The 140685-nt window shown below is 36.9% G+C and overlaps 16 protein-coding genes, 1 long non-coding RNA gene and 1 pseudogene across 22 annotated transcripts; 6 read left to right on the top strand and 12 right to left on the bottom strand.

Moving 5' to 3' along the window:
• Positions 1-231: 231 nt before the first annotated feature.
• LOC126604666 (probable isoaspartyl peptidase/L-asparaginase 2) lies at positions 232-2599 on the bottom strand. The gene is made up of 4 exons (XM_050271952.1): positions 2334-2599; positions 1490-1723; positions 1027-1113; positions 232-929 (listed from the first exon to the last, which is right to left on the bottom strand). Exons 1-4 carry the CDS (start codon positions 2493-2495, stop codon positions 435-437), a joined length of 978 nt encoding a protein of 325 aa, XP_050127909.1. The 5' UTR covers positions 2496-2599; the 3' UTR covers positions 232-434.
• Positions 2600-25422: 22823 nt separating this feature from the next.
• LOC126605472 (cyclin-D3-1-like) lies at positions 25423-27651 on the bottom strand. The gene is made up of 4 exons (XM_050272880.1): positions 26908-27651; positions 26609-26810; positions 26346-26476; positions 25423-26234 (listed from the first exon to the last, which is right to left on the bottom strand). Exons 1-4 carry the CDS (start codon positions 27439-27441, stop codon positions 25971-25973), a joined length of 1131 nt encoding a protein of 376 aa, XP_050128837.1. The 5' UTR covers positions 27442-27651; the 3' UTR covers positions 25423-25970.
• Positions 27652-35999: 8348 nt separating this feature from the next.
• On the bottom strand, positions 36000-39006 carry LOC126605475 (protein DCL homolog, chloroplastic-like). Its single transcript, XM_050272885.1, has 3 exons — positions 38548-39006; positions 38342-38456; positions 36000-36424 (listed from the first exon to the last, which is right to left on the bottom strand). Exons 1-3 carry the CDS (start codon positions 38895-38897, stop codon positions 36254-36256), a joined length of 636 nt encoding a protein of 211 aa, XP_050128842.1. The 5' UTR covers positions 38898-39006; the 3' UTR covers positions 36000-36253.
• Positions 39007-39805: 799 nt separating this feature from the next.
• LOC126605469 (F-box protein At1g47056-like) lies at positions 39806-41740 on the top strand. Its single transcript, XM_050272877.1, has one exon. It carries the CDS (start codon positions 40004-40006, stop codon positions 41603-41605), a length of 1602 nt encoding a protein of 533 aa, XP_050128834.1. The 5' UTR covers positions 39806-40003; the 3' UTR covers positions 41606-41740.
• Positions 41741-41914: 174 nt separating this feature from the next.
• On the bottom strand, positions 41915-45331 carry LOC126605474 (mannose-P-dolichol utilization defect 1 protein homolog 2-like). 2 transcript variants are annotated; one of them, XR_007616961.1, is made up of 9 exons: positions 45060-45331; positions 44468-44621; positions 43881-43953; positions 43691-43757; positions 43469-43528; positions 43191-43251; positions 43060-43101; positions 42518-42706; positions 41915-42204 (listed from the first exon to the last, which is right to left on the bottom strand). XR_007616961.1 is itself a non-coding variant. In XM_050272884.1 (8 exons), exons 1-8 carry the CDS (start codon positions 45204-45206, stop codon positions 42597-42599), a joined length of 714 nt encoding a protein of 237 aa, XP_050128841.1. In that variant the 5' UTR covers positions 45207-45331; the 3' UTR covers positions 42315-42596. The 2 variants fall into 2 exon arrangements, 1 of the variants encoding a protein (XP_050128841.1); XM_050272884.1 differs by lacking the exon at positions 41915-42204 and having other exon boundaries at positions 42315-42706.
• Positions 45332-47750: 2419 nt separating this feature from the next.
• On the top strand, positions 47751-50118 carry LOC126605473 (uncharacterized). Of its 2 annotated transcripts, none has more exons than XM_050272882.1 (7): positions 47751-48103; positions 48201-48254; positions 48346-48477; positions 48582-48685; positions 48791-48832; positions 48912-48968; positions 49194-50118. In XM_050272882.1, the coding sequence occupies exons 1-7, from the start codon at positions 48058-48060 to the stop codon at positions 49764-49766; spliced, it is 1008 nt and encodes a 335-aa protein (XP_050128839.1). In that variant the 5' UTR covers positions 47751-48057; the 3' UTR covers positions 49767-50118. The 2 variants fall into 2 exon arrangements, with proteins under 2 accessions (XP_050128839.1, XP_050128838.1); XM_050272881.1 differs by having other exon boundaries at positions 47753-48103; positions 48577-48685.
• A 1376-nt stretch (positions 50119-51494) lies between these two features.
• LOC126605470 (long chain base biosynthesis protein 1-like) lies at positions 51495-56758 on the bottom strand. Of its 2 annotated transcripts, XM_050272878.1 has the most exons (13): positions 56553-56758; positions 55921-56116; positions 55711-55805; positions 54984-55075; positions 54530-54623; positions 54365-54437; positions 54141-54273; positions 53530-53710; positions 53029-53169; positions 52846-52941; positions 52496-52637; positions 52161-52291; positions 51495-52074 (listed from the first exon to the last, which is right to left on the bottom strand). In XM_050272878.1, the coding sequence occupies exons 2-13, from the start codon at positions 56024-56026 to the stop codon at positions 51898-51900; spliced, it is 1461 nt and encodes a 486-aa protein (XP_050128835.1). In that variant the 5' UTR covers positions 56027-56116; positions 56553-56758; the 3' UTR covers positions 51495-51897. The 2 variants fall into 2 exon arrangements, with proteins under 2 accessions (XP_050128835.1, XP_050128836.1); XM_050272879.1 differs by lacking the exons at positions 55921-56116; positions 56553-56758 and having other exon boundaries at positions 54984-55126.
• A 4659-nt stretch (positions 56759-61417) lies between these two features.
• On the top strand, positions 61418-69767 carry LOC126605468 (kinesin-like protein KIN-4A). 2 transcript variants are annotated; one of them, XM_050272875.1, is made up of 26 exons: positions 61418-61778; positions 62519-62665; positions 62780-62929; positions 63043-63308; positions 63631-63818; positions 63905-64029; positions 64375-64411; positions 64556-64647; positions 64777-64887; positions 65144-65257; positions 65424-65517; positions 65701-65816; positions 65914-66012; positions 66093-66203; positions 66304-66420; positions 66513-66593; positions 66911-66982; positions 67127-67220; positions 67455-67486; positions 67575-67672; positions 67762-67860; positions 68018-68239; positions 68381-68543; positions 68644-68814; positions 68899-69205; positions 69321-69767. In XM_050272875.1, exons 1-25 carry the CDS (start codon positions 61659-61661, stop codon positions 69100-69102), a joined length of 3123 nt encoding a protein of 1040 aa, XP_050128832.1. In that variant the 5' UTR covers positions 61418-61658; the 3' UTR covers positions 69103-69205; positions 69321-69767. The 2 variants fall into 2 exon arrangements, with proteins under 2 accessions (XP_050128832.1, XP_050128833.1); XM_050272876.1 differs by having other exon boundaries at positions 65704-65816.
• Positions 69768-70087: 320 nt separating this feature from the next.
• Positions 70088-71743, bottom strand: LOC126605476 (uncharacterized). Its single transcript, XM_050272886.1, has 2 exons — positions 71459-71743; positions 70088-70762 (listed from the first exon to the last, which is right to left on the bottom strand). Exons 1-2 carry the CDS (start codon positions 71591-71593, stop codon positions 70388-70390), a joined length of 510 nt encoding a protein of 169 aa, XP_050128843.1. The 5' UTR covers positions 71594-71743; the 3' UTR covers positions 70088-70387.
• Positions 71744-72578: 835 nt separating this feature from the next.
• LOC126601363 (probable inactive receptor kinase At5g67200) lies at positions 72579-75427 on the bottom strand. The gene is made up of 2 exons (XM_050268065.1): positions 73907-75427; positions 72579-73284 (listed from the first exon to the last, which is right to left on the bottom strand). Exons 1-2 carry the CDS (start codon positions 75303-75305, stop codon positions 72665-72667), a joined length of 2019 nt encoding a protein of 672 aa, XP_050124022.1. The 5' UTR covers positions 75306-75427; the 3' UTR covers positions 72579-72664.
• Positions 75428-81436: 6009 nt separating this feature from the next.
• LOC126604945 (uncharacterized protein At4g06744-like) lies at positions 81437-83175 on the bottom strand. The gene has a single exon (XM_050272276.1). It carries the CDS (start codon positions 83005-83007, stop codon positions 81619-81621), a length of 1389 nt encoding a protein of 462 aa, XP_050128233.1. The 5' UTR covers positions 83008-83175; the 3' UTR covers positions 81437-81618.
• A 2384-nt stretch (positions 83176-85559) lies between these two features.
• Positions 85560-90608, bottom strand: LOC126604946 (probable WRKY transcription factor 7). 2 transcript variants are annotated; one of them, XM_050272278.1, is made up of 4 exons: positions 90432-90608; positions 86736-87440; positions 86492-86617; positions 85560-86125 (listed from the first exon to the last, which is right to left on the bottom strand). In XM_050272278.1, exons 1-4 carry the CDS (start codon positions 90458-90460, stop codon positions 85963-85965), a joined length of 1023 nt encoding a protein of 340 aa, XP_050128235.1. In that variant the 5' UTR covers positions 90461-90608; the 3' UTR covers positions 85560-85962. The 2 variants fall into 2 exon arrangements, with proteins under 2 accessions (XP_050128235.1, XP_050128234.1); XM_050272277.1 differs by lacking the exon at positions 90432-90608 and having other exon boundaries at positions 86736-87707.
• A 3968-nt stretch (positions 90609-94576) lies between these two features.
• Positions 94577-97626, bottom strand: LOC126603557 (low-temperature-induced cysteine proteinase-like). Its single transcript, XM_050270439.1, has 5 exons — positions 97032-97626; positions 96039-96274; positions 95797-95937; positions 95092-95544; positions 94577-94977 (listed from the first exon to the last, which is right to left on the bottom strand). The coding sequence occupies exons 1-5, from the start codon at positions 97510-97512 to the stop codon at positions 94885-94887; spliced, it is 1404 nt and encodes a 467-aa protein (XP_050126396.1). The 5' UTR covers positions 97513-97626; the 3' UTR covers positions 94577-94884.
• Positions 97627-103007: 5381 nt separating this feature from the next.
• LOC126604977 (SUMO-conjugating enzyme SCE1-like) lies at positions 103008-104875 on the top strand. Its single transcript, XM_050272328.1, has 5 exons — positions 103008-103402; positions 103518-103601; positions 104132-104284; positions 104368-104481; positions 104572-104875. The coding sequence occupies exons 1-5, from the start codon at positions 103334-103336 to the stop codon at positions 104632-104634; spliced, it is 483 nt and encodes a 160-aa protein (XP_050128285.1). The 5' UTR covers positions 103008-103333; the 3' UTR covers positions 104635-104875.
• A 672-nt stretch (positions 104876-105547) lies between these two features.
• Positions 105548-108423, bottom strand: LOC126604976 (uncharacterized). Its single transcript, XM_050272327.1, has 2 exons — positions 107242-108423; positions 105548-106465 (listed from the first exon to the last, which is right to left on the bottom strand). Exons 1-2 carry the CDS (start codon positions 108176-108178, stop codon positions 105981-105983), a joined length of 1422 nt encoding a protein of 473 aa, XP_050128284.1. The 5' UTR covers positions 108179-108423; the 3' UTR covers positions 105548-105980.
• Positions 108424-110045: 1622 nt separating this feature from the next.
• On the bottom strand, positions 110046-111203 carry LOC126602189 (uncharacterized). The gene is made up of 2 exons (XR_007616008.1): positions 110645-111203; positions 110046-110533 (listed from the first exon to the last, which is right to left on the bottom strand). It is a non-coding gene; the product is annotated as an uncharacterized LOC126602189 (long non-coding RNA).
• A 9063-nt stretch (positions 111204-120266) lies between these two features.
• LOC126601474 (uncharacterized) lies at positions 120267-122132 on the top strand (annotated as a pseudogene).
• A 6534-nt stretch (positions 122133-128666) lies between these two features.
• Positions 128667-129840, top strand: LOC126601477 (ethylene-responsive transcription factor ERF011-like). Its single transcript, XM_050268185.1, has one exon. It carries the CDS (start codon positions 129053-129055, stop codon positions 129533-129535), a length of 483 nt encoding a protein of 160 aa, XP_050124142.1. The 5' UTR covers positions 128667-129052; the 3' UTR covers positions 129536-129840.
• The last annotated feature ends 10845 nt before the right edge of the window (positions 129841-140685 follow it).

A 140685-nucleotide genomic window follows, 5' to 3' on the forward strand; every position in this document is an offset into this window, starting at 1 on the left:
TCAATTGATTCGACTCGTTGAAATTTGATTCAACGGCTACAATTATTATTACTTTTAATGGGACCCCCTGTTTGTAATCGTTGAATCAAATTTTAACGGACCGGATCAATTGATCCTTAGATCCGGAGAGGATCTAGATTCCCATCCTTTATTCCTAAATTGTAATTATGTGTTCGTAAACTAGAATAATCTAGAATACATGCTTTGGTCTTTTGAAAAAAGAAACAGAGATTATGAAAATGCTCTGGCTTTTTATTCAATGATGGTCGAAAAATACATGCCAATTCAACTAAAAATTACACCTAATGAAAGGCATGCATTTCTGATATTAGCCTACACAAACATCAAAAGCAAAGCCTAGATACAGATCATTTAGTATCTAAGGCCCCAAACAAAGCAAACCCAGAAAGATTTTTCACTTTCAAAGTCCCTCTCTACTCCCAAATCCCAACCTCCATGAACCCATCCTCAGTGGCACACCCCCTAAACATCCCCATACAATTAAACCCATAAGCTACTTCACCTTTGCTAGACACAGCTATGAGTCCGGCCTTGCCATCATCAAGCCTCTCATTGATCACAAAATCCACTGCATCTTGAAGGCCTAGGCCCTTGTACTCCATCACTGCTGCCACCTCACGCGCGAGTGTCCCGCGTATGATTGCCTCGCCCTCACCCGTGCACGAGACCCCACAAAGGTCACACGCGTAGGTACCGGCACCAATGAGGGGCGAGTCACCAATTCGGCCGGTCATTTTGTTCATTAGCCCACCGGTGGATGTAGCTGCAGCGCAACGTCCTTGATTATCCACCACCACACAGCCAACGGTCTCGGGTGCGTAAACGCTAATGGGGAGCCCGTTCATGTGCAACGGACTCTCCACACCTGCGCTGCAGCTCTCCGATCCTAACGGAATTCTGTAATCAAACTGCACGTGACCAAAATTAATTAATATATGACACAAAACGTACTAAGTACCTAATCCATTAATTAATTACCCGCTGATGAAATCAAAATATACTTACCAAGATTGTGTTGGCCTCCTTTGCCAATTTGAGCATCCCCACATTTTCCTCTGTGATGAAATACTCATTGTCCACGAGCTCAACGCCCTAAAATATCGCACAAAACCCCATTAAGATTCCACACAATAATAATATATACAAACGAGATATTTGTCCAGAAAAATAAATACAAAATAGTAACAAAAAACACATATGAAATAGTACTATTATTATTATTATTAAATTACCAAATTTCAACATCTGTTAAAATAACATTTAATTAGACGTGTGGCACGATAAACAGTAAGGTGGAATCTTTGGACTAGATTCAAGCACCTCCTGAAAAAGACAGGAGTTTATACTTTTATTTTTTATGTTTTAGTAAGGATTTATTTACAGAATCCAAAGTGGATTTTGATTCTTCATTTGGGTATTGAATATTATTATGGACAATGAAAGGGGTGAAAGTGAAAGCATAACAAACCTGTTGTCGGGCGAAGTCTTCGGCGCCGGAGAAGGCGAGGTAGGAGTGAGGTGATTTGTCCATGACGAGGCGGGCGAGTGAAACGGGATTCTTAACCGTGGTTAATCCCGAAACGGCGCCGCATCGTCTTTTGGGTCCATCCATGATGCTGGCTTCCATCTCAACCGTCCCTTTGGCAGTGAGAGCTGATCCACGGCCAGAGTTGAAGAAAGGATCGGTTTCCAATTCCCTAACCTATTTTTAGACAACATAACAAATCACAAACATTAATAATAAAACCAATATTTTGTAAACATAAAAATAAAAAATAAAAAATGTTTTGAGGAGTTTAAACTAGTAAGAAGATTCCAGCATGCATGATGCAGCGCCAGCTTAGGTTAAAAAACAAAGGAGAGGTCCAAAATACGCCATGCAAATAAAAACATGGACTAAAAACTCGGAAATCAGAACAGGAAAGTTTTCAATGTGTTTGCAAAATCATTAAGGTTTGTTTGGTCATGGAAAAACACAGGAACCAAACATAGATATGGGATTAAATCACCAGTGAAAGATTAAAGTACCATTTTAATATGAAAAATGATAAATCAAAGGGATTAAAATCGATAATAACAACAATACGAAATAAAATGCAGATGCAAATTAGGTCAATTACGTTCAAGTTTGATCTCATATTCATAGAATAGGATAGTTCAGAATATCGTCTTGTGATCTGACGAAAGAAAAATGTTAGTTAGATCATCTTTTTAGACTATGTTTTGTAGATCACATCCATTGAACTCGTAACGAAAACATGAATAACATTTTGTAGGGGTTGGAAATGCAGAGGGGGAGGAAGGAGACGTACGACAAGCTCGACCACATCAATGGCGGCTAGATCGGAGCGGAGAGCAGAGATGCCGAGATTGAGGCAGCGGGTGAGGAGTTGTTTGGCCTGCTCTTGACGCTCCATGGGGAGGTTCGGGTCGACACCCGCGCCGCCGTGAACTGCAATTGCCCAACCACCCATATTTCTGCCTCTCTCTCTCTCTCTCTGTGCCTCTCTGGACTTGCTTTGGTGTGACCCTAGATCTCTTTCTCTTTTGCTTTCTTTGTGTTGTGGCTATGAAATGCCAGGGTTGGGGGGATTTTATAGGCGTGGCGGATTCCAAATGCCCCTTGAGTCGGATCTTAAAATTTTAATTTAATTGGGTCGTGCTGATTCCAAGGTTCGGCCCATATAAAAAAAAACTAATAAAAATTATTTTAAAATTTTAAGTTTAAACGATAAGGATAAAATAAGGAACAAAATAAATAGTAACAAGATTAATTTTTTAATGTAAAAATATGATTTTTCGTTAAAATGAACAGTATCGAAAGTTTTTCGTTAAAATTTCATATATAAAACTGGGTCGGAGATATTAAATTTATATTCACTATTTTCGTTTAATTTTATTTATATTTCTTGATTAAAAATTAGGATTCCTCTGCATGGCATTTGTTTTTGTGCCCCACTTGTTACGGGAGGTTATTCTGGTCCCAGCCGTGTCCAACAGGGAGTATATTCCCTACCCTCCCATTTCTCGTGATCTCTTGTTTGTGTGGTCACGGTTAAGGCACGTCAACATTTTATATTACTATTTATTTTTGTCTTATTATCTCTATAAAAAAATAATATAAAATGTTGATATGGCTTAACCATGACCACACAAAACAGGATGACACATGAAGTGGGAGGGAGAATTTGCCTTGGGAACGAGGGGACGCACGAAACTCCAAAATGGCATCGTTTCGTATTTAAGTTTTAGGAATGTGTTATCTACTCACTTCATTTTAATCTCACACATCTTTTGATAATTTATATCTATTGATTTTCTTCAATTCATCTGATCCGATGGTCGAAAATTAAAAAAATGTGTGAGAAGTAAAATAGGATGTGTGGATATCACACCCCAAGTTTTAATAACCCCTGATTTTTAGGGTCTTGCTTATTTTTTTGGGTTGTCTTTTCCCTTAATCACTTAGTTTAACCCACTTAATTTCTTAGCTGCCCCCAACCTATCTTTTTGTTTTTATGTAAATGCCCTAAATTGATTCGTTCTTGCCACTACTGTCATGAATTTTGCGCATGCAACGGTAGGCTGGTGAAATCGAGCAAGGAAGGTGATTTTTGGAATTTTGGGAACCAATTTAAGTTTACCATTGACTGCACGTATTTCAAATCTACTTGATTGGGAAGCAAGTTAAATGAAATGAGTTATGAGGGTTTTTCCCAAGAAAAAGAAAGCATGTCTATCTTTGAGGGGAAATACTTGAATGTATAGTTATCATGATTCATGACGTTTATGTTAATAATAAAATGATTTGGCTAATTACAATTTTCACCTTTAAAGTTTGGAGTAATTTTTTAAAATGAGACGTGAGATTTCAATTTTCTCATATTGTCTCTTAAGGTTTTAAAATGATATCAATTTACAATTTAGGAATATATGAACGTCTAAATATTCATTAAGTATGATTTTTTAAAGATAATATGATGCAAATGTGACTTACATGTGAGTATCATAGCGATACATATTTCATGCTTAAAATGTCTTCAATTTAATGAAGACTCAAAATAATTCATTAGATAAATAATGTGAACTAATACAATTTTAAAACCTTATGACAATGCGAGAAATGTAAAACCTCCTGATGGATTTTAAAATCACTCCAAAAATGGAGATGTGAAAAGTAGTTAACCCTAGAATGATATATAAGTTTCTTTATACGTAGTGTTGTATTAAGAGCACTGTACGTAATAATGACGATATATATATATATATATATATATATATATATATATATATATATTTCAAGTAATACTAAGGAAATTAAAATTTTAAACTAAATTGCAAATCAAACGATGTGGCATCAATAGAAATTAAGCATGTTAATGAACACTTAAATAATAATCTAATCATCAATGTCCACATCATTTGGTTTACAAAATTTAGTTTAGAAATATGGTCACTCTAACATTACTTATATTTCATGGTTTGTGAATTCCAATCTCATCAAACTTTCACCAATCCACTCGCGCAATCTATTTTGAAACAATTTATGATTATGAGAGGTGTTATTCACACATTTTTTTTTTATCTTCCAAACATTCTTTCTTAATTTTGTTCATTTTTTCTTGAGTTCATTCGTCGGACACCAAAAAATTTTAAGTGTATAAAAAATTTATAGCACCACTGATAATTATACCAACATGATCCTCTCCAGATCCTTTTGTGGATATCTAGAGAATCCGTTCATCGTATATCATACGATTAGTTTTTGTTAATAATATTTTTGTTTAATTTTAAATAAAAACATTTAAAATAATTTTTTACCGTATAATGTACGATAAATAAATAAAATTGATAGATTCCTGAAATTCTCACAAAGAGAATCTCACGAGAATCCGGATTAATAATTATAACCTCGCAGGGCAGTCTAGTCACGAACAACTCGGTCAAGTAAATACTAGTTTAGGGTAAAATATATTTTCGCTTTGGAACTCGTGCAAATGGACACAAATAACTCTTCCCAATTTCGTAACCACATTGAACGTGAGCTAATAGTTAAGTAGAAAATTCCTCGTTATCATAACTATTTTGTTTCTTTTCTCCTTGATTTTTCTTCGTTTGTGGTCGTGACTCGTGAGTGCATCTCCAATAAAATATTAGTTAAATTTTTGTATTATATAATCTAAATAATTTAAATGTTAATTTAGCTAGCCTTGTTTCTAATAATGCTAGATATTTCAGGTTAAGTTAAAATATTTGATATTGTTTTTTCTAAATTTAACGTCTTCTCTCCTTTAGCTCAATTTTGTTAGTTAATATTTACAAAGTTAAAATGTCTAGCCATTTAGCTAGCTTAAAGATTCTTATCAGAATCTGCCAAATGCGTTGTATTTCATTCCATTTCAGTGGGACGACCAATAACCAATAGCGAAAACTAAAAAAATATCTATGGTCTCTCCGGCCAAGTTGGTCCATTATTTTATATATATTTATATACTTTTGAATTTTGATTTTTAAATTAATTTATAATTGGAAAACAGAATCTGTAATTTTTATATTGATGGCAGAACAGAGTTTTCAATTTCTTTCATTAAATTATTGTTTCAAATATTTTAGAGAGTTTTAACGAAAAACCCACGGTACTGTTCACTTTAACGAAAAATCATATTTTTACACTAAAAAGTCAAACTTGGTACTATTCACTTTACTCTTTATTTTGTCCTTATCATTAAAACTCAATGTTTTCAAGCATTTTTCATTAGTTTTCCTAATATTTTACAGTTCCATGTATAAATTTATAGTTTGGAAACAGAATCTGTAATTTTTACTGCCTTGCCTTCGTGCTTTAACATGAATTGATTATGAAAGTGATGTTAAACTTGCATGCTACAGCTAATACCCTATTAATCTCCATTCTGAAACATAATTAACAATTAAATGAGAAACTGTTGAAAGGATTAATCATCTCTGATGAAAGCTATAGAAATGAAACTGTGTTCAATTCACTTTCTTTAAACATTCTAATTTCATGCGACTTATAAATTTCTGGCTGATTTCATGTGACTTTCTTTCTACACGTTTCCATAGAGGCCGAGTAGGTGTGGCCGGCCTGGCGGCGGAGACCTAATTATGAATTCAAAGGTGAGATGGGTCCCAACGGTGCAGGATTATTTCTGAATTTCGTTAAAGTATATATCCCCACATGAGCGTTATCACTTTAATTAGCACAGGATAATGACATGATAAGACTGTTTGGTTAAATGGTCTTGCTTAGGCTGATGACAATGTATTAAGGATGAAGCTCTCAGACACACGTAACGCTCATTCAAACCTACGAATATGTTTTTTCTTAAATGATGCATATATACAACATTGATTTCCCTGCGTACGTATATTAGGGCATACTATGCATCTATAAAAATATTATTTGGTACAATTTTCGCATAGAGCAATTGTCTCACAGTAAAACGAAATTTACAGACCTCACTGAAGAGCCGGACGTACTCGATAAATTCTCCTCTCTGCATATACAAACACACCTAGAGTGCTCTGAAATTTTTATTTCTTACTATAGGACTAAACAAATACTGATTGATGGAAAATGCATTAACTCCCAAAGTTGGGGACGAGACTTCACGGAAGCAACACATTTTAGTGGTCATATACATTGTACCCACTAACAGTTTGTCTTATGTACATTTTGGTGGGGACATGAACAAATTCACTTGTTCTGCCCAAAGACTTTTACAATGTTAATTATATATAATACCTAACATTACGCACGTAAGCCAATGTGTAAGTGGAGAGGCTTATCTTTGATTTATAATTAAACTCAGCACTTAAAGCTAATTATACAATGTCACATGACCATATTCAAAATTCATACATCCAAATTATCAAAACTTCAAAATCAAATACTTTTAAAAATACCCAAAAATAAACCAAAAACTAAAAATCTCAACCGTCCTCATAAAAGAAAAAAAAAACTCATAAATCTAGGGAACAACACAAAAAAGAAGAAGAGGAGAGAGAGAGAGAAGTATGAAGAAGAAGTAGGAGCGAGAAGGACCAAGAAGAAGGAGGAGGAGAGAAAGAAAGAGGGGTTGGAAGAAGGAGAGAAGTGTCGAAGACAGAAGAGGAGAGAGAAGGAGAGATCCATCTTTAAAAAAATAGGGGAGTAAAATTGTAAATGCAAAGACAATAAAAAATAATAATGACATTACCTATCACATAAATAAATTGCCCTTTTTATATGAAATAAACCAAAATCTTTGTCTCTCTTTATGCTCTTATAATTTGGCTCTATGTGTAGTTTTTCCTTAATTACTTCAAATAATTATTTTCTAAAATTATATTTATCTTGCCAAGTCATTACTAACAATTCCTTTAACAAATTTTTAACGGATGTATGACATTGCAATTAATTACAATTTTGTTTATGACAATGCAAAATTTTTAAAATGATATATAAAGTTGCAATTGCATGCAAATTTAATTAATAATGCAAACTGTAATTTAGTTTTTCTTCTTTTCAAATGTGTGGGTGTAGTCTGGCCAGATCATATGCTGTGCTGTGTAGGTTGAGAAAATAACATTTTCCTTCATCAAGTGTCATCTGACCCGGTTGAATACTGTAATACCACATCTATGATTTATTTTCTTGGCCTCGCTTTCCATTAGGTGGGGGAAAAGCCTGGAAAATTAGAGCCTCATTTTAACAGTAAGGTTCCTTTTGTACCTTGTTAGCTAGAAATTGCTACATGCCTATGGAACACGTAAACATCCACTAACCTTGTGGCTTATATATTTGCTGCGTCCCACCACCCAAAATGCATTTGCTTTAAAGTGCTTCACCAAGGTAGGGGCATACAACTTTATTTTAGGTATTTTTCTTCACTTGTAATTAAGATTGATATTTTTTTTATACTTATAAGTAAGATGTCATAAATTTAACTTTTATGAATTATCGAGTTTGAAATCAAATTATTTGTGACGCACTGTGAGGTTTAGCCCAACTCCATTCTACAATATCGTTGTACAAAAAAAAAAAAAAAAAAAAAAAAAAAACTAGTGCTGATCAGATTTCCTCTTAAATTTCAGCCTACTTATCACTAAATTATAGAGCAGTCGAAATCTACATGTTATGTATTTTCCACAACGAACGTTTCACGTCAGCGATTGCTATCTACTACTTATCACCATAAGGTCATTGCGATTTTTTTGAGAATGACGGTCATATTTGGATGTGGGTTTGGACCTTGTGCTAGCTAGCTAGGCACAAAACACACCACGCAACACAAAGAAAAAGTTAAACTCATCGTACTTGTCACTATTCATGTATAAAGGATGAGGGTTAATGTTACTAACTTTTGGAAAAAGATTTTGGTATTGACATCATGTAATAGTACATAGTCGTATGAGATGTACGTACACTGGGTTAATTAATTAGTATAAAATTATAAATATAAACACACATAAATTAAATATGGGTTGTATGCATGCTTGTTTTGAACACAATTGATGTTAACATTTACGGAATGATCAATATAAGTTTAAAATCTATATCAAACACTTACATGAGACTAATTCTCGCGTTCTCTACTAATTCATGAAAAAAGTAATTTGTGTGTATAGCACTTTTACTATCAACGTCAAGAAGCTAAGCTGATAACTAGAGCAAGTTGTAAACTTGGTAATGGAGGACTATGCAGATCACATGTTCAAAGACCTTTGAGGTTGTCGTGCATTCGAGCCAAGCATGCAAAGCTGCATGCTGAGGCGGCAATAAATGCGTTGTAAATTGGTAAACGTCACGTCGTTCATGGCCACTAGAGCCATGGAATCCTGGAAGATGATTCCTTTACTCCGGACAAGTATCCTATCTGGATCTTCTTTGTGGGAGATCTGGAAGATCAATTAATCGTGTTCGTTCATTATATATTATGTGGTCAGTTTTTATCATGTATTATTTATATTTAATTTTAAAATTTAAATTTAAAATAATTTCTAGCCTCATGATATATGATAAACGAACACGATTGATTGATTATCCGAATTCCTAAAAAATGATCCAGAGACAATCCTATTCCATTTCCTCCAATCGCTTTCTGGACCCAATTGCTGAGTTGGCCATGGCTACCACTGTCTATCTGATGGCTCCACAGTGCTAGTATGTTGTGTTGTTTTTTTCGCGCCCAAAAGATAGACAAGAATTGTCTGCCCTCCCACTTCTGGTGCCCTCCTATTTGTTTGGTCACGATTAAATCACGTCAACATTTTATATTACTATTTATTTTTGTCTTATTATCTCTATAAAAAAAATAATATAAAATATTAAAATGATTTAATCGTAACCACACAAAACATAAGGTCACGGGAGAGTAGACAATCCTTGTCCCAAAAAGATACGCATCACATGTTCTGTCCCATTGCCATGCAGAGTATCTCCCAACTTTCCGCTACTCTTGTGAAAAAGACAAAAGGGACCCCCTCAAACCCTAGTCACACTTATTTAAAATAATATTAATTAATTTAACTATTTTAGTGAGTTTTGTCTCCTAATTTTGGCCTCTAATCCTGGCTCTTTCGGCTATTGGCCACTGATATTTCTTTCTTTTTTCCTTTTTGTTTGGGGATGGGTCAATTAAAGTTTTCTTTCTTATAAATCAGTGTTACAGAGAAGATTAGTTTAACCAACCCGTAATTAGGGAAATGAAAAGATCATGTGGAATGCAAGATATATTCTTGATTTGCTAATGGATCCATAGATCTTTGTCACTCATATTTAACCTATGTCGGTACGTACTCAACGAAATTAACGCCACCTTATTTACTTGGAAAAATTCAGAGGTCTTTGTAATAATTAAAAAATTTCAGCTCTAACCGTGATATTAATTTTAAGAATTTATACCATTTTCAAGATTTATAATTGGTACATTAATAGAATCCACATAATAAAATATTTAAAGAATTAATTGACAATACTTTTTTCGTATGTAAAATTTGATAGCAAAATACTCATATATCAATCCACGTATGATTGGCATATTAGTTGGAGTTTTTTTTTTTTTATCCTTAAATTTGATTGTGTGATATTTCACTTAAGATTTGACATATTCTTTGAAGATGGTCTAAGTATGTCAAAATATGAGTTTTGTTGTTGGCCTTCCAAAAATAAAGATTATTCCCTCGCTTTTGTGGTAAGAGATAGCTCGGTATACAACAACGAAGCATGCCTAATTAATTTGACTTATCACGGTCTGAAAAATAGCAAGGAAGAAGAAGAATTGGGACAGGTGCTTTGCATTATATCCTATCAATAATTACATACAAAACAATGACTTGTACAATTAATATTGCTCAAATTTTGAGTGTTGAAAATTAATCCTTTACAATTCTAGTGGGTCAGTGGGGTTGGGAGGAGCCAAAACTTGGGACAACAATCGTGATAACTACAAAAATCCAAATCAAATTTGGCTCTTTAAAATCTTTGAGAATAGTTGGAGAGCTGATAAATTTTAGATTTTGAAAGAGATTGAACACTGAACGAGCATGGATCTTCCAGAAAAACAAAAAATATATGCATACTCTTGTGTTTGTGCTGTATCACCTGATAAGTCGACACGAATTCTTGACTCTTCGACTCTTCATTGAGGCATATTCCAACAGCCAGAGAGGTCGGCAAGTGGGAGAACAACTAACATTCCTCACCATCCATTCCATGCATTATACGTTGATGCTTGATTCAGATCACCCAACTGATATGAAGTCCGAACAAATTGGATTGGGTTTGTTTGGAGGGTGTATAATAAAGCTTGATTTGACTTTTTTTTATATCGATATATCAATAAATGAAAAGTTTGGGGCCATGAGCAGTGGCACTAGATGCCCTTACCTAAGGGCGATTCTGTTCAAAGTATTGGACCTAAATGATTAACGTGAGTAAAATATCGATCAATGCATGCTTGGACATAGGAGTGGGCTATGGTAGGGCTCGTCACACAACAATCCCTATTGCAGGGTGCTTCGAGTGCAACACGTATGGTTTAAGGTGAATGGTTTGGCTACGACGCAAGTGGTTAGAGGTGAACGCTCTTGGTGAACAAAATTTTGATACCCAGGTTGGCCTAAGGAAATCCTAGGAGCAGCAAGAGTCGGTGAAGCAAGGGACCATGTCAATCTTGAGGGAAGTTAGTGCTGTAGTGGACGGCTTACCTTGGCTTGAATCTTGCTGATGCGGAGATTGTTTGCGTAGCTTCACTCAACGAGAATCTATATACTAAAAGTAGGCAATCCACTACTAACTGCACCGAGATTTTTAAGTTTAAAAAACCTACCAAAAGGTCCATTGAGCTTCACCCAACCCAAAATATTGGACCTACATAGTTCAGACGGACAATATGAATGCATGCTTGGACTCAGTTTTCTTCAAGTGATGATCAATGGAGTTTTCCCCTTAGTTTTCTTCTTTGAGACTAATCTTGCATTTTGATCTTCTCACTTTATCAAGCGTGTCATTTTTTTAGACTAATGTGTCATTTTTTATACAAAAATAAGTCATTTAATGCTTTTAAATTATATTTTATGCTTTTTGTCTTTAATCCCTAGCTAAAATCATTCAAAGCTTTTTTTTTTTTTTTTTGTGTACAAAATGACACTTGATAGTTGATAAAGTGCAAATGGTTGAGAGATTTTTCAATACCAAAAGGATGGGCACTTACGTCATATGTCATTATACAAATGGAAGAACTCTTGAAAAAAAAAAAAAACTTTCATCTACTTGTATAATAATATATGGTGTAACATTATGGATTTCTAAAATATTTAAAAATCTCTCGAAAAGGTCCAAGCACTTCTTCTTTCATGTGAAGCCCAAGTTTTCTTGTCTAAATCGTCTTCAAGTTTCAATGTGCTTACTTCTATTTGGGCTTTAGATATTCAACACACCGACCTTATGGCTAATCACAACACCTTTCATCGACCAAATTTGTTACCAAAAGCTTTATCAGCGAATGTGTGGGCCTTAATTCAATTCTGTAGGGCTCAACGGTTCGGTTTGACATAAAGAAGATAGAGGTATTCATCAATTCCCACACTGAACTTGTGACCATTGGCCAATTTCCCCCCTCAACTTTAATTTTGGCCAATTTCCCCCCTCAACTCTCATAATTAGTCAATTTCCCCCCTCAACTTTAATTTGGCCAATTCCCCCCCCCTCAACTCTCATAATTAGTCAATTTGCACTCTACTGTTAATTTTTTTTTAATTTTCCATCTATTCTTTTTTTTTTTTCTTTCAATCTTTCTAATAACTTCCAACAAAGTACTAAAATTAACATAAACTCACCTGCATAATATAGGGTAAAATGTACAAAAACATAATACAATTAGTATGTGATATGGGTTGATTATAAGAAAAAGTTATGAATCGGGTTTAAAGCATGTAGAAGAAGAAATAATAATCCTAAACTCATGGATCAGACCTATTTCAATAAAATGGGTTATTCTTAATAAGGAGTCGAAAATTATGAATTGACTAGCCATTTTTGCACTAAAGCTCGATTCTCCGCAATTTACTTTAACTTAGCTTTCACTTTTATAAAGAAAATTGTATTCACATACAAAAATGTACACATCAATCCTTTTCGTTATCAATTTTGTATAGTAAAAAATCAAATAAAATTACTCCACACTGATTTATTATGACTAATAATACTATCTATGATAAACTGTAAAATTCTAAATTTTAATCTATTTGTAATAGGATAAAGACATAGGAAAATGATTAACATACATCTTATTTAGTTTCTTACACACACTTGTTTAATTATGATCAAATTAAAAAATTAACAGTAGGGTGCAAATTGACTAATTATGAGAGTTGAGGGGAGAAATTGGCCAAATTAAAGTTGAGGGGGGAAATTGACTAATTATGAGAGTTGAGGGGGGAAATTGGCCAAAATTGAAGTTGAGGGGGGAAATTGGCCAATAGTCACAAGTTCAAGTGGGAAATTGATGAATACCTCAAGAAGATATAACCAATTCAATTAGCATTCGTCACTTAGTATTATGTTTTACTTGTATTGTTAACGTATTATGAGGTTTAGTTCACTTATCTATCATTTTAGTTTAGATAATATCGTTTGTTAAAAAAAAATTCAATTAGCATTCACCAGTTCGATTTATTTGATTTTGACTAATATCATTATTGTAAACGAATAAAACCAAACTATTGTTAATCGGTTTGGTTCGATAGGTTTAAGCCTAGTCCAACACATCACCAAAAAATGTCCAACATTTCAGGAGTTTTAATTTTCTAAAATCCACACATCTCACACATGTCAATTCATTCAAAAGATTAAGTTTCATCGACCAAATTTGTTACCAAAAGCTTTATCAGTGAATGTGTGGGCCTTAATTCAATTCTCTAGGAAAAAAACGGCTCGGTTTGACATAAAGAAGATATAACCAATTCAATTACCATTCGCCACTTAGTATTATGTTTTACTTGTATTGTTAACGTATTATGAGGCTTAGTTCACTCATCTATTCTTTTAGTTTAGATAATATCGTTTGTTTAAAAAAAATTCAATTATCATTCACCAGTTCGATTTATTTGATTTGACTAATATCATTATTGTAACCGAATAAAACCAAACTATTGTTAATTGGTTTGGTTCGATAGGTTTAAGCCTATTCCAACACATCACCAAAAAATGTCCAACATTTCAAGAGTTTTAATTTTCTAAAATCCACATCTCACACATTTCAATTCGTTCAAAAGATTAAGTTTTTTGGAACATAAAAATTCCATCAAGTCAACTATAGTTTCAATTAATAGAATTTTATGTGAGCAAACGATTTATTAGTTACAATCCCGCATATGCATAAAATACAAGCAAATCTCCTAATTGGTAATAGCCATTACCAATCGTATAGTTAAACAACGTTATGTGTTGGACGCCAAAGAGGTGAATATATGACAAAATATACGAAATATCTCATTGGTTTTCAACAGAACTACATCCCTTTTGTGGTTATTCACGTTGCTTACCGTAGTTATAAAAATTTAACAGTATCTTTGGGCCGTAGGAGCTTTTTTAAAGAGAAGCTTACAAACTCATTTTTACGAAGACATTTCTAAAAAAAAATAAGCACTTATAGACAAGTATTTTTCACATAGACAAACCAAATGGACAGCTTTTTCAGATCTGCGTATTAGTAAATTTATGCTGGTTTATGGATCATAGATCAGAATTAGGCCCTCTCCAACCGAAGGCTGGTCAAAGAGCTCGTTTTAGCCCTCTGGCCCTCCAAGATATTAATATTTTAATGAACAGTACATGGCCATATTTGCCTCCGTCTCCAACCGAGGGCCAAATGGCCAAAGGGCTTGTTTTAGCCCTGTCACAAGAAACCGTCTCTAACCGAGGGCTAAAGGGTCATAGGGTCAAACATAATTTATTATTTAAAAACTACAACTTAAATGTTGTTTAAGTTTCATGTTGTTAAATGTTTTTTTATGTTGTATAATTTTTATGTTGGTTAATGTTATTTAATGTTGTTTCATATTGTTTAATGTTGTTTCATGTTACTTAATTTAATTTAATGTTGTATAAGGGCTTAGGAAGTTATAAGAAAAAAATAGAATTAAAAAAAATATGAAACAAATTTTGTGAAATAGAAGTTATAGGAAAAAAAATAGAATTTAAAATAAAATGAAACAAATTTTGTGAAATAGAAGTTATAGGAAAAAATGGAATTTAAAAAAATATATGAAACAAATTTTGTAAAATAAAAGTTATAGGAAAAAAAATAGATTTAAAAAAAATATATATGAACAATAGAAGTTATAGGAAAAAAATTGTAAATAAAAAAAATCATAAAATTGTTAAAAAAATTCAAAGCATTCCTATAGGTTAGAACTGACAGGATTTCCATTTTTTCTGGCCAGCCCTCCAGCCTTTTCTGATTCTGTGGGGCCCTCTCAGATTCCACAGCTCTCTGGCCTAACCCTCGGTTGGAGATGATTTTCAGGCTATTTTCGGCCCTCTGGTTCTTTGGACCATTCAGTTGGAGATGACCTTAACAAGTACGAGACAAAGAAAAGGATGAAGAAAAGTTACAAGGCAAACAGACACCAGATAGGCACAAGGCTATGGAGCACATAGCCTATTCTATTGTCCCTAATTCTTCAAGTCCAATAAATTAAAAGTTACATATTACTAATACAGGGTCAGACAACTTAGGGCGCCAAATTAAGGGGTATAGTCAAACTATGATTTTAAAGGATTTTAAAAGTGGTCGAATTGATAGAATTTAAGACTCCTACAAAATTCATATGGATTTTAAAGAACTTGAATGAATTTAGTTTGTAGATTTTGGTGGATTGTGGTGGATTTTCATATAATTTTTTTATTGAAAAAAAAAGGAAAAATCCTTCCCCTCACCCTACTGTACTCGATAGCCACTTTATCACCTCCATTTTCGAGTCCCCTTTCATATAACCACGGCTCCATCTCTTTCTTAATTGATAGATCAACATAACTTTGGTAAGCTTTTGAGCACTATACCACCAACAACCATCACCACTGACTATGTTAGGCTGTTGAGCATTAAGCATCAACATCCATCAACTTTTGAGAGGGCGGGCCTAACCTTTGAAGAGATAAGAGTTAGGCTGTTGATTGTGGAGAATGAGTGAGCCTAAGCGCCTCTGCAACATCCTAGCCGCCATGGTTGAGTTCTTGCTTGGATTGCTTGAGCTTGTCGGTTTGAGTTCGGTTTTTGCAAACGGTATTATGTAGATGATGCCGCAAACACAGAGTGTCTTCCAAGTTTTAAATGCCTTTGGATGGTAATTATATTAAAATTGGCCAAAAGGAAAGGGCATAAAAGTCCTTTGATGGTGTAAGCTCACTCAGTCTTTGCAATCAACAGCCATCACCACCGACCGAACTCGTCCAAAAACCTAGCTTAATGTGTGTGCAATACTGCGAAATGCTTACAAAAAGAGAGTCCACCAAAGTATATGGTGGTTACCTGTGTATGGTTGGGATTGGTAAAGACTTGAGGACTGCCCAGATGGAAAAGAATTTGAAATCCTAAAGGGTGACGTTGGATTCTTTTTAGTCTTAGTTATATATATTTTTTGCTCTCAAATCCCACAAAATCCACAACTTATTGAAATCCTCCAAAATCTTAATTTTTTTAATACACTTAGATTTGGATGGATTTTAAAATCCTGTAAAATCTTTTAATTGACTATACCTAGATTTGAATGGATTTTAAAATCTTTTAATTGACTACACTAGAATTTTAATGTCTTTTAAAATCCTCTCAAATTTGAGTTTGACTATACCATAATCACACTCACCAGATTTAGGCCTGGCAAACGGGTCATGTCTGTCATGTTTGTGTCATTTTCGTGTAACACATGTTATCTTAACGGGTCGTGTCGTGTCGTGTCACACCCGTTATGACCCTTTATGACCCGTTAAAAAAATAAATTTTTTTCTTAAATTTGCACATACCACACATTGCCACATAAATATTACTTCAAAACATTAAAACACATTTTTCGTTTAAGTATTACATCTACACTTGAAAATAAGAGCCTAATAAACAAACATCCATACACTACTAGTCTATTACAAAATATTAAATGTGCAAGGATATGCAAAATGAAATAGTTTTTGTTTTCAAGGTTGTGAAGCTTTTCTCAAAAGTTAAAACCTTGCCAATAGAACCCAAAGCTTGCATGTTATTCCTTTTACAAAATCCTCAATTTTCATTGATCATCATGACATAAGATTTTGTGGTATCCACTAGTGTAAATATTTTAAATTGAAGATCGAATTCATTCATTGTATTCATATAGGGTCAAGGAGTGTAGCTGTAAAAAAATCATCAAAATCGAAGTTAAAAATAACTGTTAAATCGTGATTTTTCGTTGATAACCGTTGAAAAGTTTTGTCCCGTTACTTGATCTATAAATGTTTGTTTTTTGCGATTTTTGACGTATGTGATCTTGAAGCATATACAAACAAGTTTGACAATTGGATCGTTGAAATTAGTTTCGAAGAATGTGTTTCCCATCAAAATGATAGATTCACTAACACTTAGATTTTATTTATACTTTCATTAAGCATAAGCACATAAGATTTTGTGGTATCCATTAGTGTAAATATTTTAAATTGAAGATCGAATTCATTAATTATATTCATACAGGGTCAAGGAGTGTAGCTGTAAAAAATCATCAAAATCGGAGTTAAAATAACCGTTAAATCGTGATTTTTCGTTGATAATCGTCGAAAAGTTTTGTCCCGTTACTTAATCTCTGAATGTTTGTTTTTTGCGATTTTTGGTGTATGCGATCTTGAAACATATACAAACAAGTTTGATGGTTGGATCGTTGAAATTAGGTTCGTAGAATGCATATCCCATCAAAATGATATATTCACTAACACTTAGAGTTCATTTATACTTTCATTAAGTATAACATAAGATTTTGTGGTATCCACTACTGTAAATATTTTAAATTGAAGATCGAATTCATTCATTGTATTCATATATAGTCAAAGAGTGTAGCTGTAAAAAATCATCAAAATCGGAGTTAAAATAACCGTTAAATCGTGATTTTTCGTTGATAACCGTTGAAAAGTTTTGTCCCGTTACTTGATCTCTGAATGTTTGTTTTTTGCAATTTTTTGTGTATGCGATCTCAAAGTATATACAAACATATTTGACGATTGAATCGTTGAAACTAGTTTCGTATAATGCGTATCTCATCAAAACAATAAATTCACAAACACTTAAGAGTTTATTCATACTTCCATTAAATATAACATAAGATTTTGTGGTATCTACTAGTGTAAATATTTTAAATTGAAGATCGAGTTCATTCATTGTATTCGTATAGGATCAAGGAGTGTAGCTGTAAAAAATCATCAAAATCGGAGTTAACATAACCGTTAAATAGTGATTTTTCGTTGATAACCGTCGAAAAGTTTTGTCCCGTTACTTGATCTCTGAGTGTTTGTTTTTTCGCAATTTTTGGTGTATGCAATCTTGAAGTATGTACAAACAAGTTTGACGGTTGGATCATTGAAATTAGTTTCGTAGAATGCGTATCCCATCAAAACGATAGATTCACTAACACTTGAGAGTTTATTCATACTTTCATTAAGTATAACATAAGATTCCACTAGTGTAAATATTTTAAATTGAAGATCGAATTCATTCATTGTATTCATATAGGATCAAAGAGTATAACTGTAAAAAAATCATTAAAATCGAAGTTAAAATAACTGTTAAATAGTGATTTTTCGTTGATAACTATCGAAAAGTTTTGTCCCGTTACTTTATCTCTGAATGTTTGTTTTTTGCAATTTTTGGCGTATGCAATCTTGAAGCATACACAAACAAGTTTGATGGTTTGATCGTTAAAATTAGTTTCGTAGAATGTGTATCTCATCAAAACGATAGATTCACTAACACTTAGAGTTTATTTATACTCCACTAGTATAAATATTTTAAATTGAAGATCGAATTCATTCATTGTATTCATATAGGGTCAATGAGTGTAGCAGTAAAAAAATCATCAAAATCGGAGTTAAAATAACCTTTAAATAGTGATTTTTCGTTGATAACCATCGAAAAGTTTTGTCCCATTACTTGATCTCTGAATGTTTGTTTTTTGCAATTTTTGGCGTATGCAATCTCGAAGTGTGTACAAACATGTTTGACGGTTGGATCGTTGAAACTAATTTTGTAGAATGCGTATCTCATCAAAACAATAGATTCACTAACACCTAAGAGTTTATTCATACTTTCATTAAGTATAACATAATAGTGTAAATATTTTAAATTGAATATCGAGTTCATTCATTGTATTCATATAGGGTCAAGGAGTGTAGTTGTAAAAAAATCATCAAAATCAAAGTTAAAATAACCATTAAATCGTGATTTTTCATTAATAACCGTCGAAAAGTTTTGTCCCGTTACTTGATCTTTGAATGTTTGTTTTTTTTTGCGATTTTTTGCTAATGCGATCTCGAAGTATATACAAACAAGTTTGACGGTGGGATCGTTGAAATTAGTTTTGTAGAATTCATATCCTATCAAGATCAATGGTGTATATATATATATATATATATATATATATTTATTAAGTAGATTTAAATTTCTTTATTTTGTACACATAACACTTAAGAAATTGAATGATATGTATATTTAAGCCGATCCAATGGTTAGCAATTTTTAATATTTAATTTAATATATATATATAATTATTATAGTTTTTGTTAAATTAATATATATAATTATTATAGTATTTTTTTAGGGTTATAAAATTATAAAATTAATATTTTGCTTATCGTGTATCGTGTTACCCATGTGTATACCCGAACCAACCCGTTATCTTAACAGGTGCTTATTGGGTTACTCGATAACGACCCAATTCATTATCGTGTCGGCCCGAACACCTGTTAATTTCGTGTCGAGTTATTGGGTCGTGTCAAGAATTGTCAGGCCTAACCTTATGGAAAATCTTTATGGTTATTGCTTGCCATATAAAATTCAGTATTTTTCTTTCTTTTTCCTTTGAACACTCGTAGAAGGCTAATTCGAGAGATTACTCTAAATTGAGCAACGTAATGAGTTATGATTAGGTTAAGTTGAATGTTCCACGGCCACCTGAATGAAAATCAGTTGACATAATTTTATGATGGTACTAGCTCGAATCTTGTATCTCACCACTGCCCCATAACACTCGGTGGAGCAAACAAAGTGCATAAATAATTTTTCAAAAACTAAATTTATGAAGAGGAGGATTTGCACTTGGATGTAAGAGAACATACTGTTTGGGTTAATATTTGAACATCGGACCAAGATAAAGGAAAGCCCAAAGATGCCAACTAAAAGGGGATTTTCCCAAAGCCCTGCACGGAGCCCAGAGGCAAATTGAAGCCTTCTCAGCCAAAATGCAAGCCATGTGCTTACTATTAAAGTGATAAGTGATGGAGACTAACCTACTACCAGCCAAAAAATACTTTCTAGTGGCATTCCAAGTAAAAAACTGATGACTCGCTACCTTCCAAGTGCTTTCGGGTAAGAACAAAGTTATAGCAGTCAGGCTAATTTGCCTATGAAAGGAGGAAGAGACCCCAAAGACAATGACACTCAACCAATCAAACAAACAAACATACAAACTCTACTCTCAAGCCAAATTTGCATCCAAAAGCTGAAATCAACCCAGATTCAGTCATTTTTAGCGACAAGCTATCTCTTGTCCAGTTTAAAGCTCTACAATCTCCCTTAGTGGCGTAGTATCGATTTCCTTGTGTAAATTTGTTTACCATCCATCCATTTTTAGCATATAAACCCTTGTTAATTCAAAGAGAAGTGATTGCAAGAGGTTCAACCTTGACAGATAAGGTGAAATCTTGCTCGAAACTCTTTGTTTGTTTTCTAAATTTGTATATCTATTACTTAATGCACTCTCCAGTATGTATTCAAGTCATATTCACCTGTTTTCCTACTTTAAGAGTCTCATTCGTATCTCGATCCGGCTAGTTTAATGGATATGTTATCATTAAAAGCAATCTAGGACCAAACAAATGACTTAAGGGGATCTGGACTCCCTTCATTCAAACATACAAGACTATGAACTAAAACTCCTTGTTTACAAGGCAAGAAAAAGAACTTAATGTGGACTTAACCCATCCACGACAATCCTTTGATAACAATAAGTCCGAGTAACTTGGGGCGCAAGTAATCGACTTAAAACACTCTTGTTCTACATCTGCTATACTGAGATAGCAGTGGCATGCCTAGCACTCATTTAGTTTTGATTGCGAGCCTCAAGGCCTACACCTAAGGCTCCACAAATGCACCTTTCAGAACTAACTTTGTCATCTTCTTGTAGCACATCAACAAGCAAGAGCCCTACTACACATCCAAAGTGTCAATCCCTTGGGGAGCTGTGCTGAGGTCCTGGGATCATTCCACAGAGAAATCTTCGCCACGAACACATACACGCTACCATATTCTATCAACTAACCTAACACCCATATACCACAAATTACTTATTTCAATACTAAAGCTTTGTTGGGGAATTTGGACCCCATAAAAGGAAACAGAAAATTAACTAAACCAAGAGCAATATTGGACCACAACACACTACCATAATCATGCCATGAGGACCACCTCGTACGGTCGATGGCATTGGGCGCATGGCTTGGGCAAAAAATAATGGAGCTTGTCTTATTTTTCATGTCTTCCATTAAAACAACAAATTAAGAACCACCATAACCAAAGGCAGAGCAGAGAGAGCAGGATTGCAGAGCTGTCTTCACTCCCTCCGCCTCTGGTCTCTGCACAAAATAGTACGTTTGGCATTTCATCAGATAGTGACATGTTAGGGATCCCAGCCCAGCAAAGCCCATCGGATACCGATCCTGCGATTTTTTTCCTATCCAAATGGCTCTGTGCTGCTTCTGCTACAACTGCAAGACAGCAACAAAACCTGGGATAAAGATCGATGGTGTAAATTTAAACCGTTTCGTTGGATATATCTGGGAGGGATAAAACATAGAAGAAGGATATCATTAAGCCACTCACGAGTCGAATGTGCATTCTTCTTCTAAATTCATCTTACAAAATATTCACGGATTTCAATGTCCTGTGTCTCGTCTATCGTATCTGAACAATTTATGGCACAATGGGTCAACTGCATGCACTTTCGAATCTAGCTCATGGTGATTTTTAAAATAAAAATATAAACAAAGGATTAGGGTTCTAGTGGCCGTATGATGACTGAAACAGTTCGTTTTCAAGAAAATTAATCCTGCAAAAATAAAAAAAAATTATGAAATTTTAAGTTGAGGAGTGTTTAGGATAGTTGATCATCTATTTGCGCATGGTTCATACTTTCATCAATGACTTAAGAGTTGCGCACGTACGAATGTTACTAACAAAATACATGACTCATAATATTGTTGATGCGCGAAACTTTGACTATCGAATAGTGGGTGAAATTAACCTCAAGAAACGTGCTTCGTTTAGTAGGTAGAGAATCACAGATGCCGGATAGTAAGTATCGAAGGGCATATTAAAGTGTCTCATTTACCAATGGTTCACTTTTGCAAAGACATAGTTGATGGACCTAATTAAACCTCTACTTTGCGCCGCGTTTGTGTTTAGTGTTTGAATAATGTGTTCACTGTTTCCATAATTCTAAGCATAATTGAGGGTCTCCAATCTCCATAGTTATAATTCAGTATCCACTGAGAAAATAATAAATCCTCACATTGAATGCGTTCAATATATCTGCGATTAAGTTTTCAAATTTGACTCGAATAATTACATGATCATTGCGACTTGGGAGTGATTGTAATTGCTAGCCTTCTGGTTGATCTCAATAACTGTTCTAATATATATAGCATGTGACGCTTGTTTCTGAGAAAAAAAAAAAAAATCTAGCTCAAAATGATTCAAACCTAATTAACCTGCATGCATGGCAAAATTAATTAGCTCGAACAATGATAGAACAATGAAAAACGTCTTAATAAATATTTATCCTCTCCAACTGTTAATCTTTAAATTTTACAACTGTATTTGATATGATTGTTGGATGATATTTCATGATATAATTGTACATGATTTTTCATTTCATGTGTGTGTTAGAATATAATACTTCGGTTGTTTACGTAATTTTCAAGTTCTCGGAGTTAGCCTTATAAAACCCTAGCTATGGAGGACGAGAGTGATGGACTCCAACGATATATTGATAATCATAATTAACTTAATCTGAAGAAAAAAAAATATAGTGTTATACATTAGCATATTTATTGAATACGTATGCAATGATGTACTATGCATAAATTGAACTGAATTTCAATAAAGTATAATGATGAGTATAAATATTTAGTAATCACAATCACGTATGTAACGAAGTAAACACATGCAAAAGGAGGAGTTCGTATAATGTTAATGAGGATATTGGTTTATCTCATGAAGTGAAAAGAAAAGAAAAGATAAGGGTGAGGTTTGAAGAGTTCAAAGATGGCATACAGCAGCATCGGCCATAAAAGAAGAGAAGATGTTATACCTCTGGAACCAATTGCTTGATCTCATTTTCTCTCTGGACTTTTATCAACAATCCATATCTTATCACTGTCTTTCTTGCTTTATCTTTTTAGGTTGAAATACGGTACAGTCTATGCCCTAAAAGCAAACCAAAGTGTAAGGAACAACAAAGACATGTCATACAAATTTTAAAGATATTGTTCCCCGATTGCAGCATTCTCCCCCTACCCAGCTTTCACCTTTTCTTGCTTTTTCTATCCATCTTCTTTTCGTTATGTAAAATTAATTTCTTTTAAATCTTCTTCTAATTAAGTGCTAATCCATTCCTTTATGTTGATAATGCGGCTTAATTCTCCACTTTCTTTTTTGGTTCCTCTTTCCCATAATTCCTACCTTTCATCCACTGCACTTACACATCTCTCAAGGTCTAACTAACATGCTCTTATGCAACATTCATTTAAAACTAGATGCAAAATTAAATATATATCCCTCGCAAATTTATATCTTTTGCATAGGGAAAAATAAAAATCCAAACTCTAAACATATTTTAATCCTAACACTACTACGTTACTTCATTTTTTTAGCATTTCGACCGAGCCTAGCAGATTATACACTTGTAACTAAGCAGTGTGTTAAAGTGATAGGTTGTACGATAAAACATTGTTGATGTCAAATCAAACACGTCTTAAACCCTCAAGTTAGTAAGACAGCTGATGATCGAGATTGTCATGTGATGGTATAATTATCGCATCCAAGTTCTAAAATGCAGCAATATAGACTTGATATAGTATACGAGATCGCCAATAATATATGAGCGAAATCTTGAGCCTTCATATTTTTAAGCACTAGGCATGCAATTTTTTTCAAAAGGGGAAGTAAGTAGAAAGCACATGAGGTGCTTCTTGCGGGTGTCTTTTGTGAATTATAAACGATTAATTAGTGAGATCGATTGGTTAATTCAATACGTGACTACAAGTGGCAGAAATCTAATGTATAAAATTCATTAATTCCCCCTAAGTTTCGAGGCAAACACAGGATTTGGATATAATTTATGAAAATATTACGTGGATATTTAAATGCAACGGTCATATATAAAATCTGAAATTAACCAAACGATTTGGGGACAGTACATGTATGCGTGTGTGTATATATATACATGGAGAGATTTTTCAGTGCTCCGAAAACATGGCCTTGTATACTAGTGTTATAATACAAGTAGTTAGATACTTAAAAAAAAAATTACAACCACTTATATATCATACTTACCATGCCGTGTTTCGACACACTAAAAATTTCTCATATATATGGCCATATTGTAGATGTACAGAGGTCTTACTCTACTTTGGAGCTCTAGTTGACTAAGCCTTGTTTGGTGGGGGATGCCACGTACCACATGACCCTTTTGCTCTTTGGAAATATTGAAGGGTCCTTAGGGTTTAGGGTAATTGTATGACATTGCCTTGATTATCAGAAAGCGATTTTAACAGCATTTCACATGAATAACTAAAACTATTTCTAAACAATAAAAACACACCGTCAAAAACATACATTAAGCGCTTTGAACTACATTTTGAGAAAGCATTTGGTTTGCTAGTAAAAACTTTGTTGTGCTTCTATTAACATCGCTTATGATACAAACGCTTAAAAAAGCAAAAACGTTTCACACAGTCATTTACAAACAGACCCTTAATCACTATTAGATTTTAAAGTGAATTTTAATAATTGAAGCTAAAATAGAGCATAAATACTAAATAGGTACCCTAATTTAGTATGAGAGGAAATGAAAGAGCTTATAGGCTTGTCCTGCATTGAAACACGAGGTGTCAAATTTGGGTGGTTTCCAACTGTTGGTCTTTGTTCTAGTCCCCTAAGTCATACAAGATTTAGCTCATCCATCGAGGTCAAACCTTATTTAGAACACCAACAATACTTGTGGCCGACAACATCTTCTTCTAACCACATGCATTCAACCCCTTCCCTCCTTTCCTAATCCTCCTTGCTCAATTCTCATCTCTCCCCGTTTAAATATATATATATATAAGATTAGAATTCGGAAATACATCATTTTTATACACAATTTAACACGTTTTCTAGACTCTTATTTTGTATTTTTTTTTCAAAAATTTAAATCGTTTACATTTCAATTCATCATTATGCATTCATAGATTATCTTTGAAAAATTTAAATAAATTCAAAATCATTAAAACATTTATTTTTTTAGAAAGAAAATGAACAAATACAATTTTATAATAAAGTAGTAAATTTAATTCAACAATCATATGACTTCAGACTTGAATGATTATTAACAAATACGATATTTAGAAGAAGACAACAAAAATAAACCATTAGATCCTTGAAATAAATTACAAAGGGAACCCCAGATACATCTCAAATGTGTGTCAAAGGATCCTAACATATATATGTATATGCATAATTTTTAAGGGATTTTTAACAACAGAATATTTAAATAAATTAAGAATAATGAACAATGTGGAAGGTAGCTAGTAGCTAGCTACATAGATATTATTGCTTTGTTTTTTGTTTTTTTCTTGAAAAAGGCCATGCAAGAGGGTAAGAGGAGATATATATAATTATACTGCCCTGCAGCTGCTGCAAGTACTCTCTTCATTGTTATGTTCTTAAAACTTTCCTCCGGATAAAATGCCAACCATCTCCGTTTCCTAATTCTCCGAGACATCCACCATCACACATGGATCGGATCATCCGGATTGGATTGTATTGGACTGGACTGGATTGGGAGAATCAGGATGAAAATTCAAAGATGGTAGGCAATTTAACAAATCCACATAAGTATTATTAGACATGGAAAATACTTTTTTTTGGTAGATGGAACCAATTGAGGAACTAGCGAGGGATGATGCTGAGGATATCTGCATTAGGGTTCTGGTTGAGCTTCCTCTTCTTCGACAGAGGCTCCGGCGAGGATGAGACTGATGATCCAACGGCCCACGAATCATTCGAGCTATCAGAGCTAAATGACACATCCATCACTCCATTGGGACTGCTTGGAACTGAACCAAACTTACGCTTGTTGGATTGGTTGCCATTGCCTTTGCCTCCGGAAGATGTTAATTCCGATATGAGCTTACAGCAATCATCCACTTTGTCCTGTTTAAAGTTCAATCAAAATCTAAGGACTTGTATAAAAGTTTCAAAATTTCTCCTTCGAACGGGAAAGATTAGTACTTTTCGGATATTTAAGGGTAACAATTAGCAAACCTTATTGATGCCCAGAATTCCCAAGAGCTGAGTTTGGTATTCGATTAGTAGACACGGTTCTATGTTATTGACAACGTGCAGCATTGTGGCAGTGGCAACTACAGATGGAAGGAAAGACATGAACCTAGAATCTGCATTAACAAAAACATTCCAAATTCCAACACTGTAAGACAAAGCGTAAAGATCGCAGCTTTACTTTGTTTTCGATCATGTTATTACGAAAATCAAATCGAATCAATGGCAGAAGAACAAGATTTGGATACCTGAAATTAGATTCAGAAGGATGAGCTCACATCTCTTGAGGAATTCCCAACAGAGATGGTTTTTCAGACCGAGTCTTCGGGTGATGTAATCGATGAACGAAATCGGAGTGACAGGATTCATCTTCCATTGGAGAGTTGAGAGCACCAAAATCTCCATTCGTTTGATTGTTCTATCTTCAAACACATACTTACTATCCTCCACCTTAAAAACACACAAAAAAAAAACCCCAACAAATTTCAACAACCACACACATAGGACAAGATTCAAGAAACCAAACACATTGTACCAAACAACATACTTGGAAATCCTGCAAAAGGGGGACTTGGGTCTCCTCAACTTTGGCAGCAAGAGAGATACATGCCACCGCAGCGAGCTGAGTCATCCACGGCTTCTCAACCTGAAGCTGGAGGCTGGATAAGAACCTGTCGAAGTAATCCGCCGCGAGCACCGCCGTGAGGGCGGAGAAAGAGTAGTGGGAAGTGACTCTCAGCATCCAATCCACCGCCTCTCTGCGAGCTCCGGCCAGAGAGGGGCTGATTTGGAGGGGTTTCTGGAGCTCGTTTTGCTCTGATTCTTTGGATAACAGAGAGATTAGCTCCTCATTGTCCCAAAACAGGTCTTGCTCGACAAAGATTGGAGCTTTTATTGGTTTAAACGACGAAACATTGCTGTAAAAACTATCTTCTACTAATTCCTCTTCTGGGAAATAATCCACTGCGCTCACTTGCTCATCCACCAAATGCTCTTCGGAGCAGTACAGAGCGTCCAAAAGGAAAACTGGGTTTTGTTCTTCACTTGATTCTACTGCTTGATGATGATGTTTTCGATCCATCTTATTCTGAGAAGAGGAGGTTTGGTTCTGGGTTCATTCCTTCATTGAAAAGCCAGAGGCTGAGAGAGTGCAAAGAAGAAAGATAGTACGTCTCTATCTTAATCTCTATCTCCTTCTCTCTCTCTCTCTCTCTCTCTCTCTCTCTCAGAAGTAAGAACTGTCTCTGATTGATAAGCAGTGGGGGAAGAGGAGGGGAGGGACTGACACAAGCCCCAAATATGCGTTTTAATTTGTGGGTTTTAGTTTTTCCCCACTGTCACTTTGAAATAAAACTCTTTATTTTTCTTTTTATTTTGAGTTAAACTTTTTATTCTTCTTTATACAAATGATATTTCTTTTTCTGATTTAATATTATTCTACTCGTAAAGGCAATGAATTTGATCCGAGTCACATAATAAACGATCAATTCATACTAATTAGGTATCAACTTTGTCCTGATAAAAAAAATCAAATTTGTTATTTTATGAGTTATATATTAGACATTTCACTTATAAAAAAATACAATAAAATTTTAGTGCTAATGAATTCCTAAAAGTTTCTAAATATCTCTAAAATATTTGTATTGTGTCGTTCTCTACATGTTATAATATGAATGTCTAACAAGGTTTGCTTTGATATCTCCTACTCCTCAAATCTTACCAAAAAATATATAAGCATGTTATAACTTGTGTAAAAATAAAACATAAATGTTTTGAATATATAATTAATATTCTCAGCTTATACAAATAAGACTGAAAAATAAAAATAAAACTCGAAACTACAAATATAAATAAAAAAAAAAATTTCAAAAAATAGTTATGTTAATTACTTAACCGTTATCTTCCCGTTTTCAATTTGTGAAAAGAAAAGATTGACACGTGACATTTTGTATCTTGTATTAGTTCTACATGAAGTCATCGAGTACTGTGAACCGTCAGATCTGAGGACCATACGATGAACATGCGTATTGATAGCCAAGGTGAATAAAGAATGTCTTGAGCTGGTAGAGTGTATGAGTGGCCAGGCTTTAAAGGATATCTTGTACATTTTTGTTAAGTTGTGGTTTAATTAAAAGTAATGTTATCTAATTTGATCACTTCAGATTACCTTACTAATTAATAGCGATGAAATTCATTTGTATTAGAGAGGTGATCAATAGTGTAGTTCAAATAGAAACACTCGTTAATTATATATTAAGTTTGTTATTATGTATTACGTTTCATCTACCCTTGTTTTTAAAACAAGACATATCATGTTGAGAAAACTCGCATTAAAGATATGATCAACAATGTGGTTCAAATAGCAACACTCATGTTTCAACATTAACTCTATTGATGAGAAAACTCACTTTCAACGTTGAAGAAAGAAGAATGTAGAATCATCGTTTAGACCTTAAACTTTAGGTTTCTAGTCTTGCATTTGTTAATTGCTTCTATTTTAGATTTGAAGTATCAAATTTTAGGTGCATCCCAATCAAAATTTCTAAACACACCATTATATGCGAGAGTTATTATTAGCATTCCCAAATAACATTCAACGCTCTCATTTCTTCAACATCTTCAAAGAGTGCAGTACAACTTTTTTGGAGTCCCGATAATAGCTTCCTTCAGTATCCTTCTTGATAACTGACAATGCCAATAATAGACGGCTTAATAATTATTAAAGAAAATTGAGTAAAAATGAGATTTGAATTTCCTACATAAAGAATTTTCATTTGTACAGTTTATGTTTATTTGTCAGTTGGTATAAATGATAAACGGTGGCCTATTTTTTAGTCTTTCGGGATCGGAGTCGGTGGGTTTGGCGCGAGAGCGAACACCTTCGCGCGAAAAAATAATAAAGGAATCCTCTGGGTTTGGCGCGAGCGCGAACACCTTCACGCTAAAAAATAATAAAGGAATCCTCTGAAATCTTGATGCAGCGAAGATAACTGATACAAACAACACGAAGGGCAAATGAAATAAATTTCATACTTTTGGCTTCCCAACCCAAACTATTTAAATATTTACAACGATAAGAAATCGAGCTGTCAGTTTTGTGTTGCATTTCGAAAGGACACAAGATTGCATCAAGATTTTAAGGTTTTTATCACAAATATCCTTCAAATTCACTTACTCAATCAAGATGATCTTTAAAATTAAAAATCGTTTAAAGTTCCTGAATATGAATCCTTGAAATCAATATCGTTATTTCGTTAAAATTTTGTTAACATTTTTATTAATTGCTGATGTGATATACATGTGGTACCCACAAGTCTAATTAAATCAATGCTCTCATGAAGCTTTTTTTTCCTTAATTGTTAATATTTTCAATTTTATCGATCATCTTGACGGAATGAGATAATTTCATAAATTACTTGTGATAAAAATCAAAGATTTTGTTATTGTTGTGATTTTTCAAATCTCTTTTAATATATATTTTTAAATTAAATTAGGTGGTGGAGAGGACAATTTTGTGCATGATTCTATGACCGTTGTGTGCATGAATTGCTGACAGACTACCTGTTTTTGGATGAGCGCTCCTCTCTATTTTATTTACCTAATGTCTTATTGCTCATTTTATGCTCCAACGTACTCCTTTTTTTTTTTTTTTTTCCTTTCGTTCGGTGCAAGCTAAGGTGTGAAGAGTTTTGTTCTCCTGGATCCCATGAACGATGAGAAAGCAAAGCTACAAAAGTTAAATCAACATTTATTCTCCTCCGTTGTTTGATTAAGATTGAACAAGATGATAGTTGATCATAATTTCCAAGAAAACAAGACTAATATATGAATCTGATTATTTTTTAAATTAAGTAAAAGAAAAAAGATTAAAAAAGGGGGGTTGGCGCTCTCGGATTCTTTTTATTTCAGCTCATCTGTATTAATTTTATATGCATATAAATTATTTGGATATTAACTTATTAGGCATTGAAGAGACATGGGGGAGTGACTCGATGGCATGTGAAAGAAAGGCAAAACAATACAAGAGCCTTGCATTTTTCTGTCAATGTGTCATATATATTAAAACAAATAGGAGATGCTGGTCTCTATGTAGAAGATACTGAAACTTGATGCATGTTGGGTGCCAAGGCGGTTTTTCTTTGGTGCTACATTAGGTGGGAATAGGTGGAGTGTTTGTGCTTGGAGTAGTAGTGTTAGTGTTCGGAGTGGTACTGTATTAGGTTCAAAAGTTTGTGATAGGAACGATATTGTGTGTGCTTAGAGTGGTAGTGTTGTATTTGAAGTATAATGTACTAGTTTAATTAGGGATCAAAGTTACTAATTTGAGAGAGCAATGTAGACCTAACATATGTCGTGCTTCATTGTGTTCGTGTCATGACTCATGTGAAATTGCGCTCAACCCAAATTGATATGTTAGCTTATCATGCCTAAATATACGAACCTAAACTCATTCACAAGTTTTACGTGTCATGTCGTGTTTCACCTGTTTACTTTCTCTCTTTGTTTTGTCAATCAAATACCAAAATACAAAACCTTATTGATTAACACCAAGTATAGCAAATGTCCAACCATTTTCCAATAAAACATACCTAAAATGAAGCAAGTTAAAATGATTTTTCAAAAAAAAAAAAAAAAAACATATTGATTAAGGTTTCGTGAATGAACATCAACCTAAACGGTTGTATCGACTTGTTATGGATCCAATCTAATAAGGCTTGACTCAATCACATATTTTTGTGGGTATATCGTTTATCATATCATATATTATTTATCCATGTGTAGAACAATGTACTAGTCAAACTCAGTGAAAGTGCGCACATTGAAGAAAAACTAGGTGCGAATATGGTGATATATACTTGTCTACATGTCAATAGTGAGTTACACTGTATATTCTAAATTTGGTAGCATATACTTGTGTACAGGTCAATAATTAGCTTTTTATCATTGACTATGTAAGGTTTAATTCGTATAAAAAATTCCATATATAATAAAATATTTTGCGTTGATTGGTTTTGGTTAAAGGAAAAGTAAAACTTTATGCAGGTAATTTTGAGCTTTAGCCCAGAGCACACAAGTAAAGGCATCCGTGAGCGAACTCTTTTTCTTTTATTTTCTTTCTCGTTTTCCACTCTTAATTTTTTATGATCGTATATATTCTTTGTAAGGTAATCTTCCCAGGTTTTCAATCTTATCTGCGACGTTCTTGTGTAAGCTTTTCGCTATAACACAACTCATGGAGGAGGGATGATGGATCTAACCGAACATAAAACCTCAAGTGTCAAGAATTAATGCTTTAATCACATAGACTACGTTCTTTCAAATTGAATATTCTAAACAAAAAGCAAAAAAAAGGTCTGCATGCGTGACGAACCCATTACTGAAACTTAATTTACACATAAGTGTGTTGTGAAACTCAACGCATAATTGAATTCAATTAAGGTTAAGATTATAAAATGTAGATTATCATTTTTCAATGTTTCTTTTTAAGATTAAACCTTCTTATTTTCAGTGGTTTAAAAGCTGTAGTTTAATACATGAATATTTCTTGCAAGCAGTAGTTTTTCTGGAGGGCAAACTACAATCTCATTATATTATCGATTACTATTATATGCACCAATATATACACACACACACACACACAGAGATTTTTCTTGGAATTACACATTCTCAGTAGAATTTACTATCCCACCAGCACCAGCACCAGCAGGAGGACAACTCAATTCCTCTTTTGTACGAAAAGTTGGTCTCTCACTCTCTTCTCTCTGCACTCCACTCAACCATTATGTTCACACCAGCAAACAAGTACAGAAGAGAGAGAAGACGTAGAGAGAGAGAGAGAGAGAGACTGAGAGAGTATGTGCTCATCAGTCTATGCCTTCAAGTTTATCAGAGTTTTTACCGCTATGCCATGCAAACAAAAGGAGAAGAATGGAAGAAAAGGGGACACGTGGAGGGCTTCTAGATCTTTTTCTTTGATTTGGGTCTTGAGATGGGATCAGGATCCTCTCATGAGATTAGGGTAAGAATTCTCCTGAGTAAACTTATCAAACCATTAAAATTTTATCCAACAATCAAGCTAGCTTTATTTTCCCTTTCATCTTTTCTTCTTAGTCATATTGCTCCTATTTGTAGCTACATTCTTCGAGAAATGAAGCTAGAGAGGGAAAGAAGGTACTGGGTGGCAAAAAGTGTTGGTGCTATTGCAGATTGCAGTGTGGGACTCCGCATCAAATGATTTTGATGGATTTGTTGGTAGATTTTGTGGTGGTTGTGGTGGTTTAGAGCAACGAGCAACTTTTGCACTACAGTTACATGGATACTGTGGTGTTCTGTGTTAATTATTCATGGATATGTAAAAAAAAATTAACACACGACATTATACATGAAGTGACATAGAATGTCACTGTAAATTTGTAATGTACTTGTCCCATAAAAGTTATTGTTATGTTGTTGAGTTTTTTTCCTAATACACCAAAGATGAAATTATACATCATCCACATAGTGTGTTTCATAAGTTAATATTAAATTTATGTTGTGAAAAACTCTTAGAAATACCGTCGTTGTTAAACTCGTTACCAATCCCGATCTTAAAGCAAACTTTACAGCAAACACAACACTGAATTTTAACCTAACTCATTATCCCATTCTCCCTTGCCACCTTGGACTAACTCAAGAGATATCCAACATTGCTGTTGTGCATATTATGTACTCATCATTTTCAAGGGCCGAAATGTCCAAATAAATCGGGTTTGAAAGATCAACTCACCTATGCAAGTGATGAACGCTGAAGAATTTCAATGCAAAATTCGACGTGTACTAAGATTGGTAACGGACTTAACCAGGAGATAAGTGTTCATAAAACTACATGGACATGGACGATTCGTGCAAATTAGGGTAATACGAAAAATGCCCTCCCCCCAAAATCAACCAGAACTGAACAAAGGTTGGCACTGTTTTACCATTAGAAAGCCTTCAAAGCAATCTCCTTTTTTTTTTACCTTTTACTTTTTATACGATCATAGGCAATTTCTTTTTCCCCTCAGATTTGTAAAACAATAGCATATCTCCTCTTTCATCCTTGTAGTCAAAGTCAGATATGCCCACTCTCTGAAAACTCAGAAAGTGGTTCGTATTGCTTGCATACATTTCAATCACAGCAACGGAAAGCAAAGCCCTTTATTGGAACTCATCAAACCATCCTCCTAGCTGATTAGACCCTTGCATCGATCACAACCCTTGAATGCCATGCTTCATCATCCACAACTACTTGCCTGTATCAGAATGCTACTGTAACGGTGTCTCAAAAAAAATAACGCACTGCCACACTTTAAAGTTCAAACACATAAGAACGAATGTTCTACATGCACCAATACTTTAAGAAGGTTAGATTTGCACGACTAGACTTGGAGGGTCTTAGTCTAGCCATTCAAACACCGACAATGTGTTATTAACTTGATATGTTCATCACCACAGTGACGTCCCAAAGATAGATGAGGTAAGTCTCTCCGAATCTCCGATTGAATATCGGAAAGATCTTTTAATCCCCATGTCTAGCAAGCAAGAGAAAACTCATCATGGTATATGGGCTGTGAGGGGGTCAGGGCCCGCATGGATCTTCCCGTCCAGCTGTGGGGCACTCTCCAACTGTTGGGGACCCACGAAGAACAGTTGAAAAAGAACCTAATGATCATGTTCGTCCCATAATCATGGCACCACCCTACAGAAGTTGGTCATATTGATTGTAACAACTAGTCTCTAGAGGGGCTGTGAACCGTGTTAACCATGCATGCATGATAATGGAGGACAGTTGACCTATATGATTAACCTTTTCTCTTATTAACCTTTTTCTTAATCCCCAAAACACCATAGTTAATACTTGCCCATTATATATACTTAATAACACTAGCTTTCCCATTATTTGGTTACCTAGTGGTTTCTATAGTTAGTCTTCCTAGCCACCCTTCAACCCACTATTGACTAGCCTATGCTTCAAGTCGATCATGCGAGTGTGAGCTGATAGTGACTGTTCATGCATTTTGAATTCCACAAGCATCAACGACTAAGCAACTAATTCTAGCACTGGTTTATTGTCTAAAAGCAAGGCACATCGTCAATCGATAGAAGTGATATATGAGTTTGTCTATCGTCAATCATTTTAGTTATTCTATAAAAAATATTTGTTAAATAAGGACCAAAGTAACAAAAATACTCTTAATTTAATAAACAATATGCCAAAATGATTTGACAAAAATTGAGGGTGTTTTTGTAATTTTATTCTTATTTAACAAATTTTTTTCCACAAAAGACCAAAATGATTGACGGTGAACAAACTTAGACACTAGTTATATCGACTTTAAATCATAAAGATCAAAATGAGAAGTTATATCAATCTTAGAGACCATTTTGAATAAAAAGCCAAAGAAGGCAATTAGGGAGTGTTGTTTAGAAACCTAAAGATTTATTGGCGGGCATTGACTCCTTGGTTTTTGAATAGTAGAGGAAATAAAGGGCGGGTAAAATTTGAGTGCGTTATATATATATCACATCAAAAGAGGGGGAAACTGGAAACAGCTGGTTTTACCATCTCTGTGTTGTTCAAAAATTAATGCAAAGTAAAAGCTTATGGCCTCATGGGCGGGGAAACATAAAAGTTGAGAATATTCTTAACGCTTTACACCACAAACCAGTAAACATTACCAGCAGAAATATGATGTCTCTCTTCAACATTAACCACATTCCTCCTGGCATTTCACAGTTTTGACTTGTAAAAACCCAAGTATAAGACTAGACGCAAAAATTCTTGGGTGCTCTTTGGTGTTTTAACCGTTAAATTTTGATTTTGATTGTTTTTAAACTAATATCTGAACGGTTAAAATACTCGGAATACCTGGTACTCTAGCATACTCAACAAAGTTCCATATACAAGGTGCCCATCTGTTAGAGTTTGACTCTTTTGACTTACAGTACCAGTATCTCAACTACTCAAATTCTACTAGTCAGTAAAAGGTACTGGACCACGTGGGTAAATAACTTCAAATTATCAGACTTCTAAGCTGTCAGAAAATTGAAAAATTTCAGTTCTTCACTTATGATACTACCTAAATTGATCTAGACCAAGTCCTATTGGATGGTCCGACCATCTAATGCCGGCCCATTAATCACGAGAAAACTAGGCTAGGGATGCTCGACTACATCACCCGCAGGAAACCTCTCGTGGACCTTCTGTATTTTGTCTCACCTACCTGACCCACCATATAAGAAGGCTGCCCAAGTCAGCCCAACTTACCCAAGTTTTTCTCTTGTTAATCGCAAGCCATAGATAGACACAAACTCCTATCTCCAACATTTGTCACAATGCAAGGCTATTATCTCCACCGAGGGTCAGCCAAAAGCTACAAGATCCATGATCATCGAACGTCTTTAGGACTCACATATTTTCCTCCATATAAATTCTATAATTAAGCTATTACGATCGACAAAGTTTCAAACTGACGAGAGAGCGCCAGGTTATCTAATGGGCTTTGACTTGTAGGTGATTCAACAATCCTATTAAAACAGGTCCTAGGATAGGAAAGACAAAAGAAACAACAAAAGTCATATCAAGTTAACAAAAACATGTTCAAAGCCAAGGAAAGGAGATGCAAGTCAACAAAGTGAAGTTCACTTCAATCATTTTCTTTGTTGTCATTCTTAAAGATACATATGAGTTTCAGTCAAGGATTATCTACCACATTGACACTTTGTAGATCTAGGTTATATGTAGGTCACTGAAGGTCTGAAAACAAAAGACATTCCCCTTCCAAGGTATAATTCGAATATCATTTCATGCGCATCTGTAATTATCAAAGCAAAATTAAACCCCAATACAAGCGTTAAGGAGGAGTAATGCACATTTAGCCACTACCACGTTTAAAATGTTCCCGAATGAATCTATCTGCATGGGATGGGTACTTATCTCGGATATATGCTCGAAGACACTTCTGGTAGGAGAAGTCTATCCATACACCATCAGTTCTTATGACAAATAGGCACCTTGAGTGTTTAAATTGGGGATGCCGATCAACCTTCAGCGTTACAAAGAAAGTGGTTAATGTGCATTTTCATTTCAAGTTCTATTCAAATAAAGTTCAGACTGAAATAGAGATATTTGTGGAAAGAGACAGAGAGAGATAATTTCACGTCATAAAAATACACAGAAATAATAATAGAAAGAGCATTATCTACTGTTATATATCACACTCGTTACTTGTTTCTGTACCAATATCCTAAGGAAAAAGTGGACAAAGAAACAGTTGAAAACTATCAGACCAACATATTAATAGATTAGTTTCAGCTTCTGTTATCATTTTATTGTAATGAAAAGGAATGAAATAAATAATCTGTAGAAAATCACCTAGGTGTAAAATAAGCCCCAATATTCAAGGATAAGTTATATAGAATATAGATGCAGATCTAGAGTCCCAACTATCATTTAATTGTATTGAAAAGAAGTGAAATAACAATCTGTAGGAAAACAAAACCTAAAGAAAATAAGCCCCAATAACAGTCAAGGATAAGTTATGAAGATGGCAAGATGCAGATATAAAGTCCCGAATTGTTGCTCAATTGCTTAGGACATGCAGCTGAAAAATGTTAAAGTGGTAACAAAAACGCGTGTAGCCCATTAAGCTAGAGCACCTGTGAATATTATCCCATCGAACTTCATCTCACACAGGCTGGACAAAATTAAACTTCAGCCAAGATAAATGCTTTTCTATTCACATAATCATTAAGAGATGCCATAAACTTCTTAGTTGTGTCTATTTGTGCAGCTATATTCAATCGTTCTTTTACTATTCAAATGTAATAGAGTTAATATCTTGCATTCATCCAAGAGTTCAGCACTAACATATTAAAATAGAGGTGTCCTTGTGTTTGATAAGATATTAGTGTTTTAGTTGGAGTTAAGGGTACCCTGACAATGTTGAGTTCACTGGACAATTTCTATAAGGGTGCTTTTATATGCACTGACATTTCTACTCTTTATCACGAACTCCCTAAGGCACTTAACTCTCTCATTTTACCCATCAATATTTCAATTTCTTTGTTCTTTTAGACTTAAAAAGATTAAAATTAGATATCTGTAAGGCCATAAGGGCAAGAGTCAAGGTCCTCAGGAGGGGGGGGGGGGAGGCGGAAGTGGATGGGGAAGTGAGGAGGAAGTGGATGGGGAAGGGAGAAGGAAGTGGATGGGGAAGGGAGAAGGGATGAGGGAGAAGGGGAAGAGGTAACAGGGAGAGAAGGGGAGAAAGCATAGTAAGACAAAGAATTGAATCAATAAGGGTAATATGAGTAGTATCATCATGTTTTTAAGCCGTGATGAGTAAGGGGATTGGTGCAAATAAGATGAACATCAACTTGCTAGCTGTTCTAACCTATCCCCCACATGAGTCACTGACCTTTTTCTCCCTAATTAAAGCTCTAAAGTCCACATTCCTCCCACATTTAAGCCTCCTTATACTTCAGAACAACCATGATTTTTAAATTACCCGCTACATCCGCTTCAAACACGTTCAAGTATAGTCCACACCACTCAATATGTTCACCACAAATTTGGTTCACAAACCCTAAACCCCTCCTTCTACGATTTCAACCTTTGAAAATCCATTTTTCCACTAACCCAAACCGCCTCATGAAAGCATGAACATTCTTGTTTCTCTATACGACAAACTATCATACTTCAAAGCATGCACACCAATGGTGATTTGTGACACAAAACAGTGTCTTCCAAACCATCCTTCACACTACAACAAACAAATTGGTACAGACTACAAAAATTCGGTGACACCAATTTCCTGTTAAATTTTTCGGTCGACACAAAATTTGATTGGTGAATCCTTCACACTACGGCAAACATATTGGCAATGGCCAATAAGTTATTTACACTCAATATTTTAGTAACAAAAAATCTCCAACTGTGAATGGTGGGGTGAAAAAATTACCATGATAGAGTCAATTCCGCAGCCAATTTTATCCTTCGATTGTGGATGATGAGCAAGAAGCCTTTCCACCACAACCTTTTCATCTTCCTCCGTCAGCTGCTCACCATCCATATACCTGCAAACCAGCAAAACCAGTCACATAACGTTCACAAAGCGAAACGACGGAGCTCCATGTCGTTGCCAAGCTAAGCTAACAGTAACCATACCTATCAGAGTGCAGAATCTCCTTGGCGAGCAAAACGACGGGCTCGATGTCGTTTAAAATCTCCCGTTCCTTATCTTTCCACTTGCAGTAGTCAGGGTCGTCCCAGCGCGGGTACTTCGGCGGCTCCTTCACGCTCAGCACTCCTCTCAGCGCGGACCCGTCCGCGGACGACAATAGGCTCTCCCGCGGCTCCTCCGCCCTAGTCGACTCGCTCGCCCCGCTGCAGCACGCCCTGCCACTCCGGACCGCCAGGCGAAGGCCCAGGCGCTGATGGTGGACTCGCGCGCAGAGGAACGAAATTGTGCGCAGCAGCACCGGACTCAGAGTCGCCATTCGCGTCGTCGTCGTCATCTCATTGTTTGAGTGGCGGCAGTGTGTCGTGGATCATGGTAGTGACTGTACTAGACTAGTCTCAGTCGGTGATGATGATGACTCGGTGAGTCGTGACTGATGCGGTGGACTCAGTTTGGAAATCTGATATTTGTTTTCGGTTTTTTGGAAAATAAAAGAAAATTACAGGCCCATTATAAGGCCCAGTTGATGGAGATCAGTAGTGTGGGCAATGGATGAATTATCTGATGGGTTCATGTCCATCACGTGTATTGCTTTTTTTTTAATGTTTTCTGTGTCTGTGCGTCCAACGAACTAAAAATACGTGACCCATGCTGCTTGATTCGGGTATTATTCAAATTTGAATTTTGAAGAAAACCGTCAAGAAGCTCTTTATAAATCTCACACCGGTGCTTAAGGAATTTTTTATGAAATTATAAAGTGTTGAATTTAGAGCGGTTCAGACAAATTGAGAGAGAAAAGAGATTGTGTTAAGCCTTAAAATATTATTGGTCAATTGTAATTACTCTAAAGCCTGAGCCCGTCGACCTATAAAAATCAAAATAAAAGTGGGAATATAACCATGAAAGAATAACCAATTATACAAACAAACTATTAAAAAACACGTATTTAAAGATGGAGGAAGAGCCATCGCAAACTAAATTTCAGATCCTATTTTTCTCTTTCAGTTAGACAAAAATATAAATCATGTATTTACCACGTTATCACCCAATGATCATGTTTATGAGTTTATAATTACATTGTCGCTGCTATTTTTGATTTACCACCCGCAGACGGCAACACACCTGAATTGTCGCTCTCCCTCCTCCACTCTCTAACTTTAAATCAACCGATAAACAGGTTTAAACTTTAAATTAAAATCAGGATCAGGGGCCCCACAAGCCAACGAGCAAAATAAAACGATCTGGTGGAGAATACCATTGTGCCATCAGCCAAACGCTGAGAAGAAGTTTCCAAAAAAAAAAGCCTAATGCAATCGGATTTCAAGTCCGCCCCGATAACATTTCCACAGAGAGGTTGTTGCCAGTGCTCCTCTACGACGCTATCTACGGTTAACCGTGCTGACGTGGTAGAGCTCAGCCATTGATTTCCGGGTTGTTCAGTGGATGGGCCAGTCATCCTCGGCGGCCGCAAATTCAAGCCGCCGTGACAGCAACAACCACAGCCATCGATCCAAGTCCAAAGCAACGGCCGCGATCTCCCCGATGCTGCAGCCCGACGAGGAACGTTCTGAGATCGTCGACGTGGCGTCCGATTTCATCTCCGATCTTCCCGACGAGTGCTTGGCCTGCATATTCCACTCCCTCGGGTCCGGCGACCGGAAACGTTGCTCTCTGGTTTGCCGACGGTGGCTAAGGATCGAGGGACAGAACCGTCACCGTCTCTCCCTCAACGCCCAATCGGATCTCCTCCCCATCATCCCTTCCCTCTTCTCCCGCTTCGACGCCGTCACCAAGCTCGCCCTCAAATGCGACCGCAGATCCGTCAGCGTCGGCGACGAGGCGCTCGTCCTCATTTCTATGCGATGCCGTAACCTCACGCGCCTGAAGATCCGTGCGTGCCGCGAGTTGACCGATGCTGGGATGACGTCGCTCGCCAAAAACTGCAAAAGGTTGAAGAAGCTGTCGTGCGGGTCGTGCACGTTCGGAGCCAAAGGAATGAACGCAGTACTAGACAATTGCTCGGCGCTCGAAGAGTTATCTGTGAAGCGGCTCCGTGGCATCACCGACGGAGCGGCCTCGGAGCCGATCGGGCCTGGAGTGGCTGCCGCGTCGCTCAAAACGATTTGCCTGAAAGAACTCTACAATGGACAGTGCTTCGCGCCTTTGATAATGGGCGCGAAGAAACTGAGGACTCTGAAGCTCTTCAGGTGCACCGGCGATTGGGACAAACTTCTGCAAGTGATAGCCGAGCAAGTGACCTCCATGGTTGAGATCCACCTGGAAAAGCTTCAGGTCAGCGATGTAGGACTGGCCGCCATCTCCAATTGCTTGGATCTGGAGATTCTGCACCTGGTCAAGAGCCCCGAGTGGACCAATGTAGGATTGGTCTCCGTCGCCGAACGCTGCAAGCTGCTAAGGAAGCTTCACATCGACGGATGGAAGGCTAATCGAGTAGGCGACGAGGGTTTAGTCTCGGTGGCAAAGAACTGCTCTAACCTTCAGGAATTGGTGCTAATCGGTGTGAATCCGACCAAAGTGAGCTTGGAGGCATTGGCTTCCAATTGCCCCAATCTCGAAAGGTTGGCATTGTGCGAAAGCGTCACCGTGGGCGATGTGGAGATTTCGTCCATTGCGGTGAAGTGCGTGGCGTTGAAGAAGCTCTGCATAAAGAACTGCCCAGTCTCGGACATCGGCCTCGAAGCATTGGCCAGTGGTTGCCCTAACATGGTGAAAGTGAAGCTCAAGAAATGCAGAGGAGTAACAGCACAAGGAGCTGATTGGTTGAGGGCAAGTCGGCCTTTGCTGGCTGTGAATTTAGATACAGGTGAAACAATCCAAGAGGTCGCCATCGATAACTCCGATGTGGCCCACAATAACTCCGTCGAGTTCCCGCCGATGGCCATCCAACCGGCGTTTCCGGCCATTGCCTCAAGCAGTGCAGGGCGGTCGACGTCGTTTAAGTCGAGGTTAGGACTTTGGACAGGGAGGAGGGGTTTTGTGGCTTGCACTCTGAGAAGGTGGTCGTCAAGTCGGAATAATACCTAGTGTTGATGTAATCGAACCGTACAGCTGATCCTTCATTTTTTTGCTGCATTATTTGGATTCTGACCTTTTTTATCTACTTAATTTGATGTTTGTGTGCTGTTTATTGCCTTTTTCTGAATCCAATTTTCTTATTAATTTTTTTTTTTATTAATGTGCTTTTGTGTTTCAATGATCTTGAAGCTTCCCCCTTTTAACACCATTTCTGGTTTTTCAACATTCACACGGATTTGCCCACGATTGCTTCTTTTATGTTCCATCAAATTATATATTTGATTCGCCTATGAAGTTTTCGTCTTTGTTGCGTACATATTTATCCAACCAAAACCAAAAATATTGTATTAGATGAGAAAGGCCAGTTTAGGCTATTAAATTCCAACCAGTTTGTCATTTTAAGCTATTTAATTGCAACAATCTTGCTGGTTGCTTTCTGAAGCAAGGTCTCTTCTATGTAGATGCATCAAAACCATACGCATACTGGTTTCAGGCAAGGACTCCGGGCGCTTCAGGACGACTCTTGCATCGCCCGAACGATGGAAATTTCCTTTTCTTCGACGAGGATCGTTGGGCAAAAAACAAGATTGAATATCCTATCCTTGGAACTGAAAAAAAAAACAAGAGAAAACTTATCCCTTATAACACAAGCCATCGTCAAGGAACAGAGCAAAAAGCCATATGGTCTAAAGCAATCACGTATAACACGAGCACTGTGTGACATGTAAAGACTAAAGTCGCAACGATAAAAGGCGCAGTTCATGTTCGTTTCGAAAAAGAAGAAAAGAAAAAGGAAAGGGGAATCTGCAACAAAACGAAAAGAAAAAGAAGTTCCAAATTTCAAATGAAAAGACTATCAGTTTGATGGATAATGTCGTCTCCTTTAAAACGAACATGTAATTGGAGGACGATCACTATTACCGTGTTTTGCTGACTTCCTTGCTGGAACTGTTGGTATCTTTATCTCAAGCTCCGGTACCTATCTTGGGCGTCAATTCTTCTACTCTGTTTTCTTCTCCTTCTCAGCACGCGGCTTTGCCTTTTGGTATATAAGTATCTGACTCAGGAGGGTGAAATTTGTCGCAATTCCAATTACGGAGCCCAACACAACTAGCAAAGGATTAAGGAGAAGCAAATGAATGAATACATATGTGCACACATCAAACTCAAAGAACTTAATAGTAACATCATTGCACTTATTTTAGCGTCTTTTTTTGGTTATGCAAACAAACACTAGTCATGATCATCTTCGATGGGGAACTCAATTTTGTCGGTCATTTAAGGGGACGAGAAAGAAAACTAGCGGTAATTAGGTTCTGATGCGCAAACCTGATAACTTGCTACTTCTACACAGACTGACTACGAATTCAAACGACTGACTACGAAAACAAGAATAACTTTTTAGCTGAGCTAATATTTCGAAAAAAAATGCAACTCATGTGATAGACAAGAAAAAAGGATACCACTTTTGGGTGCTTGTTCTTGGATGCTGGTGAAAACTCTCACTGCAAAAGAAAGTTGAGAAATTTGAGAGTCGGCTGAAATATATCAATTATACTCTACGCCTATAGGCCCTTCTAATAGTTTGACTTACCCATGGAACCTGCAAAATTCATTAAGTTCGTTAAGAAGCTGAGCTCCCCTGTACTTTTATTCTGCGCAAGAAATTGTTAAGCAGCATCAGAAATGTAGCTAAAACAGGTTAAGATTACCGAAAGAACTGAATGTTGATGAAGTAGGAGATTAAATGGACTGGTTACCATGCCAGAGATAGTGCAAACTCAGATTTACAACTTTGGGCAAGCAGTCTAACCATCGATGTTCACATCAATAAAGAGAACTAGACAAACATATAAATTAAATCCAACTTACAGAAAAGTTCGCCCATATCTGTGGGATCTTGGCACCAAGGAAGATTGCATGCTGGGATGCCTGTATCAGATTGTTTCCACATTAGTACATATAGATAAAAGAAATGATTATATTCACACGTAAAAATAGCTGAGCACGAAAATGAATACAGGACAAGGCAAGAAAGAGAAGTGCTTGTAGTGCCAATAGTTTATAGGTCGGCCTGTGAAATTGGCTACTTACATATAGAGCTTCAAAGAGAACAGGATCAACTTGGCCAGCTAATACGGTTGGTGCTATGGCACAATATCTGGAAAACCATCATATTAAGGAAGAAGTTGACCACATTTTCTCACTTATACAGAATGAAAGATGAGGAGAAAAAAAAAAAAAAAAAAAAACCAAGGGTTAAGTGATTCTCAAGCAAGGATACAGTAATGCCGTGATCGCTGTTCTGGTACCCATAGGTCGGGAGTAATAATAAATAATGGCAATCAATATTAGAGCTGAAAAAGTGAAACATGACAAACTGTGTTAAATCCTGTGAGTGCCATAATTAGTTCTCCTAACGATACAAATTTGCAATCGACATGAACCCAGGGTTCACAACTCTACAGGTGAAAATCATCATCCTAATCTACAAACCCAATTTTTTTTTTTTTTTTAACAAACAATATTATCTACACTAAGGGAGAGGGGGTGGGCTTAGCCTCACAATGGGCTACCAATAAAGTGGTTCAAATTCGTCTTTGGTGAGAATTGAACCTAAGACTTCTCACTTACAAGTGACGAGGAATACCATTAGACCATAATACTAAGTGGCACAAACCAGAATTATTTGTTTGCCACATAACTTAAAGTTCCTGTGACAGGTAAATCACATATGGCTAATCTGATCAAACTAACTCGCTCAACCGTCAAAATCATGTTTTTGTACCTCTATTTTCACCCTCACATCTCTATGAAGCAATCCCCGGAAATACGTTATTGACATAAAAGTACAAGAAGCCTTTGAAATACCTTGGATCAAAAGAAAGGCCAATTCCCCATAAGCTGAGAATGGAAGCCCCTTATGAAGGCAATACGCCAGAGCAATGGTGTAACCAACAACTTCAAGCTCAAAAGAGATAATACTAAGACCTCTGACACTTCCATGTTGCAAAATTTTTATTATCTGCAATCAAAGAACAAAAGCATCACACCGTGTACAATGCCAAAATGCAAATTCAAATTAGTACATAACACGATGCAACGTCTTACAATACGATATGCAGGTATTTAATTACCGGTTTCGTGTTTAACAATGAATTGGAGTGATTAAACATAAAATAGATAGCCTAGTGACTATAGGTTCAGGAAAAAAATATAAAAATCCAGAAAACTCAAATCTTTGGTTTCTTTGCTGGGAAAATGGATGTGGGTTTAGTCCAGAATCCAAATTCGGAGCATAAAACCCCTTCAAACTCATTTACCGATGGTACCCACATCAGAGATCTGCCTTGTGTTCTAATAACATACAACAATTTCAACAGAGATTGTGAAAGAAAACAAAAGGCGATTGCTTTAGCAAATTAACGACGATAGCGACCTAAAGGGAAAGGCAAGAACGTGCCTGAGGGAGTTTGACGGTGGTGGAGGCGGCGACGATGGCGTAACCGAGGAGCTTGGAAACAAGGGGCAGCAAGCAATCTTTGTTGGGGAAGTGGCCGTCGCGGAGAGCCCCCAAGGCGCAGCTGAAATCGATTCCTAGGACCTTCATCGCTGCGTCAAATCAATGGAGATCCTTTGCTGTTTTATCACTCCCCCAAAACTCGAGCTTTGTATGTCGAATGGAGATCCTTTGTTATGCTATGACTTTTTTGTACCTGCACTATTTTTACCGACGCGCGTACTCCAAGCATATTATGATCTTTCTCAATCTCAAATTCGGTAATTTGCGAATAGTAATTAGTTTACAAAGTTCATATTAATTTGATTTAAGTTCGTTTTAGTTTACAAAGTTCTATATATAAAATTAAAAAAAATGTGAAGTACCGATTTAGTCTCTAAATTATCACCTCAGAGAAAGTTAGGTCATTGCATTATTTTTTCGGTAAAATAAGTCCATAGACTCATTACAAATTGCTAATTTCATCCATACAATTATATTCAAAGCTATTTTATCCAATTTTTCGTCAACTTAAGTTACACGACACACTTTAAGAGTGTAATACTATTATTTTCTTGTCTATAAGCCCTTAACATTTCATATAGATTGCGAATTTAATGTCTAATTTACCCTAAAAAATTAACTTACATTATTTCCTTATGAAAAACTATCAATTTATCCTCCAAAGTTAACTCTATACACTATTTCTTTATGAAAAACTATCAATCTACCCTCCAATATGTATCACATGCAAGTAACGTAACTTAAATTGACGAAAAATTGAATATAGTAGTTTCGAATATAACATTAGGGATGTAATTGGCAGATTTTTATAATTTAGGAACTATTTTTCTGAAAAAAATAGTTTAGGAACTTAATTTTCACTAAAGGGATAATTCATGAACTAAATTGACTGTTTACCCTAAAAAAATCATATTAATTTGGTCTAAGTTATACATTTGAAGATCAATTGTTTTGTTGAAGTACATTTGAAGAACATTAAATGATAAGTCAGTCACAATCCGCACTGGGCTCTTGAGTCCCAGGTAACTATGTCAAGATAGTGTAATGCATGGTTTAGGAAAGGACCACTTAATTTTATTGGAGCTTGTGGTGCAATTGGGAATTCCAACGGTGCTTGGCAAAATGGATTTTGTGCTAACCTTGGACGTGGTGAAATTCTTCTCGAGGAAATTTGGGTCATATTCTTGGGTTTACGCTTTGCTTGGAACAAAGATATTGTTCGTTTTTTGTTAGAATATGATACTTCTCTTGTTGTAAATATGATTCTGCAAGGTTTGAGTGAGAACCATTCTCTTGGTGAATTGGTGCAGGCTTGCCGTGAGCTGTTAGACAGAGATTGAGGTTGTGAACTTCGTCATGTTTATTGAGATGAATATTGTGGCTGATGAATTGGCTAACTTTAGTTTGTCATATTCTCTTGGTCCAGTTTATTTCAATCAAGCTCCTGCCTCTCGTCGTCATTTCTTGGTGTCGGACGCTATTGAAATCTCTAGACCTCGTGATGTTATGCATTAGTTTTTCTTTATTGGGCATTTAGCCCCGTTTGTTTACCAAAAATAAATAAAAAAATAGTGTAATGCATATGATAAGATTAGTGCGATCATCTTCTATCCAATCCCACATCCATCTGCGAGTGCTAAACATGGGATCGGGTAATCCAATCCTACTACTTATCCTACCCACCAAATGAGGTTCGACTCCAACTGGATTTTGACAAAATAAAACACTGTTAAAGTCGATTGAGGTCTAAAGCTGATTAAACATGCATATTGCAGTTGCAGATGAGGGGCCACTGGAAGGACAAAGTTTGGTGCAATTTATGTGATGAAAGTGGATACCAGTCAGGATTTGAGGACCACTTCAAGAAAATGGACAAAACCATTAAGGTAAAGTGAGCTGCTAAAGACTGTTTGCTCAGCTTTGAGTACAAAACAAAGGATTGCAGTTGTACACCTTCCTAATTTGCCTACACCTGGTTGGGTTTTGTATTACTAATGCTTTGATTCATGATGGGACTAATGCTTTGATTCATGATGGGAATTTGATTACGATTTTTGGGAAAATTTTGAAATGGTTGTTGCATAATCCGTCTATAGAATGGATGCTCGTTCCTTATCGAAGAATGGACTTCTGAATCTCTGATGTTGTCATTAACAATCAGTTAATATCATTACTGTGACAAAATGTACTGATGTGTTATCGATATATTATTAATAATATCCGGAAATATTTGTTCTTTAATCATGCACAAAAACAATGGCGGAACAATAAACAAGGCTACCATGAGTTAAAGCCTGCGAATCAATATTTTTTGTTGGTTATGTTGAATATTGATTAATCAAATTAATCTTTGTAGCCCGTCCAAATTAAACCAAGTTACACGCAACTCACATATAATAAGTGTTGTATGAGATTATACAGAGAACTATTGATTCACAGGGCAAGTTAGTAGGGGAGATTCTTAGGTTTTAGCCATCTCTAACTATATATCTTGTGTTTCTCTCTTTAACGTAACTTACTAGATAACAACCGACTACAAGTCACATTGCTTTACTCCCAACCGGTTACAGTGGTAGATTTCTTGATAAGTAGGGTACTCTTCTTTATCTCCTCCTTTCTGAGTTGTAAATATCCAGGTCCCACGATGAAACAAACTCCAGAGGTCCACTGCAGAGTGGGTTTGGTTGGAGGCTAACTCCAAAATCCCAACACTCCATGTCAGCCAGTGGACATTGGTTGTTTGCTCCCAAATTTCCTCTTTTCCTTTTAATTGTGGTGGAAACAACAGCACACTCAAGCTTAACTTCACTCTAAAGCTCTCTCTCTCTCTCTGTGACAATGGAAACTGGACTTCCCATGTTTAATTGTCTCTTGCAGCACACGCTGAGGAACCTCTGTTCTTGTTCAGATTCTTCTTCCAATCCTTCCAAATGGGTTTATGCTGTCTTCTGGAGAATCTTGCCTCGGAACTATCCTCCCCCAAAGTAAGAAAATTTTACTTCAAAAACAGAATATACGTGAAAAGCACTTTTACGAAAAGCTACTTTCATGGAACAAGTCACAGTGCTTTGGTTTTTGCAGGTGGGATTATGGAGGGAGTGCTCTTAATCGATCCAAAGGAAACAAACGGAACTGGTAAAGTGATTAACAAAGAACTGTGACAAAACAAAACCCGTGTTTATAATTCTTATGATTTTTGAGTTTTTAAGTGAATTTTCGGTTGCAGGATTCTTGTTTGGGAAGATGGGTTCTGTGATTTCTATGAATGTGAGCAAGCAGGAAGTGGGTACATCAAGGGGAGGTTTGGAGCTGATGTCTTCTTCAAAATGTCACATGAAGTCTATAATTTTGGAGAAGGGTGAGTATTTACATTCTAAAACAGAAGCGTGTTAGGTCAGTTGGTCATAGTAGTGTGCCTATCTTAGTTCATTTGAGTTCGGATTTGCATTGGCTGCAGATTAGTGGGGAAAGTAGCAGCAGAAAATAGCCACAAATGGGTGTTCAGATATGCACCAAATGAAGGTGATCCTACCTTCATTTCCTCTTGGAATGCATCCACTGAACCTGTAAGCCAATTCACTACGCTATGCTTTTTACAAAAGTAACTGCAAAAGCATAAAGTTTTCCTTTCAATTCATCCTAATTTTCCCTTTATCCACTTTTACATGCAGCAACCAAGGGCATGGGAATTTCAATTCCAATCAGGCATACAGGTTTTGTACTTTCAAAATCTCACTGAATTAGAACTTTAAGTAACACGATTCAACGGTTCGTTATATTGAAATTTTGCAGACTATTGCAATCATTTCTGTTAGAGAAGGCATAATTCAACTTGGCTCCTTCGACAAGGTTTGTGTTCGTCTCCCTTTGTTTTCCCTTCCAATCTCATCAACATCAACTGTAGCGATTCCTGGGCTCAATTTTTAGCCATCTACACTACAAATGAAATATTTCACAATTTTATCTGCACTGGCGTAAGGAGCGACTCAATGAGTACAGGCGGCCGAAAGAGGTGGGTTAAAATCAATAGCCTTGGGTAAAGCATCAATTGATTGACTAATTGGGATTTTTCAGATATTGGAAGATCTTAATCTTGTGATCAGCATACAGAGGAAACTCAGCTACCTCCAGAGCATACCAGGAGTTTTTGCCATGCAAAGACCTTACCTACCAATCCAACATCCCTACATCCTCAAACCAAATCCTCAGATGATTGCAAACCATGATCAAACAGCTTTATCAGTCTACGAAAAGCGCCAACTGACCGGCGTGAAAAGATTGTTCAACGAAGTCCCTGATCATTCCCAAACCAAGTCCATAAACTTGGGCTGGAACACCCCACAAAATGGACTTCCAGGATCACCACCTTGGCCAATTCTTCCTCTTCTGCCCTCCATTTCTTGCAGCCTTGGAGCTCTACTGTCGAAGCTACCTTCGGTTAATATCGCATCCTATAATTCTGGTGAAGCTCCTGACAGAGACATGCTTATGAACACCATGAGCAACAGTGGCAACAATTGTGCAGACCAGATGCTGAAGATTAGTGGTGGCATTACGAAAATAGAGTCATCCTGTCACTCGTATGCAGCTAATGAAGAAAAGCACAGTTCCATGAACCCTAATTTGGGTTTAGAAAATGAGGGTTAGACTTAAATTGCTCTCGCTGAATCTTAATTAATTACAAAGTTGCAGCCCAGTTTTCTTCCAAACGCAGATGCAAGCAGGCAATACATTGCTTTGGCCAACTGGTTTATCCCACATCTACAACTCAATCTTTTTAATTATGCTCGCTTGGGCTTTTGTCATATAGCAATATATATGTAATTATTCTTTCATGCAATAATGACGTCTCCATGGTCCCCAAAACTCAACTGAAGATGAAAACTGACCAGAGATTGTCGTAGGGTTGGATCAAAGATGTTGCATGAGACATATGGTATCCTCCTCCCGACAAAATGATGGTCTACAATCCCCAATCATTCAATTTTTCTTCATCTTATTGGTCGAGTTGGATCTGTACTTGAAACCTCTTCCGACATTAAAAATTGAATATCACGAAACTTGAAACCTCTTCCAACATTAAAAATTGAATATCACGAAACTAAGAATTAGTTGGTATGTTGTTAAGTGAATACGATTTTAAGAAAGCAAGTTAAAATATTACTAATGCAGCTGTGTTTAAGCCGTTCGAAATATATTCTAAACAAGTGGTCTGGCCACCTGGGTGTCATATTTATTTAGTACGACATGCTGGACATGTGGATGTGCAACTTGTCGTTTGGAAATCCCAATACAAATGATAACTGATAAAAGGTTGGACCATTTTAGTTGGCAAATTTTAATACCAATCCAATTTGTATTACTTAACTTTAAGACGAAATGTCACTCAATATTACAGTCTAATAGTATTCTTCTTTACTTTACTTGTAAGTGAGAGGTCTTAGGTTCGATTCTCACCAAAGTCGAATTTGAACCACATTATTGCTAGCCCATTATGAGGCTAAGCCCACAATTACCCCTTAGCGTAAATAATATGTTTGTTAAAAAAAAAAACTTAGAAGTGAAAAAACCTTTTGGTGAAAAAAATAAAAAACAGGGCTCATATCCAGTGTTTAAAATATCCACAAAACTGGATGAGGCACAACTTGTTTCAAAGAAGGTGCATGTATGTTCGCGAGGCTTGGCTTCTTTCTTAAAGCGCCTCAAGAAAGGTCTTTAGTCTCATGTTTCGAAGGTGTACCCGCATAAAGATTTGTAAGAAAGTGGACGTCGTTGACAGCCAAGTATTTTCTGGTCTCCTCTACTTCGCTTTTGCTCAGTGTTTAAAATATCCACAAAACTATCGATATTTCAATCGAAATATCCGAAAATGCAAGCTTCACCCATATCGGTGAAATATAGGAAAATCAATGAATATCGATGATATTTATCAATTCACTACATAAAATTTACTGCAAAAACGTTGCAAATTTTGAACTTTTGAAATTTTTTTGAGAAATTTTCTCTAATTTCGACTAAATCTGATTGAGTTGATATACCCACCCTATTGCAAATTTCATAGTTTCAGTCAAAGGAAACTGATATTCATATATTTCCATAAATTTGCATATCAATATTTTACCTATTTTAAACACTGTCTATATCTAGTGAAGACTGAGATTAATTCATAGAATTTAATAGTCCATATATATCTAAATTATTTAAGAAATTTTAATATATCTAAATTATTTGTAACTTTGTTTCAAAAAAATTTATATAGATTATGGAGACATTTTACCACGTGACAATGTTCCGAATACAAAAAACAAATTTCTCCAGTAGTGAGAAGTCAGTGTTGGGGTACAGTTATTTTGATGAGCATGCATGCTAGGAACCTTGTTTAAATAGAAATTTTATACATGCAAGTAACACATCATATTTCATCTCGAGTCATTTCCAACTAAAAGAGAAAAATCATAAGGCATCAGGAGCAACCAATGTACAATTGTAACATGAAATTTTCCACAGCATTGCCAACATATCAAAAAGATACAATCGTGTTCTACACTAAACTTCACGTTAATCTCGTTCACATGTCAAAACGCGGCAAAAAGAACGCAATTATAATGTAATCATATCTCCATCGCACAAATTATCAGCACACAGAGGCCTTTCTTTGTTAATCTGCATCACAAAACTGATCAACCGTCCAAGGGCTTCGTAAAGATGGTGGAGGTGCTCCTGCATCCTGGTCATTTCTGCGTGCTTGCGAGAGCAAGAGAATTCTGCGGTCCACCAGTCAAATATGATCCTTCAGCACCAATTCTGCAACACCTTTCAGTGATGCAGCTGCCTTGAGCAGATCAGATTCCGTATGGCCTGAGGAGACGAACAATCTAATTCCTAATGGAAGACGACTTTTATCAAGTGTTGACTTTTTGGAGGCGACCACAAAGATGGAATGCTCCTTCAACAACTGCAAAACCGCAACCATTACAATTAAGAAAGTAGAGAGGCAGAAAAGGATTCAGAAAAGTGTAATTAAGGTAACCATTTACTTACACGGTTGGCAATATCTTGAAGGAGTTTGAGTTGCAGTTCACTCTTCACAGAATCTGCTTTCTCTAGTCTGAGGAAGACAATCGGGGATTCTGGACTGCTAGCGAATGAGAGGCCCTGTATACCTGACAATCCTGCACACCACATCACATCACATCACATTTCATTTCTCAATCAAGAGCATCATAATGCAAGGCAGGCAGTAAGTGATCTCACAAAGCAAAGGGATGCCAAGGAAATTGATCGAGTGATGAGTAAACCATGGCGCTGACAACTGTCCAGATACAGAATAAAGAGCAGCAAACTACATGCATGTGAATAGGAGATCAAGAACATACCTTTCCATAATATGGCAATATTTTTCTTCAGCTTTGTTATCAGACCAGGGTTTTCCTCGAGGATATCAATGGCAGTAATGGCAGCACTTGCAAGATATGGGGGCAAAGAAGCAGAAAAGACGTACCCAGAGCTACTCAATCGCTGCCAAATACCATATCCCAAAATTTTATCATTTAGAAACTTCTGATTTTTTTTGTTTAATATATGCATGTACATACAAGTGATTGAGAGCACATAATTAAGCATTCATTACAATAGAAAGATAAGAAAGTCATTTTCTTGTTAAAAATTTCATCTATCAACAGAGACATCATATAAATGGTTAATAGTATGTATTCAGTAAACATACTTGGTGATCGGTGACTCTAGCACTTCCAGTGCAGAATCCTCCTTCTGTGGCTAATGCGTGTCCCATTGCAGCAGTAATAATATCTATTTTTTCAACCTGCAAAATCACACCACCAGAAATCACAAACAGGTAACGGATCAATAGTTATGAGAGATACAAAAAAAGAAGGGTTTCTAAAAATACCGGAATCCCGCAGTATTCAGTTAGACCTCTTCCAGATTTTCCAAGCACGCCAAATGAGTTACTCTCATCCAATAACACACGAAACTTATATTTCTCCTTCAATTCAACTATCTTGTCTAAGGGGGCTATTTGGCCAGAATTCTGCAAATTTTATTAAAAGGAGAAAAATTTCAAATAAAATCAACCTACATCTAATTGCATTCAGCTATTGAAGTTCTCAGCAAAACTGAAGACAATTTGTCAGCATGCAAGTGACAGTGTTGAATGCTGAAAAGACAGTTTGCTTTTCTATTTGCCAGTGGTTCACGTAGAGATGGAAGCTTTCCTCAAAATGTAACATGATGCCAATACTTTAAGAAAAACCCTAAAAAAATTGCGTGCGCTGAAGTATAAGCAACCTATTTCATGAAAGTGGATGATGCTGGATTGAATCATAAAACAGCTCACAACATATAAAAAATGAATTAAATAAAATTTGATATAAGTAATAGACTGGGATACCTGGTATACAGCTTCAACTACAATGTAGCGCCGCAATTTCTTAACTCGCCCACTTTTCTTATTTGAAGTGAGTTCCTCCAGAATTTTCCTTAAATCTTCCATGTCGTTGTGCTTGAAATACTTGATTGTGCTTCTAGAAAGATGAAGACCATTTTGTATTCCCCAATGGACACCCTCATCTCTAGAAAAAGGAAAAAGAAACCGCCTTACATGTATATTCATATACAAACAGAATTTTTCATGAAATCATTTTAGCAGCATGAGGTCCATCGACACTAAGGAAGGTACAAGATCATACAATAGAAACCCGGTGGGAATAAAATTTCACTAAAAGTTATTCCATGTCATGCAAATACATCAAAGAAAAGAAGTTTACATCAGCAAAAAGGAACAAAAGTAATGAAATAAAGGGAAAAGTAAAATCATAACTTTCATGTTTACCACTTCAGTAATTTCAGAAGTCCCTTCATCGTCATTTTGAATCACAATCAATAATAACTATCAAACGAACCAAGCATTTTCTTAACATATAAAACATTTGAAACAAACCAAGTTCTACACATGAAGAAAAAACTACAGTAATTACAATGATCAAGATTATGCATACTCACACAACAATAATATCTCCTTTCTTGGCAAATGCTGGAATTGCACTGAACATGGTCGACAGTCCATAAGAATACAGAATTGAGTCGGGAGTTCCCAAAAAGTTTGCAATTCTCGCCTCACAGTCAAGGTGGACATCTGATGCAAAATAAAATGAAATGAAATAAAAAAAAATCAATTAATGTACGAAACAGAAAAATCAACTTTATCTCAAGTAGTCGAAGAATACCAATTGTTCCATAAAACCCACGAGGACCACATGAGCCAACACCATATTTTTCCAATGCAGAGTTACATGACTCCTGAGATCAGACACTGCTATAAATGTTCTATTTAAGAAAATATACATAAAGGAAAAAAGTATTCAGTAATACTACGTAAAGCACTGTCTTACAAGTAACTTCTCATGTCCTATCAATCCCAGATAATTTGCTGAAGCAAAGTTCACGACTTCTTTACCATTAATTATTGTATGTGGCCCTGCAGCACTGCATAAATTCTACTCATTAGTGGAATCCCTTAGAACAATGAAGGGACTGGTAAGTTTTCACCCAAAACCTTAATACAAAAAGAATAAAAAATCTGCTAAAATGATTTTTCCTACACAAAATCTTCCACAATGAGGGGAAAATGACAACACATAAGTGGGACCATTATAGAACTCCAGGTTAAACATGCAGAAGATAGCCAGAACCATTTTGTACGGGGAAAACATGCACCAATAAAAAGGAACTCGTCTAGCTTTCTCTTCAAGAAAATTGGAGAACTGAACATACAAATCAAAGAATATGTTTTGACCAGAAAAACATGGGATTAGTTTATGAACAGATTGAAATAATCTCACTAACCTTTCCAACACGGGGGGTTCATACAGCATCTCATCAGTGATAGAAGGAATAAGAGGGTCAGGAACCCATTCCTCACATAGCTCGTCTTTTTCCTACATATATCAGATAGACCAGCAAAGTCCAATTGAGAAACAAGGACATGCCTGAGATACCAACCACAACTCAAGCATATCATACTAAATTCCATTCAATGAGTCAAAAGGTTGACCCGCCAAATCTGTAAAAAAGGTCGTACCCAGTGCACAAGGCTCCCGCTTTACGCAGGGTCTGGGAGAGGTGAATGTCGGCTAGCCTTACCCCCATATTTATCATATAAACTCCACTAAGGAGTCCAATCTAGTCATATCAAATTACCCTCACTAGGTTAAGGTAAGAAACTGTGACAGTTTGTTTGGAAAAAAAATGGATAATAAAAAAGTGGCATGCAAGCAAAATGGACGTTTAGTTGTTAGGCTCTACTTACCACGAAATAGTAACAAGATAGGACTTTACTGTTAAAGTGTTATATTTAAGGCTATATAACAGAGAAGATTGCATAAGAAAACACAGGTTTTGGGTTTAAGCCTCAAAGGTCTCGTAAATGATATACAACGAAAAGGAGTCAACGACTAGATAAACCTAATCAATAAAGATGGACATCTTATCTCAAGGAATCATAAACAATAGTATCATCTATCAGATAGAGTCCTATTCAAGGAGACAAAGGGTTGCAATCTGCACCACGAACCTGCTCTGTTAAAGGCCGCCTAGGCGGTCTGTAACTGTTCTGGGAAAATAGATAAACAATGACTAAGAAAAGCAATACTTCTACAAATAAATGTCCTGCAATAAAAAGGCCAATGAAACAAAACTTTGTTAAACATAAACATTAGTTTTCGATAGCAAGCAATAAAGGAAGACAAACAATAGAGGCAGTTATTAGAATCCAGTAAGCTACCGCCAATAGGAAATCCAAAAATAACAGCTCGAGAAGAGGGAGCATCTAAAGTAGCCGTCACCCAATCTACAGTAGCATTCACTATGTCCATAACACTTGATGACATTTTACTCGATATCCCGATTCAATTCGCAAACAGGCCTCAAAAATCACTTGTCTAGAAACTCATGTACTTCCATCATAGAGACCCAGTTCCCTGCATGTAAATACCGATTATTCACGAATTCCTCATCCAGTAACAAAAATTTACAGTGTTATAAACTAAAACCCTTCAAGTGTTACAATTTTTACGAGCTAAAAGCCTAAAACTAGCATTAGTAGATTCGAAACTCCGGAAATAAATCAACTTTACATATGAATATTTATTTTTTCTTAATCGTTGTCCAAGGAATCGCCAGAATTCACGGTGCTCAATGAGATCCAACAGCAAACAAAACCCTGGAGTCGCCTCCTAAAATAAATTAACCAAAAATTCGGGGCCTTTTCGGTTCGCAATTCAAAACAATTCTCAAAATCTGAGCTGTATTCTGATTAATCTAAATTATAATTCGCGTGATCTATACATACATATATATACACACACAGACATGTCAATGGACGGAGACAGCGAGGAGATGAGTGAAGAGTAATACCTGATGATGATTGAGAGCGGGCGAGACGGCGGAGGTGGTGACGGTTGGGGCAACGGAGCAGCGGAAGAGGAGGATTCAGATGTGGTTCTTCTTCCTCTCCCTCGCTTCTCTCTCAGATTCAGATGAAAAAGAGTGGGACGGAGTCAACCGATTTGATTATTCGTCCGCCAGATGATTTTTCCTTTTCTTTTTCTTGTGTTTTTTATTTTTTTCTTCGATGGCGCGTACGAGTAAAAAAATAAAAAATAAAAAATAGTGATATTTATTAGAAACCTAGAAATTCATAGGTTACCGACGCCATAATACCATGATTTAAATTTTTTATTTATAATTTATGGCAGTAAATTTGTATTAGTAACGTAGAATCATGACAATAAATGAGTGTAAATGGGGTAGTAATTTTGTATGGGAGCTGGATGTGTGATTGGAAGTGAGAGTGCACCTTCGTATGATAACTCGTGAATTTACATATTTACGCTATTTGTATTTGTGACGCTGATTGGTAATATCACGTGGCGGTTGTGATCACAATTGCAGTAGAAAAATTCTCTGGTATAAATGGATATCGTGGGCTGTTATAGTTGGATTTGCCATTTGGGCCTTGGGCCTCCATTTACAACTTTACTAGTTTCTGCTTTCTCTTTCCATGCCTTGGCCCATGGCACCTTTGAAAACAATTGACTTTGGAAACTTATGGCATCAAGAAGATATGGCAACAAAATGGACCACAATTCCTAATTTCCTAGTGAAGGGAATTTTCTCCCCTCCGTATGGGTTCCCCACCTTGCATGCCGAACTCATCACATTCGCTGTTTTCAAGCTATGAGAATAAATGGCTGAGATTTGATTGTTTTAGGGCATGTGCACTTGATGACCACAACACATGCGCGCAACGGAGAAACGCTATTTAGTGATATTGGGAAATTGAGAATCGAACTCAATACTTAAATATTCTTAATTTATTAAGCAACAAACCTTTCACAAGATTAAATTTCTATTGCCTTACAAGTTAGAGCAAACTATGTTGAATAATACAAAGATCCCAAATGCTTTTGTGATAAAAATCTTTACGCTTGTCGTAATGTGCAGGTGCTAAATTACTGATTAATACGTACCAGTCGTGCAATTTTTACACGTCCAAGAAAGAAAAAAAGTAATAAAATTGCATGACCAATCATTAAGATTTGAATGTGAATGGAAACCAGTGAAGAGGATTTGGCCATAATCCCAAAAGCCACTTAAAAATAGTTGCATAGTGCTATCCCGTACTAATTAACACCAGAATTCGATATAAAGCAAATGATGAAAAAAATGCAGAGCTCCACATGCTTTGTCTCCTCCTCCACTCCCAAGTCCCAAATGCCTTTAGAGGGCATGAAATTGCAAGTTTAATCCAAGACAAAATATGATGGGAATACAAAGCACAACTAGGATTTGCATATTCACTTTGGGAAGACGGGAGGGCCACACTAATAATTGTTTAATTTGGGAATCATATCAATCTCCCATAAATGAAACCATAATTGTACTTAATCTCACTGTTTAGTGACTAACAACTCACTGATTAGACTGCGTAAGGTAGTCCCAAATCTGTTTAATTATTTGGGGTCAATGGTTTTGTAAATTAAAAGAGAGGAGGATTGTTTGTGACCTCTGAGGATCAAAAAATTGGGGAGATTGGGATGAAAAAAAGGAGGATTGGGAATAACAGGGTGGGATGTTAAAGGTGGTGGAAGCATGTGATGCAAAAGCTCCCACATCCACATGGTAGAAAAGCACAAGGAAAAAGGTGAGGGGTGAGAAGGATGGGAATATAATAAAGAAACGCACACTGCAAAATTAGGCTGCTGCAACCTATGAAGCATATACAACAACAACAACAAAGTTTTATCTCACTTAGTAGGGTGGGCTGTATGAATCATAGAACGACATTGCACTTAGTTTTACGCCAAGTCTTCAGTTAACCCCAAGTATTTCATGTCTTTTCTTAGAGTCTCTTTTAAAGTCTTCCTAGGTCTTCCTCAAATATTTAAAAAATGTGTTTAGTTTCCCCAACCGTGTGACTGACCAATTTTTCATTTCATTATTTTCTCTCATATCTATAGGGAGGCGGATTTTGTTGCTGATGCTCTTGCAACTGTTGGTCATAATGCTTTTAGTGCTTTTTGTTGGTCGAAATCTCTTCCGGAGGGAAGCTTAGTTAGCTTGGCGTTGAAATTGCTAGGGTTGGAAACTTAAGAGTACATTCGTTTTGATGGGGATGCCATGTTAGGTGCCTTGTTTAAATGTAAGTAACACATCATGTTTCATCTACAGAGTCATTCCCAAATCGGCAGGTGAGTTCAATACGAACGTGTTAAGAGTTTTTGTTACCTCAAGTTCCCTGCCTTAGTAATCAAAATGTCATTATCCATCAAAAGCAAAGTTGTTTAGACTTCAAATCCGTTATATAGTAAGGTAATTAAGCTGCCTTAATCCATTTTTTTGATGTCGATTAAGATGATTTACTGGTAGGAACATTGAGATTAAGATCACCACGGTTAATCAACAAACTGTATTAGTGGGACCTTGTTCTAGTTGCTTGGTCTGCATCCAAACCCAACGGTCGAATTCAGAAAATTGAATCATTGGGAAGTTAGGTTTGGACAGATACAGGAAACTTCAAACTTGTGTGTTGTGGTGATCATTTTATCAGCTTTTTTTTTCCATGCTTTCCTTCATTCTCACTAAAGCAGAAGTTGTAGAACTGCAGAAACAACTGCTTTTGCTTAACTTGCAGTCTACCACTTCAGAAAAAAGCACCGATGCTGCTGCTGCAAAGTGCTGAATTATATTAATATACTAAGAACTCTATTAGGTGCTTACACATTATTATTATAAAAAAATGAAATAAAAAACAAAAAACAAAACACGCTGCTATAATTCATAAGTATTTTGAGTTTTTCTTCCTAACAAGAAATATTTTTGATCGTATTAAGTTGTTTCTCATAAATCCAGAAATAGTTTCAAAAACAAAGAATGTCTTACCTAGACCTATCAGAATCGTGACAACCCAACCAATAATACGGACTAATAATTTAGCAGAAGTATATGTCCACACTGTGCCAAGGGAGTGTACTTATTTGTGTCCAAACTTCCGTCGTGCAATTCCCACAAAAATGGAAAAATGACATTATATATCAGCTTTGGCCCACCAAAAAAAGGTTTGGCACGCTGCAGGTACGGTGGTGGTGCCATGGATTTCTGTGTAGGATAATGTAGCTGACCTCCTTTGTCTATACACTATTTATGTTTTGTATGCGTGTGTATCGGATATTTTGATCCCAATTTCCCATATTTGGTCTTTGATTTGATTAATTTAACTCAATAATACAGATATCACAATCTCAGTTTTTTTTTCCAATAAAATTAATTGCGTTTTAGAAAAAGTGAAGTGAAGTTAATTGATCATATAATGATAACTTATGAGTCATCATCCTTAGTATCGATATAAGTTGAGCCTTAAATTCTAATATTGAAAATCATGTCCAAAACCTAACATCAATTATGTATTAACGACAAATCCGCATTTTAAAACATACCGTTGATAAAATCAGCACCTACCATCAAAATCGGAATGCAAACCTTCAATACCTCTCACTTTTGATGCCATTGATGGCCCCTTCTCATCTACTTTGTAAAAGTTCTTTAAAACCATAAAAAATCAACAATGTGCATCATTATTCACTAGACTTTGGGCTGCTGAACCTGTTCGAGCACAGCCGTGCTAATGCTATATGTAGTTAACAGTAAAACTAAGGTCGAGAAAAAATCGTATGCAAACCAGTGTGATCTTCATAATATCTCGTTTTTGTATCTCTCGTCTCATGAAATATTAAAAAAAGAAAAAAAGAATAGAACATTGAAAATGAAGAAGACTCGAACACCAGTACCTCTCTTCTCGTTTTTGTAACTCTTGTCATATGAATGTTGATAAAGAAGAAGATTCGATTACAGAACCTCGGGTTAAGAAATGTTAAGGGTACTATTTTAAAAGTGGGGCTTTCTATGTACTTTTTGACACCTCATGTTTTTGACACATATCTTACAATATTAGTAATAAAATTAACGTTAAAATATAAGATGACAAAGAGATGTTTTGATTCAAAGAAATCCGAGTATGAAGAGGACAAGATGAGCTGTTGTTTTCAAGAAGTCACACCGGAACATGATACATTGAAGTGGCAAACTAGAAAAATATGAGTTTTTTCTTCTTCTATTAACTGCCACAAAATCTGTAAAACGTGGGACCATCATCAGCGGAGTCTATGACTGGAGAGAGTGTGGGGCCCAGCAGGGTTATGGACTCTAAAAGGCCATGTGATGTGGGAGATCACCAGCTGGCTGTGTCTAATTTGTGTGGGACTATTCTTTCCGTCCAAAAGGGCAAAGTGAGAAATCACACCGGGACACACACTCCCTTGCGGGAAGGGTGTGCGACGAGGGACCGTTGCAATTGCGAAAGCAGGAGAAGCGGCATTTTGGGAAAGAGCGGCACAAAAGATTTCAGAGGGGAACTGTGAGAGTAGTGTAGCGCAAAGAAAAATGGAAGTATTTTGCTCACCACCATTTATCATCGTTACGTAAGTTTGAATTTCAAGATTCGTGTACTAAATAGGAACAAATCTTAAAATTCAAATTCATCTAACAGTGATAAATAAAATGATGAGTATACACCACACTAAATGATGATGAACAACGATGCACTCTAAAAAAAAAATGACACGGGTGGTTGTCCCAGCAAGCAGTTACCCGCTCATTTCCCCAACTACCCTTCCCTCTCCTTTCTTACAGTATTTTTACTTTCTCTCTCCAACGCTCCTTCCTCCTCACAACCAGCTGAGCTGCTCAGCTTTCTCTCTACACTCTCTCTCTTCTTTTCTTTTTCATTTTTTTTTTCTGGCTCATGTGTAGTTGTCATTTAACTTTCCCGATTACTCAGAAAATGAGAACGGTTTGATACCTCTCTCTCTGCTCCTTTTTTTTGTATTGAATTCTCCATCTCTGTCTCTCTCTCCTCTGTCTGTCTTTCTCTCTCTAGCTATCTGGCTATCTTCCCCTGTAGCAATGGAAGCAGCAGGGGAGGACTGCTGCGTCAAAGTGGCGGTTCACATCCGGCCGCTCATCGGAGACGAGAAGCTTCAGGGGTGTAAAGATTGCGTCACTGTCGTCCCTGGGAAGCCTCAGGTACACCCTCCGCAATCTCACTCTCAGCCATTGATTCTACCGCATTCTCTTTCTGTGTCTCTATCTCTATCTCTCTAGGTATAGTTGTGTTCTAGATTAACTAACCGAATTCGAAGAATCGAACTTTTGGGAGATCTAGATCCAAATGTGCTTACTTAGTGAGCATCAGGATTGCATGCTTCACTTGTCAATCTGATTTCGGATCAGAATTCATCTTAAATTTGTGTAATTTATTGAGTTCCAGAATTTGAAGAACGGGGAATTATTTGATTTGAGGGATGTTCTAATTTAATCTAAACTACGGGATGGAGATTCAAGCACACTGTCGAGTCAACTTAGAACTGGGAATTATTGATTGGCCGACATTGGGAGGGAAGCTAATGAGTCATGGGCCTCATGGCCGCATTTGCTTTTATTTCAATCCCGAAAACTCGTGACTTTTCCTGGAAATCAAACTTTCTTTCTTTGGTTTTGCTAACATTTTGGCAGATTTTCTGTAGTTTTAATTATTTACGAACAAAAAGGGACCCTTTTATAAAATTAAATGAAATACTTTTTTCTCTCATTTCGTATTTGGAATGTGTGGTGCCTATAACATTTGTTGGTGTTCAATCTTATGTACTCTGGGATTACTTAAAGTTTCAAGGTTCTTAACACCTTGAGCAATGCTGATGCGTGCAACGGACCAAAAGCACGAGTATTTATGTTTAATCTACGAGCTGATTGTGACAATGGTGCAGGTACAAATTGGGACGCATTCGTTTACTTTTGATAATGTCTATGGGAGTACCGGTTCCCCCTCATCTGCAATGTTTGAAGAACGTATAGCTCCGCTGGTGGATGGTTTGTTTCACGGATATAATGCTACTGTCCTAGCGTATGGTCAGGTAGTTACATTTTTCTTGGAGAGCCGAGATTGCATGTCTTGCAGTTTACTGTTTTTATATAGGCTTACCTTGCAATTTACTGTCGTTTGTGTTAACCTCTTAATTCTACTGCAGACGGGTTCTGGAAAAACGTATACCATGGGCACTGGTTTTAGAGATGGTTGCCAATCAGGAATTATCCCGCAAGTTATGAATGTATTGTTCGGCAAAATTGAAAATTTGAAGCATCAAACTGAATTCCAGTTGCATGTATCTTTTATTGAGGTTTGTCAAAGTGTGTTATATTCTCAATCTTGTTAGAAGATTTTACAAGCTTTTGGACTATTACGTAGCTGCGTTGCATTATTGAAATCTAACTAAGAGACTTTGATGCGCAGATTCTAAAAGAAGAAGTACGAGACTTGCTCGATCCTAGTTTTTTGAGCAAACCAGAAGGTGCAAAAGAAGGTGCCAACGGGCATATGGTGAAAGTAGCATCCCCTGGAAAGCCACCAATACAAATTCGAGAATCATCAAATGGTGTTATTACACTGGCAGGGTCCACTGAACTCAGTGTAAGTACACTAAAGGAAATGGCTGCTTGCCTGGAACAAGGATCGTTGAGCAGAGCAACAGGGAGTACAAATATGAACAATCAATCAAGGTAAATTATGCACCTTCCTTTTCAATAAAGTTTTATGTATTTCTCCTGAATCCGGTGATTTTTTGCTACCACAATGGCTTAAACTAGTTGACTAAAGCTTTTGGGGAATGTACATCAACTGGTAGTAGTTCTTAGCTGAGCTAAAAGACTTACCTTTTTTATCTGAAATTTTTATTAAATGTGTAAAGACAATATTTTTGCCTTCTATTTCTTGAGAAAGAGTTGGTCCTTTCCAAAATAAGTTTTTATAAACTTAAAATACATTCAGTATGTGCCACTGGTTTCAATTAATGACTTGTGCCTTTTCTTTTTATGTTTACAGTCGCTCACATGCCATCTTCACCATTACATTAGAGCAAATGCATAAAGTCAACTCGGCATGCAATGAAAACAACGGTCTTAATGAGAGTATGAATGAAGAATATCTATGCGCCAAGTTGCATTTAGTAGATCTTGCTGGGTCTGAGCGAGCCAAGAGGACAGGTTCCGATGGCATGCGTTTTAAGGAAGGTAAATACTATTCTTTTATCACTTTTTGTATCTAAAGTGTATTTCTGTTATACATTTTCATGTGAATGTTCTTTTCTATTAAACAGGAGTTCATATTAATAAGGGTCTTCTTGCCCTTGGGAATGTTATCAGTGCACTTGGTGATGAGAAGAAGCGCAAAGAAGGTCTTCATGTGCCTTATCGAGATAGTAAACTTACTCGGCTTCTGCAGGTTTGGTTCCATTCTAGAATTTGTAGAACTTTGTGGTAAAGTGTTTGACAAAATGTTCTTGACTAAATTTATACTAAATAATATGTCCATGAAGCTCCTATAAACTTTTTTTTTTTTTTAAATTATATTTTAAGTTTATACTAGAGGTCGCACTTGGTGCGATGGCAAGTGCCTTCGCCCATGAGCGGTAGGTCTCGGGTTCGAGACTTGGGAGCAGCCTCTCCATAAATGGGGGTAAGGCTAGCCGACATTCACCTCTCTCAGACCCTGCGTAAAGCGGGAGCCTTGTGCACTGGGTACGACCTTTATATTTTAAGTTTACACTAAATATAATGATTTTTGCAGGATTCGCTTGGTGGTAACAGTCGAACTGTTATGATAGGTAACTTTATTAGGTTAGAAAGTTTAGTTTTGCTTAATGACAGTGGAAGGGATGTTACAAGCACCTATCTGCTGATTATGTTATCCATCTGTCCGCATGATACATGATACATGATACTGCCGTGTTTTCCCTTATGTCACACAGCCTGCATCAGTCCTGCTGATATCAATGCTGAAGAAACCCTGAACACTTTAAAGTATGCAAATCGTGCTCGCAATATCCAAAATAAGCCTATCGTAAGTTGTTCAGAATGAAGCTTGTCCATGGTTTTCATTCGGAGTCGTTACCATTGTAGATACTAGGTACAGAATTTCTACCTTTTGTAACAGTGTCATTTATGTGGCTTTTCTGATTTGTTGTAACAGGTAAATAGAGATCCCATGTCCAATGAGATGTTAAAGATGCGCCAACAGCTAGAGTTTTTGCAAGCTGAACTTTATTCACGTGGAGGAGGATCTTCTTCTGATGAAGTACAGGTATGATTTCAGTGAAGCGTTATGTCTGATTTCTTCCATTGACGGTCAGAGTTACCCCAGCTGTACTATTGTATAGCTCCATTAAAGAAAAACCCCAAATGATAAAACTGTGACCAAGTATAGCTTCATTAAAGAAAAACCTCAAATGATAAAACTGCGACTAATTTTTTTAACTGGAATAGATGTAATTGTCATTTTCTTTCACATTTTTAGGTATGAATATATCATTTTCTAAGTGATTTTACTAATTATCTAGGTTCTCAAGGAAAGAATTACTTGGCTTGAAGCTGCTAATGAGGATCTTTGTCGGGAACTTCATGAATATCGCAGTAGATGCAATGGTGTAGAGCCATGTGAAAGAGCTTCTCAAGTATGTGTTACATGCTCTAGTAGAGATTGACGCTATTCTTTCATCTTGTTTCTTTCAAGTACTTATATATATGATTTTGACTTGTAACTTGTCTTGGTTTCTTATTGTAAACCATGTATGATCAGCTTGAAAGATAGATTTGCAGATCTAAAACTTCATTTTGCAGGATGATAGCCCCTGCTCGGTCAAAAGCGATGGTCTAAAAAGGGGTTTGCAAAGTTTAGAACCGGCTGACTATCAAATGGGCGATGCGATAACAGGTATTGCTTATCTCGGGTTTAGGACTCTGTCGACAACATTTTCTTCTCACAATTAAATCATCTGCAACTACGTAAATTTTGTTATTGTTTTCGCAAATAAGCTATAGCTCATGTGCATCGATAGTGTTGGGGAAGTTCATTAAAGTGGAGCTATTTTACATATGGTACAATTTCCTATTTTAGCAGGTGATTCCCAGGAAATTGATGAAGAAGTAGCAAAAGAATGGGAGCACAACCTTCTGCAAAATACCATGGACAAAGAGTTGCATGAATTGAATAAACGTCTACAGCAAAAAGAGGTATCATTTGCGTATGTATATTGTTCTGTGTTAAATCAAAATCACATTAATGTCATCACAGAGTTTATGTGTAACTTTGCATTTAACGCTTGTACAGTCGGAGATGAAATTTTTTGAAGGGTCCGACACTCTGGCACTCAAGCAGCATTTTGGAAAGAAAATTTTGGAACTAGAAGATGAGAAAAGAACTGTGCAGGTTCACTTAAAACCTCTATACTTGATGGTCTTATTCTGGAGAGAACTGATATTCAAGTTTGTCCTTGTTTCATGCTGCAGCAAGAGAGGGACCGATTGCTGGGTGAAGTTGAAAATCTTTCTGCTGGTGATGGACAAACACAAAAGTTGCAAGATGTTCATAACCAGAAGTTAAAGGCACTTGAGGGACAGGTAACCATATTTCTTACTACTAGATCGCTGTTTCTTTTGGACAAGCATTGGACTTCGTTGTAATCCAATTGTGGCATCTTGTTCAATGTTTTTATACCAGATTTCGGATCTTAAGAAGAAACAAGAAAGCCAGGTTCAACTTTTGAAGCAAAAACAAAAAAGTGATGAAGCAGCAAAGCGGCTGCAAGATGAAATCCAGTCTATAAAAGCACAAAAGGTTTCGACTCATTACTCGTACTTTTTTTTCCTATTAAGGCTAATATTTTCTCTGCATCTACTGATATAGTTTACATATTTATTCAATAATAGGTTCAATTGCAACAAAGGATAAAACAAGAGGCAGAACAATTTCGGCAGTGGAAAGCCTCCCGAGAGAAGGAATTGCTGCAGGTATTTGCTTTCTTCATTTCCTTTTCTTTTTCTCTGAACTTTTAAAGTTAAATGGAACTGAAGCTCCTGCCATTTTATGTAAAAGTATATAGTCTATGAATTATTACTCTGTACTAATCTATCGGATGGAGCGAGTGCAAATTGGAAATTGCAGTAGGATTTAGAGCCTAATTACCTGTATATTTGCTTATTAGGTAGTATATGCATAAAACAGTAGAGGGTGGAAATGGGTATGACGATGTTTTAATTATTTCGTCTGAATTGGATTTCCTCTATTAATTATTGCTCCCTACTTTGATTTATGTTTGCTATAATAGTTACGGAAAGAAGGCAGGAGAAATGAATATGAAAGGCATAAGCTGCAAGCGTTAAATCAACGGCAGAAAATGGTGAGTATATCTCAGTTGCTTATTTCCCTTATTAATACAAAACCTAATTTGGGAATATTATCCTAATTGCTGCCTTCATTACAAGCTCCATGGTACGCGACATAGTATTATGGTAGTTGAATTAATCACTGTCCATTCTTTCAGGTTCTTCAAAGAAAGACTGAAGAGGCTGCAATGGCTACCAAGAGGCTGAAAGAATTGCTAGAAGCTCGTAAATCTTCTGCTCGTGACAACTCAGGTATGCTTTTTATGGTGCAGTCCTGGACACTCGTTGCATTCATAATTGCATTCGTTATCTCCAAGGAGGTATTGAAAGATGAAATTCACCTTCATATGTAATCACCCAAGTTCTAAAATTACCTCATATGGGAAGAAATGCCATCTTTATAACATAGGGTCTTCACGCATCCACTTCACAGCACAGGTCTTCTCCTTTATTGTTAAACTTTCTAATTGTGTAAACTTTTACCAGTTGTTGCCAATGGAAACGGGACACATGTACAGGTAATGCTCTTTGATTCCTCTTCTTTCCATATGTTTTCTGTTGTTCCCTTTGGATTTTGAATCCTTCTAACTCAAGTTGCACCACTAGGGCAACGAGAAATCCTTACAACGGTGGCTTGATCATGAGCTTGAAGTTATGGTGAATGTGCATGAAGTTCGTCATGAATATGAGAAACAAAGTCAAGTGTAAGAATAAAAATATATGTTCGTTTAATACTTGCATGTATCAGATATATTTTTGGAGATTTTAGTTATTAAAAGCTTGTGATATCCAGACGAGCTGCACTGGCAGAAGAGTTGGCCATGCTGAAACAATTAAACGAATTTGCTTCGAAGGGCCTTAGTCCTCCAAGAGGAAAGAATGGCTTTGCCCGGTATGTTTGATGTTAAACAATTATGTATACATAATTCTGTCTTCTTCCACATTTTACAGTTTGCAATCTGATGTAATGGTTAGCATGAAACATATAGAACACTAAAAATTTTAAATCTCTCTCTCTGGTGGTTTATTTATATATTTTGTTTGTTCAGAGCATCCTCCATGTCACCTAATGCACGAATGGCCAGAATATCTTCACTTGAGAACATGCTTAGCATAACATCAAACTCAATAGTAGCAATGGCATCACAACTTTCAGAGGCAGAAGAACGGGAGCGTGCCTTTACTAACCGTGGACGTTGGACCCAATTGCGCTCAATGGCAGATGCAAAGAACTTGCTTCAATATATGTTCAATTCTCTTGCAGATACAAGGTGTTTCCATGTGTTCTGAATGATTTTATTTAACCTTTGTTTCCTTGCAGATGCAATACGAATATCGATGTATCAGTCTGGCCTGGTTTTATTTTACCTTTTTTGTTATGAAATTCTAAATATCATTCCACATGCCGACAGGTGCCAGTTGTGGGAGAAAGAAATGGAAATCGATGAAATGAAAGAGCATCTCAAAGAACTCGTAGGTTTGTTGCGGCAGAGTGAGACACGAAGAAAGGAAGTTGAGAAGGAACTAAAAGTGAGAGAGCAAGCTGTTGCAGCTGCATTGGCAACATCTGCCTCGGTGACAATATTAGTTATTGCGTAACATTTCTTCTTGTACTCTTCTTAACCTTGGCTAACGTATGTGAATGATTTTTTGTGTGTATCTTTGTTACTTTTAGGCTGGCCATGATCAGGAGAACTCACAGAATCCACTGAAACACTTTGCTGATGACACGAATGGTCCCTTGTCCCCAATCTCCGTGCCAGCACAAAAACAGCTGAAATATACAGCAGGCATCGCCAGCGGCTCAGTCAGAGAATCGATAGCTTTCATAGATAAGACACGAAAGGTCAATTTCATCCTCCTTTCAATTGCAGAGTTGTTACTTGTTTTCTGTTTTCGGCTAAGAAAGTGCGATTTTCTGTTATTGCAGATGGTACCCATCGGGCATTTGCCAACAAAAAAACTAGCAGTTATAGGGCAAGCTGGGAAGCTATGGAGGTGGAAGAGGAGTCATCACCAGTGGTTAGTACAATTCAAATGGAAATGGCAGAAGCCTTGGAGACTCTCGGAATGGATTAGGCACAGCGATGAAACAATCATCAGGACCAAACCTCGCTTACAAGGTCAATCGTGATGTAATGTTCTGCAGTCATCTGCCTATTGTTGCCCAAATTTCATCTTTGACCTATAAGCATCATCCCAACGCATAGCATAGGGAACCCAAGAATCAAGTACAGGTACTATAAAGTCACAAAAATTATGATTGAGAATCTCATATCTATCGAAATAACTTGTTCAACAAGATAGCTTAGCACAGCGATTAACCTACTTCGACTGTTTTGAATAATGCAGTGTGCTATAAGTAGTTGTTGAGGATCTGTGCTACTGTCATGGAGATCATTTTGGGAAGCATGGGTTTTTATTGAAAGTTTTGCAATGGTTACTGCGCTCGGAGCATATTGTAAATTCGTGTTGATGCTGCCGATGATATACTATGTAGCTAGAAGATGACACCAATGGTGCAAGACTGCAAGTGGTGATATACTGGTGAAGGGAGAAATCGAGCCGTGTAATGTTGTAGTACATTTCTGTTAATAACACAACTTGAGAGGAAAAATCCTTCAAAGTTACAGAAATATGTATAAAAGGCTCTCTTCGTCGTTCTTTTTTAGAATGTCGTTTGTGTGTAGCGTTTTTTGTTGCATCAAAGTTTTCGACGAAAGGGGAATTCTTTTGTAGAATATTTTTTTTCCTAGTGTAAACATTATAGTCATTCCATTGGAGAGATTGCTTCTTGTATGCCTATCTGTAATAAATCCTTCCCTTGTACGACATATACGTATGAAATCATTCTTCGGTTCGACGTAGCCACCTAAGCCTAAGCAACAAGAAAAGTTCGGTAAGGCAGCTCTCTCACCGGGTACGATCAGCACAGGTCAGATCGGATGGGATCAAGATACAGAGAGAGTTCATGTTTTTGTGAGAGATGCCCCTATGGATCCGTGAGTCAGAGTGTCACTACCCACGTTTTTCTCACGAGCGATGTTACTAACTATCCATAGAGACCTTGATCAGAACACCATCTGTACCCAAAAAGAAAGTTGAACCACGTTGGCGTATTTTCTTGTGAAAAAAATTTGATTACTACAAGGTATTACAAGATTCTAAACTAACTAATACAAGATAAGGTATTTTATCGATACATTCCAAACCAACCGATACACAATCTGGACAACCTGAACCGAACCATAATATGCATATGTTTTGTTTGCTGATAGTCAATATCTAACAACGCGGACCATTTGAGAAGAGCTGGGATCAGTAGTACCTACTCCATCGGAGGCTCACAGAAGTTGAATAATAGTACAGAATCACATGCGATGCGAGCAGCATTGTAGAAGTGGGCTTGTATCCGTACGTCAAGTTTGGCAACACCAGTATGTGTAGTGCTCGTCTTTGCGGTGATTGCTAACTAGACCTCCACACTGTAAACAAATGAAGCTACTCCCATCTGAAAATGCATCCAACACAACCTGCATCCTGCCAGTTTCTGCCAGTATGGAACTTCCTTGATCATCAGGTCCAGGACCAACTGACGGACCACCCACGTTACCTGCTGCTTCTGGTTCAGTCTTCCAAGGATGAGCTTCGGCAATTGCACACTCTGCAAACAAAGAAGCTAGTTGATCAGCAGCAGCGCTTTCTTGCAATCTACTTCTGTACAGCTCACGAGCACGATGTAAGGACTGAAATACAGCCTCCTCCCCACCCCTTGTTCTCATTGCCATAACAACCTGTTCCAAAAACGAAATTAGCATGCGATGAAGGTTCTCCATGGACACACTTCACTTGATTCTTAAAACTTCTAACAACATAAATATGTTATCTGTTCGTACTCGTAGTAGCTCCATGCTTTGACATTTAACTTGACCGAAGGAGCATCTACATACATTCATCAGACACACATACGAGGTACCAACATCTAGACAAGTCTCTCACTACGAAGCTCCCTCTAAGGCGGTGCTTGGTGATCTCCAAAATCACAACCCCAAACGCCATAACCACCGGCCAACACTACCTTTCTGTCAACAGTTAACTACTCGTCTACTCCTACTAGACAATTAACAAGTAAATCATTATCTTTCCTCATCCAACAACTTACGCCAATCGTTCGTGTTCAGCTTTGAAATCCTATATATGCTAACATACAATCTCCTTTTGCTCCAAATTTATACACGCTATAACTAGTAATGTTCTCTTTACACATTCAGGCATGAATCCAATCATTTTCTTGAAAGAAAAAACAAAAAGAAGAAATCAGTACAAAATTGGCAGGCAAGACAGTATAAACCCTAACATTCAAATCGCATTAATGAGAATTAAGTTTTACTCAATTCCATGGACGATGCGAATCAAACAGAAGGAAAATTGGAGGAAGCTGATAAATTATAAAAATTTAATACATAAAAAATGATGAAGTTGAAGATTACCGCTTGAAGGGCCTGGGAAGGCTTGCCTTGATTAAGGAGCTGGCGAGACAATGTGAGCAAGTCCCTGACGACGTCGCCTTGGCCGGTGTTGGACGGCGCCGCCGTCTCCATCATCTCCGTGTCCGTATGGTTCATGGTGGCATTCTCTAATCTCGAAATCGTACGCCGATTTCGGATTTGGTCCTAATATTTATATATTTTTTGGGTGAGGAAATGTTTGATGAAAGAAAAGTGGAGGATTCTAGCAATTTCTTCAGGTTAAAGGTGTCGGCTTCCTCAGCCATCTCTCTCGCAGAGGCTTGTGATCTTTTCTTGTTATGGGCTTTCATTTCAGATCCTTCCTTTATGGGCCTGTTTATTTATTGGGCTTCTTGGGCCTGTCACGTTTTCCAGTCCAATACACATTTTTCAACAATCTTTTTTATTTTTGTCATCAGATGGACCCTCCTTAATATCCATATACATTCGAGTGTGAAATCCAACACGAGTTGAGTGGGACCAGGGTAGAACTGGGCGGATCCACTTAATTGTGAGTGTGAAGGAATTTATATCCACCGAAAAACTCGTCACATAGTGTTACGATTTTACATTTTTTTCATTATATGGGTGTTGATATAATTATAACAACATGAGGGGTGACGTTATGAATATGATTGTGAAGTCATGATGGCCTTCACACTCCACCACTTGTGAAGTCCACGTAACGTTATGAATCTTATAAAAAATAGCAAGAATGTAACCAGTTAAAAAGCACAATCATATGCTGCATTCATGTCACCACCTAATTTCTCTCAACTTTAATAGCTCTTCATCATTTGAATTTACACCTTGTTAGGCCGTCTCACTGTCTTTACTTTCACACAGCTCACTGTCCTTATCATTACCTTATAAATTAGGACACGCCGGACAAGCAATTATACATTCCTATTCTGTAAGGCCGCATCTCATCCCAATCGAGCACTGTCACGTGTTGAACTTTCTCACATGACAGTTTTTTAATGATCTGAAATACAGCCACAATAATTTATCACCCCCAACAAACATATCTTATATACTAAAAAGCAATTTCTCCAGCACTGTTCATCAAGAGTGAACGGATGGAAAAAGATCACAAATAATGTAGCAGAGAAAAAAGTGACCATTAATAACTAATATATCATAATCATGTGTGATAAATCTATTTCTTTTCTACAAATAGTTAGCTAGCTAGCTAGCTAGCATGTGTGTTCGTCTCAATTCACTTTCAACCTCCTCCATGGATGATATCATCTCCTCTTTAATCTCCTGTAACATCTTCAACACCTGCCACATGGTCGGTCTCTGCTCCGGCGAAGTTGAACTGCAAGCGATCGCCACGTCCAGCAGCATTGCCATCTTATCATGCCCATCGTCACAATCATCTTCCCTCAAAGATCTCACCCATTCCATCGTATCATCCGGCGCTAAGACTAAGTGTTGCGATGGAGGCTTCCCCGTGAGAAGCTCCACCAACAAAACCCCGAATGCATAGACATCGGACTTTGGAGTTGGTTGCCGCCGTTGTCGATAATGATCGTGATCGTTTGATGAGTTGGTGCGAGTCTCCGGGGCTTTGTACGCAGTTGAATCGGGGTCCGCTTCGGACGTTGGGGTAGGGGTGGCGAGAACGGAGAGGCAGTAGTCGGTGAGACATGCTTCGAAGTTGGAGCCAAGAAGGACGTTGGAGGACTTGAGATTGCCGTGGACGAGCTTCCATGCTTGGTGGATGTAGGAGAGGCCTTGTGCTACGTCCTCTGCTATTTTCAAGCAGGATGTCCAGTGCAGCGGCCTTGCCCTTGTTGATTTCCCTGCAACGCATTAATCATATTAGGGACTCGGTTTAAGGTTAATTAATTAAGCAGATTCCTGCACTTAATCACAAGCAAGATTCTCGGCGCCGAACCAAATATAGTACAATCAATCATGTGCTAATAATCCAATTCTAATGATAACCCCAAAAAGTACGTAAACGTAGTATTTAAAGAAAGTGAACAGATTTTTCAATGTGACCAGTACACTAACGTGTCACTGTACAAATTGTAGGATATATGTGCTAAAATATTAATAACTTAAAAATTAAAATTTCTCACCATTCCTATTAAATCACGTGTACCACTTGTATTCTTATCACAACTAAAAATTTCTCAAGAAAGTGAAATTTAAGTATGCTTACGTGTCAACCTCCTATCTGCCTCCCCTCAAATTTCCGAGAAATTTTTCAATATAACCAGCATAATGTGATACAACATGTGTCAATAGTAAAATATATATACGTTACAAATAAAATTTCTCATTATTTATATAAAAATTGTAACTTCTGCAGAAAATTTTCTGCAAATTCTCAATCAACAAAATAGTCAAAAGAATCAAACAGCAGTCAAACCAGCTCGCTACTCGCTCGCTCGCTCAACTGAAAGATTGAAACATTACCGTGAACGAGGGAGAAGACGCTGCCGTTAGGCTGGTAATCGTAGACGAGCAGCCGCTCGTCCTTCGCCTGAAAATATGCTCTTAGCGGCACGAGATTCGGGTGTCTCAGCGCACCCACCGACTCCAGGTGCCGCTCGAACACCTCTCTGCTAGTCCCACCCAGCTTCCCGGCATCGAGCCTCTTTACGCTCGCGATCAGGCGGATGTCCAGCACCGCCTTGTACGTCTTCCCGATCGTCCCCTTCCCCAGCAGCTCCGCCGAAGCCCGCATCAGCTGGTCCAGCGAGTACAGCTGCGGCTCTCCCGCGCAGAACATTAGGCTCCCGCTCTTCACCACTTGAATCCCCTGCGCCTTCTTCACCTTCTGCTCCAGCTCCTCTTCTATTTCCACGACCGCCGCCGCTGTTTCCTCCGTTACGGTTGGTCCCGCCGAATTAACTGTTTTGCGGGTTTGGGGTGTCCTTTGTTTCTTCACCGCCATTGCGAAACAGAGAAGGGAGCAGATCAGGAAGAAGACGCCGGAGGAAAACCCAATAATGACGGCAGTTCTTCTGTGCTTTTTGTGACTAGGCTGAGTCAACTCAACGCCCTGGATATCTTCTGCACTGCTCTGCCCGAGCGCCTTCGCTGGCGGAGGGGCTCCGTGGGCTTCAGTAGTACCAAAAAAGGGTGTCGTATCGTTGCATTCTTTGTTCACAATCTCGCCGCAGAGGAAGGGGTTCCAAGAGAAGGAGGATGCACCGAACCGGAGCAGAGTCGGAGTGACAGGGATTGCACCGGTGAGGTTGTTTCCGGAGACATTGAAGGTCTGGAGGTTGGACTGGTTTAGCGCCGGGACCGGTCCAGTGAACCGGTTCCATTCGAGACGAAGGTAGTACAGCCGGTCCAGATCGGTGATTAGAAATGCGGGTAATGATCCGGTGAGGTTGTTGTACGACAAATCGAGGGTTCGGAGGAGGTAGAGGGAGGAGAGCGATGGCGGGAAGGAACCCGAGAAGGAGTTGTGGTCGAGGAAGAGGGTTTTGAGGTTAGTGAATCCAGCGAGGTCGGGAACCGGTCCGGTAAGCGAGTTGTTCTGCAGACTCAGGACTCTGAGTTGGTCCAACCGAGTCAGGGTGTCAGGCGCGAAAATGCCGCCGAGGTTCTGGGACTTGATTACGAGGCGAACTATTTTGTACCGGGCGGCGCATTGGACGCCAGTCCAGCGGCAGATGGACTGGACGGCGGTGGCGTTGGAAGAGAAGGGGAGGGCGTCATGTAAATCCGCTTTGGATTTGAAGGCGAGGAGCGCGAGAGCGTCGGGTGGGAGAGATGGATGAGCGAGGGAAGGCCTAGAGGAAGTAAGTGTGGAGGTGCAGAGTGAGAGAAGAAGTAAAAGGAGCTGCCATTTCCTGAGCATTGTAGAAGAAACAGAGTGTAACTGCGTCTCTCTGGTATGTAATTTACAGAGAAGTCATGGAGAATAAGAGAGAGAAGGGGCAGAAAGGTGACAAAAGCATGTAAGAGCTGAGAGGAGCAGGTGTCGGACCCAAAAGCTCAGAGTCACGTGAAAGTAAGTTCTCAAAGCCAGAGGCTAATTTTATCTCACTTTAATCCCTATAAATAAAAAATCGTGATTTAATCTTTAAAACTAAGTTCGTTCAATTTTATTTTCTAGGACTCGATTTTAATTTTATTTTGTCTCCTGAAACTTAGAATTCGATTTTAATCTCATTTTAAATCATTATCTAAATGCTCTGAAGACGGTCTAGTCAATTTATATGTAAAATCAAATTAACGATTATGGTAACAATTAAAATACTCACAAATAAAACATCAATTTATTTTATACATACATATCACTAAAAATTTCAAGTTCAAGAAGTATTTGCCTAAAGTTTTAAATAATGATTAAGAAAACGAGCTGACTTTGACTAAAATACGTGTACAACGAGAATTCATTCATCACAATTGAGCGAACAAGAAGGTATACTCAAATGTCGTTCTATTCACATGTTACCATACATAGCATAATATGATTTCTTATATTTTATTATTTTATCACTTGATTTATTAAAGTGATTGATGGTGAGCAATGTCAGAGACTACTTATGTGGATTTTAAATCTCAGAGACTAAAGTGAAAAGTTATGTCAATCTCAAATACTATTTTAACTAAAAAAACCTTTATTCTAAACTTTTTTTTTATGTAAAACTAAAGAAGGAAGGCAAACAAGCATGTTACAATTAAAGTTAAGAATTTGGAAGAGTATTGTTCACGTTCATTCATCATTTGATCGTTGATTTTCACACTCTCGTTTTTTTCTCTTCAGCACTCTAATTTGTTTATAATCTTTATTTTCGTTTGATTTATTAAATTATGTGAGACGAGACTGAGAAAAAAAATACAGATAGATGTCACTTTCTACATGAGAAGAAAACGGAGGTGGTTTGTCTGCCTTCCCATTTCCATACTCTTCTCATCCCCTCCTGTTTTATGTTAACGTGGTTTAACCGTGACCACACAAAACAGGAGAGGATGAAAAGAGTATGGAAATGGGAGGGCAGACAATCCACCTCCGAAGAAAACAAAACAAAACAAAATGGATATTGTTTATACACGGACCCCATGAGTCTAGTCTAGTAGTGTCCTTAAAAAGAAAGTGAAATCAATGTCATGTGATTGAATAGCATTGTCCGTGAATTACAAGGAGGAAGCATTTTGCTTCGATTTTGCGGGACACCTTAGTAGTCGTATTTCTTTCTTCTTTACAAGGGGGCCCAATGCCTTCGTAAATAGGCCCAGATGCTACGTTGGATGTGTCGGCCCAAGTTTAGAATCACGATTATTTGGGCCTAATTACCACAAGTGATGGACTAGTCGTGTTGGGCTTCCTTTCCAGACTATACATCTTTTCTCTGTTTCATTTGAACGGGCGATTTGCCATTACCAACAAACTTATGCTAAATATAATTAAAAATGAACTACAAAAGATTAGAGGTAGGGATTAAGAAATGAGTGGATGCAATGCATTTAGAGAGATTTATAAAATGACTACTTAGAATAAATCATTTGTAGCCACTTAGTATTATAGTACAGTTTAGTGGTTTTCTTCTTCACTTGTAAGTAAGATGTATTATGTTCGATTTTCGCCAAAGGTGAATTTGAATTACATTATTATTGGCACATTGTGAGGCTTAACCCACTGCTCTCCCCTTTAGTATAGATAATATCATTAATTTGTTAAAAAAAAATTGAAGTCATCTATAGTCAATTCTAATTACATATCTAAATCTCTTGGTACTTGCAAATTTGTCATCCAAACGTAGTCTAAATTCAACAATTGTGTACATAAGTTTTGAACTAAAGCACCTCTAATAATAATCCTAATGTCTATGGACCAAATGATCATTGGTTACTCAACCCAAAGTAGTAGGTACCATCAAAAAATTTCCACTATTGTAAAAAAAAAAAAAGGATTCCTCACAAAATTTCCTCTCAAAACTCTCTTTCACAATGAAAAACCACTTAAACGCTGTTAAGAAGAAAAATAACACCTAAACCTAATTGTTGCAAGTCTTCTTACACACGTTTTTGCGCTCGTGAAAGCCCTTTTTGATTACTATTTGCTCTGATTCAGCATTTTGTATTTTATTTTTTAACATGTGAATAAATACTGAATTGTAAAATATTAGGATTTTGGTGTGGAGCTTTGAAGTGCCGTGCCACTGCCACCGCCCCCTGTAAACCAAGCAACATTTGAGTATTTTCCATCCTTATCCCCCACGACTTTTTTGAGTAGTGCCCCTCCCCATTGATAATAAAAAGAGATTCTCAGTTCCATATTGGTTTCCAACCACTTCCAAATTTGCATCATTCCATCCGTCATCTTGTAACCATTTGTTTTTTATAAGTAAAACTCGACGGCAAGCATACACCAAAGTGTACAACGAGCCGGGTAGTTGAGATCATGTCCCAAGGCCTCCATGGCCGTCTAAAAGCAGGAGAGATTTGAATAACTGGGACAGCCAAATCAAACAGTAGATGCTTAGTGGCTAGTTCCACTTGGTACACTTCTTTTGCTTCCCACTTGCTGCATCCAGTGCAGCTCTCCAAGTCTCCATTAACAGATAAATAGTAATTTAACGATAGATACTTACAAAAGTTACCAAATTTTAAATTCCAATATATATATAATTGGTGGTGAGTTCATCTAACCGTCTGCCTTACCTCACTCACTCAACTAGGGCACAGGGGACATTTCCTACCTACCAAGCACTTGGCTCATGAAAAAGGTGTCCCTAGAAAGTGACATTGCCAAAAGGCCTTCAAGACTTAAATTTGCAGGTTCTTCTACGATTGTAACAGAGGCAAAGCACCCTTTTCTTTCTCTGTGGACAATTTTTTGGGACCATACCTTAGTTTTTGATAAAGCAAGCACCTTTCTCTTCTTTTGCGTTTGTCCTTCCCCACTAACTTCGATTTTTAACTTGTCACAAAGTGTGAAAATTCTGAATGGACTAGATGAATGAACGGCTAGATGTGTGGTCAAGGATTTAATGGCTAAGGATCCAACGGTGCATACTATGCTCCGATCTTTAAAACCGCACACACTACAAAACTTAGAACAAGTAGAGGCTAGAACATTTGCATCTATTAGTTAAAAATAGGGGCAAAAATGAAGATTTCTTCACCTAATAGTAAGAAGGGGTGGATATTAAATTTGCACCTAAAAAAGACGTTGCTATTGATAAATAGAGACGAAAGGGTACATATTTCTACCCCTAATAGTTATTATGCTATGTAGGCAAGTGTGGCGTGGAAAAAAAATTAGGTGCAAATGTTGAAAGCTTTAGGGGCGATTATTAATAACAACGCATTTTTATTTGTCATATTGCATTTTGGAAATTGCTTTAATTGAGAAACGATTTCCATTCCACCATTAATTATTTGATACGTATTCTCACATTTTCAAAGTCAAGTATATTTATAATTCTTTTCAGTTCTTCGAAAATTATTATTCAAAACTAATATTATCACCAACCCAAATGAAGAAACAAGAACTATTGCCAACAAATTAATATTAAAGTTACATTCTTCAATTTATTAGATACAAATGTTACATGATTGGAGTACAATGAATACATACAAATCCACCTCAGTACATAAGGTTCTCTAAATGTTCTCTCCAAATCTAAATCTAATCAAAGACTTCATCCCTTGATTCAAACACATAGTATGATTAAAAGTCTGTCTTCAATCTCCCCTTGATGCATATGAAAAGTATGTGTTCCATCTTCCCTGTAAACACAAAACACAAGATCATAATAATTGTTACAAATTTTCCCTAAAATAAAAATACGTACTCGAATACTGCCTTCATTTCCAAATCGAATACAAAACAAAACCTACAGAACATATCAAAACAAAAGAGAAAGCTCAAACTCAAATAGAGACAAGTTGGGTTCTGTAACTTCTGCTGATCCTAAAAACTACCAAGCCTACGTGGTGCGCAAGCCGAATAATTAATAAGCTAACTACATCCTTCAGTTATGTACGGGGCATGCCAACTTGATGACCGAGCTTGGCCGGGGAGTAAAATTTATTGATGTTGCGTTGAGCGCACTGCTAACTTCTTGATCTTGCAACTGCGGCTTATGAAGGAACATGTCTCGGCCTTCGGGTTCTAGAGCCTGAAGACAAGGCTGCTAGTCTTGCGAAGTTCACGGATCGTCGGTGTCGGGTTCAATCATGGGGATTATATTCGTAAGAGTATAAGCACGCCGAACTGACACCAAACTATACGGACACAAGTACTCAAAAAAGATGTATGTCTTGATGGTGAATGTGGTTCGGCCATCAGAATGCCGAACTCTAAAACTTACTTGTGAATATCTAATTATAAAACAACCCGGCATTCAATGCGCCAAGCCCAGTAATCTGTAACACCTCACTTCGCTGATAAGGCTAGTGAGATGACCTCTGCCAATAAGGATTTGAAAATCATTCTCGACCGAGACTTGGATAGATAATTAGTCGGCCTCGAAGCAGTGCTGTTTATCCAATCTGAAGGTGCTCCGCGATGGGTTGAGTCTACGACAACAGCGTTGTTTATCCAAATTGAAGATGTGTTGGCGAAAAAGAAAATAAAAATCTCAAGGTTGTTGAGAGGTTTCGTGTAGAGCGATAGTTTGCACATGGCAGTTTATGTGTTGAGTTGGAGGGGCTAGAATTATGCACCCCCTTCTTATTTATAGCAGCCAATCTTATCATGGCCGAACCAAAACTATACTCGGGTTAGGATTCCTTAACCTAATCCAACCAGATCTCGGCCAATCCTGCCTCCATTAGGGCTTTGAACCAACCACTTTATCCGGTCACATTCACTTCTCAAATCTCAGCATCCTCATCCCATTGAGACTTCTTGTTATACTACAATTCGACTTACCCATCAATCCGCCTCATACTACGACTCGGCCGAACTTAACCAAGCGACCCATAATAACTAAAATTCGCGATGATTCTAGAAACATCTTGTCGGGCCGAGAATAACTCCTAGCTCGGCCCACATCAATATTTTGGACCCAAACAAGTTCATAACGTAATCGCACAAAATAACTGGGTAAAGAAAAATAATGAAAATTAATACTTGTATGAATGTTGCAGAACAAGAGAAAAGAAAGAATAATAAACTTTAGAAATCAATCGAAGTTTTAAACTTTCTCAATCCGTAATGATCTCTTTATCTTGATTTCAATCCACCAATGACAAGCATTAAGAAATAAAGAAAAAGGGAGAACGAAAAATGAAGGGAAAGAACAAAGAGAAGGAGAAGAGAGAAAGCTATTGATACTTGATAGAGTGAATAAACAGCACAAGAGAGAAAAACAATTAATATAGGAAGAGATAATGCATATCTGACCTAGGGTTAGGTGCTGATACATTTAAACGATAGAAATTAAAATAAAACAAAAAATAAACAGTTAGAGAAAGTGGCGATTGATAAGGTATTAGGATGAGGGTATTAAATAATTAAATCTTATTGACAATAAGGACGGTTGTTTCCCCTTCTAGTTATTAAAATTAACAGCTGTAAATTGTTCCCATATTAAGGGCTGATTTAAACGCCCCTAATAGAACTAATAGGGGCAAATACTATTTCTGCATCTAATATCTTATTAATAGAGGCGAATTCTTCCATTTGCCCCTAGTTGACGACACCTAATAATCACTTTTCTTGCAGCGACAAAGTGGGTTATATAGAAATGCTCTCTGAAGGACCTCCATCCTTTAACAAATGATTGTTTTGTATCAATAATGTCACACTTGGATATTTTGCTATTGAAATGTTATTATCCACAAATAATTGAGATTACGCCATTTAATAAAGAATGGATATCCTATGCAGATAAGTGTCTTGTCTTGTCCTATCCTTTCATCCAATAAAAATTAAAAAGAAAAGCTACAACAATCGTTGGTTTCTTAATGATACAAACAATATTGAGGAAGGGTGGAATCAAACTGGAATCCTCTAGTGATGACCAACTAAGCTAAAAGCCCGAATCACTGATTTCTTATAATCACAAAATCATCAAGGAAACATCTCAATAATTCTCATATTAAATGTACCATGCATTATGTTACACTGAAATAAGTGAAAAGAATGAATCACCATGTTTACATTGAAATTTTTACACCCACAAGCCTTGGAGAAGATGAACAAATTTACTACGTCACGGTGGAGGAGGCAATGGAGGAAACAAAGAACCAAAACCAGGAGGCTTACATGGAATGTAAGTATAAGTCCACATGAAGGGACAAAACCTTGGGTACGCAAAGAAATCCGCACATTCCTCCACCGGTCTCTGAATCGGAAGATCGGGAACGCAGTTGTTCGTAACATCGAGCACTCCTTTCCCGATCAAGCTTCTACAAATCGGACCAACATTAGTGAAGTAATTATCGGACAGCGAAAAGTTCTCCAAGCTTTGCAGCTCATGACACACCACCTCAGGTACCATGCCATGCAACAAGTTACCCGCAAAATTCAGCTGCTCCACGTTTTCGAGGCACGCCAGTGAAAACGGTAACGGCCCGGTTAACTGGTTGTTTCCGACATCTAAAACTAAGGCCTGTTTTAGCAACCCTATTTCGTAAGGCAAGCATCCTGTGAGCTGGTTGTTCAGTAGCAGAACCTCAGTCAGAGCAGCGAAAGCTTTTGAAATGCCCGATGGAATCGAGCCCGTGAATTTGTTGTTTGCTAAGGTGAGGAGGAGAATATGAGAGCTGCCGAGATTGTCGGGAAGATTCTGCATGAAATTGTTGTTGTTTAGGAATAGGGCGTCAAGTTCTTGAGTGAAAATCTCCGGTGGGACGGCCCCAGTGAAGAAATTGAACCTTATGTCCAAGAAACCTAAGGTGTTCATGCCGAGAACGGCGGAGGGAAACGCCCCGGAGAATTGGTTGTTGCTTATGTCGAGTTCGTAGAGGTAGGGGAGGTTGGCAATGGCGGGGGAGACAGTGCCGGAAAAATTGTTGGAGTTTGCATGGAAGAGGGCAATGTCCGGGAGCTGGTCGAGAAATCCGTCGAGAGAAGGGGCCCCTAGTTGGAATCCGTTGAAGTCGATCGAGGCGAGGGCAATGGCGGAGCTGTTGTTTGGAGGGCTGTCACAGTAGAAGCCTTTGTAACTGCATATGTTGGATCCCACCCACGTTTTTGTGATGTTTAGTGGATCTGAGGTGATGAGGGACTTGAAGTTTTGGATAATTGGGTAGACTATTTTGAGCCTTTGGTCTGCAAATACAAGTTGGTTGTCTGGCAATTTTGTAGGAGGAGGTGCTTGTGGCGGCCGTAGTGGTACTTGTGGTGGTGGTACCGGTGGTGGTGGTGCTGCTGCTGGTGGGGTTTTGTGCTTTTGGTGGCTCCTGTGTCCGCTGCCTCTTCTGCGGTGGCCACCTAAATCGAACTCGAGGGTTTGTCTGTTGGAATAGTTTGTTACGGGAGAAGAATTTTCACGCAACGAGAATGCTACTGCTACACAACTAGGAATACAAAGATAGGATAGAAGAAAAAAGAAGGTTGAGAATGAAACTAGAGCTTTGGTGGAATCAGAGCTTCTCATTCTTTCCACAGAGATAAGAAAAGGCTATGATTTTCTTATGCTAGACCAAATGGAACAAGACACTCGCTGATGGGGTTTTAATGCCAAATTATACACACTTTTTCATAATTCATAATTTTTTTTCTTTTTTTACTAAACCGTAATTACTGATTTTTTTCGTAACTCATAATTTAATTTAAATTGAAAAAAAAAATCCAAAAAAGAAGTGGATGACTCATGATTGGGTGACTCAATGAAGCACTAATTCAACACTTTAGAGACTTTCTTTCCAAGTGTCATACTTTTATATTGAATTAATTTCACACATTTAAAATGAAAAGAGTTGAGAAATCAAAATTTAAGAGTCCCATGGAAATTATTTTAATTAACTCTGCAGAGACTTCATCTTAAAGTTTCGATCAGACCAGTAAACATGGCAAGATCTTCCCGGACCCTCAGTCCACTGCCGTCAAAAAGATACAGAATAATGCCAAAGCAGATGCTTGAGAAGTCAATGTTGCTGGACCTCCACCGTGTTCGTTGTTAAATGTTTAAATCTAAATGTACAGCTGGGTTTTGTTTCTTTCGTTATTTTCTTGTAGATTGTACGTCACTTGACGAGCGAGGCAGGGTGGTGTGAATTCTCAGTTTCAACCGATACTTTTTGTGGATCTTGAGGGGCAGCAGCGGGTTTATAAATCCATTGACCTACCGACATCCATTACCTTTGGTGGGGCCTAATGCTTCATTATGTCAATAATATTGAAACTCTGAATTCTGGATGAAAATGGACACCAATTTGTTTATTTATTCATTGAGTAATCTTAAGGAGACTAATTTTCTATATCAAATTTGTGAATTATGTGATGTGTCAATTGTCATCATGCGTTACTCATCGTGGAGATGAATTCTAGGCCCTTATTCTACACTGTACATTATGGATTCGATTCTTAACGCTAGTGAATCATACGATGGTGGCCAAAGATATGTTGAAATGCCTATGTGAGTCTTCTCAACCCCTAAAAAGTTGGACTACCGTGACGAAACCACCGACTGATCCCATTTTTAAGATGAAAAAGTATGTCTGGGTTTGGACTTGGATCATTAATAACTAAGCCCAATGTTATTTGAAACATGGACCGGTATTTTTCTGGGCTTCTTCCGGGCCGTGCAGCAGAAATTTTGCATGACCAAAAACCCAAAAGAGGGAAATAAAGAGAGGAGAAAATATGCCATGTAACTGATGAAGAGGACTAATAATCTCAGTTTTGGATTTAGTGATGGAATCCAATTCACCATCCAAACAATTAAATGGGATTCAATATGTCTGTTTACCCGGATTGGTTTGAATCTTCAACAACCTAGTTTATGAGAGATTTTTTCATGCATTCATAATACCGTGTGTCATAATAGGTAGATAATTATATTTTTCAGTGTCGTTCCAGTTATATTATATCACGTGGTGCATAACTTTGTGTTTTGAAAACACAAAAAAATATCTCCTAATTTAAAGAGATTTCTCATGCATAATTGAAGATGTCATGCATACCTTTTTTTTTCGAAAGATAAGTATTATTAAACTCGAAGTGCAATGTTTACATCGAAAGCCAGAGTATTGAACAACAACCACTTTGGTTCAAAAGCATCCCATGTATGAACACCACCTATACGAGGCAAACTAAGTCACTAGATGTGCTGCCCTATTACAACTGTGAGGAGCAAAAATAAACTATATTGACATCAATTGCATTTGCACACACTTAATGTCAAAGAGAAGACTTTAAATAACAACGTTTAGTTCTGTTGTTTCATTGATCATATCCACAAGCTCCTTAGAATCCGTTTCCACTTGAATCACATCAAACCCTCTATCGAAGCAAGCAAGCAAGGTTGCTCGTACACCCTCTGCTTCCAACTTGATTCACAAGGAAAATTCCCCATTCCTCCCGCCGCCTTAAAAATCCTTGCAAAGTCCTGTGCCACCCAATCATAGCATGAAACGTATCACTCTTCTCTCCACATTTGGAACTGGAAAGACTTCCAATGCGTGCAAAGTTAACTCTTAATTGAACAATTAGTGTTGGAATTAAGCTTGCTTTGAAATTAAACAACTTATCACTCCTCTAGCCATTAATTCTGCGTCTCGTGAAAAGTTCACCTCCATTTAGGTACTCAATTCCAAGTAAATTAGGAATTCGAATACTGATGTTAAGTGGACTCTACCCATTCCCTTTTTTAATTTCCCAAATATTAGTAAATGCTGGAATACTTTAAAAGATGTACGATTTTATTGCATTTCACTTTTATCCCGTTTGATAAACGCGTCACAATCCAAATTAGTCCTCCATACCATACGAGGCTCAAAGTCCTTTCGCTCCCTAGCTCCCTCACCAGTACTAAATTAGAACTCAAACTTGTCTAAGTCCCACCATCACTCCTCCATATAAACAAATGCAAAACTTATAAAATGCCCATGCATTGGCTGACTCTCAATATCACCAAAAAAAAAAAAAATAAATAAATAAAGATAAAGTTAATGAAAAGATATTAGTGGGAATTGGAACAATTAAAAGTGGCATCCTAATCAAAATCCACCATCATATATTAATTAAATAACACCAATAACAAGTATACAGGAACATAATTAAATAAAAATAAAAACAAACAAAACCCACTAGTTAGCATGATTGACTTAACACCAAATCCATCATCTCTAAACCTAATCCTATTATCTCTTTTCATTTCTATATTAAAATTCTTAACAAGAAAACCCAAAAAATTAATAAAAAATTAAAATACAAAGGAAAAAGACGAATCTAATTTTATATTGGCGTTCCCACTAATCCTCTAGGAGACGGTGCAAAGCATGATCGTTGACTAATTTGCAGCACAAATCATGGTATTCCTTGTTCTTCTTTTAATTCGAATTTTTCTTAATAAAAGAAGAACATCTCGGGCCGTTGGATGAGTTGACTTTCAAGACGATTCGAGGATAAGGGTGGCCGTTGGATCGGTAACGCAGAGGGAGTGATTGTGATCGCCTTCGTAGGTCACGATCAGCATGGTGGGATCGTCTACAGCGCGCTCCACGTGCTTGCGTGCAAGGCAACCTCTCTCGCTGCTACACTTGTAATACCCTCTGCATTCGGACAAAAAAGCGACCAGACATTCAGAAAGCAATGTGGCTACGTTACTGAATTGATTGACTCAGAAGGCATAAAACAATGCTCACGTCCAACATACATTTTTAAGTGTGCTCGGAACAGACGCAACGAAAACTTTCTACGCTACAATGGTATTCCGTATCAGTATGTGTCGTGTTTATAATGGTTTTGGATTTAAAAATAATTTAAAAGTAATTGACCGTTAAATTCAGCAATGTATCTCAATTACGTTAAAGTTTCAGTGTCTCTAATAATAGTTGATTAAAGATGCCTTTATGTACAATCAAACAATCATTCAATAAAAAGAAAATGAAGTAATGAATGAAGGAAAGAAATAATACCTTGGATAAGGGGAACCCTTGATGGGTTTTTGACCGTACTTTCTCCAAGAATAATCATCAGGTGGAATATCAGCCAATTTCATACTAATTGCAGGAACCCTAATAACTCTTTTCACTTTAAGTTTCCTGCTCAATCCAATTAACCAATTCAAGTTATTAAAAATACAAAATTTTGAAGAAGAAAAAACCCGCACCGAACATCTGAACAAAAATTGAAAAATCATGATAATTGATGAACACCAACCTTGTCTTCGAACAGTGGCAACGCCCCGTAGTAGAGCCGCACCGGAGACGAGAAACATTGTCGACGGAGCTGCACTTCCTCTTCAACGACGACGAAGACAGCGGCGGCCTACCGGAAGACGACTGCGACATGTTTGTGAATTGAAACCCAGAAGAGATCGATTGCTCAGCAGCGTCCCCAGCTGTTAAAGAAGAAATGAACGAGTTCGCGGCAGTTTTGGGTGCCGAAGGCGAGAAACTGATGGTAGCAGCAGCGGCAGAATCCATCTTTCTCTCAGCGCACCCAATACCTTTTGTCAGCATAACCGGAGTGGTTTTTGGATGAGGATTTTGCGGCAGCGGCGGAAGGTGAACCACCGGCGTCGGACAGTAAACCTTGAAAGCAGAAGATTGTTCTGTTCTGAAAACAGAAGGTTGCTCTGTTTCTTGATCATGGGGTTCTGAAATTGAAGGTGTCGGAATTTGGGTTACCGGAGCTTTCCGGAACCGGGCGTGGCCGGTTCTTCCTTTGTCCAACAACGAAATGACCTTCCTGAACTTGGTCACTGCCATGTCCGCCACCGCTTTATACTCCGTTGCATCTTCCGTGTTCGACGACAAGGACTGGTGGTGGTGTTGCGAAATCAAGCAGATAAACTTCTCGACGCTCTGGATTCCGGCGGAGGCCGCCTCCTTCACGGCATTCTCCTCCCCCTTCGCTGCAAAACTGTCAATCAATCCCATCATTAGTTCCAGGGCCATTTACAGCCCTCGACACGGCATATGAGTCGGTCGAGAAACCAAAAAACGACGGGCTGTTTGAACTTTTGGGGTTGTTTAAACTTATAGAGATCGTTGCTTGAAGATTAATACAACGGCGGAAGAAAAATGGAAAATAAAAGGCGGAAGAAAACAGAGGAAAAGGGTAAAAGGATGATTCGAGTCAAACACAAGACGCCCTGCCTCATGAGAAAGAAAACAGAGCATTGGCCCTCTCTTTCTCTTGCTCTTTATATTCTGTTTCGTCTGCCGTCAAAGGCAGAGGCCAGTGATGTGTTTCCACGTGGCACAGCTCTGGCAGGGTCACTGAACTGCTGGAAGACCGTGTATAAATGATAAGAGAGAGAGAGAGTGATAACGTCAAAAGGCTAAGAATAGCCGTTGGATTGCTGACTGAAGAGGGAATTAAGGTTAATTGGGAGACAGTGTGGTAGAGTTGACCTTTTACAGCTTTTAATGCAAAAGTCATTGGCGTGAGGTGGTGGGTGGTGGGGGTTGTTTTCGGCAGAAATACCGAAACAAGAAGTTCGGCAGGAAAACCGAAACAAGAAGATAATTGAGAAATGCTATGAGAATTTTTCAAAAGTGACACGTTCGATGAATTATCTATCACCTCAATTTTTTTATATAATATTTGATAAATCAGCACAATAATTAACGTTGCTGTAATGTGTTATATAATTCATAGAAAGTTTCACATTGAAAAACCCTCCTTAGTATTTCTCTTAGAAATTAGCTAAAAGAACATATATATGAATTTTAAAAAGGATTCTTCGATTGAGCCCTAGGATATGACACTACACACTATCACATACCGGCTTGTGTTAATAATATAATATTATATGAGAAAAAAAACTTATATATTACTGTATAACAAGCATAAAGTATCACAGTAAAAATGTATCATACTCAAAAGTTACTCGATTTTAAATTTTTTTTGGTAAAAAGAAAAGATGGTGAGGTTGTGGGAGGGTTCGACTTAACCAGACCCTGTAAGCTACGTCAAAGGCTCAACTCTCTTTGTACCCAAAACAAAAAAAAAGGCTCAACTCTCAAGTCACATCGGATTCTCCTTTGTCACCAATGACCATATACCAAATATCCGTTGGATTAATATGAACCTACTCGGAGCCGTTGATGCCACTGTTCATCCGGGTACGCTATTGCGTAGTTGGAGTTTAGGTTGAGAAGGTTATGAACAATTTTATGAACTTTGTTATCCTATCCTCACTATGAATCTCAACCATTCGTGTCTAACTTAACAACTCTTAATTGTGCACATGTCAAACCATTTGTTACTAGAAACATGTTAGTTTTAGTCATTTGCCTGCGTTTCACAGACTCGTGTATAATGTAAATTCTCATTAATTTGTATGAACACTGTAAACTACCAATCCATTCTTGTGGCGCAATAAATCTAAGACTAACAGTCATTGGCTAATTAAGTTTTGTCAACTTTTATGTTGGTTATCCTTAGATGTTTTAGTGACGCTACTTAAACACAACAACAAACTAATGTTACTAAACAAGATACTGATCGATCATCCATCACTATTAGGATGTGTAACTTAGTATCGAACGACATGAATAGTTTTGTGCGCTTAAATAATTTTAAATGTTTTTACCCGTAAATAACAAATGGGGAAGTTGTCAGACCATAACAATATTACTTTTGATGTTGCTAAGATTGGTCATAGATCCTCAAATTCTCATGTACTTGGATGTTCTCTCTGTCTTTTGATACTCAGTCCTCTTTGTAATTTTCTTTTATAAAGAAAATGGAACTCTTTAACTTTCTTTCGAATGTGGCAAACTGGCAATGTCCATTAGTTTGGTCAACATTCTCTTTGTTAGATGGAATTCGAACTGTGTAGCATTACGATTTCAAAAATCAACACCTACAGTTACGGCAATATTTAGTCATAATTGCTATGACGTTGATAATCCTTTTTCTTTTTTTTGAGAAATGCAAGGGAGACTCTTTGTAAGTATAACTGTTCATGGGATCTCAGTCACCTTACAATTTAACGTCAATTTTCGTGCCAAAAACATAAGGTGACAGAAAGTTCGTAAAGAGTCTTACTTTTGAGAGTCACTTTAGCATTTATGACTTTCCAATTTCTCATCTCTGCTTTCCATTCACATCTTTTGTTTGTGTGCGGTTCTCTATAATTTCGTGTTCTTGAAAATTGCTCTTTATTTGACATTCTATCTTTAGTACATTCCGCAAGCATAATAATATACTTGTTTCATATAAGTTGTTCTTCTTTCTAAAATTAATATACGCAAAGTTGATCAACATAAAAATGATGTGACCTAATTCAGACTAACTAGAAAGGAGAACTCTAGTCTATAACGTTGTGTCGTTGTGAACACAGAGGATGAACCTTAACCTTTTGTTTCTTTTATAACTATTATATATTTTCTGGGAGCATCTAGCTTGTAGAATTTTTCAGTTTCTTAATTAATCAAGCATAAAAATATTCATAACCCTTTAATTATGCGTATTCGTAATTTTTTTTTATAGACAGCTAGTTGTTATTGCCATAATTAAAATAATCCATAAAAATTTAAAATTAATCCAATGTCTAACTTTAGTTCTTTTATGATGCTTTAATTACTATTTTTAAAAGCATATATTACTACTCCAAAATCAATGTCTTGAATATGATTCCACGTACCCAAAGTTTCTTCCTAATTACAGGATGAGGATTATTATTCACTCTCTCAAAAGTAATTTATATGGACTGTTTGATGTAAAATCCTAGCAGAGCAGTAATATAAGTTCTAAAATAGTGTAACCATTCATTTAAAGAATCCAAAATAATGTAAAGCAATGAATGATAATAATTAACAAAATACCTAGTTAATTAATTTGAACACAAAAAATGTTAATTACTATTTCACAAAAAAAGAAAAAAAAGAAATATGAAGTTACCTGTTTGGATGAAGAACTAAAGAATGCATCGAGAAGGTTTCTGGGTTTGCCCTTGAATGAATCTTCAATTGTGAAGGCCACTGAAAAAAAAAAAACCGCTATCGTTTCACCTCAAATTAAAATCTAAACGTTCTGAAATTTTTTGAAGTGCAAGGAGTTTTGTTCTTCCGATTGTTACATGAAGAACAAGAACAATGATGAAGTGAGACAAAATTAATGGAAGAATACAAAGAGTAGAAGATATATAGAGCAGAATTTTTAGAATAGACGCGTGGCATTGAAAGGTGGTCAATGGGTGGTCAAATGTAATATAAAGTTTTGTTTTAATGGTATGATTTATTTATTTTTGAGAAATTTCGAGGAAATATGCAATGTTTGCGGGTAATTCTGGAGCCCCCAATTTTTGACTTGCAAAGTTTTCCTATTTGGAATTTTGGAGACGTTATTTGGTGAAGAGAAGACTTCCCGATTTGGGATCCTTGTAATTGGCTTAAACGTCGCGTCCCACCCAATTACGAAAACACTGCCATTTACAGCAGATTTTGGTTGGACGTCAAACTCATCATATTTCTACGTAATTACTGCATGCGTGCGAAGGGCCCTACGGGTAATTAATGATATTATTTAGCGTGTTCAATTAGATATTTGACGCTAACCACCACAGTATGTCTTGGGTTAGAAACCATTACGAATTTCAGGTCTGTATTCTATTCGGTACGTTCTGGATTCGATTCATAGCGCTAGTGAATCACAAGATGGTGACCATAAGAGGCTAAAAGGTCTATGTGAGTCTTCTTAGCCTTCGAAATGATGAATTGCTGCAGCAAAGCCACCAACTGGTCCTATTTTTAAAAATAAAAATTAGATATTTTACATTTAATTTGTCTTAACTATAGTCTATAAAGGGAAATAATTTCGAATTTAAGTGCAAAGAGGGAAGTAAGTGGTTCTCACCAACTTGGCTAACCCTAGGTTTGCCCATTTGGTGATTTGTTTGTATGGACGAATTGGTGTGTCGATGAAAGAGCCGCTTGAGCATGTGGTCCAATATCCTAGTGGATAAGGTGTTGAGTTTCTGCCCCCATGCATCCAGGTTCAAAACTCTCATCCCCTAAATTATTGTAATGGTTTCGAACCGTCCCCTCTCTTGAGAATTTAAAAAAAAAGAAAAAAAAAAGAAAGAGCCGCTTGAATTTCCTATTCTTTCGATTATGTTTCGTCTATACTTGTTTCATATCCAGCATGTTTTAACTAAAGTGATGTTTTTGTTTTGCTACCTTATATTACGATCTAGTGATATTCTTCTTCAATTGCAAGTAAGAAGTTTTGGATTTAATTCTAATGCATGTATATATGATTACAAAAAGTTGAGCACCAATGAAAATACAGAAATTCAAATAGCATGTAGAGAAGCTCGAATCTTCCTTCCTTTACTATGTAGTGGGCTAAAAAGCCTATAACCAATCCAACGTGTTTGCTGCATATTGCATGCATGTATTTCTGGCGAAATTTTTGCACGTAAACGTCAGTCACGTTCTCTGCATTTTCCATAATTTTTATTTTATTTTTTTAACAAATTGACTGAATTGTTCTGCTTGCGACTTGTTACTTTGAAATATGCAAGATTTTCAGCATCTCAAATGTAAAACCATAGAGTAGAGAGATTCTTATAGTGGAAGCAACACTGGATGCTGAGAAGACTTGACTACGTACTCCTCCTATAGTTTGAAATTAAGAAACAAATAACTTTTGTGGTGCAAATATTTGACTTGACTCGTCGATACAAGTTTCTAGCTATGTAGTTGTCAAACTGACTGTGGCACACCTGCCTCTACTAGAAGGCTCAACTTTGAAACTGGATTGGTTAGGATTTTTTTCTTCGACCTACTATGTTTTGACTTCAAAATACCGTTTTGTAATGAAAAAAATAAATGAAAGTTCAATTGAGATTTCAAGATATTTTTCAAACAGTGATATGTATCGTTATTTGGAACTTAGAATCTGTTTGGTATTTGATTGAATTGAAAATTTATTCATCTCTAATTACTGATTACTCTCTCTTGCTCTTCCAAGATCTCTAATTTCTTTCAATTATTCTTCCGATTTGGGTGTATAAGAATGTTGGAATATGATTACGATTATTTCCATGAACGTTATATTCATATGGAAGAAGTTGTACACTCGTACCAAAGAGTTGTGATGAGTTTATATATGACTCAACCTTTGTCAAATGATACATTTTGTTCAACGTTTCTCTAACATACTTCCTATGAAACACCGCATTGTGATTGACAGTCTATCAAAAGAGAACAAATGGCCCAAATCCCAAAAAAAAAAAAAAAAAAAAAAGCCTAAACCCTCCTATGCAAGAAGCCAAGGCTAAACATATTGAGGCCTGTATATGTATTGGCCGGGGCCTATGTCTTGCAGAGGGAGAAAAAGTACAAAGTTATTCCACAACCAGCTGCTGGTGAATTGTCATGCTCATGCCCACGCATGAACGTGACATTCAGCGTTGCTTCCATTTATGACTTTGTATGTTTCTGCGTTGTAATTTGTCGTGGAGGAGACAAGTCACATTCGGCAAACGGCGCTCACCTCTCACTTCCCCCTTTATTCGATCCATGATTAATTTACACTATGGGCTTCCGGGCCCACTACCAATTCCCTTCGGAAAGAGAAACGAAAAGCTCACCAGCTATTATGAATACCTTTTTTTTTTCTTTTTTTTTTTAACATAACATAACATTATTAAATTAAAAGAAAACTAATGAAAATAGTTTGAAAATTTTGAGTTTTAACGATAAGAACAAAATAAAAGATAAAGTGAATAATACAATGATTGACTTTTTAATGTAAAAATATGATTTTTTGTTAAAATAAATAGTACTGAAAATTTTTCGTTAAAATTATCTAAATTAAATTGTGAGTGACAGTGGACATATTCCATGCTATTATTGATCTGCATGACAGCTTCGAAGGTTTGGTACTCTACATTTCCACATGGGGTATGTTGGTGACTCAAAGCCAAGATTTCTTTTTTTCATTTTTTTTTACTAGTGTCAAATTGTATTTGGGATCTGCTATCCACACAACCCTTGTTAATTTCTATCCGTTGATCTTCTTTAATTTATCCGATCCGACGGTCAAAAATTAAAAGGATGTCTGAGAAGTAAAATGAGATGTGTGAATATTACATCCCTTGTTTTTTCTTTCTTTCTGAATTTGAAGTAGAGACAGAGAGTATCGTGGGGTTTGTTTTGTTAGGCTGACAGCTTTTAAAATAAGGAATCAATTTGCATCTTTCGGACCCCTCTAGCCTCCACATAGATATATAAACGGATCGGGTTTATTGGGTTTGGATCAGGTTCAATCTGATCCGTTAACAATTATTATTATTATTTTGTTTGCATAGATTTTATTTTTTGTTGTTAAAACTTACTGAAATTACTAAAACATCCTCAACTAACGAGTGCTAACGGGTTAATCCAAAGTGACATGTTAGCGATCCGACCTGTTAAGCATCCATTCAAATACTAATATTAAAGGGACGAGTCAACGGGTCGGGTCCAAAATGCCAGGTCTACCTCCACGTCTGTCGTAGAAACTTTTACCGGAATTGGATCCTCTCCTGAGCAAATGGTGGGGACTCTCATGACCACACAACACGGATCGTTGGATTTTAATCCAACAGCTACAATTATTATAACTTTTAGAGGGATCTCCTGTTTGTAGCCGTTGGATCAAAATCCAATGGCCCATATTTTGTGGTCATGAGGATCTCCACCATTTGCGGATCCTCTTTTACCTATTGATACGTAATTTTCACTTCTCTCATTATTATTATTATTATTATTTATAAAGTTTTTATTTTATTTTATTTTATAATTTACCTACATTTTTATCAAACATTGGTTTAATAACTATGTTTACCAACTACATTTTTATTAAAGATTGGTTTAATAACTATGTTTACCAACAACACTTTCAGTCATTTTAGAAACACTTCAAGTTACAAACGAACTCTTAATGATTGGATTGAGAAGCACATTAATTCGTCTCAACCATTTACACTTGAAAAGTAATAGCACATTCTGGCGAAATGAAATATCAGGTTGCATTTATTAAGCAAATTACAACGAGGATTGGGAATGAAGCACTTTTGATAAAAGACAATGCCAAAGTCATGACAGAACGTACAGAGCATATTTGCTAAATTCACAACAATCCGTAAATCTTTCAACTGATCAAATGCAACACATTATAGATAGAGCCCTATATACAAATCAGCATCTGAAGTAATCCATCACAAACCATCGTTTTCTTGGAATCTAAATTATGATTAAGACCGTAATCGCGGGTATGATTAACGAACAAGGAGAATATCAAGCATGCTTTGATGTTCTTCTTCTTAAATTTTGTTAAACCACTGCATCAAGGTTTACGTGTTTGTTTAAGCACTGCTGCTCTTTCCACCACCAATGGCCCAGTGAGGTTTTGCGGGGGTGCGCTTCAATGCCTTCACCCCCAACGGATTGCCCTTGCTCTGTTTCAACACGAAAGCAAAACAACGTAAGAAAACAATTTAACGGGCGACGAACGAAATACAATTAAAATAAAAAATGAAATGGTTATCATATGAGGCTTTAGGTGTTCTTACCATCAGACAAGCTCCGGCATTGACATCGCACACGGGATAGTCACTTGGGCAGCAACTGTAATGGTCGTCACAGCAGGTGGCTCCTTCGAGTGGACAACATCCCCAAGCAAAGCAATAGTTTGCATACTCATAGATACAGCAGCAGGTGTTGCTCTCAGGGCAGGAGTAGTGGTTGTCACAAACTGACGGGGGCTTTACCGGAGACGGAGGAGAAGGGCCAGGGTTAGGGGGATTCTGGCCTTTCTTGATGGGGTAAGAAGGCTCCATGGCAATTCCACATATCCCATTGGCGGTGTTGCCCAGATTACGCTGCATCCTGATGTATCCCTCCTCTCCCCAGCTTCCACCCCATGAGTTTCTCACTATCCAGTAATCAAGTCCGTCGTCCGTGCCATATCCCACAACTGTAACACCATGGTCTAGTGCTGTCCCACAACGTCCCGTAAACACACCCTGAAATAATATTTAAAGCAACGCAAATTAGTTAGTTCATGTTCTTCAGAAGCCATCAACACAAAAATATCAAACTTCATATGAAAAATTGAGGTGTTCTTGGTTCATATGCTATAATGGACAATGAAATATTCTTCAAGGAGTAATGTTCTCTAGTCAAATTGTTAGCAACATAAGTAATTGTTGTACTGACAAGAGAGCATTTCTCATTGCTTTTCCCAAAGATTGTGACACAAAGCGAAGAAAACTTACGGAGTTATACAACTGGAAGTCTCTGCCACCCCCTTCAATGGCAACGGCAATTGGCTGATTGGCAACAGCCTTCTGCAGTGCTTTCTCATTGTATGTAGGAACATCTTCGTAATCGTCAATCGAAACAACCTTGGCATTTTTCTGCATAGAAGATAATAAAGACCAAAAGGGTGAGACGAAACTGCTTTTCAAATTATGTTCAGCTTAAGCTAAGCAAGTTACAAAGTATACTGATCACTGACCCTGTAGGTGTCACATGTGGCATCATATCCTTTGTAAGGATAGTCCTCTTCGCTATCAATGCCGCCATTGTTGATGATGAACTCGAAACCATAGTCCATAAGACCTCCATTGCAGCCTTCATTGTACGTTCTATCGCAGTCTACCAGCTCCTGCTCAGATAGGGAGATGAGATCTCCGGTGACTAGCTTATTGATACCTTCCACGGCGGAGATAGTTGAGAATGCCCAGCAACTCCCTGCATTATATAATCAGAGATTCAACTGGTTACCACTCAAAATTATTCCAAGAGTAAATTAACATGATTTCATATGCAAATATTTGGCCATGGCAGTATCTGAACCTACATATCACTTGCCAGGGACTCATGGTAAGGTTAGAGCAAATGCATCAACTAATTATTTCTCCGATAATTATGATACGCTAGTCCAATTGAGTACTAGTTGAATCCAAAACTATCTACTTTTTCGGAGAATTTATATCACAAAGCCAACGAATTACAAAGAGAGCCTGATAAGAGGACCCTTTTACTTCAATGGAGCTGAGATTCTTGTGTCAGATATTTTTACCTGTTCTTTTTCCTACCACAAAAGTAGGGAGATATTTTTATCCATTTTTCATTTTTACAACACAAAAAATTGGAATTATGTTCACATATGTGGTCTCAAAATACATGGTAACTCCTGGAAACATGGAAACTGCAAAATCTATGTCTGATTACGAAATTATCAGCGACCATCAGCTGTTAAGTCAACAATCGAAGGTTGATTTAGGTTAAACACTTTTGATTAAGCAACAAACAATCAGATAGGAAAGTCAACGACTCCCTAATCACACCTTTGCTCTATCATCAAGCAAACCCAAAAGTCTAAACGGATTATGAACACGCAACAAGATAAACATCAATGATTAATCATTAACAAACAAATAAATCCAGAATTATTTTCGTATTAACAAAAAAAATAATTAAGTAAATAGGATTAGAAAAAACTTACCGCAGCTGCCTTGGTCTTTGACTGGACTCACCGCGCCCTCCTTCCTCCAATCAACGGAGTCGGGCAACGAATCGCCGACACGTGGCGCGTACCGGTCGCTCTTGGTGTTCCTGTTGGACACCGGCTTCATCTGCGCGCGAGTCTTGGCGCCGAGGTAAGTGTTCCGGTACTCCTCGTTCGACAGATCGGCGAACCTGTTCAGACCGAGCTTGTAGCTGAGGTTCTTGGAGTTTTGTTCGTCGATGTACCTAAGGTTGTCCTTGAAGATCTGGAACCTTCTCTCCTTCTCTCCCAAAGCGTTGTATGCCTTTCCGTGCTCCACCAGCCACCCCTCGTATATCGACATCACCTCATCGTCTGTCCTCCAGCTGCCCGACGACTTGCTGTCGTAGGAGATGATCGACATGTCGAGGGCCGATGAGACGGTGAAGATCGTGAGGAGGAGGATCGCCACGACCGGCGATGATCGGTACGGCCGCATGTTTTTTTGGTGTGTTTGGTTACTGAGAAAATAGAGGGGGGGGGGGGGGGTGGGGTGTGGAGGATGGGAATGGCAAGAAGTAGGAAACGAAGGTGTGAGAAAAGTGTGAGGTGGTGAGGTGCTTATAGAGGGGGAAGGATGACGGGGTCGCTCAATATATTTATTAAAATTAAATTAACTTTTAGAATAATTGGATCTGATTTTTTTTTTTTTAATGGATTACAATATATAAAACGTTGTAATCTTATTTGGGTACAAAATGTGTTCTCTCTCTGTTACCATTTAAATTAAAATCTCGATTTCTGTTAAAATATTTTATAATACATGATTTTCACATGGAAAAATAAAATTTAAATGACTAAATTAGGTTTTGAAAGATCATTTTGATGAGGAATGTGAGGTGGCAAAACTCAATTCGGACTTAAACTCTTCACTGATTTCATCGCATAAGTTTGAATTACATTTGTAACCTTATCGATGACTAATATTATTACACATAAAGAATATTGACCAAAAAAAAGAATTACACATAAAGAATGTAAGAAATGTTAAATATTCTTTCAAAAATAAGATTTTTTATGAATTATTTGTCATTTTATAATTTAATGTTAATTTATATATACAAAAAAAATGACAAAAATACATGAAAAGTCTTAATTTTAAAAGAGTTTCTTTAGCATTTCTTAAATAACATACAAGAAGTTTTGTTTAAAAAAAAACAAAAACCACACTTTTGCTTTTTCTTTTTATTGAGAAATTAAAAAAATTGAACAAACGATATTATTCACTAAAAAAATACGTTAAATTTAATAATAAAATTTAAAATTACCTTTAACGAGAATCAAATATAAATTTATTAATAATGAATAATATTATTATACTCTAGTACTAAATGGTAATATTAAAAAAAAATTAGTAATTAGAAAATGGATCAAAATTGTCTGCCCTTGGAGTTTTCATCCCTTCCACTTTATCAATCATTTATTCCATAACAAATTAATTTTAAGGCTCCAGATTTCGCCACGTCAGCAACAACACTCAAGCTTCTTTAATGCCCAATTTTTCTGTTTTTCCCGCTGCCTTTCCCTCCCACTCCACTTTTCCTGCCGTAAAATGAACCAAGATTGTGAAGATGTTGGTGATGATGAAGATGTTGTGTGCACAGTTTTGCACCTTATGGTGCTTTTATGGAACCACATGTGAGGAGGAGAGAGAGAGAGAGCATTGAATTTTGGCAAGAGCAGCGAAGACTTTCCAATTGCTGTGTTGTGTTCTGAAAGAAAGAGAAAGCAGAGAGGAGAACGCAGAGCAATTGATGCAATAAGAAAAGCAGAAGCAGAAGTACTTCTTACTCGGAGGCCGCAGAGAAATAAGGGAAATGGAAACATGCGAAAGACCAAGGTGACAAGCCCATCTGCTTCTTCCTAAATCCCACTCTTTTGCAGCACCAAAATCTGCAGATTCAAAATTTTACAAAAATATTTACGGCAGGAAAATTGAGTGGGAAGGAAAGGCAGCGGGAAAGGCAGCGGGAAAGGCAGAAAATTGGGCATTAAAGAAACTTGAGTATTGTTGGTGACGTGGCGAAATCTGGAGCTTAAATTAACTTGGTATAGAATGAAAGGTGGATAGGGGTGGAAACTGGGGCAGACAATTTGGTCCTTAAAAAATAAAGAAAGTGGATGAGACGAGTACAACAAGGAGTGTGGGACCATCAGAGTTTAGTTGGCTGCGTAGCGTTGTATTTTTGTATGAGTTGGCTCAGTTGGAGAGCGTCGGAAAGGACCTTTCGTGTTGGCTTGTGCCCATTGTTTTCTTACCTTTCACTATCGGCCCACATTGTGTCACCTCAATTGTAATTTTTTATTTTCCAAATCAACTATGATTTTTCAGGACTCAAATATTCAACAAGTTATGGAGACTAATAAATTTCTTTGCTGTTTTTTTTTTTTAATAACCGTTAGGGACGTTTAATTGATTGGATTCGGATTGGATTTTCGTTTCGTTTAACACCAATTTTAGCTTAAAAATTGTTACTCTTATCATTTATTTTTATTTATTTTTAATTGAGATAGAATTCACATATGTTTGTAGGTTTTATTCTATTAGGAACAGAGTACAAATAAATGGTAAGCGTATTATTACTCTTTCAACTTAGATCAAATATGTTCGACAAAAAAAAAAACTTAGATCAAATATGGTTAACAGCTGGATAAGTTAATACATTTTCTTTACAAGGATATTTTACACTCTTTAAAATGAAGGGCCAAAGTAGAAGCAAGTCAACCTAATTCATTCTCTATAATTAGCCAAGCCAATCCTATGTATTAAACATGTCATATATATTGTGAAGGTTTATAGCTTCAATGATTAAGAATAGTTGTATCTATAAAACTTATATGAAACAATTAACCGATACATGGTTTCCGTATCCAATAATCCAATAGTTTATTTTTCACATGATATTACATTTTGTGAATTTTCTCTAGCGGACATTTAAATTGTAATCTGAACAAGAACCGTTAGATCCCATTAGGCTAAAAAATCTAAGTTTTGTTCAAATTTGTAACTTAAATGTTAAATTTTGAGATGCACTAGAGAAAGCCTCTTACATTTTGACTAAAACGTCACAACAACGGTGAACATGTTCCTTTTAATTTGTTGGTCTGCACTTAAAGTCATGAGTTCGACTTCTCCCTCATCGGATTTTGCTTGTATTAAAAGAAAAACTCTTTAATATGTTAATTTCCAGAATGAAAATATTTTCTTATACAAATAATTCTAATTTATAAGATTACGTGTTTGGAATATTTATATTATATGTCACACATGTGAACGGGCAATATTTTTCAGTTGTGATATTCATATTTTATACGTAAAAATGAATTTGCCCCTCTTCAGCCTCTTAATTACGGTCAAACATCCTCCTTCACAAAAATTAATAATTGTCATTATATTGGGCCCAACAATATTAATTGAGAAAATACAAAAGGTTAATGGCTGCTTCCGTGGGCCATGAAGTACCGTTTGAACGAAGTAGATATTTTTTTTGCAAATGGTCCCAATCCAATCAAAAAGACCCACACGCGACATCAAGGTACCGTTTGGTACGTGGGACGAGACGGAACGAAATTGGACGAGACGTTCAGTCCCACATTTGGTTCGTCTAAAACAGGTGGAACGCGCTGTTCCACGGGACGAATTTTTGATGAATTTTCGTTCCGCCTCACCCCCTGGAACGACTCTTTCCACATCCGTATAACACAAAATTATAACATCTCCGTCTCCTTCTTCTTCCTCCTTGTTTCCATCCGAGGGCATCTTTGCTCCATGTCCATCCTGTCCCGTCTGCATACCAAACGATACCTAAGGGTCAGGTCCGTACTACCCATCCTCGCTTGGGAGAGTTGATATCATTAGAGCAAATCCACCCTTAAAAAATGGGTAGGCATTCGGTCCATTTAATTCACTCAATGAACAGTAATATACCTTATAAATAGTAAATTGGCCAAATACTTATCCACCCCTACAAAATGCCTTGGCACCCAGCTCATTTAAAATATTATTAATTTTTTATAAATTTTAAATTTTAAATTTAGTTTTAATTTCAGATATAATTTTTAATCAATCTTGTCCCGCCACATGTCATTATCCAAAAGTACTATTATCTGAAAATATTGAAATGTGGTGTAATATGAAAGATGATGGTTGGTATTTATAGGAAAAATAATAATAATTTTAAATTTTTTGCTGTATTTTTAACAATTTTTATTAAGTAAATTAATCTCATCTAGCCGTTGGGTTCGAATTTCAAATTTTTTTTACCGTTGGAAATCCAACAACCCATAACGAGCCACGTGGCCATTCACGGATCCAAATTGGTGTGCTGAAATGACGAGCCCCACACCAGTTTTTTGTCCAGAATGCACATGTTTTCCACACGCCTGATGTAAAAAAATATGAGTGCATTGTGACGTCATGTTGGCGTCAACATGACGTCACATAGGCCAATTGATTGCTCAACACATTTTGGGTTGGCCTATGGCCTTGCTTGGGCTGAAGGCCAACCTATTAGGTTGGGGTGGAGTGTTTTGGGGGAGTGCCGGTCTATTTTTCACACTTTGAGCCGGCCTAGCCCTTTGCTTTTTGTTTGTTTTAATTTTTTGTTTCTCTCTCTTATTATAATGCCAAACTATTGTCTTCATATTCTACAAAATAATAACCATTAAATTTGATGCAAAATTAAAAATAAAATTTATTCTTAGGGTCGAAAAGTAAAAACGAGCATGCCATTAGTTTTTTTTTTTTTTTTAAAACAAAAAAATCTGAACAGTTGATCTAGAAATCAAAAGGTCCATATTCAACTACTATTTAATGGGCTGCAATGCTGGTCCCACCGCCTAAAATCTTGTCGGTAACGCCCCCCCCCCCCCCACTCGTACTTGTTATGCACCCGCCTAATGCAAAATTCCCCCCAAGAGGTGCTCGGATGTTGGACTTGTGTCTGAGCTCTCCCATGGCCTCTCCTCAGTCCAATTGTCCGAATGGGCAAGCGCCACTTTAATGGCTGGTTTACGAAACTAGAATAAAAACAAGAGGAATTGAATTGAGGTGGAATCAAAATCGGATTCATGTTGAAGCTGTTTACTTAAATATTATGGAATTTGAATAAAAATAGCACTAAATTTATATAAGTTGTTTACTACTTCACCTGAATCGGAATGAAAATCAGTGTGATTACTATAATTCCCTTCTTCAAAAAAAATTAAATTTGTATACAAATTTATTAGAAAATCTCTGCAAATCTCATCCTTCCATGCTTCGGTGCTTCCCTTGGAAGTATAAGTGGTCTTCACGAGAGCCACAATTCTCAATTCTTCCTTGAGGAGACCCGTGGTTTCAATAATGCCCTTATTCAAACCCAGTTGAATAGTATACTCCTATCTCCTTGCAATTTTTCATATCTTTTATCCATGTCCTCACCTTAATCTTCCCCACTCACCCTACCCATAGCCACCACCTCTTCTCCCTGCATAGTGTTTCATAATTTTTTTGGATTTTTGAGTGGTTACTTCCCCACATCTGTGGGTTTCGGTTTGGTTTGAATTGTTTATTTTTAGGATTTGGGTGGTTGATTTTTGAATCCGGTTTCGGGATACGTGGATGGGGTTCTTGAGCTGGTGGGTTGGGTAGTAAAGGTCACACCAGGAGTTGGAACTGGAAGGTGAGGTGTGCCGCATGAAGCAGAGTGCGCATGGAGCGGTGGGGAGCGGTGAGTTGAGTGGTAGACTTGAAATTATAAAAATAATAAGAGGGCATAATAGGCAAGAAAAATGCATTCCCATTACCTCAATCTCCCGGAACTCAAATACCACATCCATATAGGGATTTCAATTTCTCCAATTTGGGGAGTTGGATTCCCTCTTTCGTGTGAGCCCCACCACGCTTTTGATTCCTCCAAAATTAGTAAACGGTTCAATACTCTGTAATCGAAATTTAACTCCTTGTTTTGATTCTAATTACTAGCACGTAAACACGCTATAAGAGGGGATTGGATTGCAAATAGGATCTGTCCACAGGACAAAAGAGCACGGTGGAAGTGCTCTAAAGATGGACTCTCTTGTTGAGTACGGGCCTAGTGCTTTTGCCGCAGCATAGGAAGTTTCAAGATAATCTACTCAAATCTATATTTTGGCGATTTCTGATATCACTGACAAACAACATAGCCTCCGTCGAATCTCGTACTACAGAAGTACGAAGTACATAGATTCAATCCTGTTTCAAGAAATATCAGAAACTCACAAAGAGAGAGAGAGTGAGAATGTCCGGAGGAATCGCGCGCGGTCGTCTCGCGGAGGAGCGAAAAGCGTGGCGGAAGAACCACCCCCATGTCCGTATCCACCGTCGTCCTTCTCTTCTCTCCAGATTATTTGCAATTCAATTTTCATTCGCCCATTATTGCATCGCCTGAAGTTGTCGTTTTTGTGGTTGATTAATTAAATTAGGGTTTTGTGGCGAAGCCGGAGACCGCTTCGGACGGCTCCGTCAATTTGATGGTGTGGCTGTGCATCATCCCCGGCAAACCCTCTGTAAGTCCTTTTCTTTCTTTTTCTGGTCAGAATTTTGCAGGGCATGCAATTGAAGATAGTAAGTTTCGGTTGTTGGGATTTTAATTTGGAATTTGACTTGCGTGATCAGTTAGCCCCTCAATCGGGGCATCAAGGTTTTAGATTTTATGGGGTTTTTTTTATAATGTTATTGTATTTTGTTCTAATTATGTTTCACTGTATAAATTTCTATAGAGAATTGGATGAGGGTTTTTCCAGAAGTTGTTTGCTGGACTGCTTTTTCATACTGTTGTTTAGTTTGTCTATATATATATGTATGTATGTATGTATGAAATCTATTATATTGAAGATAAAGTTCACATTTTTTTAGCTTCATAATGCCGATATATATTGGGAATGCTGATTTTTATGATGGACTGATAGTGGTTGCTTGGTAGCTAGCATAACATCCTTACAAGAAATTTTCGCAATATATTTTTTTTCTTCTGTTTTTTATTTCTTCTATTTTTTTTCTTCTATTTTTTTGGGTATTGATCTTGCTGGTATTGCAGACTGATTGGGAAGGTGGCTACTTTCCACTTACACTTAACTTCAGTGAGGATTACCCCAGCAAGCCCCCGAAATGCAAGTTCCCGCAGGGCTTTTTCCACCCCAATGTGTATCCTTCTGGAACTGTTTGTCTTTCAATTCTCAACGAGGACAAAGTAAGCAATCTCTACTGCTCTAGCTTGTATATGGAGATTGTGTTCATTGATGAAGTCATCCTAACGTGAATTTCTTTTTTCAGGGTTGGAGGCCGGCCATCACAGTGAAGCAAATCCTCGTAGGCATTCAGGATTTGCTAGGCCAGCCTAATCCTGCTGATCCGGCACAAGCCGAAGGTTATCAACTCTTTATCCAGGTCTGTCTTGATCTTTAGGTGTCTCTCAATCACTTCTGTGACTGCTTAAGAAATATGAACTGTGTTGACGATTTCTATCCTGCCGTGCAGGAACCAGCTGAGTACAAGCGAAGAGTGCGACAGCAGGCAAAGCAATACCCACCTGTTCTATAATGTATTGTGCTTTTACTAGATATGACTACAAACTCATTGATTTGGTCAAGGTGGTCATGCTTAAGGCTCTCTGCAAGACGTGATCAACCTTATAAGTATGTTCTCGTTTGAATTGCAAATATGATTTGGTTTTTTTTTTAATGTTTTATAGTCTTTGCTGTTCTGTCAGCGGACATGCTGCTGTGTAAATATTCTCTGTGTTATTGGAAGCTCTGACGCACTTCAAATTAAGACTTCAAAACTCTAGTCTTTTTTTTTTTTCTTCCCTTTTCTCTCCGATGTAGCCATGGCATGTGTTATAGTTTGTTGGAGTTCGCAATCAGAGTTGCGAAATATATAAGTGATTTTTGCAATTCCCTTTTGTCTAATTCTGGACGACTATTGATTCTGATGTTAGGAGAGTAAATAAACAAAACGAGAAATAAGAAATAAGAACAAGATGAAGAGCGCAAGGAGTGTGAAAATCACTACCAGTGTTACAATCAGAGAAGGCGACTAAGGGAAGGGATGGAATTTGGACCCTTCATCTCCACTCCCTTCTGGAGAAATTTAATGGGGCCTGTATTGAGAATTTGGGGGTTAGGGATTGACTTTTGTTTCATGGAATTCATGTCTTTTGTTTCTTTACCCACTTAGGTTGTTATCATTCATTAACATGTCAACTGCATGTCTGTAATGTACTCCAGGATCCACCTGGCCATTCAAGGTCCTTTTCCTCATCAGCATCCTTCCAGTGACTGAGACTCGGTATCCATTGAAGTAGGATTCTCTCCCCTCTTATTCTCATCTTCTCTCTCCTCTCTTCTCACACTTTGTTTTTTATCTTATTATTTCTATGAAAAAAATCAAAATAAGATGTTGATGTGGTTTAATCGTAACCGTTCAAGTAAGAGGAGAGGAAAGGGGAGAGAGATTAGGAGGGGAAAGAATCCTCATTTCCAATTACCCAAGGCATATCAAAGCTCAGTTACAACTTAAACAAAAGATTTGAGTTTTGAAATATATACAAAGGGGAACAAATGTTCTCCTGCAAAAAGTAAACAAATGAAAAAATCTCTAGAAGGATATGATCCTGTTTCTATCTCTATATATTTCATGAGGAGCAAACCCTTCTCACTCCCACAAGCATTTGCATATAGCCGATTTGCCAAAAACCAAGAAAAATTTATCGTTGTTGATCTCTCCGGCACTGGTTAGTAATATTTGTGTGTACCTACAGATCTAACATATCGACCACGATATCAACAACACTATCAATAGATACCAACTCTTGATATGTCGTAACACCTGTTGACATTATGTAGATATCGTTGTCGTTATGTTACTGACATGTCATCGATATGCTCCTACGATACTGTGTGCGGGGATCTTCCACAACTCTCCAAGACAATCTCAAACAAATCAGCTTCAGATTCCTCATCAAACTCCAGTTCATGGTTAGGGTTTTGGTTGCCCTTGGTTGTGCACCTGTTGAGCCACTGGGAGTCAATTCTATCCATGGAGAAGAGCTCCATGCTATCTTCATAGAATGCAGCAGCGGAGGATCTCACAAGAGGGCCCACAAAGCAAGGGTTAGCTGTCCTCTGAGCATTGGCGGGGGCATACTTGAAGGCACTTTGACCAAGGTTGACCAGGACTGTAATGTCAGTGTTTGCTGCTAGGGTTGGATACAGAGGAGTGCTGAATTCCTCTGATTGGCAGTGGATCACGTGCACCAGCTCTGATTCCACAGTGAAGTATACCTTCTTTTGTTTGGGATCAAAACCACATCCAATCACTCTGTCTCTTTTTCCCCATGTTGCTTTTTCTGATTCAAACACAAGTTTCATCCCTGAAAAAATAAATCCAAGTTAAAAAAATGAATCACACAATGTTCTAAAAAATTTAAAATTTTGAAGTAAACTGCAGAAATTGTGGGTGTAGGAAGGTATAGTGTTGTAACAAACACCAAATACTTAATAATCTATTCTTTGTTTTAATAATTGTTTGGCTCATTACACGTAAGGAAGCTGTCACCTTTTTACTGTTAATTAGTCTGATATACATACAAAGATATTTCATTAAAACAAGGATATTTCATTAAAAAAAAAAGAGAGACCTTACATACATACTCAACATTTTAATTTGTTTACTGTGATGAGCGACTCCTTACACGTAAAAAACCAAATTTTTTTATTTATTAAGTTTTAGCAACCACTCCAAACCTACTTCAGATAGAACAAGGATATGGCAGCATGTAATGGGTCCATACTGACATTAATCTCCAAATTTACAATTCACGAGACACTGCTGTCACAGATTCTTTAGGTGAGATATTTGATTTATTGTTGGTTTGCCACTTTTTCCCTTTCTTTCTTTTTGTGCCAAAAAATAACACAAAACTAGAAACCTCGTGATTTCAACAGTCCTCTCGGTCTTTTTCGGACCTCACTAGCGTGCATAAAAAATCGTAAAGTATTCAGTTTGGAATGCAGCAGATAAAACATGAATGTTAAAATCGCTACCTCGATAATTTGCATACTCATACCTTTTGACCTAGCTAGGACAATGCATAATGCAAGAATACAGTAAAATTAGTGAAAAAGAAGAGAGAAATTCAAGAATTACCATCGAGATGGACAGAGCCATTGGAGCCGAATCCGATGCTTCCCGGATAACTCCCGGGAAGTTTGAGCGGAAGAGCGCCGCCGACGGAGAGTCCAACAGATAGCAACACAGCTTCATTTTTACCATGATGAATATCATCCTTAACACTGAGCTTCAACTCCTCAATTCTTCTAATACTCTGACTACTACTACTTACATGAACCAAAGAATCTGAACTCGGATTCTCTTCGTAGCTCTTCTGAATCAATTTAATCTTCTCTCCTTCCTTGACAATCGACTGACTCATTTCATCACCGCCGCGCGGACTCAAAATCGTGATCTCGAAATAAGCTTCTTGCGGGAAGGAATTGTTTCCGAGAGCAGGGCCTGGCAGAGGCAGCGCAGTTTTTATCACAGAGGCAGCAGAAGCAGCAGTGCCTAATGAATTTGACACTTTTTTCGACCCCGGATTGAGTCGAACTTTCTGCATGAAATCTGCTGATCCCTGACATACTTCCCAGCTTATCTCCGGCTGTGCATCCCTAACTCTCTGATCGCCGGCCGCGCACATCCCCAAAAGTCTCGACCTTGTCGAACCAGAAGACTGATAATTTGTGAAGCCGAATCGTGACCACCCATTCTCGACGGCGTCGGTGACGGACGTCGGATTATTGCCCCAGCTGAACAGCGGCTTCCCGGAAACCCCACGGCCGTAATAGTTGTTTCCGGTTGACATGCTTTTGCTTGGTTGTTGGTGGCGATGAAGCTTTGGAATCCCATCTTGCAAACTCTCTGTCCTAACAACCGTCGTCGCTGCCGCCGTTGTCATCGTGCCACCGCTGCCAGCATTTTGTTTACGCTTCTTGTAACAATTCCATCGCCATAAAACCATCACAACAACGACCGCAGCAACCCCTACGCAGACTGCAACCGCCGCGGCATGCTTCCAACCGAACATGTTTTCAATCTTCTCTCAAATGGGCTAACGAGAATTTTTGTGTTTTTGATTAGGGAGGAGAGGTTTGAAGAATTAAGCGGAGGAGCGCGGAAGGGAGAGGGCGTGGACTAAGAATGGTTCAAGAAAGGCAGGGAGAAGGAGGAGAAGAAACAGAAGAAAGTAATGTGGGCATCGCATGTGTGATTGTGTGGTACGAGTCCTGAGAGATGGGCTAAACGTTTTTTCAAAGGCAGAGACTTTTATTTTTTATTCATTAGTTTGGTGTGTGAACCGACAGCCCTTCGTCATTTAAAAAACGCGTTGGTTGTATTTATTGTGTTTTTGTTTTTTTGTTTTTCTTAGAGGTTGAGACACATGAGAGAACATATTTTGAGAGATGATCGAATATGAAAATGTAAAGAGTAAATTGTAGTAATGATTCTTCAACTAAAAATTTATTACCATTGGTTCCTTAACTAATCAAAATGTGTAGCTATAATCATTTTCGTTAACTTCATCAAAATTTTGTCAAAATGAGTTATGTTAGAATGACAATTGTTACAATTGGGTTAAAGTTTGAGAGACCATTGCTTCAATTGAGTTAAAGTTTAGGGACCATTTCTCTAGTTGGATTAAAGTTGAGGGACCAACGATAATGAATTTTTAGTTGAAAGACCATAACTGCACGTTTTGATGAGTTGAAGGACCAATGGTAATTGATTTTTTGTTGAGAGACCATTGCTCCAATTGAGTTAGAGTTAAAGGACCATTGCTACAATTTACTCAAATGTAAATGTATGGGTAATTGGGTACTTGTGTTTTCTTTTTCTTGTTTGGTGCAGTAAAACTTCTATAAAGTCATAAGTTCAGACCAAACTAGTTTTATAACTTTAAAAATGTTATTATATTGTCACTTAGTAATACGGTCTAGTGGTGTTCCTCTTTATTTGTAAGTAAGAGGTTTTAGGTTCAATTTTTTTCAAAAGCAAAGTTGAACCACATTATTATGGCAAGCCTATTGTAAGGTTTAGCTCACTCCCCTAGCCCCTTAGACCATGAAGAAAATATATTTCTGGGCTAGATTCCCTACAGAATTTAAGATTGGCTTAAATTATTTTGGACCCATCAAAATGTCATATTTCAAACTTTTTTTTTGTTTTTACTTATAATCTAACGGTTATGATCAAATGAGATCAAGTCTAATGGTAAAAAAAGATTTGATAGTCCAAAATTAAATCTTACGTCTAAAATAATTTAAGAAAATGATTTAAATCAAATTTAACTTAAAAAATTATAAATACCTATGTATTTGTATGATTTTTAATTATTTATCCGAATTTAAATATTTTTAAATTAAAATATTCATAAAATAAACTAGGATAGTCTACATAAATTTTATTTTCAAAAAAGTTACCGAAAAAAGAAGGCTAAAATCATTATTTAATAATCTTGTGCTAAAAGTTTAAGCCATAAGATCATCTCCAACCCTTTGGGATAAAGCTTAAAAATTTAAGCCAGACAATTTTAAGCCATAACTCAAAAACTTTTTTTCTCTTACACTACAAAAAAAAGGGCCTTTTGCGACGGTCAAAACGTGTCGCAAAAGTAGCTAAAAGCGTCGCAATAGCCCTTTTACGACGAGCATGCGACGGAAAATAACGCGTCGCAACAACTAGGCGTCGTAAATGTTGGTCGATTATATGCGACGCTTTAAGCACGTCGCAAATATTATTTACTACAGACTTGCGACGGCAAACTAAACGTCGCAAATAATTGGCAACAGGTTTAAAAAAAAAATTATTTGGCGTCAAATGAGACGCCACAATGACATTATTTTGAGTAACTTCACCAAAATTGTTAAATGTAAAATTTACTACAGGTTCCAAACTAAAATAAAATCCAACATCATTGATACAATTCATAATTCACAAAATGAAACACTTATTTGGAATCTTTGATATCAAATAATGTATTAAACTTACAGTAATTAAACATAAATACATGATCTAAACATTTATATAGTCTATAATCCTATGTCAGACCTGTGCTTCTATGTCGAACCTAGCAAGAGATCCCCTTGAGTGTTTTTCCTTCTAAACTTTATGCCTCTCCCCTTCATATTACAATACAAACCTCATCAACATTTACTTCAGATTGAAATCGAAGCTTGGGTCGTGAATGAAAGTAGAAGGCGCCAAAGGTGAGGTAAGAGTGCGAGACGCCGTTTATTTAGTTAGCAAGATGGAACAATCTAATGGATTTGTTTCTTCACTTTGTTCCTCCCGTTGATCAAACTAGGCAAGATGTACCAACCAGGCCACACCAGGCCCTTTGAATTGTAAACATCAAGTTCAACAGGGGAATCTCCTGCTGGGACTGAACATCACAAACAGATAAATGTCAAGCAGAAAACAACCATTGTTTCCGGATTTCATCTCATGCATGTAAACCACTAATGACAAACACAAGACCCTAGTCATGACATACTTGGCTCTTGTTGTACTCAAACTCAATAATATGCAGACAATCTTCGATTCCAACTTCCATCTGCAAAGGCAATAAAATTATAGGAAGATCCATTGAGGGAGGACTAACAATGGGGTGGCTGTTAGATAATAAAAAGTGTGCATGATGCTCAAAAGATCCTGGTATTCCAAGAGAGAGAGATTACCACAAAATCCTGGTATTCCACTATGCTACTACCATAACCACAACTACACTAGTGTAGCAAAATCTAAAAGCTGCCAATAGATATTTACTTCAAGTCTTCGATAAACAATTAAGAATGAAAATATAAGTAACTATCAATGTCTTAAGAGTTACCTAAGTCTCACATTCCCGTTCTAAGTCTCATATGACATCTCAACTGTAGAAAACTCAAAAGGATATGTTTTCCTTTCATATATCTGTCCAGGAACATCAAGTTCCTTTCATATATCTATCTTTCTTTATTTCTAATGTAAAGGGTTGGTAATTATAAACAAAGAATCAAAATCAATAGTTTAAAAAACCGAGTAGAAACTATACAAAGCTAATGAAATGAAGCCAAAACAAACTCACCAAGGGAAGTAAAGTCATAAAAGTTGCCTCTGTCAAAGTACATCTCTGCAACATAAAGTCTATTAGAATGCTAGGGTAAGAATAAAAATCCTAATAAATGCTATTGACCAAGAAGCAAGGAAAAATAATTACAGGCAGGAGTTGGTTGATTAGCATGTAATGAACCAAAAAACAAATCTCATGCTATTATTTTCACACTAAACAAAAAGAAAATACTTAAAGAGTGGCTTCAACACTCCCTACTGTAACTCTGTCATCAGTTAAATCCAAGTCCAGATAGGGAAAACTAAGCTGCAACAGCATACGAACGAAAAACTCAGATTAAATAAAATCAAATTCGACAACAAAAGTATCAATAAACTTAAAATCACTCTGAAATGAATCTTCACACATCGTTAGCTGTTTCCATATGATCCTCGTCATTTCATCAGATAATTGACAAAATAATACCATAATTAATAGAGTACAGAATCACAACATCATCAATTACAAAAACTGGCTCCAATTACAAAAAATCCTCCAACAATATTAACAATTAGTGATGAAGTAAAACGCAGCAAAAAACTGAAAACCCCTAAACAACCAGAGAGCTTATGGAGAATAGATAGGATTGAAATTTGCAGAAAAATGATGAAACAATACCCAGAAAAAACAATTGGAAGATAATTCCTCGAATAATCTTACCCGAATGGGAAGAGATGACGTTGAATTCGACTTTCTAGTAGCAAAAAGAAAGAACGGATAGATGAGAACAAAATTAGGGATAGTGAAAGGGGTATTTGAGAGAGGGAACAAGAACCATGAATTCTTACCTGGTTCAATTGCGTCTCAGCATCAGGATTATGGCGAGAGTGGCAGAGAAGGATTTAAGCTTTGAAGAGAGGCAGAGAGGCAGAGATGCAAAGAGAGAGAAGGAGAGAGGCGGAGAGCGAGAGGGAGACTCGAGCGTACTGAGTCTCATTTTTTAACTTTTTTCCTCTTCTCTTTTACTTGTTCACGCATGCGACGGAACTCAATGGGGTCGTTAATAACAAAGCGCCAAAGTTCACCGCGCAGAAAATTAGTGAAATTCGTATTTATTACGACGGCCGCGTCATGCGTCGCAAAAGAAGTGTCGCAAATACCGTGTTTTCTTGTAGTGTTACAACCCTTATAGCTTAAAATTTTAGGCCGAGATTATTAAATAATGGTTTTAGCCTAATTTTTTTTCAGTAACTTTTTTTTTAAAATAAAACTTATGTAGATTATCCTAATTTATTTTTATGAACATTTTAATATAAAAATATTTAAATTTCGATAAGTAATTAAAAATCATACAAATACATAGGTATTTATAAATTCTTAAGTTAAATTTGATTTAAATAATTTTCTTAAATTATTTTAGACGTTATATTTAATTTTGGACCGTCAAATCTTTTTTTTGTTACCATTAGATTTGATCTCATTTGATCATAGACATTAGATTATAAGTAAAAAACAAAAAATAGTTAGAAATATGACAGTTTTGTGGATCAAGAATAATTTAAGCCAAACTTAAAATTCTGAGGGGAATCTTGCCCAATGATATATTTTTCTCCCAAAAGTTTATTTTAGCCCAATGGTTAGAGATGGTTTGTGAGGGTTTTAAAGCTTATATTTTAAGTTTTATTCCATGGGTTGGAGATGGTTCAAGGGTTGGAGGAGAAAAGCATTGTCTGGGTTATGGATTGAAATTTTATGGCTTAAATTTTTAAGCCTTATCCCCAAGGGTTGGAGATGGTCTTAATGAATGTTGTATTTACTAAATTTATTGACTTATTTATCCTTAATGAATGTTGTATTTACTAATTAGAAATCTTGAGGATGACAATTATGAAAATATCAAAATTTTCGTGCCAAGAAGCTATAAACATGTTTGAGAGATTATAAACATTGTGGCTTCAACAAGAGGGTGTCCATGTTGATGAAGTATTATGTACCTGCAAGCTTAAAGATGTGATATCAAATATAAAAACTAAAGTATTGTCGCAAACAACTTTAGAGAAATATTTTAGTTCATCCTAAACTTTTATTTGTGATATTGCATATTTTTGTACTCGTCGACAACTAATACTATGTGAATGTGTGTTTTCTTAAGATGGTCCCAAGTTGGGGACTGAATTTTTTTATGACTTTAGAGATGTTATTCTTTGTAAAGTATTACTTTAGAAAAGTTTTACTGTATTTGGATAATGAGAGGGTAAATTGAGTCTTTGGGTACCTGATGGTCTGAGGCTGGTAAAGCTGAAAAAGAATGAAACTGTAGAAATATGTAGCAGTTAGGTGGTTATTTTTCGAATGGCAGTTAATTTGATTTTACGACCTTTATGCTTAGCAGAGCTACAAAATATGCTTTATCCCGATGATCAAAAGTTAAGCCACCTTCAAACCTTCAAAAGTCTTAAACCAAAATCTAAAGGGTAATTATCCATGTGGTGTGGGGGATAAGGCGAGACAGAATCCCTAAGATGGAGGAATATGGTAAAGAAAAAAAGATCCTCTTTGAAAAATCAAACTTTCAAGTCTTGTTTTTCTCTTACTCATGGGACTGGAAAATATGGTGGTTCTTAATTTTCATAAATTCTTTTTCATGGTCCGATAAAATAGTATCTGCCTAATTAGGAACCAAATCCCACTAATTAATTCCCTTGCAATAATGGTATTCTTACCATATTTTTGTATCACAATTGTATACCACTTTAGGTGACATCTGATATAGACAACCACATCATCTAAATTAATTAGCATTTAATTTCAAAATGTTAATCAATAATTAATAAAAAGATTGTTAATTAAATGATGATTGTGGTATACGAGGAGTTTCCTTCTTCCACATTATTTAAGTGTTTTAATTAATAAAAAAGATTGAAATGAAATGATGTAGCTTGACCAACTCATTTGCCACCTAAGATGGTAAAAAAATGTGGTATAAAATTGGGAAAATTTGAAATAGGTCCAATTGTATAGGCCTACTTTTGAAATAGGTCCAATTTTTAGTGACTTTTGACTTTTGAAATATGTCCAATTTTTAGTGACTTTTGAATTTTGAAATAGGTCCAATTTTTAATTACTTTAGACCCATATCAAAATACTCCTATAAAATTATGGTAAGAATAACATTACTATTTCCTTTTCATTTTAGGAGATATACTAGCTAGATAGAAGGAACATTTACTTTTTATACGTTATCTTTAATTTTCCACCATCAAATTAAATATTAATTTTAAAATGTAAACATATAGTTCATTCATAAGCTACTATTGTAGTTTAATTAGAAGGAAAAGTTACCGCGTAGTACTACGGTCTAATTGTAAGTGAGAGGTCTTATCTTCGATTCTTGACAAAGACGGATTTGAACCATATTATTGTTAATTTATTATAAGTGCAACTCTACCCTTGTGGATTGCTCGGGGGATAGGCGAGAGAAAAGGGCATGAGGCCCTCTGGATTTGCTCCAGCATGAAGGAGCCCGAGCAGAGGTGGAGGCCCGAGCTCCGGGCATGTGAAGAGCTGACAGCCCGAGAGCCCGAGCTCTAGGCCTTTTTTAAATTTTTTTTCTGTCAGGCGCGTGCACCCCACTGGAGCGTGGGGGCGCGTTGCCCGACAATTTTTCAGAAAAAACATAAGCCTTTTTAGACTTCAATGTTACCGTTGGGAAGCCACGTGGCTTCCCACGGTTCATTCGATCTCAACGGTAAAAAAAATAAATAAAATCTTGTTGATGTACAAAATTAGTGAGGACTTTGGTACAACATAAAGTGTTAAGTTTATGACCTTCGCTAGATTGCTCTGCTCCTCATCCTCTTCCTTCTCATTTTGGGCTATATGGAGATTGAATATTCCTTCAGATTGGTTAAACAATTATTCATCTTCTTGATCGATTTCCCACATCATGCTTGAAGAATAAGACATTGAAAGTAGAAACTATGAATAATGATACATATTTTGATTTGGTGAAGAAGGAAGCAAAAACTATGAATACTGATAGAGATATTGAGAAAATTGGTGTGAAATTTAAAAGGATGGATGATGGATTATTATATGAAGGATTATGAAATGATTAGGGTATAAATAGTGCCACGTGGCATGCCGTCATTCGTTAAAAATCTGATCGAAATCTGTCCTAAAAAATTATGAAGAGATAACAACACGTGGCACGATGACATTGGATAAAAATCTTATCGAAATCCATCACCAATAATTATCTTTTCGGATAATGACACGTAGCGCAACGAGAACGATTTAAAACCTGATCGAAATCTATTCTTAAAGATTCTGAAAAGATAACGACACGTGGCACGATGACATTGGATAAAAATCTTATCGAAATCTATGACCAACAATAGTCGTTTTTGGTAAATGACACGTGGCGCAACGAGAACGATTTAAAAGATCTTATCCGAAATTACAAAAAAAAATTATTTAGTATTATTTTGTAAAAAAAAAAAAAAATAAATATTTTATTGCCTATTGTCAGGGCTATTCAAGTACAAGGGTGGAGATACAAAATGCAATTACTGTTCACATGGTGGATTGAATAGTGGATTGTCTAAGAGGAGGGCTCCAAAGGTGGAGTTGCTCTAAGACTAAGTCACCAATTTTCTTAATGTTGATAATAACGTTTGTTAAAAAAAAACAAAAAGGAAAAGTCCACATAAAATATCTTATTTGTCTCAAGTTATGGTTATTTTTGGCTTTTCCAAAAGGTTGGCAAGGCTACACTAAAAAGAGGGGACACCTCCTACTAGATCTGTTGTGTTTTTGGTCAAGCATGCATACAGGATACAACAGTAGAATGAGAATATTTTTTATCACCACCGTTAAGTGATGATTATGCTCATTACTTTATTTATTATCGTTGGACGAGTTTAAATTTTGAAATCTCTATAGTGAATAGACACAAATCTAAAATTTAAAGTTTTCTAATAATACTAAATAAGATGGTAAACAATATCATCACTTGAGGATGGTATAATAAAATACACCCTCATATAATAAGTAATGGATTCAATATTCAACATGCGTTGCCCTAATTTGTATAATTGTATTTAATATACATTGACCTCCTCCTTTTTGTTCTTTCTACATTGTACTCATTTGTATAATTGTATTTAATATATTGACCTCCCTCTTTCCTTTCCTTCTCTCTATGGCACATCCAGCCGCCTACTAGTGATACCTCATTCTATTTAGGGTTTGAAATCTTGTCATTAAGGGCATTTGAAAAATCATATCAATATTTATTTTTATAATTATGTGAGACGTCGTTTACACGTAATTAAATGACTGTCAACTGTTTTATGTGTGTGTGAAGTTATACACTCACATAAATAACTAATCAAATTGGTGCAATAAAAGTGGAAGTCATAAACATGCAAAATTTTAATGGCTTAAAAAACCTATTTGAACGAGTGAGTGACTCTCAATCGTTAATATATATATATATATATATAGGCTAAATAGCCAAAATGGTCTATGAGATTTGCATAACTCATCACTTTGGTCCATAACATTTCAAATCGATAAAAGTGGTCCATGAGATTATCTACCATCCATCATTTTGGTCATTCCTTTAAAAACTCCGTTAGGTGTTCCAGAGCTCTTGGCCGGAAGTTTGGACAATTTTCAAAACTTCATAACTCAATCGTTTCAAAACGAAGATAGGAAAGTGTAGAATAAGATTATACTTATTTGGAAGCCCAATGACTGCCGGAGATAGCCGTAAAATAGTCTCAAAATTGACTGGTCCGAAGTAAAACTGAAAACTCGCAGGAAACTGGGTAAACTTTAAACGTTCATAACGTCTTCAATACTCAACGAAATTAAGTTATTCAAAAACGAAAATCATACTTCTCGACAAGATGAAGAGAACGGTATCTTTTTTGACGGCTAACTAGACGTGGTTTGGCTGGAAAACGGCTCGAAAGTGGTTGTCTTAGTCTCGAGTTAGCCACTTTCGATCTGTTTTTCGGCCAAACCACGGTGATTTAGCCATCTAAAAAGGTACCATTTGCTTCCTCTCGTCGAGAAATATGATTATCATTTTTGAATCACTTGATTTCATTGAGTATTGAAGAAGTTATGAACGTTTTAAAGTCTACCCAATTTCCGGCGAGTTTTCTAGTTTTCCTTCGGACCAATCAACTTTGAGGCTATTTTACGGCCATCTCTAGCATCCATTGGGCTTCCAAACAGGTATAATCTTATTCTAGACTTTCCTATCTTCATTTTGATATATTATGGGTCAAATTTAGTTAAGAAACGATTGAGTTACGAAGCTTTGAAATTTGCCCAAACTTCCGGGATACTTAACGGAGTTTTTAACGGAATGACCAAAATGATGGATGGTGGACAATCTCAGGAACCACTTTTATCGATTTGAAATGTTAGAGACCAAATTGATGAGTTATGCAAATCTCATGAACTATTTTGACTATTTAGCCTATATATATATATATATATATGAAATCTCACACTCGCATAGGCGTCTAATCAAATCCTTAAAACTTCATAAACCTAATTTTATTTGCTTAAGACAAAAACTTTCTCTCTACTAACCAACAACAAAAACAAAAACAAATGATCTGCAGAATACGTAATGGAGACTTATTATTCATTATTTCAGGTATCTTTATGCAAACCGAATTGGTAGCTACTCAACTACAGAACACCCACCAAAGTTGTTCACTTAATTCCCTATCATTCACCATAATAATTTAAATTAGTGACATAAATTATTAGTTATCAACCTGTGCCTAATCATCTCAATTATGTTATATAATTGACTTGCTTTTCCGGGGTCCGTAATGGCTGAGGTTCAAAGAATAAAGGATTAAAAATAATTCTGACGGAACTGCCATGAATCAAGGAGGACATAATCAAAGATTAAATTGACCGTTAATGGATCCTTAATACGATGATTAACTTTTGTTTATGCTAAGCACAGTGCGTGGATAGTACTAATCCACAATCTCCGAGGACTCACTCAACCAATGCATACTGAATTGGTGTTAGGGCACTCTGATGCTTATAGTTTTATTTTTATGGTGTGAGGCCACTTCCATGCTTATAATAAATCTCATAAATTGAACTTTTTTTTATTTATATAATCGATATCTTACATGAAGTGAGGAGGGAGGGATTCTAATTCGAGTATACATAGAAAGGAGCACATCCGTTTTATGATTCATTTGAAAGTATTTTTGAAATGACTGAAAGTGTTTTTGATGAAATTATTTTTTGAATTCGAAAGTGCTTTCTGCAAGTAGCACTAGTTATGTGCTTTTTTGTTTTTCCAAGAGTCACTTGCAATTTTACTAAAGAAACATTTCAAAAGCACTTTCTAACGTGCTTTTAATCAATGTGACTACAACAACATCTACGAAGTAAAAAATGAGCAATGAAAAGATTGTTTTATGGACTAGGTGTCAAATTGGAGTCCGGATTCTCGCCGGATTCTCTTTGTGAGATTCTGGGAATTCATAAATCATGTATGTTCATCGTATATCGTGCGGTCAAAAATTATTTTAAATATTTTTATTTAAAACTGCGTAATGTATGATAAACGGACACGATTCAAGAATTTCCATAATCCTCACCAAAAGAATCCGGAAAGGATCCTGTTGAGTCAAATTGGATATGGTCCATAGAAAGTAGGAAGCAACCCTGTCTGTCTACCTATGAACTTGCAAATGGCAAAATAACTTTTGAAAAAGGAAAAGAGAAAGTGCATAGCGATAAGAGAGCAAAAGAGAAGAATGAAAGCCACCATTATGGATAATGACCTGCAAATAGTGAAGCCTTTTTATTGCACAACATTTCCAAGCAAAACCATATAAGTAAGAGCTCATCCATTTCATTTGTCTCTCTTCTTGTAGACAAAGTTAGCCACTAGCTATGATTGGCTAGGGTTTCTTAGGAGGATAATCTAGGATTTGGGAAGAAAAAAAAAAGGACTTGCATGCCACGAAAGTCTTAGACGTCAAATGTGCATCACCACATAATCACTACTCGTTGTGATGTTTTACAAATAAATGAAGTAGGGGTAGATATGGTTCAATATGGATCAATGTAACACACAAATCACAGTTAAATTAATACTATCTAGCACTTGGGTATAGTATGTTTTAAGTAAAATCATGAGCTAGATCAAACTAAACCGAACCATTATTAGGTGGTTTGGTTTGATTTGGTTTGACTGGTTGGAGCCTAAGCCTAACCCCGTTTTGTTTGCATTTTGTTTAGTTAGTTTGCCTATTTCTAGACCATACTCGCATTCTTTTAACTTTACAATTTAAATTAAGTCATGTTCTTCTCTAATTTCTAAATCTCTAACTTTTTAAATTTCATTGTTTCATAAAATAACCAAAAATCATGGGATACCACAACCTCTCTTTGTACAAGAGATTCGCGCTCGTTTTTTTATATATGATTCAATTGGAATAAATAACTTATTAAATTAAAGGTACGTTGAACGGAAAAATTACAAAATTATGAACTCCAAGAGGAAAAATTACAAAATTATGACCACCAAGAGGATAGAAGATGAATTACTCATGAATAAAACTTATCCATTATAATCCTCCTTAAAATGGTGCGATTAGAAGGGATGGATTTCTTTCTTATATAATCTCATTCTGATCCACTTTCACCTTCAATATACCTTGAAATTTGAAAGTTTTCCATTCCAATCCAATCATGTGAACCAAATGAACTTTTACAGTGTAAGTAAGTAATTCGTTTGACGCCTCACTCTCTCGTATAAATATAAAATAAATAAATAAAGCTTCCAAGTGGTGGATTTCTGTGGTGAAAATGGTCTCCCTTCAAGCTAATATATTTTTGGTTCAAATCCTCCCGCTCTTGATAGTACCGTCGGTTAGGGAAGTAATATCGCTTGTGGTCAGCGGAAAAAAAAATCCGGCAAAGGCCCAACACCAGCAACTGAAAAAAAAAGCCCATTGACAGCCATGCAGGCTTCATTTTTTTCATGCTAAATCTGTTCATTAAGAAAGGCCGGTTCTTGAGTTTCAGCTGATCAATTTGGATGATGCCCCATTCATCCGAAATGGATCATCTTAACTTTCCGAAGCATTCTATCCCCCAGACGAATTCATCACAGAAAGCATTCAAAAAAATCCCGGCAACGAAGGAGGAGGCACACTCACTCACTCACTTGCAGTCTCACACACTGACAGAGTTGCCTCCATTAATGAACCATGAAGCTAAGCTCCTCTGCACCTTTCCCTATAAACCCTTCCCTCCAATTTCCCTCCATTCCTCCCACTCCCCCTTCTTCCATTCAAAACGCGCTTTTCAACCCCAACCCATCACCACCACCGCCGTCACCTCAACCACTACGAATTGCCGCTGCGCCGTCATCAAGTCATCCGCAAGCTCCGAAATCGACATGGTGCAAAACAAGCAGGGCATATACATGCCGAAGCAGAAGAAAGTCGTGATCTTGTGGGACCTGGACAACAAACCCCCTCGCGGGCCGCCGTACCAGGCGGCGATGGCGCTGAAACAGCTAGCCCAGCGCTTCGGCGAGGTCGTGGACGCGTCGGCCTACGCCAACCGCCACGCGTTCGTTCATTTGCCGCAGTGGGTTATCGAAGAGCGCCGCGAGCGGAAGCAACTGGATATTTTGGAGCGCAATGGTGTGGTAACGCCGCCGGAGCCGTACATCTGCGGCGTCTGCGGGCGGAAATGCAAGTCGAATTTGGATTTGAAGAAGCATTTCAAGTAACTGCACGAGAGGGAGAGGCAGAAGAAGCTGAATCGGATGAGGTCTCTGAAGGGGAAGAAACGGCAGCGTTTTAAGGAGCGGTTTGTTTCTGGTAATCACAAGTACAATGAGGCTGCGAGGTCTATTATCAAGCCGAAAGTTGGGTACGGGTTGGCATGGGAGTTGCGGAGGGCGGGGTTTTTGTGAAGACGGTGGAGGATAAGCCGCAGGCGGCGGATTGGGCGTTGAAGAGGCAAATGCAGCATTCTATGAGCCGAGGGATTGATTGGTTGTTCTTGGTTTCGGACGATTCGGATTTTTCCGATATGTTGAGGAAGGCTAGGGCGGCCAAGTTGGGGACTGTGGTAGTTGGAGACATGGATAGAGCTTTGGGAAGGCATGCTGATGTTTGGGTGCCGTGGATTGGTGTCGAAAATGGGGAGGTTTCGGAGAAGGATTTAGTGCCCAGAAGGAGAAGTGAGTTCTTTGATGGGGAGGAAGATAATGGTGATGAGTTGTTTTCGGATTTTGGTTTTGATGGTGGGGTTGAATTGGACAATGTGATGGATGAACTTGTGAGAAGCTCTCAGTCTAGTGGACTGAGGATTTCTGTGTTTTCGGAAGGGGAATTGGAAGGAGGAGAGCGGGTGGAAGGCGATTCGGATAGTGAGGAATATCAGTTTGATAGTGAGAATGAGGATTCAGAGGAGGAAGATGGGTTTTTTTGATATGGCAAAGCTTAGATAGTTTTGGTGATTGAACTAGTGGTTCGATTGCTAATCTGTATTCGAAATTGGAAGAATTGAATTGAGGGGGAATTGAATCGAGGAAGAACTGAGTTGAGGAGAATTAGAATCCTGATTTACGTTGAACAATGCAGCATTGGGGTGTATAGGAATACATAAAGTCGAGGAAGGGTGCAATTTCACAATGTAAAGTGTTCAGATGGTTTCTTGGCTTAAGAATTCACAGGATTTGTATGATCAGATATTTGTTCTTCATCGTACACAATTTGAAGGTTCCAAATTTCTTTCGTGTTATTACACGTCCTTTGAATTAGTTTGAATTCGATACGATTGTTTGATCTAAGTGTAATTAGTAATCAACCAACTAAATTCCACCAGAATGATCAATGCTGAGTATGATATTGCATCTCATCTGTTGTTTTAACTTTTGCCTCCTGCTTATTCTTTAAAATGTCATTTTTTGAGTAATTAGAGATGATGCAGTTATAACCTTCTCTTTTGCAATCAAATTAGGCTCACAATTTCACCAAGGGTCTGTTTCACAGTTGATCTGAACATCGTGTTTCCAACTACACGAGGCTCTTTAGAGCTGCCCCATCCAGGGTCTCGGAGTCAAAGACCTCACAGGCGATAATCTTGTTTGCAATATAGTTTTCTTTGTTCTGTTTGCCAGTTCTTTCATGGTGACTTATGTGATTTCTGTCAAATGATGGTTTGTGAGATAAAATTGCTTGTTCGATAAGCAAGTATAACAATCTGAGAAGCATTGTGTTTTTCTGATGCAGCTTACTGCCTAAACGAACCATCCAATCTAATCCTAGACACTAAGGGTGCGTTTGGTACGCAGACGGAACGGAACGGGACGGGACGGGACGGGACGGGACGGAACGGGACGGGACGGAACGAAACGGAGGTTCGTGTTATGTTTGGTACGCGTAGGACGGAACGGTTTGGATTTCGTGTTAAATGACTAACTTAGCCTTGTTTGTACAATTGCTGAGTGCGAGTATGAACTCAAACAATCAGACCCCAGTTTTCGTTTTCCTTCGTTTTCTCGGCAACCAATCCAGTTTCAGATCTCGTCACCAGCAAACCCTCCAATCAATTTTAGATCTCGTCACCAGCAAACAATTACAAGAAGAAAAAAAAACAGAAAAATCCCAAAATCAAACACAGAAAAATCCCAAAATCAAACACAGAAAAATCCCAAAATTCATTTCAATCAATTTCTGTAACTTCGTCATCGTCCTCCCTGCAGCGTCGTCATCGTCTTCCCTGCAGCGTCGTCATCATCCTCCGTGCAGCGTCGTCGTCGTCGTCGGCCTGCAGCGTCTTCCCTGCAGCGTCGTCATCGTCTTCCCTGCAGCGTCGTCATCATCTTCCGTGCAGCGTCGTCGTCGTCATCGGCCTGGCTATGGTGACGGCGCCGGAGAAGAAGAGGGGTTGCTGGTGACGGCTCCATGGTGACGGCGCCGGAGAAGAAGAGGGTTTGCTGGTGACGGTGGTGACGACGCCGGAGAAGAAGAGGGGTTTGCTGGTGACGGTGGTGACGTCGTCGTCGTCGGATGGGTTTGCTGGGATTGGGTTACTGGGTTTGTGGTGGATGAAGAGGGAGGTTACGGGGAAAGAAGGGATTGGGGTACTGGGTTTGTGGTAGAACAGAGGGAGGTTACGGGAGAGAAGGGAGGTAGACAATGTAATTAATGAAAAATAAAAGGGGTATTGTTGTCCAAAAAAAAAAAAATTGTGTCCCACGGGATGGAAAAACTTGTTCCAGGGGGGGGAGGGGGAACCAAAATCTGACCCTTTTTCGTTCCGTGGAACGCGCGTTCCACACAATTTTAAGGCACCAAACGTGGGACGGAACGGTTCCGTCCCACTCTGTTCCGTCCCATCCCACGTACCAAACGCACCCTAAACGAACCCTACGGATAAATAATTTGACTTTTTACTTGTTTTCCTTGTTAGGAGAACCTTTATAGCGCAGCCAAATGACATTTCTACATATCATATGTGAAATGTTTTTAATCCAAAGTTTAATGTTAAGCTGTCCATCCAATATAACTTGTGTGGCGTGCCAAAAAAATGTCATGGAATTCTACCATCCAGGCTTGGAGATAGCAGAAACCCTAACCAGCCTGGCGGAGCACTGGAGGTTTTCGGCATTAAGCTTCCAGGTTTGACCCGGCCGACATCATATCAAATTGTTGATCAGCATTTTACTTTCCAACAACACCTAATTAAGATTTAGATACCATATACAAATTAAACAGCTCAGTTTCCCTATAGCTTGTTTAGTCTCTAATCATTTAACTACTCTTGTAAACACTCAATTATACACGTAATGCTTTCCAGGTTTGTCGACAACTCTCTTTGGCTTAATTCTGTATTCTTAATTAGTTGGTGAGTTAAGAATCATTATACGATACTTAAAATAATCAGCAACAGTCCGGAAGAAATTGAAAAAATTCTTGGGAATCCTACAAGATCCATTTGTTTTTTTTTCTCTGACACATGGTCATAACTTCATCTGGTTTCAAAATCCTACTAAGAGGTCCACTACCGATCAGTAATTGTTGAAGAAATAACAAGATGTTTCTTTTGTCCCTTTTAGGTGGTCGGAAAATAAAGAAATAATTAATATATTCAAGATAATTACGTATTTACAAAATACCGTCCAAATTCATCCTATTAACTTTTTAAGGAATCCTTCATCGATTGTTGTGAATGACTCTTAATCTTTTTCGACCTTGGTTTCGTAAGAGCAAGTTAGAAAGATTGAGAAATAGACCCATTTGATTTGATTCGTTCTCAATAATCATGAGATGATCATGATGATATTATTTTATCCCTGCAAGGACACAAACCGACATCCAGGCAGAGACAACCTGAAAAAAAAAACCCAAGGACAACGTTAATAGTTTTTTATTATTTTTGTATTAATAATTTTGCACATTTTCGTTGGTTTTGGTGGGTAATTTCCATTTTTTTAATTTTTATTTTGGCTGCCAACTGGAAATCTAGCAAGTAGGCCAGCTTGGTGAGCCACCACATCCCACTTATATAATAAAAATAAAAAATAGAAAATGAAGTAGAGAAAGTCATTCACGTCGCCTAATAAATTTTGTTTTGCACAGTGCCAAAAACAGGTTGTCGACTCTGTAGCTTAAAAACTCAAAGGATGGGACAATAATCGACCTACTTACCTGGAACGGGAAGTCGGCACTTTAAAAGACGTAAAATGGGCACAATTATATGTCACATGCCATTTTATTATCGTCAACTTCACGTTTCATTTTGTGCTTTTTCCAACCGCCATAAAAAAGGAGGATGGATGCAATGAATTTGTTAAATTGTTATGAACAAGCGACTTTATGCAACGCGACCCTTAGTTGCATATGCATTCATATAATAATGGGGTCTTTTGATATGGGTCCAATTGGACTAAAAATTAGACCTATTTCAAAAGATGGGCTATAAAATTGAATCTCTTTCAAAATTTCCCTATAATAATATAATATAGATTCAGTATCTAAAATCTCCTAAACTTATAATGTTATTATAAATTCGTCTCAATTTTTTTAATTATTCTAAACAAGTATGCAACATGTTGAAAATGTCATATTCATTAAGCTCAGTTAAAAATCTGTTAAATTAACTAGGACTTACTTTATCTCCAACATCAGTAGAAGGTCATAGAAGCATAGCCTCCGCCAGTTAATGGTCACCATCACCCCCATCAGGCCGCTACATCTAAACTCAAGACAAAGCCACCAACTCCACCACCCTACAACTCAAGATGACAACATCAAGAAGAAGGTCACAGAGGTTTCTGAAATGGTATGGACTGTCGTGAGGTTGCTACTCCAATCTTCACCGTTCACAAGAAGAATCATAAGCTTTACGAATCGAGAATCGGTGAATGGGGAAATCTCATGAGCAGAAACAAGTTCATTGAAGCCCTATCTGAATCCTTTACTCTCTTATTTATTACGAAATTGACAATTCTGATGTAATTTCAATTTGAGTACATTTTCGATTCAATTCAAACCCGTTTGAAATTTGATTTCAAGGCAACTAATATTATTGTTGACCATGATATAATCATTTGTTCGGTTTTGAATATAATTTATATTTTAAAAATTAATTGGAGCCTAATGGATGTGACATTTCCAATACGTTAATTACTTGCTTGAAATGTTTAAAAATATTAAGATCAATTTAAAATGATACTAAAAGATTAAAAAAAAATTAAGTACTTAATCTTATAATAATTGATATCGGTGATTTGATAATGTCCGTAAATCTACGTACATTTAAATATTAAACGATTAAGAAAAATATAAGTTCTACAGATGGTGTGCGCCTACAAAGTAACTCATTCCACCGCGGTTGGATTATTGTATTGTTTCTGTATTAAGGCGGTGCACGGTAGGTTTTGTACATAAGTTTTCAAGGGTTTGTACTTTGAAGTCAAAGTGCAATTTGACCACCTCAAATAATTATTCCACAAACCTCTCAAAACCCTACACGTGCCAAAAATCGTTGGGTTCAGGTAGCCCCTGGGGAAAGGGATAAGGGAGATTTCTTCTACTTAATCATTCTCATCAAACAATCTAAACATTTGAAATTTAATCTAATGGCTAAAGTTATTATAACTTTTAAAATTGACCCGTGTTTTTAGCCGTTAGATCAAGTTTTAAAAACCTGAATTGTTTGATAAGAAATATTAGGTGAAAGGAATCGGAACATAATCCTATTCCAGCCCCTGGACAGGAAGCTCTCCAATACCCAAATACAAAAGGAGGATAATATTATAAAACAATTTTGTGGAGGCAGTATTTAGGACATTAATCAAATTATATTTATGAATAATAATACAAGAAACGTAATACATTCGACACATGAATGAGTGTATGGCAAAACCAAGTGGCATGGTCGTTGGAAATAATTTGAACCGAACTTTATTTTATAGTATCGCTTTATTAATTTCCCTATTTTCCACAATTCCACAAGTTGAGGTTGCCATCCGTCCACATCCATCACCGACTTCTTTCATAATTTTGATGGTCCTCAATTCCCTATATATTTATGACTTTGCAAGTGGCAACATAAAAAACGACTGTGACGATTCATGTTCTAATAATAAAAATGTATGGATTTTGACACGTAAGAAGTCATTTTTCACCAAGTTTAAGTACTGATTTGGTACTAAAGTATTGGTTATAAAAAAAAGTTGAGCTCAAAAAAGTGTTTGGTAAATACTTAAAAATAACTTATTTTCACAGTTTTGGATGAAAAGAGCTAAAAACGTGAAGCAGCAAAAAATTAGTTTATTCTCACATCACAACAAAAGCAGTTTTTTTTTTTCAAAGCACAGCAATACCAAACCAAGTGTAACTTGGTCTAAAATATCAATAATATCCCGGTATTTCCATCGAAATTTCCGTGTTTTTGGACTACCGATATTTTTTTGGACTACCGATATTTCCAATATCATCGATATTTTAGACCTTACTAAGTTACTCATGTATCTTACCATGCAATGTATAAAGTGTAAAATATTATACTAATTCATTATATATAAATGATTATGGTGTGTTTAAACTTCTTTCCTTAATTACTACATATTTTCTACACTCACAATGTTTGCCAGCTCGCTATATAATCAACTCAAATCAGCTATATCTATCATGCAATGCATTTCCTTCCAATTTTTTGTGATAAACTAATAGATAATTGACTAAATAAACATCCTACAAAGTTTCAATAAAAATTTCAAAGTTTTTCTTACAATTTCCGTGGTTTTTATTCAATTTTTATCGATATCGATAATATCCCGATATTTCCATCGAAATTTCTGTGTTTTTGGACTACCGATATCATCGATATTTTATACCTTGAGTGTAAGCAATAAATTGTCTTGGTGTATAAACTATTTTTCATCACTTACGTGTTATGCGAGCCAAAAACGATACGCTCAATTCCACATTGATTCGATCTTAAATTGAATTATGAATTTTTTTATAGGAGCTGCCGAACTAACAACTCTATTAAAAAGTAGAAATACCAGCTTTTGCATGAATTTTTAAGTGGATTAGATCAGTCGAGTTGTTTCATTAGGGATGGGATTGCACTTATTTATGGATTGAACCGGATTCAAGCTAATAACTTTAGTTTATAGTAGTAACACATGATCTGTAAAAAGTCATGCCTCATGCACGATTCTAACATGATAAATTTGACGATTACACATTCACAAGTGACACCTCAAAACATTCTCGATTCATATTTAAACGAAACGCAAACTTTGCTAAACAATGAACAACATCATTCTCCTTACAAAGAGTGCTCAAACTCAGATACATCGCAACAACTGAAAAGGAAACTTTTGCAAAACCATTTGATTCGTTATGAATACTTTTGAGTATTGGTTACATCCAGAGCTTAAATTCAAAACATACCATCATTGATGTGTTTTATATTATTACTCTTGAATTAGTAACATCAAATACGACATTCCGGTAGAACTCATAATTTCTCTATTTTAACAAATGGAACCGGATCCCCTCTTGAGCTTAGGAAATTGAGTCTCCTGAGTAAATGATCTGGGCCGTTAAAATTTGATCTAACAGTTACAAACAAGGGACTTCTCTAAAAGTTATAATAATTACAACCGTTGGATCAAATTTCAACAGTCCAAATCATTTGCTCAGAAAGCTCAGTCTCCTAAGCTCATGAGGGGATCCGGTTACTTAACAAACAAATCTCAGCAACAATTTCATTTGATTTTTTTTAGATTTTTTAGTACTACTAAGTGGATTGCGTGGAAGTGCAAACATCCACCCACGTCGGCTTTCACATACCCATTAAAACTGCTTATGTCGGTCCCACATTCGTTAAATAAACTACAAAATGCCTTTTCAGACACCCTAAAAGAAGAAGAAAGATGAAGATAAAAGCATGAAACGCAGTGTTTAGCGAGAGACAGAGGGCGCAGAAGAGAGAAGCGTGGGGGAAGGAGTTCATGGAATATGTCGGCCATTTTTGGATTTATCTTCAAGATGCATCAACGTGGCGGCCGTGCCCTGACGACAGACTAGCAGCCAAATGAGAAAATTAACCCCCTCTATCTGTTTGTATAAATTCCCCCTGAAATATTATACAATCTTAACTCTCTGAATTCCAACTTTTTCTTCTGATATTTTTTTTTCATTTGGATTTTATTTTTATTTTTTGTATTTTTAGGAGATATAGCTTTTGAAATAATCACAACGACATCAGAAAATCAAAGGGGTCGGATTTATATATATTTTCATATTTTAGATAGTTTAGTTTCTTGCCATGGAAGGCGATTACTGCTGCTCTTCGTCGTCTTCTTCCTCAACGTCCACGAGCATGGAGAAGCGTAAGCATCCTGATCACCGCCAAGAAAAGCAATACAGAGGAATACGGATGAGGAAGTGGGGGAAGTGGGTGGCGGAGATTCGAGAACCCAACAAGCGCTCTCGAATTTGGCTCGGCTCCTACACGACCCCCATGGCTGCCGCCCGAGCTTACGACACCGCCGTTTTCTATCTTCGAGGCCCTTCTGCCCGCCTCAACTTCCCGGAACTTGTATTCCAAGACGACGGCCAGCAGCTCCACGACATGTCGGCGGCTTCGATACGGAAGAAGGCTACGGAGGTCGGGGCTAAGGTTGACGCTGTTCAAACCGCTCTCCGCTCATCGCCGACGTCGCAGTCCAAAACAACGTTGAGCCGGGGTGGCTCTTTGAAGCCCGACTTAAATGAGTACCCCGACCCAGAAAACTCCGATGAAAGTTAATTGAGAAGGCCGACCGATCACCAGCTGTTTATTGTTATGAGTAGGTATTTAGGTGTGCAATAAAGTGAAAATACAGAGAAGGTGTTATTGGGTCCGATCAGGAAATGGAATCACAAGAATTCCGTTTCGATTGGTAATTTGATGTAGTTTCTAAATTGTAACAACAAACCAACTGAAGGGCGATCAGTAATGTTTCTTTTCTTGAAATTATAGTCTTTGAATTTTATGGCCTTTGTGACGGAATTGCAGTATTACGTGGTGTTACTGTTTCATTTCTACCCAAATGATATTTACTTTTTGTGGAATTGAATCGATTCATATATGCCTCAATTTTTTGGTTGCTAATCTTACTTGTGTTTAGGGAAGATTTTTGTTGGGTGTGGATACGGTGGCTAAGCCTAGAAGGGTCATCGGTTTTGCATGTTGTTTGCTGGGCACTAGGGTTTCTCAGTTGACAAGTTTTTCACCGTAACTATCCTATCGATCCATATATCGATAATATCAATGTTATGTACTACAAGTCAGTGCAACGAAACAGAAGTTAAATTAAAGAAATATTTGTTATGTTTTACTTCCGGTCATTTTTTCCGACCATGGAATTGCCAAACAAATAGAAGAAGATAAGGAGATAAGGAAGAGTTGGGGCACCAAGGACGGGTATGTGATGACGTGTTTGTGGTGTAAAGTATGATGGAAGGAGAAATCGAAGATGGTCCTTCAATCAGAGAGGTTGTCACTGTCATAAGACGAGTAGACTCCGTACGATAATGGAAGTTTACGACATGCTTTGTTTAATGGAGGTTGATATGTTGAGATGGACGGTGGGCGGTGATCCTTTTAGAAAAGGGAAAAATTATCTATTTATTTTACTTCTTTTGCTTTTGTTTTAGTGGTAGGACTGATTAGATTTGTATTATCATCAGGGTGATTTCAGTTCGAAAACCGAACCAAAAGGGGTGGTCAAAAAATAGAACTGAACGGTTCGGGAAAAGGGTAAAATTTTGAAACCAAGCCGATATTTTCAATTTTCCCGAAATTTGTTAATACCGAAATAGTTTCGATTTTTGGTTCGAGATCAGTAATGCGCCTTCAAGCCAAATTTGTTGGGCTTCTAATTTTATCTCGTTTTTTAGTCTAAATCGAAATTTTGGAATCAGAAATCCCTAATTTTAATCAAAATCAGAATCCCAAATCGAAATCAGAGTTCCCTAATTTTAATTCAAAATCAAAATTAAAACCCTAATTCCTATTGTAGAATCCGAAATCGAAATCAAAACCCCCTTCACTTTAATTTTAATCAGAATCCCAAAACGAAATCAAAATCAAAATCCTTAATTTTAATCCAAAATCAAAATCAAAATTTTTACACCTAATCCCCGTTTCGGAATCTCAAATCGAAACCCAAATTAGATTTGATGAATCAAGGTGAAATTTCTTACCTTGTGTAGTGTAGTAGTCAGAGTGAAACATGACATAAGTTAAGAGATAGAGAGTCGGAGAGGAGTTTCGAAATAGAGAGTTGGTGAATGGTGTGGCCGGAGTTGAGATTCTTGCGACAGAGAATTAAGGGAGGAGGAGAGATTTTCAAGAGATAGAGGTGGGGAAAGGAGTCGAGACAGAAATGAATGAGGTGAGGTCGAGAGAGAGTTGAGTTCAAATCAAAGCTTGAGATTAAATCTCAATCAATCTAACAGTTATAACAATTTATAATCTTATATATATATAATTAAATTCAAATACAATATTTAATTTGGTTCAGTTCAATCTTACCGAACAAACAAAAGTGTGTTATTACATGTACCGAATGTTTCGGTTTAGCATTTCATTATTGGTATGGATCAACTCAATTTCAGTTTTTTGGTATTTTTTTCCACCCCTAATTATTGTTATTGTTTAATCAAACCTTGGTGTATGACTATGGAGAGCAAAAATTTTGTACAACTATTTGATTAGAAAAATTTTCACACCAAATTAAATGTAATATCAATTAAAATCCAAATATTGGAGATTTCATGGTAAGTGGTGTCCGACAAATAATGTGGTTGGGTACGCATTCAAGTTTTCTTTACCATATGATCTGCATTGAGGACCAAAAACTGAGTTAAAAGTTTTTCCTTTCTATACCTTGGTGACAACCCTAACCTTGAAAACCTCCAGCCACCGGTCCCTTGCTTAGGCTTGGGCCGGCGGCAGCCCCTCCCACCTCTCTCTAGCTCCCCCTCATAGTCTTTCTACCTCTTGTTTCCACTCCCCTCCCTTGCTGCAACCCACTCATTTCCCTTCCATCCGCACCCCGACCCCCTCATCTCGTTGTTCTCTCTTCCTTCCATTTTCCTTGGTCTGACCATAACTTTTCCCCCGCACTCTTCTGTGCGCAACATGTTTCTCTTGGTGTCGTAATGAGCCTTCGACTCACTTTCCCAATTTATTATTGCATAGGCTCTTGTTTAGGCCTTAGATCTGGGATTTTGGGTGGGTTTTGGTTTGTTTTATGGTTTTGCCTTGCTTTTCGGTTGTTTTGCTCTTCTGGCTTGGATGGTGATGTTCATGTAGCTCCTGAGTGGGGTTTGCACTTAAAGTTTCCCGGCAGTGGCTTCCTGGGCACCGTCATAGTGGGTTGCATATTTGCAAGCTGTTTTATATCGGTTGTTTGGACATCCGAGGGCTCTGCCCTTGGAAATATCGTTGTGTCCTCTTTGGGTTTGTGGTGGTGGTAGGGACGGCGGTTTAGTGGCGTGGGTGGTCTTGGTTTCCCCTCTTCCATCCATGTCGTTGCTGCTTTTTCTTGCCATTACTGTGACCAACTCCAATCACAGGTATCGCTGGCGGCTCTTGTTACTTTCATGTTGGGTTTTGGTTTGTGGTGGAGTTATCGACGACTGCGATGGCTCTGGCTGGATTCCTTTCCGCCCTACTTCTCTGAGTCCGTCTCGACTTCTGCTGGCCTCGCACACCTCCCGACATTTCTGAACGTGCCTCTGCCTATGCTCCCCACGCCTACTGCCAACTTGCTGCTGCACCTTTATAATTTGTGTTGCTTCTGCGATTTTGTAACCTGCCTATTTCACATGGGTTTTGGTGAGGGTCTCGGAACTTGTTATGTCACTCATGGGACATTTCTTTCTCGGGACTACTTGTTTGTTCTAGTGGTGTGTTATTTGTAGGATCACCGTATAGGGGTTTTAAAAAATTATTTGTAATTTGTTTTTATTACCTTCAGATCAAGAAATTGATCACTGGAGTACATGTACCCATATGATATCTTTGTAAGTGTTTGGTTATGGTAATGAAATTATATCGTCTCTGTTAAAAAAAAAAAGATGATTTCCTTTTCTCTTCTTAATTTGTTTGCCAAAATCTGCGGCTGCTCCTAACTGTCTCCAATCAAATTTTGACTTTCTCTTTGTTTTTAATTTCTTATTAGAATTAAATTTAATCTGCGATGTTTATGGATCTTGCAGGGCCAATCGTTCATCATCTTAATTTGTTAATGCAACACTACAAATCTGCTTTAATTGTCTTTTAGCCAAATGATTAAATTGTACTTAGTAATGAAAATACCTTATGACTTCCAAGAAATATCCATGCTTCAACTTTCTTTATTTGTTTTTAGGTTAGCATATTCTTTTTTATTAGGGAATCAAAGTTCACCAATTTTATTAATCACAGATGCTTTTGGGTAGTTATTTATTTGCGTATTGCGGTATGATGTCTAAGTCAAAAGATATGACAAAAACAAATACTAAGTTCTTAAGGAATAACATGATAATTAATAGCAGTTTGCGCTTCAAGTACCATAGTTTAGTGATAAGAGATGCTCGTGTTATGTTGCCCAAGTGTTAATCGGAAATGCATATACAAAATGAACTATAGGGTAACATAATTTGTCAAATATCTCATAAGAATTAATGGTATTCCGGCATTAAAGTGGTTATTCATTATAGATGTATATTAAGTTTTAAACAACCAATTAATCAAGGATTCAAGACAAGCCAATTATATGGGCTTGTCTTCTCCAACTTTGGTATGGCTTGATTTCCCTCCGATGGCAGTTCGTGTTGTTTTGTTTTTCAAACTATGTTGGCTTTCCTAGTTTCCGCTTTTGAAATTAATGTACATCTCGGCATACATGTGTGTCTTACTATCCTTTTTTTAATTATTTTTTTATTTTTTAACTTTGTGATGTTGCTTGTTCTGTTTTAAGGTTTAGACCTTTAGGTCCATCTTTAGAGGGATTAGGTTTCATGTCCCCCTCTTTTACTTGTTTCTAGATATGTCCCCAGGCCAAGTCCTTTTCTGCCTGTGGGAAACCAAGCAATTGATTCTCCCCCCTTCTTTTCATGTATTTATTTTTTTTATCCTTTTTCCTTGTATTATGAGGAGTTAGATTTATGTCTCCTTGACTAAATGTACCATATTTTCGATATCAATAGAATTTCACTCATACCCTACTTAAAAAAAAAAAAAAAAAAAAGGCCAGTATCCCTATTGAGAAAATGCATGGCAAGATCTTCTGCAACTTCTGCTTAAACTTGATTAAATGCCCATGTCTTTTATGACATCTTATCCTTCTTCATTAGAAATGCCTCAGCGTATAGCTTGACTTTACAGAAAAGAAAGCATTTCGGTGGCGCGTACGGGGGAAAAGGATCCTATCCAGATCCGTTCCACCAAATCCATCAATCCAAGCCATTGAAATTTGATTTAATGGCTAAAAATAGGGGCCCCTTTAAAAGTTAAAATAACTTTAGTCATTGGATCAAATTTCAAGGACCCGGATTAGTGGATTTGGTAGAAGTGATTCGAAGAGGATCCCTTTTCGTGTATGTGTATTATGTAGCGGACAGACTCTTCTTTACGGATAACATGCATTTTTTTATCCATAAAACCCACATTAATTAATTTCTAAAATAAGAACACACTTTATAGTTTGCTTCTCTCCCAAAACAACAGCATTGTGTTCAAATTTATCCACATTTTAAGTGATGAGAGAATGAAGTCTTCATCTGTTACAAACGAGAGCAACCTACATGGTTTAGAACACCGTGTTGCTGTGAATTCGTTCTATACAAATCATTCTTGTGAGCAAAATATATCTCTACTATCTGGATTTTCTGCATTTTAACTGAAGACATGAAGAATTTTTTTGATAAAGTTTCTTATACCAGGGTGTCCCTTATTGTAGCCACGTTGTCATCTTCATTCACAAGTAAAAAACCAGACCTAATTGAATCCGAAAGATATGAAGAGAATCTTTTGCGGATAGAGTAATACAGCTATGTGGCAAAACCATGTAGTGCTTCTCCACCAACAAAAGCTAAGAGGGACGTGTGGTCTACAAATGAACAGACCTCTCCAAAGCTCAAACGAAATATCGATCACAACCTCGTGTCCTGATGAATTTGGAAGTACTTTTATAACAATTAAAATTATTTAGAGATAATACGAGTTTTTTAAATAATATTTAAAAGTGTTTATGTGGGCAACAAAAACACTTAGAAATGCTATAATTAAGCAGAAATCTATATCTATATTATTAAGAGAAGAGGGCTTGTCAACTTTTTACCCTATTTTCTTCCAATTTTGCCCCTCACTTTTGAATACACAATGTTGACATGAGGATGGCAAAATAGTAATTTTGTACCTTTTGACAAAATGACAATCATATCCCCATTTTTTCTATTTTACCCTCATTTTTATCCACAATATTTACATAAAAAGTGCAAAATGGTAATTATGTAATATTAAGAAAAATATGCCCTTATTAAGAGATCTCATCATCATTGTCTCATACTTTTTTATTTTTATTTTAAAAACTAATCACACTCCTTAATCAAAAACGAAAAAGAAAATGAAAAAATATGCCCTTTGTTGATGCACAAAATCAGTGAGGACTTTGGTACAACAGAAAATGTCAAGTTTGTGACCTTCGCTAGATTGCTCCGGTCACTAGTGTGGATAAATATGCAAATGGATAGAGACAGGGAAGCAAACACAAGACGTACGTGGTTCACCGAGATTGGCTACATCCACGAAGTAGATGAGTTCTCATTAATTGTGAAGGGTTTACACAAATACATAGGTTCAAGCTCTCCTTTAGTGAGTACAAGTGAATGATTTATTACAAATGACATTAGGAAATATTGTGAGAGAATGATCTCTATTTATAGAAGAGAGTTTCTAGTTTCATTCTGACATTGACACGTGTTGTGCTGTGATTGGCCTCTGATGTCGACACGTGTCGCATTATGATTAGCCTCTAATGTTGACATGTGTCGCGTTGTGATTGGCCTCCTGGTTGGAAGGAGACTCTTGTGGGTCATTAGCAGTATAATGTTGACCGGTGCTTAGTAGTTTTAGGGTTGGTCAAGTATGGTACAAACATCCTTATTAAGAGATCCCATCATCATTGTCTCATATTCTTTTCAAAAAATTTAAAAACTAATCACACTCCTTAATCAAAAAATAAAATAAAAATGAAATTGTTCACACACAAAGTGTGTGCTTTTACCCTAGTGTTTTTTAAAGAAACATTTTGAGACGGACAAGAGTGAGATAAGTGTACTAATTACTAAATGTATTAAAGAAAGATGTAATTTCCGATCGTTTATACAAAGAGAAGTGATTTTCACACCCATTTTTAGTTTTTCACGCATCGTTCTTTTTTTTTTTATATACGCATGGGATACATGAATGTGTAAAAGCCTAGAACTAGTTTGTATGAGGCTAAAAAGGTGTGTATGTATGATGTTCCTATATAAAATAGGGGTGTGATATCCACACACCCCTTTTTACTTCTCCCACACCTTTTTAGTTTTCGACCGTCGGATCGGATGAATTGAAGAAGATCAACGGAAAGAAATTAATAAGGGGTGTGTGGATAGCACACCCCTATAAAATATTGCAGTCAGATAATGTCTTCCTCATCTAAAAACCTCATATTTATTTTTTATTTTAAATTAAATGAAAAAAAAAAGAGATAAAAGAGAGTGCAAAAGGAGGAAAATAGTGTTGGATGGATAGTTATTTATCAAAACTAACTAATGACAATAATGCAAGTTAGTGGTAGCAGTTGTGTAGCAGTTGAGCAATATCTAAAATACAGAAAATGACCCCCAAGAGAGGGATAGATACTAAGTGCCAAAGCATCAACACTAGAACTCCAAAGAAGAATCAGCATATATATATATATATATATATTATATATCAGTAACCATCAACCTCTCCTTGTCATTCAAGGCAATCAACATATACACACTGTCAAGTATAAGGATTGAGGACGCACCTTTTTTTTTTTTTTTTTTTTGAACTTTAATGAAAAGCTTTCGGTACTGTTTATTTTAACGAAAAATCACATTTTTACACTAAAAAGTTAATCCTTGTACTATTCACTTTACCCCTTATTTTGTCATTATCGTTAAAACGCAAAGTTTTCAAACATTTTTCATTAGTTTTTTTATTTTTTTATCTTTATTTTTTATTACTTATGAGGTATAAACATGTTGAAGAAGTCATACTTCATACAGATGGCTTTCACCATGTGAGCAGTTAAAAATTCTAAACTTACTGTTAAAAATATTAAATAGCAGTTAAAAAGTTAGAATCAGAATATCATTTATAATTATTATTTTAGATGAAATCTGAACTGTTGTTTGCCACTCAAACGTATGTCTGGATGGTAAATCAAGGAATACTAGGATAAGACAGAGCACCAAGGCTCGACACTTTGTTGTATGTGTAGAACAACAATACAAACTGGCATCTTGTCAACCTAGCGGACAAATACTTTCAATTTACAAATAACTGACATCTTTAACTCACGAAAATGCTGCTTTGAAGTATTTTATATTTTAAATAATTTAATTGTTGGTTCTTAGTTAATTTACATTTCAATGATCTAACGGTCAAAAACTTTAAAAAAATATTAGATCCTAAAATATAGTAAAAAGTTTTAGGTAAAAATGAGTGTTCATCATCTAACAAATGGTCGATTCTTATTAAGTGACGAGAGATAATGTGAGACTGTTAAGTCTGCCACATAGTTGAACAAGCTGAAAATGATCAATTTACACTCTTAACTACTTTTGTTGCATATATTGATGAAATTTAACGATTACTTCCAACCACCTACACTTATTATGAGAAAATAACTCGATATGATAAGATCTAAACACTAGTTTATAGATATATTTATTTTACTTCTGCAGTAGCTATTTCATGTATTTGTTTCATCTTACTACACAAGATTCAATTCCCAAAAGTAAATGCAGAAACAATGCATGTGCCATGTATTAGTGGCGGTGTATGTACGTAAAAGCAATAGTAGACTTCTACATTAATCTTTACCTCTTTGTCAATATTTCTTACTAAATACTACCCAACCTTGAAATTTGAATATCATACACCCTGATATAACCACATATGTCAACGATCACGCAACTCTATTTCTACTATAATATATAGTTAGCCACTTAGTACTACAGTCAAGTGATATTCCTCTTTACTTGTAAGTGAGAGGTTTTAGGTTCGATTCTTGCTAAAAATGAATTTGAACCATATTATTACTAACCAATTGTGAGGCTTAACCTACTCTTCCACCCGTTAGTTTGGATAATATTATTTGTTAAAAAAAAAAATTCTACTATAACATTACGGATAGAATTCCAACTTGGTTGACTAGGGCGAGCATCGTATCGCTCTAATTAACATGTTGAATGATATAGATAATTATTGAATTGAAATGACAAAAAAAAATGAAGATGCAATTTTGTAAATTCAGCTTTTGTTGGAACAAATAAACAAAAATCATGAATTGAAACCTGAAATAATGACCCGATCGATTAAAGGCTGGTTTGGTATTGCTGTGCTTTGAAAAAAAGCTGCTGTGAGAATAAGCGGCTGTGCTATGAGAATAAGTGGCTGTGAAATAAATCAGCAGAGTGTTTGGTAAACTTTTTTGTAAAAGTGCTTTCGGAAAAAAAAAAAAAAAAGCAGTATGATAGTGGGTATTTTCATTAAAAGAGCACTGTAGCTTTGTGTGCTTTGAAAAAAAACCAGTTTTCCAAAGCTGCAAATAGCAGCTTCAGTTTTTTCCTTTGATTTCAGCTTATTCTTGCAGCAGCTTCCAAAATAAGCCTTTTTTTTTTCAGTTTACCAAACACCTAAAACCCTCACAACTTTTTTTCATGGGTGTTTTTTTTTTTTAAGCACCTCACTCCCAAACCACCTCTAAGCTCAACCATGCAATCGGGTGTAAATCGAAAAGTGGCTTTCAAAAGCTAAGCCGAGGAGTTAAACAAACAAACCCATGTAGTGATTTGGGCATGGCCCACGACCCAATGACTGTATTTGAGGCCCAGTTGAACTCCTTTTTATTAAATTTTTTTTTTGTCACAAAAACTTCATCAAAATATCAAGGGATCCCCTAAAAATCAAAATATAACCACCGTTTTTTTTTTAACAAACAATATTATCTACATTAAGAGGATGATCCCGGATCTAACCTCATAATGAGCTAGCAATAATGTGGTTCAAATTCGTCTTTGGCGATAATCGAACCTAAGACCTCTCACTTACAAGTGAAGAGAAATACCACTAGATCGTAGTACTAAGTGGCCATAACCACATAATATTAAGGAAGAAACTTTTACCAACAACTTGTAAGGGATACCAAATTTTATAATGTTTTTTTTTTGTCAAACGATAGATTTTGTTAGATTAGATGTTAGATTAGCCACCAACGGGGTTCAAACCTACGCCGTCATGCAAAGGCTCAACTCATTTCCCCCACTGTGATAAAGGGCCACTTGCCAATTTTTTTAATGGTTGGTTCATTGTACCTCTTTAGAAGAATTCTAACACCACTTAGTATAAATATATCATTGCATAAAAAATTCATTTGAATAAATCTGTATTTAGTTCCGTAAAAGTGAATTAATCTCCATTCATTTCTGTAAAATTGTGCTACGCCACAAAAACTTATACGATTTAATTACCCTCCTCCCTTATTCACTATGAGTTATAGGATGCGAATAGTATGAAATATGAACTATAGTATAATAAAGGATCACATAGAATAAATAATTTTTATCCGGAAAACTGAGACCTCTTGCATATATAGAAATAAATATTTTTAATTACTAAATTGTGGACCTTCAGATCAAAAATAGACTATGAACAAAGGTTCTTTCGTATGATCATATCTCTTTTCGATAATAATACTAATTTTTCTATGTCAAACATAAAAGGGGTATATTAGCATTAATTATGTGTGGACGCGTAACGACATATATATCATTCCTTTACAGATTCCACAATAAATCTCACTTGTCAATGGCTCGCAGCATCCCGCGCAAAGTGAAATTAGATATATAATACACAACATACATGGTAGGTTGATATGATACAAACAAAACCCTAATTTCACTTTTGCCCTAGTTTAGCCTGCAGTGCTCACATGTGAAATCCGTTCAACTTATCAAAGAGGGGCACGTGGCATTTGGAGGACGTCTAAGTGGACATTGATTTCAAACGCGTTAGAAAATACTGTGACAATGCAAGAATAGTAGTCACCAAGGAGAAGAAGATGACAAGAAAATATGAAAGGAAGAAAGGGACGTACGTTTTAGACTTTTACAAGAGAGAGAGCTAGCTGTAATATTAACTCTTTGAGTTTGTACAAAACACCACCACCGCAAAGGCAGCAGAGAAAGAAGAAGAGGTTAAAAGGTTAAAAACACAATGGAGGAAAAAGAAAAAGGAAGTGGGAAGAAGAATATAAGAAGAAAAAAGAAAGAAAAGTTTGTATAGTGAGGATCTTTCAGTGCCATCAATTCACGTTTGGACTGTCATCCATTTACTCCATCACTTTCCCTACACATTTTGCACCCACTTTCCGTTACATGTACACGACCATTTTCTCCTTCATTCACCCCCTCTCAACTTTTGAATTTATATAGATGCCATAAACACAAGTCACGTTATGTATTATTTCACCTATTATGATATAGAAAAACGATTAAGTTAACATATCTCACTTTTAGAGTACATTAATATTAAAGAATAAATTTATGTGTTGTAATTAGACCGAAATAATAACGTTATGTGATCGTGTTCTGAATATGTTGAAAAATTACGCCGCTACCTTCTTT

This window comes from Malus sylvestris, chromosome 15 (genome assembly GCF_916048215.2).
Source record: "Malus sylvestris chromosome 15, drMalSylv7.2, whole genome shotgun sequence".
In the NCBI taxonomy this organism is placed as follows: Eukaryota; Viridiplantae; Streptophyta; class Magnoliopsida; order Rosales; family Rosaceae; genus Malus; species Malus sylvestris.

Excerpts from the sequence above, each read along its gene's own strand:
- LOC126604666 (XM_050271952.1), bottom strand. The coding sequence starts at position 2,495 with ATGGGTGGTTGGGCAATTGCAGTTCACGGCGGCGCGGGTGTCGACCCG. Across the intron at positions 1,724-2,333 it reads TTGATGTGGTCGAGCTTGTC|GTTAGGGAATTGGAAACCGA; the intron begins GTACGTCTCCTT and ends GTCTAAAAATAG. Across the intron at positions 930-1,026 it reads AGGAGGCCAACACAATCTTG|TTTGATTACAGAATTCCGTT; the intron begins GTAAGTATATTT and ends GGTCACGTGCAG.
- LOC126605472 (XM_050272880.1), bottom strand. The coding sequence starts at position 27,441 with ATGGATCGAAAACATCATCATCAAGCAGTAGAATCAAGTGAAGAACAA. Across the intron at positions 26,477-26,608 it reads CCTTCTGAATCTAATTTCAG|ATTCTAGGTTCATGTCTTTC; the intron begins GTATCCAAATCT and ends TTGTTAATGCAG. Across the intron at positions 26,235-26,345 it reads GAATTCTGGGCATCAATAAG|GACAAAGTGGATGATTGCTG; the intron begins GTTTGCTAATTG and ends AACTTTAAACAG.
- LOC126605475 (XM_050272885.1), bottom strand. The coding sequence starts at position 38,897 with ATGACGACGACGACGCGAATGGCGACTCTGAGTCCGGTGCTGCTGCGC. Across the intron at positions 38,457-38,547 it reads GAGATTCTGCACTCTGATAG|GTATATGGATGGTGAGCAGC; the intron begins GTATGGTTACTG and ends GCTGGTTTGCAG. Across the intron at positions 36,425-38,341 it reads GCGGAATTGACTCTATCATG|GTTGATCGGCATCCCCAATT; the intron begins GTAATTTTTTCA and ends GTAACGCTGAAG.
- LOC126605469 (XM_050272877.1), top strand. The coding sequence starts at position 40,004 with ATGGGCCAGTCATCCTCGGCGGCCGCAAATTCAAGCCGCCGTGACAGC.
- LOC126605474 (XM_050272884.1), bottom strand. The coding sequence starts at position 45,206 with ATGAAGGTCCTAGGAATCGATTTCAGCTGCGCCTTGGGGGCTCTCCGC. Across the intron at positions 43,758-43,880 it reads ACAGCGATCACGGCATTACT|ATATTGTGCCATAGCACCAA; the intron begins GTATCCTTGCTT and ends ATGGTTTTCCAG. Across the intron at positions 43,252-43,468 it reads AGATATGGGCGAACTTTTCT|AATAAAAGTACAGGGGAGCT; the intron begins GTAAGTTGGATT and ends TTTCTTGCGCAG.
- LOC126605473 (XM_050272881.1), top strand. The coding sequence starts at position 47,958 with ATGGAAACTGGACTTCCCATGTTTAATTGTCTCTTGCAGCACACGCTG. Across the intron at positions 48,686-48,790 it reads GGAATGCATCCACTGAACCT|CAACCAAGGGCATGGGAATT; the intron begins GTAAGCCAATTC and ends TTTTACATGCAG. Across the intron at positions 48,969-49,193 it reads AACTTGGCTCCTTCGACAAG|ATATTGGAAGATCTTAATCT; the intron begins GTTTGTGTTCGT and ends GGGATTTTTCAG.
- LOC126605470 (XM_050272878.1), bottom strand. The coding sequence starts at position 56,026 with ATGTCATCAAGTGTTATGGACATAGTGAATGCTACTGTAGATTGGGTG. Across the intron at positions 54,274-54,364 it reads TGGGTTTTATGGAACAATTG|ATGTCCACCTTGACTGTGAG; the intron begins GTATTCTTCGAC and ends ATTTTGCATCAG. Across the intron at positions 53,170-53,529 it reads TAGTTGAAGCTGTATACCAG|AATTCTGGCCAAATAGCCCC; the intron begins GTATCCCAGTCT and ends TAAAATTTGCAG.
- LOC126605468 (XM_050272875.1), top strand. The coding sequence starts at position 61,659 with ATGGAAGCAGCAGGGGAGGACTGCTGCGTCAAAGTGGCGGTTCACATC. Across the intron at positions 63,819-63,904 it reads TGGCATGCGTTTTAAGGAAG|GAGTTCATATTAATAAGGGT; the intron begins GTAAATACTATT and ends TCTATTAAACAG. Across the intron at positions 65,518-65,700 it reads AATGGGCGATGCGATAACAG|CAGGTGATTCCCAGGAAATT; the intron begins GTATTGCTTATC and ends TTCCTATTTTAG.
- LOC126605476 (XM_050272886.1), bottom strand. The coding sequence starts at position 71,593 with ATGAACCATACGGACACGGAGATGATGGAGACGGCGGCGCCGTCCAAC. Across the intron at positions 70,763-71,458 it reads CTTCCCAGGCCCTTCAAGCG|GTTGTTATGGCAATGAGAAC; the intron begins GTAATCTTCAAC and ends TTTTTGGAACAG.
- LOC126601363 (XM_050268065.1), bottom strand. The coding sequence starts at position 75,305 with ATGCTCAGGAAATGGCAGCTCCTTTTACTTCTTCTCTCACTCTGCACC. Across the intron at positions 73,285-73,906 it reads CGTCTTCTCCCTCGTTCACG|GGAAATCAACAAGGGCAAGG; the intron begins GTAATGTTTCAA and ends AATGCGTTGCAG.
- LOC126604945 (XM_050272276.1), bottom strand. The coding sequence starts at position 83,007 with ATGAGAAGCTCTGATTCCACCAAAGCTCTAGTTTCATTCTCAACCTTC.
- LOC126604946 (XM_050272277.1), bottom strand. The coding sequence starts at position 87,475 with ATGGCCCTGGAACTAATGATGGGATTGATTGACAGTTTTGCAGCGAAG. Across the intron at positions 86,618-86,735 it reads TGCCACTGTTCGAAGACAAG|GAAACTTAAAGTGAAAAGAG; the intron begins GTTGGTGTTCAT and ends TGGATTGAGCAG. Across the intron at positions 86,126-86,491 it reads AAGGGTTCCCCTTATCCAAG|AGGGTATTACAAGTGTAGCA; the intron begins GTATTATTTCTT and ends GTCCGAATGCAG.
- LOC126603557 (XM_050270439.1), bottom strand. The coding sequence starts at position 97,512 with ATGCGGCCGTACCGATCATCGCCGGTCGTGGCGATCCTCCTCCTCACG. Across the intron at positions 95,938-96,038 it reads CCACATGTGACACCTACAGG|AAAAATGCCAAGGTTGTTTC; the intron begins GTCAGTGATCAG and ends TCTTCTATGCAG. Across the intron at positions 95,545-95,796 it reads ACTTCCAGTTGTATAACTCC|GGTGTGTTTACGGGACGTTG; the intron begins GTAAGTTTTCTT and ends ATATTATTTCAG.
- LOC126604977 (XM_050272328.1), top strand. The coding sequence starts at position 103,334 with ATGTCCGGAGGAATCGCGCGCGGTCGTCTCGCGGAGGAGCGAAAAGCG. Across the intron at positions 103,602-104,131 it reads TCATCCCCGGCAAACCCTCT|ACTGATTGGGAAGGTGGCTA; the intron begins GTAAGTCCTTTT and ends CTGGTATTGCAG. Across the intron at positions 104,482-104,571 it reads GTTATCAACTCTTTATCCAG|GAACCAGCTGAGTACAAGCG; the intron begins GTCTGTCTTGAT and ends CCTGCCGTGCAG.
- LOC126604976 (XM_050272327.1), bottom strand. The coding sequence starts at position 108,178 with ATGTTCGGTTGGAAGCATGCCGCGGCGGTTGCAGTCTGCGTAGGGGTT. Across the intron at positions 106,466-107,241 it reads TGGCTCTGTCCATCTCGATG|GGATGAAACTTGTGTTTGAA; the intron begins GTAATTCTTGAA and ends TTATTTTTTCAG.
- LOC126601477 (XM_050268185.1), top strand. The coding sequence starts at position 129,053 with ATGGAAGGCGATTACTGCTGCTCTTCGTCGTCTTCTTCCTCAACGTCC.